This window comes from Notolepis coatsorum, assembly GCF_963971535.1.
Source record: "Notolepis coatsorum genome assembly, chromosome: 3".
Taxonomy (NCBI): Eukaryota; Metazoa; Chordata; class Actinopteri; order Aulopiformes; family Paralepididae; genus Notolepis; species Notolepis coatsorum.
The window spans coordinates 159,706,467-159,850,645 of NC_140167.1; positions in this window are offsets into that span (position 1 = coordinate 159,706,467).

Genomic DNA, 144,179 nt, shown 5'->3' on the forward strand with positions numbered 1-144,179 from the left:
TTTTTTTACTTTTTTTTTTCATGTCAACGTTCACACGCACAGTATACGCTTAGGAGACATGCTCAGACGATGTTGGTTCTCTTTGGATCCACCTACATATGTGAACAGACATTCTCAGTCATGACATTTACCAAGTCCAGGTACAGATCCTCTCTCACTGATGAACATCTGGCAGCTGTGCTTCGCATCTCCACCTCAGACATGCAACCTGACTTTGATGGACTTGTTAAAGCTCAACAGAGACTGGATTTCTCACACTGAATGAAAAAAAAAGAACTGAAGAACACTAATGTGGAAATATAACAAGTGAAATGGGACACTTGATCTTTTTTTTTCTTTTTTTTTGCACAGTTCTGAAAACATTAAATGTTTAATATAGGCATGTAAAGTAAAAAAGGCTACAAAACTGGGACACTTTTCTTTACACAGTTCAGTGACATGTCTTGTTTATTTTTGCTATAAGATGATGTGATGTCTTTAGAAAGCTAAGAAAATCCTTGTTTCAATAGTATATGAAAATCAAAATGCCCTTTGTTATTAATGTTTCACATTTTGTTTATCATTTTGGAAATAAATTATATTTGAATAAATTATATTTTTGAAAGCTAACCGCACCTTTTAATTGCCAAATAATAACATACACTCTTACCAGGGGTCAAAAGTTTCAAAACAATGCCATTTACTGCTTTTTATATAGAAATAAAATGTATATTATGCATAATTGAGTTTGGAATTTTGGCCCGGCCCCCCAACATATTTTCAGTTGCTCATTCGGCCCCCCGGGAAAAATAATTGCCCACCCCTGATCAAGATGGACAATCGGCACCGGGAGAGGGAGAAGGAGCATGTCAACAACACCCAGCCCCAGGTATGTTTTCCTTCTTCTCCTGGTGTTGATAATTCCATGCATTACACGAGTGGGCCACTGGGTGATGAATCCATGCAGCTTGGAGCGCTGTCGCTCTCGGACGACGAGAGGCAGCGCTTCATCAAAGAGCGACGCTGCTTCCGGTGCGGCCGCACCGGTCACCGCTTCGGCAGCTGTCGGGTCCAGGCTGTATCGGCTTGGCGCCAATCGGGGATGGAAGGTGCGCCGTCGGGCTTCGAAAAGGCGCCAGCAGGTGGGCTCATTCCTGCCAAAACCACGGATTCTCGTACATTTTTTGAGGTGGCGATCAACTGTGGGGGTGACATTAGGGGAACTAAGGCTCTCATTGACTCAGGGGCGGCGGGCAATTTTATTCACGTGGGATTGGTGAAGGAGTGGGGAACCCCAGTGGAGGATTTAGGGGTTCCCTTACCAGTTTATGCCCTGGACGGTCGGCCTCTGGGCAGTGGGAGCATCACCCAGCGCACAGTTCCCTTACACATCCGGGTGGAGGGTGGGGAGTGGGAATGGGTTACATTTTTTGTCATCTTTTCCCCCTATTCTGTCATGGTGTTGGGTCATCCCTGGTTGTCGTCATGTGTTCGTGTCATTAATTGGAGCACGGGCGAACTCTCAACGGCGGCCGACGTCAAGTCGATCGTCAGCGGGAGTTTGCCCAAACCCTTGTCTCCCCCCCCCCTCTTCTCTTTTGTCTCCTCCCTCTTTCTCCAGGATGGTGGGGAGCGTGGCAGATTCTGATCTACCCTCTAATCCCGATTTAATAGGGGTGCCTGAGATCTATTGGGACCTGGCGGACGTTTTTAGCAAGACGCGTGCTAAAGCACTTCCGCCTCATAGATCATACGACTGTCCCATTAATCTTCTACCCGGTACCTCCCCGCCTCGCGGGCGAATGTTCTCTCTCTCACGCCCCGAAACCTTGGCCATGAACACCTACATAGAGGAGGCATTGCTTGCGGGGCACATACGCCCTTCCACTTCCCCTGCCGGCGCTGGCTTCTTCTTTGTTGATAAAAAGGATGGGGATCAGCGCCCATGCATTGATTATAGGGGATTGAATGACGTTTCCATCAAGAACCGATATCCTTTACCCCTCATGGACACGGCCTTTGAGTGCTTACAGGGGGCACAGGTCTTTTCTAAACTTGACTTACGTAATGCATACAACCTGGTCAGGATTAGAGAGGGAGACGAGTGGAAGACTGCATTTAACACACCCAATGGGCACTATGAGTATTTGGTCATGCCCTTTGGTTTGGCTAATGCTCCGGCAGTCTTCCAAGCCCTGGTTAACGACGTGCTGCGAGACTTGATTGGGGTGTCGGTGTTTGTCTACTTAGATGATATCCTGATTTTTTCTCGCGATATGGTGCAACACCAAATGCACGTTCGGGAGGTGCTAGACCGTCTCCTCAAGCATCAACTATTCGTTAAGGCTGAGAAGTGTGTGTTTCACACGGACACCGTGTCCTTCCTGGGCTTTGTGTTGACGAAGGGCGATCTGCGCATGGATCCAGCCAAGGTGAGTGCAGTTTTGGACTGGCCACGGCCTTCGTCGCTCAAGGGGTTACAACGGTTTTTGGGCTTTGCAAATTTTTACAGGCGCTTTATTCGCAATTTTAGCGCCTTAGCCAATCCCTTAACAGCTCTCACTAAGGCCTCTCTCCCTGGCTTTGAATGGTCGCCTAGGGCTGAGTCGGCCTTCTGCGATCTTAAACGTCGTTTTACATCCGCTCCTGTATTGATCCGCCATGACGCGGAGGTTCCGTTCATTGTGGAGGTGGATGCCTCTGACGTCGCGGTGGGGGGGGTGCTCTCTCAGAGATGCTTAAAGGATGGGAAAGTGCACCCGTGTGCTTTTTTTTCTCGCCGTCTGTCACCAGCCGAGCGTAATTACGACGTGGGTAATCGGGAGTTATTGGCGATCAAATTGGCACTGGAGGAGTGGAGACATTGGTTAGAGGGGGCGGCACATCCTTTCATTATTTGGACTGATCATAAGAACTTGGCTTACATCCAAGGGGCTAAACGCCTTAACGCTCGCCAGGCCAGGTGGACGTTGTTCTTCACACGATTTCGATATACCATCTCCTATAGACCCGGCTCCAAGAATATCAAACCTGACGCGTTGTCGCGCCAGTTTGATCTTCCTGGTCGGGAGGAGCAGCCCCATCCCATTATTCCACCGGCCTTGATTTTGGCACCCGTGTCTTGGGGCATAGAGAAGGTGGTAAGGTCGGCGCTAACGCGGGAGCCCGATCCTGGTGGGGGTCCTCCGGGACGTCGTATGTTCCCAAGGTGGCGCGCTCACGCTTGCTACAGTGGGCACATGCGTCATCCCTCACCAGCCACCCAGGGGCAACCAGGACCCTGGAATTTATCCGTAGGAGGTTCTGGTGGCCGACAGTGGAGGGGGATACGCGTTCCTTTGTGGCGGCCTGTCCGGTGTGCGCATGTAGTAAGACCTCTCGACGGGCACCGGCGGGTCTCCTCCGACCACTTCCTATTCCTAAACGACCCTGGTCACACATATCGCTGGACTTTATTTCTGGTCTTCCCCTTTCGGACGGATTCACCACCATCTTGGTGGTGGTGGATCGGTTCTCTAAGGCGGCTCACTTTGTCCCTCTCCCCAAGCTTCCTTCGGCCCGGGAGACTGCTGATTTAATTATACAGCATGTCTTTCGGGTCCACGGGCTGCCAGTAGATATCGTGTCGGACCGGGGTCCTCAGTTCGCCTCCAGGTTCTGGAAGGCGTTTGCCGCCGGCCTCGGCGCCTCTGTCAGTCTGTCGTCTGGGTTCCATCCACAGTCGAACGGGCAGACGGAGAGGGTCAACCAGGATTTGGAGGGGGTCTTGAGATGTTACGTTGCCGGTAGTCCGGCAACGTGGAGTAGGAGGTTGGCTTGGGCTGAGTACGCGCATAATACCCTTCTCTCCTCTTCTACCGGTATGTCTCCCTTTCAGTGCCAGTATGGTTTGCCCTCGGCCCAGGCACATGTGGCTCGCTGTCGCAGGACGTGGAAACAGGTTCGGAAGGCGCTACAGAAGGTTTCGGTTAGTACCCAACGGCAGGCTAACCGTAAGCGTCGTCCGGCTCCAGTTTACCGTCCAGGGCAGCGGGTTTGGCTTTCCACCCGGGATCTCCCTCTCCGGGTGGAATCCAAGAAGCTGGCTCCTCGCTTTATAGGACCATTTAAAGTGATTCATCGGGTTAATCCAGTGGCTTACAAGCTACGACTTCCGAGCTCTATGAGGGTTCATCCGACGTTTCATGTGTCCCTGTTGAAGCCATTCCTCTCATCGCCCTTGGCCCCGCCACTGCCTGTGGTTCCTCTGCCCCGGTTTATTGGCGGTCAACCCATTTACACGGTGTGGAGGATACTGGGTTGTAGGCGGAGGGGTAGGGGGTTTCAGTTCTTGGTGGATTGGGAGGGGTACGGGATAGAAGAGCGTTCTTGGGTGCCTCAAAGGGATATTTTAGATCCCAGCCTGATCGTTGATTTCCGGCGGCTGAATCCCGAGGCTCCTAGGTGAACGTCTGGTGCCGTTCGTCGGGGGAGGGTACTGTTACGTTCTGGACACCGACCTCGGTCGGTGACCACCCACATTCCTGACATATGTCACTGGGCTTGTCACCTGTCATTTCCCTGTCAATTAGTGCTGTCACTTAGGGGTGGTTCCTGATTGGCTGTCACGGGGGTGTGTGTGGAATGTTGGTATTTGGTGTCTATGTAACATACCTCTCTTCTGCTTGTCCATTGTCAGGTCTTCACTAATTGCGTTCGGGGATAACGCGGACGGTTCTACTCTGGACCTCCAATAAGCTCCCATTTACCTTATTTTCCACTTGTGCTATTAGCACTTGTTCTCTCTTAGAATTTACTCTGTGTTCTTACTATTAAAGTCGAACCTGTTCAAGAGTAAACACTCTCTGTCTCTGTGATTGCCTTCACCCATTGGAATTCACCTACCTGCATTCTGACACGAAACGGCGGTTACCAAAGTCACAAATGACTTACTGCTCTCTCTTGACTCAAACCTCACTTCTGTGCTCTTATTGCTTGATCTCAGTGCAGCCTTTGACACTATCGATCACTCAATTCTTCTAGGTCGGCTTGAGAATCATGTTGGCATCCGGGGTCTTGCACTAGCTTGGTTTAAATCCTGTTTAAGTTAGGTTGCCGTTTGTAGAAGTATTTGGGTGGTTCCTGGAACACACCTCCGATCTTAGGATCTGACTTTAAAATGTACCAGTATTTGGTCACAATATCACGCATATCTCTAGAAATAGGGCTGAAGGTGGACACCAATGCTACTGAGTTGCTTTTTACTTTGTCTTTATGTGTAAAAAGGGATTGTCTGTTTATCTGTTTCGTTTTATTAAGAGAATTCTCAATAAGGGCCTCACTATATCCTCTAGATCTAAAGTTCTGACAAAGCTCCTTGGCTTGTGTATCAAAAATGTCATCTCTATTACAGATACGTTTATATCTCAAAATCTGACTAAATGGAAGGCTCCTCTTGAGCTCTGGCGGGTGATAACTGCTATAATGGAGAAACGAATTTCGATCAGTCTCTTTTTTGAAAACTTCGGTATGGACAATATTGTCTCTCTTTTTCACCAATACATAGAGGAATGCTATGGAATGTGAATCATAATTCATAGTAAACTTAATAGTCTCTCTCTGAGAGTTGAGAAACAAGTGGAACTCTTCCAGAGCCTCTTTAGTGCCTGAACATACAAAAAATAAATCATCAATATACCTCCAATAGGCTTTAATGTGTCCAACATATGGATTATTATTGAAAATACATTCAGACTCAAACTTCGACATAAAACAGTTGGCCATATTAACCGCTACCGGGCTGCCCATAGCTAGGCCTCTTTTCTGTTAATAATATTGATCCTGAAAACGAAAATAATTCTTATTAAGGACTTCCTGAGTCAATGATATTAATGCCTCAGTAGAGGGATGTAGCTCTATTCTCTGATCCAAATAATATCTACATGCACTTAACCCATCAATATGTGGGATGCTAGGATATAAACTAGAAACATCCATAGTACACAAAATATCAATAGCTTCTATACTGCACTCATACAGCTTACTTAGAAAGTTGGTAGTGTCCTTTAAATAACCAGGTTGTGCTGCAGCCAATTGTTTAAGGTGTGAGTCAACACATTTTGAGATAGGTTCTGTAAGTGACCCGATACCAGCCACAATAGGTCGACCTGGTGGGTTATGAAGATCCTTGTGAATTTTGGGCAAAGTGTAAATAATAGGTCTTACTGGGTTATCATTCACCATGAACTTAAATTCCTTCTCAGAAATCTCACCCTCCTTAAGAAGGCGCTTTATAACCTCTTTGATCTCAAAAGAGAACCGAACAGTTGGATCTGTGCTTAAAGGAATATACACATCTGTGTCTGCTAATTGCCTATTTATTTCAGCAACATAGGAACTCTTATTCTGTACCACTAAGGCCGAGCCTTTATCGGCCTTCCTGTACACCAGATTATCTAACTGCATCAATTCCTTAATTTAAGGCTAAGTGCTAGTCTCTCTGACTCAAGCAGATTAGGGAATAATCTAGTTTCATTACTTTTCCCACATAGAAGCATAACTTCATCCTCCACTAGTCTACAAAATGTGTCAACTGATGCATGATTAATCTGTGGAGTGAACGTGCTACGAGGCTTGAACAGTGTTTTAAATGGTCTATCAGCCGTGTCCAATGAACTGACTTCTGGCAGCACTGTGCTTCCAGGAGTAGAATAAACAATATTTTTGTCGACATCTGTAGAATAAAAAGCTTTAAGCTTAATGTTCCTAAAAAACTTAAACAATTCAACCAATTTGTAGTGAAACCGTCCACCTTACGAGATGGTACAAAAGAAAGTCCTTTTGACAGTAGTTTACATACTATACCTATTAAGCCAAATGATTCCTCCCAACTACAAAACCTTGTCGCAAAACTTTCTACTCCTTAATGCAGATAAAACTGAGATGTTAATTGTTGGCCCCCCAAACCACAGAGGCCTGTTTCAGGACATCTCCCTCAACTTTGATACTTGTCATGTATCCCAGAGCTCCACCATAAAAAACCTCGGAGTAATTTTTTATTCCGCCCTCTCATTTAATGCACATATAAAAAATTTCACCAAAATTGCATTCTTCCATCTTCGTAATATCGCAAAAATTCGCCCCATTTGAACTCTGCCTGATGCTGAAACCCTGATTCATGCTTTTGTCTCATCACGTTTGGACTACTGTAATGCACTTTTTTCAGGCCTACCTAATTCAAGCATAAAAAATCTTCAACTCGTGCAAAATGCGGCTGCACGGATACTAACTAGAACTAGAAAATGTGATCACATCACACCAGTTTTGTCCGCCCTACACTGGCTTCCTATTCAAGCCCGATCTGACTTTAAAGTGCTACTCCTCACCTACAAAATTTTAAATGGGCTTGCACCGCTCTATCTATCCGATCTCATCTCCCGATACTCGCCCGCTCGTGCTCTGCGCTCCTAGGGTTAAAAAGAAATCCGCCGGCCACAGAGCCTTTGACTACCGCGCTCCCTACCTGTGGAACAAATTACCTGCCATCATCAGGGGCGCCTGCTCTGTCGAAGCTTTGAAATCCCTGCTTAAGACCCATCTTTTCTCTCTCTCCTTCAACCTACCCTGATCTCACCTGGTCGGGGACTGACCTTTAGATTAATCTGTCTAGTTTAGTTAGGATGTCTATTTTCCCCCATGTCTGCTTTTTTGCAGCACCACAAACATGGGAACTCTCTAACTCCTCCCCCCCCTCCACCCCCCCCCCCCCCCCCCCCCCTTCCTTCCCCTCCCTCCCCTCTCTCTGAGTGCCTGTCTCCTAGTGCTGACTAAGGTGATGGATGCCTCGGGGTCTTGGCCAAGATTGCAGTGACTGCTCTACATGCACCACCGAGGCCATGGATCAGCTACTTACCGTCGTCTGTCCGTGGTCTTGTCAACTGGCCTGTCAACGCGGTTTCATTGCTGGGTTAAGTACTTCTATTCTATTCACATAATATGCTTACTTCATATATCTACTCTATTCACATATATGCTTACCACTTGTATCTATTGCTATGTCCGCCCACTACAATCACGCGAGCTGTCTAATGCCTGTCCCATCTCCCTGTCTCCCTGTGAGTTGCTGTCCTGGAGTGCTGACCGGAGTGTCGGACATCCCGTGATGAAGGCCGGGAGGATGCGACCCTCTCTGCGTGCCCTCCTGTCTCCCTGTCTCCGGCGGTCTCGTAGTGGTGACCGGAGTGCTGGACGTCCCGCGATGATGTCGGGGAGGTTGCGAGCCTCTCTGCGCCGCCCCCTATCTCCCTGTCTCCGGCTGTCTCAGAGCAATGACCGGAGTGTTGCATGTCCCGTGATTAAGACGGGGAGGACGCGACCCTCTTTGCGCTGCCCCTGTGCCTCAAATAGATTCGCTATCAGCTCTATCTTTAATATTTCAAAATGTTCAGTTGCTATCGCTATCAGCTCTATCTTTAATCTTTCAAAATGTTCAGTTGCTATTGCATGCACTCATCTGTGTTTCACTACACACTTGAGTGCATGCTTATCAACTGTTAGTCTGCAACACTACTAGACATCTAAAAAGGGAGATCCCCCCTTGAATGGCCCTTCTAAGGTTTCTCTCCTCCACACTGCCTGTGGAGCATGTTTCCCTATTGTTAGGTTTTAGTGAGTTTTTCCTTACAGTACCTTCGCGTCGGGTATGTCTGGGAGTGCTTGCATTCTTTCATTTATTTGCATTTATTTTAAATTTGTTGGACCTTATGGTGTTTGTTGTGAAGGGCCAGATTAAAGTTGAGAATCTACATTCATTGTTTTATATACTTTGTATATTATTTATATATACACGTTATATCCCTTTAAGCCTGCGTGTAAATCATAGTAATATTCACTTTCCTTAGGGATAATGCCCCTGACGGTGGCGCCAGGCAGTCTCGCACTCAGACAGGTGCAATGGGCGAGTTTGGGGCAAGTCTGGACATGCCCTTGGCAGTGTATTGATTCCGGGCAAGTGGTTAGGTTTGGAACTAGAAAGCCACTTAAGTATATATGCTGGCGCAGGTGCGCACAGCAGCAGTTTGTCTAAGCAAGCAGTGTGACAAGTTTGTCTAAGCAAGCAGTGTGACAAGTTCGTCTAAGCAAGCAGTGTGACAAGTTCGTCAAAGCAAGCAGTGTGACAAGTTCGGTAACAGTGAAGTGAGCAGCAGTGCGTCTAACAGAGCGTTGAGAGCCACGTGCGAATAGAATAGTAAAGTGTCAGAGTTTAATGCAGTAACGTCAAGTTCGACCTAATCTAATGTGAAGTAAATAGTCGTTCATTTATTGTATATCGTGCAACCACAGTTAGTTTGTGTGTAGCATTGGACATGTGCACAGGAGAACCAGCGGCGGCAATTGCAGAACCATTACTGGTTGGATTATATTGATTTGGAACGTGTTACCCGGAGAAGAGCCTCGTTGATTTCCACTATCGTTTGGGATTCAACATCGTGAGGATTACCACTCGGGCTGGCCTCGTGGACAGAGGCTGGCTGGCTGTCATCAGTGCTATCGAGCATTTGGATTACAATTATTGCTTTGCTGCTGATCGTTGGATTTACAAGGACCGACTCCTGTACGTGGAGTCTCTTTATTCTTCATTGAATCAGACTGAGTATCCGAACATTCCTCTACCCTCTAGGCCTCACACCCGGAGGGAACCCATTGTCTCCAGGCGGTACCAGCGTTGCCTTCTATAGTTGCTATTATACGACAGGTGGTGTCAACTTAGACCCATCGTAGGATTCCTGCTATTCTTAGTGAATCATGCTATTGACTGACTTTACGCATATTCTTCGCCATACAAGCGCGACCCTAATTCTCATTCTGTAACCTAATGTTGCATAATAATAAAATACCCTCAAATACTATTTCTTTGTCAATGCCGTGTTCTTGTGAGTGTTCACCATCTATATTTGATGTACTGTCTGGCCAGTAATTAAAGTACATAACTAGCAGTGGTTTAATCTATCACAATCTTTAATACAGTCAGGGTTTTGTAACCCCTCAGTTACAGTGTTCTTGTTCTGTTCTTGACTTATTGTTATGTTTCTTCTTAACTTGTTTAAAGAAGACGTGTACGGCCCATGGGGACATTAACGTGTGTTGTCGGGCCTTACAAATAAATTTGATTTGATTTGAAATTTGAACATGCAAACTCCACACAGAAAGGCCTGGGAGATAACCCACCTGGGTAACTGGCATCATGGAAACCTGGTCCCCAAGCGGGAATCGAACCCTGGACCTTCTTGCTGTGAGGTGACAGTGCCGGTGGTGTAGTGGTGTTGTAGCTGTGTGTTGATTGTCAGGTTCATCATCCATGTGTGTGTGTAACTTTGGTTGCCATTGTCAATTTGGGCACGATTGTATCAGAATAACCCACAATGTACAAGTGCACTAATAATATTTGTGTCCTTTAAACATTGTCTTTATGTGGACATAAATAAAGATTCTAAATGTGTGTTGAGGCTGCCTCACTGAATGCTACACAATGGAGAATTTATTTATCCACTCTGGTTGGAGGGTGTATTGTACTTGTGCTGTATAATAACAATACATTTTGAATCAAATCTCATTTTGAGATCAGTCGCAATCGCTTCCATGGATCAGTAATGCCAAACCTCTGTTGTTTTGCACACGCCTCATTCGCCTTATAAGGAGCTGGTGGGGTGTGTCTGTATGCAAATTAACTCATTGACTGCCATCAGCTTTTGCCATCTTTACTAAATGGCGCCAGCGTTATTGACCATTTTAGCGATGTTTGTAGACCCATCGTGTGTTCTGTATTATAGCTATGGAGACAATAGTATGGCTCATTTTACAGGCATTGTTCATAGTCCATTAGTGACTAATTAGTTAATTTCTACACACTGTAGTTTGTTACACGTTACACGCTAAACATCGCTTCATTTCCAAAATAATCCAGTCTTTTTCCATAGATCGCGAGATATGACACATTATATGCAATAAGCCCAAATCTTTCTGGTTGATCGCCTGAAGCTCCAAATACTCCCAAATCAAAGGTATATACCATGTACATATTTAACTCAAAACTGTGATCGTTACCAAAAGCAAGTTTTACGTCCGGTAAACGACGACACTGTGATCGGTACAGAAGCATGTTTTACGTTAAAAGAATACCAGCAGGTTACCTAAGATAGATCTTACCTCAGTCAGAAAGTACTCCAAAATGAATAAATCCCAGTCGATCCCATGGCGATGGCAATTACTCGTGTATATTTGGCATGGCTACCATACGGGAAATAATAGCTCTGAGTCACCAAATCTTCCACCAATTGCTATGTTGGGATCCACTCCTAGGCGGAAACAGCCGGAGTGGATCACAAGACAAGTGATATCCTCAGTTCCCAGTTTAAAAGGTAGGCGATACTGCCACCTGGTGAGATTCTATCAATTCCAACGTAGGCATATGAATCAGAGACACCTAGATGGCTCCGGCTGAAATCTCAGGTTTTGGCGCTTAACACATGGCGAGATAACCCGACTTTTCCCGGGTTTGGCGGGCAAAGAGTTAATGAACGAGAACGCGCATTTCAGTTTAAGAATTAATGACGTATTTCATTCAGCAGAGCACAGCTGCGAACGTTTCCCCCCACTTACGTAGACCGTTTCACACGTTCAGGAATCCGGAGGAGAATTTCCGTAAATCTGTTGGTAAGACATTTTTACCAAGATATTTACCAAGGCACTTACGAACACGTTCGAGAATAATAATAATAATAATAATAATAATAATAATAATAATAATAATAATAATAATAATAATAATAATAATAATAATAATAATAATAATAATAATAATAATAATAATAATAATAATAATAATAATAATAATAATAATAATAATAATAATAATAATAATAATAATAATAATAATAATAATAATAATAATAATAATAATAATAATAATAATAATAATAATAATAATAATAATAATAATAATAATAATAATAACTTTATTTGTATAGCACTTTTCATACAGAGGTTGCAGTTCAAAGTGCTTCACAACAGTAAAAAATACAGGCATAAGCGAGCATAAAAAGATAGACAGGTAGAATCACAGTGTTTCACATTAGGATCTAGCATCCCAATAGGCTCTCCCCTTACAGTTTTCAGTAACACAATAGTAAAAATTGTTTAAAATGATTCAGTTTAAAAATAGTCAATTATAAAATAGAACGGACATAAAAAATACAGACATGAGCGAGCATAGCAAGATATGGCAAATCACAGTGTTTCACATTAGGATCTAGCATCCTAATAGGCTCTCTATTCAGTAATACTCCTGTAATTCATGAACAAATAATCACAGTGTTTCACATTTGGATCTAGCAAATAATAAGAATAGTTTAATGATTCAGTTTAAAAATAGTCATCAGTAAGAAGTAAAAAGTGCAATAACCGACACATGAATTTGATAGGCAGTGTATAAGAGTAGGCAGGGTAAGAATAAATACAAGTTGTGTCAGGATATCCCTGATGTTTCCTCTTGCCACTAGGTGGTAGCAGATATCTATCAGTGAAATGCCTGAGCAAAGAGATAGGTTTTAAGCTGTCTTTTAAAGATGTCTAGCGAGTTGGCTTCCCTGATGTTTTGGGATAGTTTGTTCCATAGTTTTGGGGCATAGTTGATAAAGGCTGCATTACCGATCCTCTTTTGACTGCTTCTGGGAGCCTCTAGTAGTCCAGCAGCTGATGATCGCAGTGTTCTTGCTGGTGTGTAATTTATTAGAGTGTTGGCGATGTAGCTAGGTCCCTGTCCATTTAGAGCTTTGTATGTAAGGAGAAGGACCTTAAAGTCAATTCTAAATGTTACAGGAAGCCAGTATAAAGCGGCTAAGACTGGACTAATGTGCTCTCTCCTTTTGGTTCTAGTTAGCAGTCGGGCTGCAGAGTTTTGGATTAGCTGAAGCCTCTCTGTGGTTTTCTTAGGGAGACCTGTGAAAAGTGCATTACAGTAGTCTAACCGGCTAGATATGAATGCATGAATTAGCTTATCAGCATCGTTCTGATTAATAAATGGTCGTACTTTTGCTATATTTCTGAGATGGAAGAACGATGTTTTCGTCACTTTGCTAATATGAGAATTGAAGTTCAGTTCTGAATCTATGATAACCCCAAGACTAGTGACCTCAGATTTGATCCAAGGGGTTAGTCCCCCCAGGTTCTTTATTAATGTTTCTTTTTTAGTTTTGGAGCCGATAATTAGAATTTCAGTTTTGTTCTCGTTTAGTTTCAGGAAGTTCTTACTCATCCATTTATTTATTGCCAGTAAGCAGTCTGTAATGGAGCTAATCGCTGTATCATTTGGTTCAGCAGATATGTACAGTTGTGTATCATCCGCATAGCTATGGAAATCTACATTATGTTCTCTGATGATATCACCCAGCAGTAACATGTAAAGGGAGAAGAGTAAAGGACCTAAGCAACTCCCTTGTGCAACTCCATAGTTGTTGTCGTATATATCAGACATGTGATCTCCTAGTTTAACATAGAATTTCCTCCCTCTGATGTATGTTTTAAACCAGCCCAGCACATGGTCTGAGAAACCGACATGGTTTTCAAGACGATCAATTAGAATATCGTGATCGATTGTATCAAATGCTGCACTGAGATCTAACAGGATAAGGATGGAGATCTTATTCTCATCAGAGTTTAGTCTGAGGTCACTGATTATTTTGGTGAGGGCAGTTTCAGTGCTATGATATTTTCTGAATCCTGACTGAAATTCTTCTAAGATGTTGTTTTCTTCAAGAAAGGAATTTATTTGAACTGAAACTATCTTTTCAAGTACTTTACTAATGAATGGTAGGTTGGATATTGGACGATAATTTGCCATTTCATTACTATCCAAGTTAGGTTTTTTTAGTAATGGCTTTACAACTGCTGTTTTAAAGGCATCCGGGAAAATACCAGTCCCAAGGGAAGTGTTTATGATATCTAGCACAGGGCTTGAAACACTATTAAATACCCGTTTGAAGAAAGCTGTAGGTATAGGGTCAATGTCTGAGGTGGAGGAGTTACATTCTGAGACAGTTTTGCAGAGTACATCTAATGTGATGCATGTGAAACTTCTCATGGTTACATTGCACGGTTTGCCGCAATCAGCTTTATTTCCATCATGAGTAATGCTGGCCCTAATCAAGGTTATTTTGTTGTTAAAGAATAGTGCAAGTTCTTCACACTTAACCGTTGATGACTGAGGAGGTGTAGGGGCAGTGTTGAGTAGTACATTAATAGTGGAAAAGAGGATTCTGGAGTTTCCAGCATTTTCTGTAATGATTTTAGAGAAGTAATCTTTCCTTGCTAAGCGGATGGTTTTATTATAAGCAGTTAAAGCATCTTTGTATATATCACAGCATATGGTGGTTTTTGTTTTTCTCCATTTTCGCTCCGCTGCACGACATTTCCTTTTTTCTTCGTTGACCGTATTATAGTTTAACCAGGGCGAGGCTCTAGTTTTCTTCTTTTTCGTTTTTAATGGGGCGACAGAATTTAATATAGATGACATTGCATCATTGAGATTTTCTACCATTTCATTTAGAGAGCTGTCATGATTGTGTGATTCATGTAGTCTGATAAGATCAATGAACTTTGATTCAGCTTTGTCGTTTAGGAGCCTCTTTTTAACTATGATTTATTTTTTTGTTTTAGTAAGGGATATTTGAGTATCAAAAAATATACAGTGATGGTCGGAGAGAGGTAATTCAGTTAATGAGATATTTGTTATGCTTAGCCCAGTTGTTGTTATAACTAAGTCTAGTGTATTCCCAAGCCGGTGAGTTGCATTTGTTATATGCTGTATTAGGTCAAAGCTATCCAGTAGATTTTTTAGTTCTATAGTTTTGGAGTCTGTTTTCTTATTAAAATGGATGTTCAAGTCTCCATTTAGGATCACCTTATCATATCCGGTAACACATAGTGAGATCAGTTCAGAGAGCTCCTGTATAAATATTGGTGAGTGTCTAGGCGGGCGGTATATTGTGACAATAATAGTTGATTCTGTTTGAGGACCAATGTATCCAATTTCTTCTTTCTGAGCATCTCTCTCAAACCCCACCTTCTTTTCTTGATCCTCCAATCACAACTGTTGCTTCAACTGAAGGATTGTCAGAGGAAAGCAACAGTGTAGACAGTGTTACATTGTGAGAGTGTAGACAGTGTGACAGTGTAGACAGTGTAGACAGTGTGACAGTGTGACAGTGTAACAGTGTAGACAGTGTGACAGTGTGACAGTGTAGACAGTGTGACAGTGTAGACAGTGTGACAGTGTGACAGTGTGACAGTATGACAGTGTAACAGTGTAGACAGTGTGACAGTGTGACAGTATGACACTATGACAGTGTAGACAGTGTGACAGTGTAGACAGTGTGACAGTGTGACAGTGTGACAGTATGACAGTGTAGACAGTGTGACAGTGTAGACAGTGTGACAGTGTGTGAATGCCAGAGTTCAAGACTTCATCACTCCACAGAGACGGCCCTCATAGCAGTCACAGAGGCTCTTCACTTAGCAAGAGCGAAAGGCCTCTCCTCTGTCCTGATTCTCCTGCTCTTGTCGGCAGCCTTCGACACAGTCACCGATCAGATCCTCCTTGCATCCCTCGCAGGAATGGGAGATTTAGGCTCTGTGCTGGCATGGCTGTCATCCTAACCTTGATAACTGCTCCTACCAAGTATCATGGAGAGGTACCCTATCGGCCCCCTGCCCCCTACAGACGGGTGTCTCCCGCGCATTTATAATCGCGGGAGGGCTGTCTGGTCTTTTGTGTGTAACCTGGACTCGCAATGGATAGGTTTGCCAGGCACTCGCAAAGTTCTGGATATCAGTCCGGAATGAGTACCCAGTGTTGTGTAATGCTGCGCTGAGAAAGCTTGTCCCCTTCGCATCAACATACCTATGTCTGTGAGGCCGGATTTTCAGAGTAGAAGCGGATCTCTGCCAAAGCGGAGTCGTGGGGTTGTGGTATAAAAAAATTAAGAACCCCTGGTCTAACAGTTCATACTCAATATCTAGAAGAATGCAAACAGGCTCTTCAGCTTAACAACAACTGTCGAGTCGAGTCGTCTGCCTCAAGTCAAAGTCAAGTCTCAAGTCATGAATACCAAATACAATTCAAGTCTTTTTATCAAATGTCAAGCAAGTCACAGGTCCTCAAATGTGCCACTTGAGCCTCTTGCCTGGTACATAATATACATACACATGCCCTCCACACACACACACATACACACAAACACACACACACACGCGCGCACACACGCACGCACGCACGCACGCATGCACGCACACACACACGCACACACACACACACACACACACACACACACAAACACAGTACATACACACACATGTCCCCCACATACAGTACACACACATGCCCCCCACATACAGTACATAGACATGTCCTCCACATACAGTACAGTACATAGACATGTCCTCCACATACAGTACATAGACATGTCCTCCACATACAGTACAGTACATAGACATGTCCCTCACATACAGTACACACACATGCCCCCCACATACAGTACATACACACACACTGCACACACACTTCACACACACACACACACACACACACACACACATTTCCTTTGGGTGAATATACTCATAACACATTTACACATGGGAACTTGCACAGACACTGCACACATACACATACACATCCACACCCACACACACACATTTCCTTTGGGTGAATACACTTACAACACATTTACACATGGGAACTCACACACACACACACACACACACACACACACACACACACACACACACACACACACACACACACACACACACACACACACACACACACACACACACACACACACACACACACACACACACACACACACACACACACACACACACACACACACACACACACAACACTACAAGGGTTAAGGCACTCATAACACATGCCACACATTAACTCCTACACACACACCCACACACACACACACACACACACACCCACACACACACACACACACACACACACACACACACACACACACACACACACACACACACACACACACACACACACACACACACACACACACACACACACACACACACACACACACACACACACACACACACACACACACACACACACACACACACACACACACACACACTGAGACATCGGTCTCTGAGTCCCCGTTCCACTGCTCTCTCTGGCAGCGCCAGCGTCTTCTGGGACCACATGTTCACCTCAGCGGGTCTGAGCGGGTCTGAACCGGTCAGCGGCACGAAGCGCGTGCTTAACAGACGGGAGTTCTCTCCGTGTTCGCAGGCGGTCGCAGGCGTGTGCTAAGTGATCTGTGTTCCCCGAGACTCGGCCCGTTCCCTATAACCCTGTGAAATTAACAGCACTTCCTGGACCACCGGCCCCTCCACCTCTCACACACACTCCACGACGTTCAGGAAGTGGCACGCATGAGTGTCCCTGTGTGTAGCAAGGGAACGAGACGGAGAGGAGGAGAGAAAGATCTGTGTTCCACCAAAACCTGAACATAATATACTGGAACATTTCCACGTATGTCAGATGTATTATTTCTCCTCTTCGGAAACTACTAAAACCTGTGCACCGTATCACAAGGTATCATCACGCTTGTCTGGATACCTACTGTACCACGGAGGTTTAAATCTCACATTTCAAGACCCCCCCTCCCAGTCTGCCTCTACGATCTTAACCACCGTTCTGCAGTGTAGGAAGACTTCCAGCAGCAGCAGGTAGGTTTTCATATGAATGTGTGTGTGTGTGTGTGTGTTTGTGTGCGTGTGTGTGTGTGTGTGTGTGTGTGTGTGTGTGTGTGTGTGTGTGTGTGTGTGTGTGTGTGTGTGTGTGTGTGTGTGTGTGTGTGTGTGTGTGTGTGTGTGTGTGTGTGCGTGCATGCGTGTGCGTGCGTGCGTGCGTGCGTGTGTGTGTGCGTGCGTGTGTGTGTCTGTGTGTGTGTGTGTGTCTGTGTGTGTGGGGGGGGGGGGGGTATAGGAAACAGCCGTGACAGTCAGCCGTACGGAAAAATGCTTGTCTGGATACCTACAGCGGGTCCTACTAATCACCCCAAAGTACCAGAAAATACCAGAAAATACCCCAAAATACCCCCAAAGTATACCCCAAAGTACCAGAAAATACCCCAAAATACCCCAAAGTATACCCCAAAGTACCAGAAAATACCAGAAAATACCCCAAAATACCCCAAAATACCCTAAAATACCCCAAAGTATACCCCAAAGTACCAGAAAATACCAGAAAATACCCCAACATACCCTAAAAGACCCCAAAGTATAGCCCAAAATACCAGAAAATACCCCAAAATACCCTAAAATACCCCAAAGTATACCCCAAAGTACCAGAAAATACCAGAAAATACCCCAAAAAAACCCAAAATACCCTAAAATACCCCAAAGTATACCCCAAAATACCAGAAAATATCAGAAAATACCCCAAAATACCCCAAAATACCCCAAAGTACCAGAAAATACCCCAAAATACCCTAAAATACCCCAAAGTATACCCCAAAGTACCAGAAAATACCAGAAAATACCCCAAAATACCCCAAAATACCCTAAAATACCCCAAAGTATACCCCAAAGTACCAGAAAATACCCCCAAAATACCCCAAAGTATACCCCAAAGTACCAGAAAATACCCCAAAATACCCAAAAGTACCACAAAGTATACCCCAAAATACCAGAAAATACCCCAAAGTACCCCAAAATACCCCAAAGTATACCCCAAAGTACCCCAAAATACCCCAAAATACCCCAACATATCCCAAAATGAAAAACAAAAATGTGCACATTTTGTGTAATAGTGTAATAGTGTGTAATACTGTAATACTGTAATAGTGTGTAATAGTGTAATAGTGTAATAGTGTGTAATAGTGTAATAGTGTAATAGTGTGTAATAGTGTAATAGTGTGTAATAGTGTAATAGTGTGCTAGTGTGTAATAGTCTAATAGTGTAATAGTGTGTAATAGTGTAATAGTGTGCTAGTGTAATAGTGTAATAGTGTAATAGTGTGTAATAGTGTAATAGTGTGTAATAGTGTGTAATAGTGTAATAGTGTGTAATAGTGTAATTTTGTGTAATAGTGTAATAGTGTGTAATAGTGTAATAGTGTAATAGTGTGTAACAGTGTAATAGTGTGTAATAGTGTAATAGTGTGTAATAGTGTAATAGTGTAATAGTGTGTAATAGTGTAATAGTGTAATAGTGTGCTAGTGTAATAGTGTAATAGTGTGTAATAGTGTGTAATAGTGTAATAGTGTAATAGTGTGCTAGTGTTAGAGTGTAATAGTGTGTAATAGTGTAATAGTGTAATAGTGTGTAATAGTGTAATAGTGTAATAGTGTGCTAATGGTGTAATAGTGTGTAATAGTGTAATAGACACTATTACACACTATTAAACTATTACACACTATTACACTATTACACACTATTACACTATTACACACTATTACACAAAATTACACACTATTACACTATTACACTAGCACACTATTACACTATTACACACTATTACACTATTACACACTATTACACTATTACACACTATTACACTATTACACTATTACACACGTATACACTATTACACTATTACACACTATTACACTATTACACTATTACACTATTACACTAGCACACTATTACACACTATTACACTATTACACACTATTACACTATTACACTATTACACTATTACACACTAGCACACTATTACACTATTACACTATTACACTATTACACACTATTACACTATTACACTATTACATTATTACACACTATTACACTATTACACACTATTACACTATTACACTAGCACACTATTACACTATTACACACTATTACACTATTACACACTAGCACACTATTACACTATTACACTATTACACTAGCACACTATTACACTATTACACACTATTACACACTATTACACTAGCACACTATTACACTATTACACTATTACACACTATTACACTATTACACACTATTACACTATTACACACTATTACACTATTACACACTATCACACTATTACACTATTACACTCTATTACACTATTACACACTATTACACAAAATTACACTATTACAGTATAACACACTATTACACTATTACACACTATTACACTATTACACACTATTACACTATTACACACTATTACACTATTACACTAGCACACTATTACACTATTACACTATTACACTATTACACACTATTACACACTATTACACTATTACACTAGCACACTATTACACTATTACACACTATTACACACTATTACACTAGCACACTATTACACTATTACACTATTACACACTATTACACTATTACACACTATTACACTATTACACACTATTACACAAAATTACACACTATTACACTATTACACTAGCACACTATTACACTATTACACACTATTACACTATTACACACTATTACACTATTACACACTATTACACTATTACACACGTATAGACTATTACACTATTACACACTATTACACTATTACACTATTACACTAGCACACTATTACACACTATTACACTATTACACACTATTACACTATTACACTATTACACTATTACACACTAGCACACTATTACACTATTACACTATTACACTATTACACACTATTACACTATTACACTATTACATTATTACACACTATTACACTATTACACACTATTACACTATTACACTAGCACACTATTACACTATTACACACTATTACACTATTACACTATTACACACTAGCACACTATTACACTATTACACTATTACACTAGCACACTATTACACTATTACACACTATTACACACTATTACACTAGCACACTATTACACTATTACACTATTACACACTATTACACAAAATTACACTATTACAGTATAACACACTATTACACTATTACACACTATTACACTATTACACACTATTACACTATTACACACTATTACACTATTACACTAGCACACTATTACACTATTACACTATTACACTATTACACACTATTACACTATTACACTAGCACACTATTACACTATTACACACTATTACACTATTACACACTATTACACTATTACACAAAATGTGCACATTTTTGTTTTTCATTTTGGGATATGTTGGGGTACTTTGGGGTATTTTGGGGTACTGTGGGGTATTTTGGGGTATACTTTGGGGTATTTTCTGGTATACTTTGGGGTACTTTGGGGTGTTTTGGGGTATTTTCTGGTACTTTGGGGTATACTTTGGGGTATTTTAGGGTATTTTTGGGGTATCTTGGGGTATTTTCTGGTATTTTCTGGTACTTTGGGGTATTTTGGGGTATTTTCTGGTATTTTCTGGTACTTTGGGGTATACTTTGGGGTATTTTAGGGTATTTTGGGGTATTTGGGGGTATTTTCTGGTATTTTGGGGTATACTTTGGGGTATTTTGGGGTATTCTCTGGTACTTTGGGGTATACTTTGGGGTATTTTGGGGTATTTTCTGGTATTTTGGGGTATACTTTGGGGTATTTTACGGTATTTTGGGGTATTTTGGGGTATTTTCTGGTACTTTGGGGTATACTTTGGGGTATTTTGGGGTATTTTCTGGTACTTTGGGGTATACTTTGGGGTATTTTAGGGTATTTTGGGGTATTTTCTGGTATTTTCTGGTACTTTGGGGTATACTTTGGGGTATTTTAGGGTATTTTGGGGTATTTTCTGGTATATACACTATTACACACTAGCACACTATTACACTATTACACTATTACACTAGCACACTATTACACTATTACACACTATTACACACTATTACACTAGCACACTATTACACTATTACACACTATTACACTATTACACACTATTACACACTATCACACTATTACACTATTACACTCTATTACACTATTACACAAAATGTGCACATTTTTGTTTTTCATTTTGGGATATGTTGGGGTACTTTGGGGTATTTTGGGGTACTGTGGGGTATTTTGGGGTATACTCTGGGGTACTTTGGGGTATTTTGGGGGTACTTTTGGGTATTTTCTGGTATACTTTGGGGTACTTTGGGGTATTTTGGTGTATTTTCTGGTACTTTGGGGTATACTTTGGGGTATTTTAGGGTATTTTGGGGTATTTTGGGGGTATTTTCTGGTATTTTCTGGTACTTTGGGGTATTTTGGGGTATTTTCTGGTATTTTCTGGTATTTTGGGGTATACTTTGCGTTATTTTAGGGTATTTTGGGGTATTTTCTGGTACATTGGGGTATACTTTGGGGTATTCTAGGGTATTTTGGGGTATTTTGGGGTATTTCTTTGGTATTTTCTGGTATTTTGGGGTATACTTTGGGGTCTTTTAGGGTATTTTGGGGTCTTTTCTGGTATTTTCTGGTACTTTGGGGTATACTTTGGGGTATTCTAGGGTATTTTGGGGTATTTTGGGGTATTTTTTGGTATTTTCTGGTATTTTGGGGTATACTTTGGGGTATTTTAGGGTATTTTGGGGTATTTTCTGGTATATACACTATTACACACTAGCACACTATTACACTATTACACTATTACACTAGCACACTATTACACTATTACACACTATTACACACTATTACACTAGCACACTATTACACTATTACACACTATTACACTATTACACACTATTACACTATTACACACTATTACACTAGCACACTATTACACTATTACACTATTACACTATTACACACTATTACACTATTACACTAGCACACTATTACACTATTACACACTATTACACTATTACACACTATTACACTATTACACAAAATGTGCACATTTTTGTTTTTCATTTTGGGATATGTTGGGGTACTTTGGGGTATTTTGGGGTACTGTGGGGTATTTTGGGGTATACTTTGGGGTATTTTCTGGTATACTTTGGGGTACTTTGGGGTATTTTGGGGTCTTTTCTGGTACTTTGGGGTATACTTTGGGGTATTTCAGGGTATTTTGGGGTATCTTGGGGTATTTTCTGGTATTTTCTGGTACTTTGGGGTATTTTGGGGTATTTTCTGGTATTTTCTGGTACTTTGGGGTATACTTTGGGGTATTTTAGGGTATTTTGGGGTATTTTGGGGTATTTTCTGGTATTTTGGGGTATACTTTGGGGTATTTTGGGGTATTTTCTGGTACTTTGGGGTATACTTTGGGGTACCAGTCTTATGCACTGGGGGAAGACCACTCCCTCCATCTTTCCAGTATGGGTTCAACTCCAGCTTATGCAGACCAGCCTGTTGGATGGCCTCTGCTTTGGCTTTCTCCTCCTCTTGTCTTTTCTTCTCCTTTTTGATCTTTTTTGACCTTTTCTTATATATACCAGAAAATACCAAAGAAATACCCCAAAATACCCCAAAATACCCTAGAATACCCCAAAGTATACCCCAATGTACCAGAAAATACCCCAAAATACCCTAAAATAACGCAAAGTATACCCCAAAATACCAGAAAATACCAGAAAATACCCCGAAATAATGGTACCTGCCAGACGCGCCGCTCGCCACATAACCACGGATCCAGGATACTGTGTTTGGTTAGTTTATTGTAGTTAAAAACAGTTCATATAGTATAAAAAAATAGAATGAGTCACGGTTTGATTCATCATAGTGTAGCGTACGTGCGGTCAGCAAAGTGTGACTTCCCCGTTCACTCCCTCAACGTTACTGTCCCAGAAACACGCCGGTGAACAGCTGACTTTACTACTACGACACCACGTGACCCATTTGTGAATGACGTGACCCTAACAACCCCGAGTTGTGTATACCTGTCACCAACAACCCGGCCCCTAATTATTACATAATCTCATTTCACAGTAATAATTACCAATACTTCAATTAATATAAAACACCGCAATACAAATTCCGTTCCAATTTTTTGTCTTTTTTTTCCCGATTTCTTTTTGTGCGCAAGGAGTTCATAGTTCATACATAAGGTCTTGATATAAGGTCTTGATACTCTTCTTGAATCAACCAAAGTCAAGTCAATTCAAACGTCAGAGTCACGAAAAAGTCAAAATAATCCAAAATCATGAGAAAGAAACAAAGCCTTCATGACTGTCGACTCCTGAAGAAGGCAAATCTTTGTCACAGGTCTATAGGGAAAGCTGCGGGTCCGCGTCTTAATCCAGACCTTTCGCACAGGTCCGATCTTGTCTGGCATCGTCTCTGTAATCCTCCCAATGATTCAGGAATTCCGTGGTGCGGAATCGTCCATTATTGAGCACTATGTCACCGGGGATGAAGTTCCGCTTGATCCTTGTTCTGTCGTTCCTGTAATTGTGGCAGGTATGCGAGATGTCTACTGTTGAGAATTTATTCCACTTCGTGGAGTACTGTATGGGGTCCCTCCTCATCCTCTTCTCTCCATCCCATCCTTCACTCTTCTCCTCCATCCTCTTCTCTCTGTCCTCTCTTTCTCCTCCTCTCCTCCTTTCTCCATGTGTTGCTCTCTCAGCTTCTGGAAGTCGATTCTGAAACTTTTCCATGGATCCATATCTCTGAGACACCACGTCACTGAGGCTGCGTTGTTCTCTCTCCGCTTGTTCCTTCATCCTCTTCAAACTCTTCCTCAACCAACCAACACCTCCAATATTCTCTACTGAGGCTTTATGTGCTGCAGTACCAGTCTTATGCACTGGGGGAAGACCACTCCCTCCATCTTTCCAGTATGGGTTCAACTCCAGCTTATGCAGACCAGCCTGTTGGATGGCCTCTGCTTTGGCTTTCTCCTCCTCTTGTCTTTTCTTCTCCTTTTTGATCTTTTTTGACCTTTTCTTCTTCTTGGTCTTGAAGATAAGATAAGATAAGATATTCCTTATCCTTAAGATGGTCTCCTGCTGTATCTGATGAAGACGTTGGTCGAGCTCTGGGAGGAGCCATGTGTTCTCTCCTCTCTGTGTCTTCAACTCCTGCTTGGCCTCGTCGATCACCTCCTGATGAGCTTTACGTTTATACTCCATCTTATTGGTGCTGCTCGAGCTTTCAGAACTAGCTCTGAACGCTGCCATGACACTGTCGTCTCCTCCAACTGGTCCATTTACAGTCCATCCAAGCATCGTATTGACTGCATATGGCCCTCCATTCACACTTCGGATGACTTCCAGTGGTTTTAAAGCTCTGGGAACGTTCAGACCAATCAACATTTCCACGTCTGCATCTATCTGTGGCAGATAAACATGCTTCAGATGAGGCCATTTTTCCAGATCTTGCTGTTGTGGAATGTTACTTCGATTGACAGGCATTTGATGTTGTGCAAAGATTTTTGGTATTTTACAGTATCGGTCACTGTCTAATCCAGCGACTTCCAAGTCAGATGTAGTGCAACTGTCAACCACCTTTTCTTGGCCCATGGTATGTAGAAGGATCCTTGTTTTACTCCCAGATAGTTCCAGTTTATCCATCAGACCCATTGTGCAGAAGGACGCTGAGCTCCCTGGGTCTAGAAAGGCATAGGTTTCCACTGACCTTTGACCTGTGCTTGATTTAACCTTAACTGGTACGATGGCAAGCTTGCAATATTGATCACCGGCCCCAGTAAGGCCACCGGTATGGATCTCGACTAGAGTTCTGTCCACTGCTCTGTCTGAGTTGCTCCTGCCTTTCTCTGCATCTCCATTCTCCTTAGAGTGGATGTGAAGCAAGCTGGGGTGTCGTGAGCCACATGTCCTGCAAAACAGACGTTCCCTGCACTCTCTGCTAATGTGCCCAGTGCACAAGCATCCAAAGCAAACTCCATTCTCCTTCAGGAACTCCATCTTCTCACTGTGAGCTCTCCTCTCCAATAGAGTACATGACTCCAGTGTGTGTCCACCCTCTTTGCAGAAAAGGCAAGTTTCCTCATATCCATCCTTAACTCTGTTTTCCCAATGAGCATCCCTTTCAATTGTGGAGAACGTTGTGGCAAAACTACTCCCTCTAGCCTGAAGACGAGGCACAGGTCTAGCTCTGCCACTTTCCTTGAAAGCCCCCGTCATTGGAGCATCTTGTATGTCTCCAAATACAGGGTCTGTAGCGATTCTCGCTTCCCGCTCAATAAAAATCACAATATCAGTAAACATAGCACGTTTGCGATGTCTTTCCTGGATGTTACATGCTTCTGTTCGCCATTTGTCCCTCAGCTTGTAGGGCAACTTCTTGATAACAGCAAGCATGTTTGCAGATGTATTTAGGTCACATAGATTATGTACGTCTTTCATGGCATTGCAGCATCCGCGCAAGAATAGACTGTATGCTTGTAAGGCTTTCCCATCCTCCGACTTAATAGCTGGCCATGCAAAGAATTTGTCCATGTAAGCGGATGCTATAACGTACTCGTTCCCAAAGTGTTCCTGGAGTAAAGCCTTCGCCGTAGCATATCCAGTGCCATCAGTCATATGTTGACAACTTTTGACTAGTTGTTTAGGCTGCCCCCTGGTGTATTGATCCAAATAGTGCAGGCAATCAACAGCATTGTCAGTCCTCCTTTCTATGGTCTGTTCAAAGGACTGTATAAAGCCATGGTACTGCAGAGGGTCACCTTCAAATGGTTGGATGTTTCCCAACATTTGAATCACTAATTTTGAAAGCACAAGAAAGTTATCACAAGTTATGAGAATCCAATTCCAATGTTCAATGCATTTGCAAAACCCGCCACATATATCAGCCACAGCAAGAGAGCAGTGCAGTGCAGCGCACGTTAATTGTTTGTTGTCACACACACATGATAGAAGTTTTGCCCGGCGGGCTGCGCACACACATCCACAGCGTGTTTCAGCATAATAACAGTTAGTTAGGTAGAACCAGCTCAAAATTGTTCCAAACGAACCAACATGGGTCCACACTGCGCAACGGGTCGGGTTACATTACCGCATTACGGATTTTAGGGTATTTTGGGGTATACTTTGGGGTATTTTAGGGTATTTTGGGGTATTTTCTGGTATATACACTATTACACACTATTACACTAGCACACTATTACACTATTACACTATTACACACTATTACACTATTACACACTATTACACTATTACACACTATTACACTATTACACACTATCACACTAATACACTATTACACTCTATTACACTATTACACAAAATGTGCACATTTTTGTTTTTCATTTTGGGATATGTTGGGGTACTTTGGGGTATTTTGGGGTACTGTGGGGTATTTTGGGGTATACTTTGGGGTATTTTAGGGTATTTTGGGGTATCTTCTGGTATTTTCTGGTATTTTGGGGTATACTTTGGGGTATTTTAGGGTATTTTGGGGTATTTTCTGGTATTTTCTGGTATTTTGGGGTATACTTTAGGGTATTTTGGGGTATTTTCTGGTATTTTCTGGTACTTTGGGGTGTACTTTGGGGTATTTGGGGTATTTTCTGGTATTTTGGGGTATACTTTGGGGTATTTTAGGGTATTTTGGGGTATTTTGTAGTACTTTGGGGTATACTTTGGGGTATTTTGGGGTATTTTCTGGTACTTTGGGGTATACTTTGGCGTATTTTAGGGTATTTTGGGGTATTTTCTGGTATTTTCTGGTACTTTGGGGTATACTTTGGGGTATTTTAGGGTATTTTGGGGTATTTTCTGGTATATACACTATTACACACTAGCACACTATTACACTATTACACTATTACACTAGCACACTATTACACTATTACACACTATTACACTAGCACACTATTACACTATTACACTATTACACACTATTACACACTATTACACTATTACACACTATTACACTATTACACACTATTACACTATTACACACTATCACACTATTACACTATTACACTCTATTACACTATTACACAAAATGTGCACATTTTTGTTTTTCATTTTGCGATATGTTGGGGTACTTTGGGGTATTTTGGGGTACTGTGGGGTATTTTGGGGTATACTTTGGGTTCCTTTGGGGTATTTTGGGGTACTTTGGGGTATTTTCTGGTATACTTTGGGGTACTTTGGGGTATTTTGGGGTATTTTCTGGTACTTTGGGGTATACTTTGGGGTATTTTAGGGTATTTTGGGGGTATTTTCGGGTATTTTCTGGTATTTTCTGGTATTTTGGGGTATCTTCTGGTATTTTCTGGTATTTTGGGGTATTTTGGGGTATACTTTGCGGTATTTTAGGGTATTTTGGGGTATCTTCTGGTATTTTCTGGTATTTTGGGGTATATTTTAGGGTATTTGGGGTATTTTCTGGTACTTTGGGGTATAGTTTGGGGTATTTTAGGGTATTTTGGGGTATTTTGGGGTATTTTCTGGTATTTTCTGGTATTTTGGGGTATACTTTAGGGTATTTTGGGGTATTTTCTGGTATTTTCTGGTACTTTGGGGTATTTTCTGGTATTTTGGGGTATACTTTGGGGTATTTTAGGGTATTTTGGGGTATTTTCTGGTACTTTGGGGTATTTTGGGGTATTTTCTGGTACTTTGGGGTATACTTTGGCGTATTTGAGGGTATTTTGGGGTATTTTGGGGTATTTTCTGGTACTTTGGGGTATACTTTGGGGTATTTTAGGGTATTTTGGGGTATTTTCTGGTATATACACTATTACACACTAGCACACTATTACACTATTACACTATTACACTAGCACACTATTACACTATTACACACTATTACACTAGCACACTATTACACTATTACACTATTACACACTATTACACACTATTACACTATTACACACTATTACACTATTACACACTATCACACTATTACACTATTACACTCTATTACACTATTACACAAAATGTGCACGTTTTTGTTTTTCATTTTGCGATATGTTGGGGTACTTTGGGGTATTTTGGGGTACTGTGGGGTATTTTGGGGTATACTTTGGGGTACTTTGGGGTATTTTGGGGTTCTTTGGGGTATTTTCTGGTATACTTTGGGGTACTTTGGGGTATTTTGGGGTATTTTCTGGTACTTTGGGGTATACTTTGGGGTATTTTAGGGTATTTTGGGGGTATTTTCGAGTATTTTCTGGTATTTTCTGGTATTTTGGGGTATTTTCTGGTATTTTCTGGTACTTTGGGGTATACTTTGGGGTATTTTAGGGTATTTTGGGGTATTTTCTGGTATATACACTATTACACACTAGCACACTATTACACTATTACACTATTACACTAGCACACTATTACACTATTACACACTATTACACTAGCACACTATTACACTATTACACTATTACACACTATTACACTATTACACACTATTACACTATTACACACTATTACACACTATCACACTATTACACTATTACACTCTATTACACTATTACACAAAATGTGCACGTTTTGTTTTTCATTTTGGGATATGTTGGGGTACTTTGGGGTATTTTGGGGTACTGTGGGGTATTTTGGGGTATACTTTGGGGTACTTTGGGGTATTTTGGGGTACTTTGGGGTATTTTCTGGTATACTTTGGGGTACTTTGGGGTATTTTGGGGTATTTTCTGGTACTTTGGGGTATACTTTGGGGTATTTTAGGGTATTTTGGGGGTATTTTCGGGTATTTTCTGGTATTTTGGGGTATTTTCTGGTATTTTCTGGTATTTTGGGGTATACTTTGCGGTATTTTAGGGTATTTTGGGGTATCTTCTGGTATTTTCTGGTATTTTGGGGTATATTTTAGGGTATTTGGGGTATTTTCTGGTATTTTCTGGTACTTTGGGGTATAGTTTGGGGTATTTTAGGGTATTTTGAGGTATTTTGCGGTATTTTCTGGTATTTTCTGGTATTTTCTGGTATACTTTGGGGTACTTTGGGGTATTTTGGGGTATTTTCTGGTACTTTGGGGTATACTTTGGGGTATTTTAGGGTATTTTGGGGGTATTTTCTGGTATTTTCTGGTACTTTGGGGTATTTTGGGGTATTTTCTGGTATTTTCTGGTATTTTGGGGTATACTTTGCGGTATTTTAGGGTATTTTGGGGTATCTTCTGGTATTTTCTGGTATTTTGGGGTATACTTTGGGGTATTTTAGGGTATTTTGGGGTATTTTCTGGTATTTTCTGGTACTTTGGGGTATAGTTTGGGGTATTTTAGGGTATTTTGGGGTATTTTGGGGTATTTTCTGGTATTTTCTGGTATTTTGGGGTATACTTTAGGGTATTTTGGGGTATTTTCTGGTATTTTCTGGTACTTTGGGGTATACTTTGGGGTATTTTGGGGTATTTTCTGGTATTTTGGGGTATACTTTGGGGTATTTTAGGGTATTTTCGGGTATTTTCGGGTACTTTGGGGTATACTTTGGGGTATTTTGGGGTATTTTCTGGTACTTTGGGGTATACTTTGGCGTATTTTAGGGTATTTTGGGGTATTTTGGGGTATTTTCTGGTATTTTCTGGTACTTTGGGGTATACTTTGGGGTATTTTAGGGTATTTTTAGGGTATTTTCTGGTATATACACTATTACACACTAGCACACTATTACACTATTACACTATTACACTAGCACACTATTACACTATTACACACTATTACACTAGCATACTATTACACTATTACACTATTACACACTATTACACTATTACACACTATTACACTATTACACACTATTACACTATTACACACTAACACACTATTACACTATTACACTCTATTACACTATTACACAAAATGTGCACGTTTTTGTTTTTCATTTTGGGATATGTTGGGGTACTTTGGGGTATTTTGGGGTACTGTGGGGTATTTTGGGGTGTACTTTGGGGTATTTTGGGGTACTTTGGGGTATTTTCTGGTATACTTTGGGGTACTTTGGGGTATTTTGGGGTATTTTCTGGTACTTTGGGGTATACTTTGGGGTATTTTAGGGTATTTTGGGGGTATTTTCTGGTATTTTCTGGTATTTTCTGGTACTTTGGGGTATTTTGGGGTATTTTCTGGTATTTTAGGGTATTTTCTGGTATTTTCTGGTATTTTGGGGTATACTTTGAGGTATTTTAGGGTATTTTGGGGTATTTTGGGGTTGTTTCTGGTATTTTCTGGTACTTTGGGGTATACTTTGGGGTATTCTAGGGTATTTTGGGGTATTTTGGGGGTATTTTCTGGTATTTTGTGGTATACTTTGGGGTATTTTAGGGTATTTTGGGGTATCTTCTGGTATTTTCTGGTATTTTGGGGTATACTTTGGGGTATTTTAGGGTATTTTGGGGGTATTTTCTGGTATTTTCTGGTACTTTGGGGTATACTTTGGGGTATTTTAGGGTATTTTGGTGTATTTTGGGGTATTTTCTGGTATTTTCTGGTACTTTGGGGTATACTTTGGGGTATTTTCTGGTATTTTGGGGTATACTTTGGGGTATTTTAGGGTATTTTGGGGTATTTTGGGGTATTTTCTGGTACTTTGGGGTATACTTTGGGGTATTTTGGGGTATTTTCTGGTACTTTGGGGTATACTTTGGGGTATTTTAGGGTATTTTGGGGTATTTTCTGGTATTTTCTGGTACTTTGGGGTATACTTTGGGGTATTTTAGGGTATTTTGGGGTATACTTTGCGGTATTTTAGGGTATTTTGGGGTATTTTCTGGTATTTTGGGGTATACTTTAGGGTATTTTGGGGTATTTTCTGGTATTTTCTGGTACTTTGGGGTATACTTTGGGGTATTTTCTGGTATTTTGGGGTATACTTTGGGGTATTTTAGGGTATTTTGGGGTATTTTGGGGTATTTTCTGGTACTTTGGGGTATACTTTGGGGTATTTTGGGGTATTTTCTGGTATTTTCTGGTACTTTGGGGTATACTTTGGGGTATTTTAGGGTATTTTGGGGTATTTTCTGGTATATACACTATTACACACTAGCACACTATTACACTATTACACTAGCACACTATTACACTATTACACACTATTACACACTATTACACTAGCACACTATTACACTATTACACTATTACACACTATTACACTATTACACACTATTACACTATTACACACTATTACACTATTACACACTATCACACTATTACACTCTATTACACTATTACACAAAATGTGCACATTTTTGTTTTTCATTTCTGGTATTTTGGGGTTTACTTTGGGGTCTTTTAGGGTATTTTGGGGTATTTTCTGGTATTTTCTGGTACTTTGGGGTATACTTTGGGGTATTTTAGGGTATTTTGGGGTATCTTCTGGTATTTTCTGGTATTTTGGTGTATACTTTGTGGTATTTAAGGTATTTTGGGGTATTTTCTGGTATTTTCTGGTACTTTGGGGTATTTTAGGGTATTTTGGGGTATTTTGGGTTATTTTCTGGTATTTTCTGGTATTTTGGGGTATACTTTAGAGTATTTTGGGGTATTTTGTGGTATTTTCTGGTACTTTGGGGTATACTTTGGGGTATTTTGGGGTATTTTCTGGTACTTTGGGGTATACTTTGGGGTATTTTAGGGTATTTTGGGGTATTTTGGGGTATTTTCTGGTATTTTCTGGTATTTTCTGGTACTTTGGGGTATACTTTGGGGTATTTTAGGGTATTTTGGGGTATTTTCTGGTATATACACTATTACACACTAGCACACTATTACACTATTACACTATTACACTAGCACACTATTACACACTATTACACACTATTACACTAGCACACTATTACACTATTACACTATTACACACTATTACACTATTGCACACTATTACACTATTACACACTATTAAACTATTACACACTGTCACACTATTACACTCTATTACACTCTATTACACTATTACACAAAATTACACTATTACACACTATTATACTATTACACACTATTACACTATTACACTATTACACACTATTACACTATTACACTATTACACACTATTATACTATTACACTAGCACACTATTACACTATTACACACTATTACACTATTACACACTATTACACACTATTACACTATTACACACTATTACAGTATTACAGTATTACACACTATTACACTATTACACTATTACACACTATTACACTATTACACAAAATGTGCACATTTTTGTTTTTCATTTTGGGGTACTGTGGGGTATTTTGGGGTATACTTTGGGGTACTTTGGGGTATTTTGGGGTACTTTGGGGTATTTTCTGGTATACTTTGGGGTATTTTGGGGTATTTTCTGGTACTTTGGGGTATACTTTGGGGTATTTTAGGGTATTTTGGGGTATTTTCTGGTATTTTCTGGTATTTTGGTGTATACTTTGTGGTATTTTAGGGTATTTTGGGGTATTTTCTGGTATTTTCTGGTACTTTGGGGTACTTTGGGGTATTTTCTGGTATTTTCTGGTATTTTGGGGTTTACTTTGGGGTCTTTTAGGGTATTTTGGGGTATTTTCTGGTATTTTCTGGTACTTTGGGGTATACTTTGGGGTATTTTAGGGTATTTTGGGGTATCTTCTGGTATTTTCTGGTATTTTGGTGTATACTTTGTGGTATTTAAGGTATTTTGGGGTATTTTCTGGTATTTTCTGGTACTTTGGGGTATTTTAGGGTATTTTGGGGTATTTTGGGTTATTTTCTGGTATTTTCTGGTATTTTGGGGTATACTTTAGAGTATTTTGGGGTATTTTCTGGTATTTTCTGGTACTTTGGGGTATACTTTGGGGTATTTTGGGGTATTTTCTGGTACTTTGGGGTATACTTTGGGGTATTTTAGGGTATTTTGGGGTATTTTGGGGTATTTTCTGGTATTTTCTGGTATTTTCTGGTACTTTGGGGTATACTTTGGGGTATTTTAGGGTATTTTGGGGTATTTTCTGGTATATACACTATTACACACTAGCACACTATTACACTATTACACTATTACACTAGCACACTATTACACACTATTACACACTATTACACTAGCACACTATTACACTATTACACTATTACACACTATTACACTATTGCACACTATTACACTATTACACACTATTAAACTATTACACACTGTCACACTATTACACTCTATTACACTCTATTACACTATTACACAAAATTACACTATTACACACTATTATACTATTACACACTATTACACTATTACACTATTACACACTATTACACTATTACACTATTACACACTATTATACTATTACACTAGCACACTATTACACTATTACACACTATTACACTATTACACACTATTACACACTATTACACTATTACACACTATTACAGTATTACAGTATTACACACTATTACACTATTACACTATTACACACTATTACACTATTACACAAAATGTGCACATTTTTGTTTTTCATTTTGGGGTACTGTGGGGTATTTTGGGGTATACTTTGGGGTACTTTGGGGTATTTTGGGGTACTTTGGGGTATTTTCTGGTATACTTTGGGGTACTTTGGGGTATTTTGGGGTATTTTCTGGTACTTTGGGGTATACTTTGGGGTATTTTAGGGTATTTTGGGGTATTTTCTGGTATTTTCTGGTACTTTGGGGTATTTTGGGGTATTTTCTGGTATTTTCTGGTATTTTGGGGTATACTTTGCGGTATTTTAGGGTATTTTGGGGTCTTTTGGGGTCTTTTCTGGTGTTTTCTGGTACTTTGGGGTATACTTTGGGGTATTCTAGGGTATTTTGGGGGTATTTTGGGGTATTTTGGGGTATTTTCTGGTATTTTGGGGTATACTTTAGGGTATTTTGGGGTATTTTGGGGTATTTTCTGGTATTTTGGGGTATACTTTAGGGTATTTTGGGGTATTTTCTGGTATTTTCTGGTACTTTGGGGTATACTTTGGGGTATTTTGGGGTATTATCTGGTATTTTGGGGTATACTTTGGGGTATTTTAGGGTATTTTGGGGTATTTTGGGGTATTTTCTGGTACTTTGGGGTATACTTTGGGGTATTTTAGGGTATTTTGGGTTTTTTGGGGTATTTTCTTGTATTTTCTGGTACTTTGGGGTATACTTTGGGGTATTTTAGGGTATTTTGGGGTATTTTCTGGTATATACACTATTACACACTAGCACACTATTACACTATTACACTATTACACTAGCACACTATTATACACTATTACACACTATTGCACTAGCACACTATTACACGATTACACTATTACACACTATTACACTATTACACACTATCACACTATTTATTACACTATTACACTCTATTACACTATTACACACTATTACACAAAATTACACTATTACACACTATTACACTATTACACACTATTACACTATTACACTATTACACACTATTACACTATTACACTATTACACACTATTACACTATTACACTAGCACACTATTACACTATTACACACTATTACACTATTACACACTATTATACTATTACACACTATTACACTATTACACACTATTACAGTATTACAGTATTACACACTATTACACTATTACACTATTACACTATTACACACTATTACACTATTACACAAAATGTGCACATTTTTGTTTTTCATTTTGGGGTACTGTGGGGTATTTTGGGGTATACTTTGGGGTACTTTGGGGTATTTTGGGGTACTTTGGGGTGTTTTCTGGTATACGTTGGGGTACTTTGGGTTATTTTGGGGTATTTTCTGGTACTTTGGGGTATACTTTGGTGTATTTTAGGGTATTTTTGGGGTATTTTGGGGTATTTTCTGGTATTTTCTGGTACTTTGGGGTACTTTGGGGTATTTTCTGGTATTTTGGTGTATACTTTGTGGTATTCTCTGGTATTTTGGGGTATTTTCTGGTATTTTCTGGTACTTTGGGGTATACTTTGGGGTATTTTAGGGTATTTTGGGGTATTTTGGGGTATTTTCTGGTATTTTGGGGTATACTTTAGGGTATTTTGGGGTATTTTCTGGTATTTTCTGGTACTTTGGGGTATACTTTGGGGTATTTTGGGGGTATTTTCTGGTATTTTGGGGTATACTTTGGGGTATTTTAGGGTATTTTGGGGTATTTTGGGGTATTTTCTGGTACTTTGGGGTATACTTTGGGGTATTTTGGGGTATTTTCTGGTACTTTGGGGTATTTTAGGGTATTTTGGGTTTTTTGGGGTATTTTCTGGTATTTTCTGGTACTTTGGGGTATACTTTGGGGTATTTTAGGGTATTTTGGGGTATTTTCTGGTATATACACTATTACACACTAGCACACTATTACATTATTACACTATTACACTAGCACACTATTATACACTATTACACACTATTGCACTAGCACACTATTACACTATTACACTATTACACACTATTACACACTATTACACTATTACACACTATTACACTATTACACACTATCACACTATTACACTATTACACTCTATTACACTATTACACACTATTACACAAAATTACACTATTACACACTATTACACTATTACACACTATTACACTATTACACTATTACACACTATTACACTATTACACTATTACACACTATTACACTATTACACTATTACACACTATTACACTATTACACACTATTACACTATTACACACTATTACACTATTACACACTATTACAGTATTACAGTATTACACACTATTACACTATTACACTATTACACACTATTACACTATTACACAAAATGTGCACATTTTTGTTTTTCATTTTGGGGTACTGTGGGGTATTTTGGGGTATACTTTGGGGTACTTTGGGGTATTTTGGGGTACTTTGGGGTGTTTTCTGGTATACTTTGGGGTACTTTGGGTTATTTTGGGGTATTTTCTGGTACTTTGGGGTATACTTTGGTGTATTTTAGGGTATTTTGGGGTATTTTGGGGTATTTTCTGGTATTTTCTGGTATTTTGGGGTATACTTTGGGGTCTTTTAGGGTATTTTGGGGTATTTTCTGGTATTTTCTGGACTTTGGGGTATACTTTGGGGTATTTTAGGGTATTTTGGGGTATCTTCTGGTATTTTCTGGTATTTTGGTGTATACTTTGGGGTATCTTCTGGTATTTTCTGGTATTTTGGGGTATACTTTGGGGTATTTTAGGGTATTTTGGGGTATTTTCTGGTATTTTCTGGTACTTTGGGGTATACTTTGGGGTATTTTAGGGTATTTTGGGGTATTTTGGGGTATTTTCTGGTATTTTGGGGTATACTTTAGGGTATTTTGGGGTATTTTCTGGTATTTTCTGGTACTTTGGGGTATACTTTGGGGTATTTTGGGGTATTATCTGGTATTTTGGGGTATACTTTGGGGTATTTTAGGGTATTTTGGGGTATTTTGGGGTATTTTCTGGTACTTTGGGGTATACTTTGGGGTATTTTAGGGTATGTTGGGTTTTTTGGGGTATTTTCTGGTATTTTCTGGTACTTTGGGGTATACTTTGGGGTATTTTAGGGTATTTTGGGGTATTTTCTGGTATATACACTATTACACACTAGCACACTATTACACTATTACACTATTACACTAGCACACTATTATACACTATTACACACTATTGCACTAGCACACTATTACACTATTACACACGATTACACTATTACACACTATTACACTATTACACACTATCACACTATTTATTACACTATTACACTCTATTACACTATTACACACTATTACACAAAATTACACTATTACACACTATTACACTATTACACACTATTACACTATTACACTATTACACACTATTACACTATTACACACTATTACACTATTACACTAGCACACTATTACACTATTACACACTATTACACTATTACACACTATTACACTATTACACACTATTACACTATTACACACTATTACAGTATTACAGTATTACACACTATTACACTATTACACTATTACACTATTACACACTATTACACTATTACACAAAATGTGCACATTTTTGTTTTTCATTTTGGGGTACTGTGGGGTATTTTGGGGTATACTTTGGGGTACTTTGGGGTATTTTGGGGTACTTTGGGGTGTTTTCTGGTATACTTTGAGGTACTTTGGGTTATTTTGGGGTATTTTCTGGTACTTTGGGGTATACTTTGGTGTATTTTAGGGTATTTTGGGGTATTTTCTGGTATTTTCTGGTACTTTGGGGTACTTTGGGGTATTTTCTGGTATTTTCTGGTATTTTGGGGTTTACTTTGGGGTCTTTTAGGGTATTTTGGGGTATTTTCTGGTACTTTGGGGTATACTTTGGGGTATTTTAGGGTATTTTGGGGTATCTTCTGGTATTTTCTGGTACTTTGGGGTACTTTGGGGTATTTTCTGGTATTTTCTGGTATTTTGGGGTTTACTTTGGGGTCTTTTAGGGTATTTTGGGGTATTTTCTGGTATTTTCTGGTACTTTGGGGTATACTTTGGGGTATTTTAGGGTATTTTGGGGTATCTTCTGGTATTTTCTGGTATTTTGGTGTATACTTTGTGGTATTTAAGGTATTTTGGGGTATTTTCTGGTATTTTCTGGTACTTTGGGGTATTTTAGGGTATTTTGGGGTAATTTGGGTTATTTTCTGGTATTTTCTGGTATTTTGGGGTATACTTTAGAGTATTTTGGGGTATTTTGTGGTATTTTCTGGTACTTTGGGGTATACTTTGGGGTATTTTGGGGTATTTTCTGGTACTTTGGGGTATACTTTGGGGTATTTTAGGGTATTTTGGGGTATTTTGGGGTATTTTCTGGTATTTTCTGGTACTTTGGGGTATACTTTGGGGTATTTTAGGGTATTTTGGGGTATTTTCTGGTATATACACTATTACACACTAGCACACTATTACACTATTACACTATTACACTAGCACACTATTACACACTATTACACACTATTACACTAGCACACTATTACACTATTACACTATTACACACTATTACACTATTGCACACTATTACACTATTACACACTATTAAACTATTACACACTGTCACACTATTACACTCTATTACACTCTATTACACTATTACACAAAATTACACTATTACACACTATTATACTATTACACACTATTACACTATTACACTATTACACACTATTACACTATTACACTATTACACACTATTATACTATTACACTAGCACACTATTACACTATTACACACTATTACACTATTACACACTATTACACACTATTACACTATTACACACTATTACAGTATTACAGTATTACACACTATTACACTATTACACTATTACACACTATTACACTATTACACAAAATGTGCACATTTTTGTTTTTCATTTTGGGGTACTGTGGGGTATTTTGGGGTATACTTTGGGGTACTTTGGGGTATTTTGGGGTACTTTGGGGTATTTTCTGGTATACTTTGGGGTATTTTGGGGTATTTTCTGGTACTTTGGGGTATACTTTGGGGTATTTTAGGGTATTTTGGGGTATTTTCTGGTATTTTCTGGTATTTTGGTGTATACTTTGTGGTATTTTAGGGTATTTTGGGGTATTTTCTGGTATTTTCTGGTACTTTGGGGTACTTTGGGGTATTTTCTGGTATTTTCTGGTATTTTGGGGTTTACTTTGGGGTCTTTTAGGGTATTTTGGGGTATTTTCTGGTATTTTCTGGTACTTTGGGGTATACTTTGGGGTATTTTAGGGTATTTTGGGGTATCTTCTGGTATTTTCTGGTATTTTGGTGTATACTTTGTGGTATTTAAGGTATTTTGGGGTATTTTCTGGTATTTTCTGGTACTTTGGGGTATTTTAGGGTATTTTGGGGTATTTTGGGTTATTTTCTGGTATTTTCTGGTATTTTGGGGTATACTTTAGAGTATTTTGGGGTATTTTCTGGTATTTTCTGGTACTTTGGGGTATACTTTGGGGTATTTTGGGGTATTTTCTGGTACTTTGGGGTATACTTTGGGGTATTTTAGGGTATTTTGGGGTATTTTGGGGTATTTTCTGGTATTTTCTGGTATTTTCTGGTACTTTGGGGTATACTTTGGGGTATTTTAGGGTATTTTGGGGTATTTTCTGGTATATACACTATTACACACTAGCACACTATTACACTATTACACTATTACACTAGCACACTATTACACACTATTACACACTATTACACTAGCACACTATTACACTATTACACTATTACACACTATTACACTATTGCACACTATTACACTATTACACACTATTAAACTATTACACACTGTCACACTATTACACTCTATTACACTCTATTACACTATTACACAAAATTACACTATTACACACTATTATACTATTACACACTATTACACTATTACACTATTACACACTATTACACTATTACACTATTACACACTATTATACTATTACACTAGCACACTATTACACTATTACACACTATTACACTATTACACACTATTACACACTATTACACTATTACACACTATTACAGTATTACAGTATTACACACTATTACACTATTACACTATTACACACTATTACACTATTACACAAAATGTGCACATTTTTGTTTTTCATTTTGGGGTACTGTGGGGTATTTTGGGGTATACTTTGGGGTACTTTGGGGTATTTTGGGGTACTTTGGGGTATTTTCTGGTATACTTTGGGGTACTTTGGGGTATTTTGGGGTATTTTCTGGTACTTTGGGGTATACTTTGGGGTATTTTAGGGTATTTTGGGGTATTTTCTGGTATTTTCTGGTACTTTGGGGTATTTTGGGGTATTTTCTGGTATTTTCTGGTATTTTGGGGTATACTTTGCGGTATTTTAGGGTATTTTGGGGTCTTTTGGGGTCTTTTCTGGTGTTTTCTGGTACTTTGGGGTATACTTTGGGGTATTCTAGGGTATTTTGGGGGTATTTTGGGGTATTTTGGGGTATTTTCTGGTATTTTGGGGTATACTTTAGGGTATTTTGGGGTATTTTGGGGTATTTTCTGGTATTTTGGGGTATACTTTAGGGTATTTTGGGGTATTTTCTGGTATTTTCTGGTACTTTGGGGTATACTTTGGGGTATTTTGGGGTATTATCTGGTATTTTGGGGTATACTTTGGGGTATTTTAGGGTATTTTGGGGTATTTTGGGGTATTTTCTGGTACTTTGGGGTATACTTTGGGGTATTTTAGGGTATTTTGGGTTTTTTGGGGTATTTTCTTGTATTTTCTGGTACTTTGGGGTATACTTTGGGGTATTTTAGGGTATTTTGGGGTATTTTCTGGTATATACACTATTACACACTAGCACACTATTACACTATTACACTATTACACTAGCACACTATTATACACTATTACACACTATTGCACTAGCACACTATTACACGATTACACTATTACACACTATTACACTATTACACACTATCACACTATTTATTACACTATTACACTCTATTACACTATTACACACTATTACACAAAATTACACTATTACACACTATTACACTATTACACACTATTACACTATTACACTATTACACACTATTACACTATTACACTATTACACACTATTACACTATTACACTAGCACACTATTACACTATTACACACTATTACACTATTACACACTATTATACTATTACACACTATTACACTATTACACACTATTACAGTATTACAGTATTACACACTATTACACTATTACACTATTACACACTATTACACTATTACACAAAATGTGCACATTTTTGTTTTTCATTTTGGGGTACTGTGGGGTATTTTGGGGTATACTTTGGGGTACTTTGGGGTATTTTGGGGTACTTTGGGGTGTTTTCTGGTATACGTTGGGGTACTTTGGGTTATTTTGGGGTATTTTCTGGTACTTTGGGGTATACTTTGGTGTATTTTAGGGTATTTTTGGGGTATTTTGGGGTATTTTCTGGTATTTTCTGGTACTTTGGGGTACTTTGGGGTATTTTCTGGTATTTTGGTGTATACTTTGTGGTATTCTCTGGTATTTTGGGGTATTTTCTGGTATTTTCTGGTACTTTGGGGTATACTTTGGGGTATTTTAGGGTATTTTGGGGTATTTTGGGGTATTTTCTGGTATTTTGGGGTATACTTTAGGGTATTTTGGGGTATTTTCTGGTATTTTCTGGTACTTTGGGGTATACTTTGGGGTATTTTGGGGGTATTTTCTGGTATTTTGGGGTTTACTTTGGGGTCTTTTAGGGTATTTTGGGGTATTTTCTGGTATTTTCTGGTACTTTGGGGTATACTTTGGGGTATTTTAGGGTATTTTGGGGTATCTTCTGGTATTTTCTGGTATTTTGGTGTATACTTTGTGGTATTTAAGGTATTTTGGGGTATTTTCTGGTATTTTCTGGTACTTTGGGGTATTTTAGGGTATTTTGGGGTATTTTGGGTTATTTTCTGGTATTTTCTGGTATTTTGGGGTATACTTTAGAGTATTTTGGGGTATTTTCTGGTATTTTCTGGTACTTTGGGGTATACTTTGGGGTATTTTGGGGTATTTTCTGGTACTTTGGGGTATACTTTGGGGTATTTTAGGGTATTTTGGGGTATTTTGGGGTATTTTCTGGTATTTTCTGGTATTTTCTGGTACTTTGGGGTATACTTTGGGGTATTTTAGGGTATTTTGGGGTATTTTCTGGTATATACACTATTACACACTAGCACACTATTACACTATTACACTATTACACTAGCACACTATTACACACTATTACACACTATTACACTAGCACACTATTACACTATTACACTATTACACACTATTACACTATTGCACACTATTACACTATTACACACTATTAAACTATTACACACTGTCACACTATTACACTCTATTACACTCTATTACACTATTACACAAAATTACACTATTACACACTATTATACTATTACACACTATTACACTATTACACTATTACACACTATTACACTATTACACTATTACACACTATTATACTATTACACTAGCACACTATTACACTATTACACACTATTACACTATTACACACTATTACACACTATTACACTATTACACACTATTACAGTATTACAGTATTACACACTATTACACTATTACACTATTACACACTATTACACTATTACACAAAATGTGCACATTTTTGTTTTTCATTTTGGGGTACTGTGGGGTATTTTGGGGTATACTTTGGGGTACTTTGGGGTATTTTGGGGTACTTTGGGGTATTTTCTGGTATACTTTGGGGTACTTTGGGGTATTTTGGGGTATTTTCTGGTACTTTGGGGTATACTTTGGGGTATTTTAGGGTATTTTGGGGTATTTTCTGGTATTTTCTGGTACTTTGGGGTATTTTGGGGTATTTTCTGGTATTTTCTGGTATTTTGGGGTATACTTTGCGGTATTTTAGGGTATTTTGGGGTCTTTTGGGGTCTTTTCTGGTGTTTTCTGGTACTTTGGGGTATACTTTGGGGTATTCTAGGGTATTTTGGGGGTATTTTGGGGTATTTTGGGGTATTTTCTGGTATTTTGGGGTATACTTTAGGGTATTTTGGGGTATTTTGGGGTATTTTCTGGTATTTTGGGGTATACTTTAGGGTATTTTGGGGTATTTTCTGGTATTTTCTGGTACTTTGGGGTATACTTTGGGGTATTTTGGGGTATTATCTGGTATTTTGGGGTATACTTTGGGGTATTTTAGGGTATTTTGGGGTATTTTGGGGTATTTTCTGGTACTTTGGGGTATACTTTGGGGTATTTTAGGGTATTTTGGGTTTTTTGGGGTATTTTCTTGTATTTTCTGGTACTTTGGGGTATACTTTGGGGTATTTTAGGGTATTTTGGGGTATTTTCTGGTATATACACTATTACACACTAGCACACTATTACACTATTACACTATTACACTAGCACACTATTATACACTATTACACACTATTGCACTAGCACACTATTACACGATTACACTATTACACACTATTACACTATTACACACTATCACACTATTTATTACACTATTACACTCTATTACACTATTACACACTATTACACAAAATTACACTATTACACACTATTACACTATTACACACTATTACACTATTACACTATTACACACTATTACACTATTACACTATTACACACTATTACACTATTACACTAGCACACTATTACACTATTACACACTATTACACTATTACACACTATTATACTATTACACACTATTACACTATTACACACTATTACAGTATTACAGTATTACACACTATTACACTATTACACTATTACACACTATTACACTATTACACAAAATGTGCACATTTTTGTTTTTCATTTTGGGGTACTGTGGGGTATTTTGGGGTATACTTTGGGGTACTTTGGGGTATTTTGGGGTACTTTGGGGTGTTTTCTGGTATACGTTGGGGTACTTTGGGTTATTTTGGGGTATTTTCTGGTACTTTGGGGTATACTTTGGTGTATTTTAGGGTATTTTTGGGGTATTTTGGGGTATTTTCTGGTATTTTCTGGTACTTTGGGGTACTTTGGGGTATTTTCTGGTATTTTGGTGTATACTTTGTGGTATTCTCTGGTATTTTGGGGTATTTTCTGGTATTTTCTGGTACTTTGGGGTATACTTTGGGGTATTTTAGGGTATTTTGGGGTATTTTGGGGTATTTTCTGGTATTTTGGGGTATACTTTAGGGTATTTTGGGGTATTTTCTGGTATTTTCTGGTACTTTGGGGTATACTTTGGGGTATTTTGGGGGTATTTTCTGGTATTTTGGGGTATACTTTGGGGTATTTTAGGGTATTTTGGGGTATTTTGGGGTATTTTCTGGTACTTTGGGGTATACTTTGGGGTATTTTGGGGTATTTTCTGGTACTTTGGGGTATTTTAGGGTATTTTGGGTTTTTTGGGGTATTTTCTGGTATTTTCTGGTACTTTGGGGTATACTTTGGGGTATTTTAGGGTATTTTGGGGTATTTTCTGGTATATACACTATTACACACTAGCACACTATTACATTATTACACTATTACACTAGCACACTATTATACACTATTACACACTATTGCACTAGCACACTATTACACTATTACACTATTACACACTATTACACACTATTACACTATTACACACTATTACACTATTACACACTATCACACTATTACACTATTACACTCTATTACACTATTACACACTATTACACAAAATTACACTATTACACACTATTACACTATTACACACTATTACACTATTACACTATTACACACTATTACACTATTACACTATTACACACTATTACACTATTACACTATTACACACTATTACACTATTACACACTATTACACTATTACACACTATTACACTATTACACACTATTACAGTATTACAGTATTACACACTATTACACTATTACACTATTACACACTATTACACTATTACACAAAATGTGCACATTTTTGTTTTTCATTTTGGGGTACTGTGGGGTATTTTGGGGTATACTTTGGGGTACTTTGGGGTATTTTGGGGTACTTTGGGGTGTTTTCTGGTATACTTTGGGGTACTTTGGGTTATTTTGGGGTATTTTCTGGTACTTTGGGGTATACTTTGGTGTATTTTAGGGTATTTTGGGGTATTTTGGGGTATTTTCTGGTATTTTCTGGTATTTTGGGGTATACTTTGGGGTCTTTTAGGGTATTTTGGGGTATTTTCTGGTATTTTCTGGACTTTGGGGTATACTTTGGGGTATTTTAGGGTATTTTGGGGTATCTTCTGGTATTTTCTGGTATTTTGGTGTATACTTTGGGGTATCTTCTGGTATTTTCTGGTATTTTGGGGTATACTTTGGGGTATTTTAGGGTATTTTGGGGTATTTTCTGGTATTTTCTGGTACTTTGGGGTATACTTTGGGGTATTTTAGGGTATTTTGGGGTATTTTGGGGTATTTTCTGGTATTTTGGGGTATACTTTAGGGTATTTTGGGGTATTTTCTGGTATTTTCTGGTACTTTGGGGTATACTTTGGGGTATTTTGGGGTATTATCTGGTATTTTGGGGTATACTTTGGGGTATTTTAGGGTATTTTGGGGTATTTTGGGGTATTTTCTGGTACTTTGGGGTATACTTTGGGGTATTTTAGGGTATGTTGGGTTTTTTGGGGTATTTTCTGGTATTTTCTGGTACTTTGGGGTATACTTTGGGGTATTTTAGGGTATTTTGGGGTATTTTCTGGTATATACACTATTACACACTAGCACACTATTACACTATTACACTATTACACTAGCACACTATTATACACTATTACACACTATTGCACTAGCACACTATTACACTATTACACACGATTACACTATTACACACTATTACACTATTACACACTATCACACTATTTATTACACTATTACACTCTATTACACTATTACACACTATTACACAAAATTACACTATTACACACTATTACACTATTACACACTATTACACTATTACACTATTACACACTATTACACTATTACACACTATTACACTATTACACTAGCACACTATTACACTATTACACACTATTACACTATTACACACTATTACACTATTACACACTATTACACTATTACACACTATTACAGTATTACAGTATTACACACTATTACACTATTACACTATTACACTATTACACACTATTACACTATTACACAAAATGTGCACATTTTTGTTTTTCATTTTGGGGTACTGTGGGGTATTTTGGGGTATACTTTGGGGTACTTTGGGGTATTTTGGGGTACTTTGGGGTGTTTTCTGGTATACTTTGAGGTACTTTGGGTTATTTTGGGGTATTTTCTGGTACTTTGGGGTATACTTTGGTGTATTTTAGGGTATTTTGGGGTATTTTCTGGTATTTTCTGGTACTTTGGGGTACTTTGGGGTATTTTCTGGTATTTTCTGGTATTTTGGGGTTTACTTTGGGGTCTTTTAGGGTATTTTGGGGTATTTTCTGGTACTTTGGGGTATACTTTGGGGTATTTTAGGGTATTTTGGGGTATCTTCTGGTATTTTCTGGTACTTTGGGGTACTTTGGGGTATTTTCTGGTATTTTCTGGTATTTTGGGGTTTACTTTGGGGTCTTTTAGGGTATTTTGGGGTATTTTCTGGTATTTTCTGGTACTTTGGGGTATACTTTGGGGTATTTTAGGGTATTTTGGGGTATCTTCTGGTATTTTCTGGTATTTTGGTGTATACTTTGTGGTATTTAAGGTATTTTGGGGTATTTTCTGGTATTTTCTGGTACTTTGGGGTATTTTAGGGTATTTTGGGGTAATTTGGGTTATTTTCTGGTATTTTCTGGTATTTTGGGGTATACTTTAGAGTATTTTGGGGTATTTTGTGGTATTTTCTGGTACTTTGGGGTATACTTTGGGGTATTTTGGGGTATTTTCTGGTACTTTGGGGTATACTTTGGGGTATTTTAGGGTATTTTGGGGTATTTTGGGGTATTTTCTGGTATTTTCTGGTACTTTGGGGTATACTTTGGGGTATTTTAGGGTATTTTGGGGTATTTTCTGGTATATACACTATTACACACTAGCACACTATTACACTATTACACTATTACACTAGCACACTATTACACACTATTACACACTATTACACTAGCACACTATTACACTATTACACTATTACACACTATTACACTATTGCACACTATTACACTATTACACACTATTAAACTATTACACACTGTCACACTATTACACTCTATTACACTCTATTACACTATTACACAAAATTACACTATTACACACTATTATACTATTACACACTATTACACTATTACACTATTACACACTATTACACTATTACACTATTACACACTATTATACTATTACACTAGCACACTATTACACTATTACACACTATTACACTATTACACACTATTACACACTATTACACTATTACACACTATTACAGTATTACAGTATTACACACTATTACACTATTACACTATTACACACTATTACACTATTACACAAAATGTGCACATTTTTGTTTTTCATTTTGGGGTACTGTGGGGTATTTTGGGGTATACTTTGGGGTACTTTGGGGTATTTTGGGGTACTTTGGGGTATTTTCTGGTATACTTTGGGGTACTTTGGGGTATTTTGGGGTATTTTCTGGTACTTTGGGGTATACTTTGGGGTATTTTAGGGTATTTTGGGGTATTTTCTGGTATTTTCTGGTACTTTGGGGTATTTTGGGGTATTTTCTGGTATTTTCTGGTATTTTGGGGTATACTTTGCGGTATTTTAGGGTATTTTGGGGTCTTTTGGGGTCTTTTCTGGTCTTTTCTGGTACTTTGGGGTATACTTTGGGGTATTCTAGGGTATTTTGGGGGTATTTTGGGGTATTTTGGGGTATTTTCTGGTATTTTGGGGTATACTTTAGGGTATTTTGGGGTATTTTGGGGTATTTTCTGGTATTTTGGGGTATACTTTAGGGTATTTTGGGGTATTTTCTGGTATTTTCTGGTACTTTGGGGTATACTTTGGGGTATTTTGGGGTATTATCTGGTATTTTGGGGTATACTTTGGGGTATTTTAGGGTATTTTGGGGTATTTTGGGGTATTTTCTGGTACTTTGGGGTATTTTATGGTATTTTGGTTTTTTTGGGGTATTTTCTTGTATTTTCTGGTACTTTGGGGTATACTTTGGGGTATTTTTGGGTATTTTGGGGTATTTTCTGGTATATACACTATTACACACTAGCACACTATTACACTATTACACTATTACACTAGCACACTATTATACACTATTACACACTATTGCACTAGCACACTATTACACGATTACACTATTACACACTATTACACTATTACACACTATCACACTATTTATTACACTATTACACTCTATTACACTATTACACACTATTACACAAAATTACACTATTACACACTATTACACTATTACACACTATTACACTATTACACACTATTACACTATTACACTATTACACACTATTACACTATTACACTAGCACACTATTACACTATTACACACTATTACACTATTACACACTATTATACTATTACACACTATTACACTATTACACACTATTACAGTATTACAGTATTACACACTATTACACTATTACACTATTACACTATTACACACTATTACACTATTACACAAAATGTGCACATTTTTGTTTTTCATTTTGGGGTACTGTGGGGTATTTTGGGGTATACTTTGGGGTACTTTGGGGTATTTTGGGGTACTTTGGGGTGTTTTCTGGTATACGTTGGGGTACTTTGGGTTATTTTGGGGTATTTTCTGGTACTTTGGGGTATACTTTGGTGTATTTTAGGGTATTTTTGGGGTATTTTGGGGTATTTTCTGGTATTTTCTGGTACTTTGGGGTACTTTGGGGTATTTTCTGGTATTTTGGTGTATACTTTGTGGTATTTTCTGGTATTTTGGGGTATTTTCTGGTATTTTCTGGTACTTTGGGGTATACTTTGGGGTATTTTAGGGTATTTTGGGGTATTTTGGGGTATTTTCTGGTATTTTGGGGTATACTTTAGGGTATTTTGGGGTATTTTCTGGTATTTTCTGGTACTTTGGGGTATACTTTGGGGTATTTTGGGGGTATTTTCTGGTATTTTGGGGTATACTTTGGGGTATTTTAGGGTATTTTGGGGTATTTTGGGGTATTTTCTGGTACTTTGGGGTATACTTTGGGGTATTTTGGGGTATTTTCTGGTACTTTGGGGTATTTTAGGGTATTTTGGGTTTTTTGGGGTATTTTCTGGTATTTTCTGGTACTTTGGGGTATACTTTGGGGTATTTTAGGGTATTTTGGGGTATTTTCTGGTATATACACTATTACACACTAGCACACTATTACATTATTACACTATTACACTAGCACACTATTATACACTATTACACACTATTGCACTAGCACACTATTACACTATTACACTATTACACACTATTACACACTATTACACTATTACACACTATTACACTATTACACACTATCACACTATTACACTATTACACTCTATTACACTATTACACACTATTACACAAAATTACACTATTACACACTATTACACTATTACACACTATTACACTATTACACTATTACACACTATTACACTATTACACTATTACACACTATTACACTATTACACTATTACACACTATTACACTATTACACACTATTACACTATTACACACTATTACACTATTACACACTATTACAGTATTACAGTATTACACACTATTACACTATTACACTATTACACACTATTACACTATTACACAAAATGTGCACATTTTTGTTTTTCATTTTGGGGTACTGTGGGGTATTTTGGGGTATACTTTGGGGTACTTTGGGGTATTTTGGGGTACTTTGGGGTATTTTCTGGTATACTTTGGGGTACTTTGGGGTATTTTGGGGTATTTTCTGGTACTTTGGGGTATACTTTGGGGTATTTTAGGGTATTTTGGGGTATTTTCTGGTATTTTCTGGTACTTTGGGGTATTTTGGGGTATTTTCTGGTATTTTCTGGTATTTTGGGGTATACTTTGCGGTATTTTAGGGTATTTTGGGGTCTTTTGGGGTCTTTTCTGGTGTTTTCTGGTACTTTGGGGTATACTTTGGGGTATTCTAGGGTATTTTGGGGGTATTTTGGGGTATTTTGGGGTATTTTCTGGTATTTTGGGGTATACTTTAGGGTATTTTGGGGTATTTTGGGGTATTTTCTGGTATTTTGGGGTATACTTTAGGGTATTTTGGGGTATTTTCTGGTATTTTCTGGTACTTTGGGGTATACTTTGGGGTATTTTGGGGTATTATCTGGTATTTTGGGGTATACTTTGGGGTATTTTAGGGTATTTTGGGGTATTTTGGGGTATTTTCTGGTACTTTGGGGTATACTTTGGGGTATTTTAGGGTATTTTGGGTTTTTTGGGGTATTTTCTTGTATTTTCTGGTACTTTGGGGTATACTTTGGGGTATTTTAGGGTATTTTGGGGTATTTTCTGGTATATACACTATTACACACTAGCACACTATTACACTATTACACTATTACACTAGCACACTATTATACACTATTACACACTATTGCACTAGCACACTATTACACGATTACACTATTACACACTATTACACTATTACACACTATCACACTATTTATTACACTATTACACTCTATTACACTATTACACACTATTACACAAAATTACACTATTACACACTATTACACTATTACACACTATTACACTATTACACTATTACACACTATTACACTATTACACTATTACACACTATTACACTATTACACTAGCACACTATTACACTATTACACACTATTACACTATTACACACTATTATACTATTACACACTATTACACTATTACACACTATTACAGTATTACAGTATTACACACTATTACACTATTACACTATTACACTATTACACACTATTACACTATTACACAAAATGTGCACATTTTTGTTTTTCATTTTGGGGTACTGTGGGGTATTTTGGGGTATACTTTGGGGTACTTTGGGGTATTTTGGGGTACTTTGGGGTGTTTTCTGGTATACGTTGGGGTACTTTGGGTTATTTTGGGGTATTTTCTGGTACTTTGGGGTATACTTTGGTGTATTTTAGGGTATTTTTGGGGTATTTTGGGGTATTTTCTGGTATTTTCTGGTACTTTGGGGTACTTTGGGGTATTTTCTGGTATTTTGGTGTATACTTTGTGGTATTTTCTGGTATTTTGGGGTATTTTCTGGTATTTTCTGGTACTTTGGGGTATACTTTGGGGTATTTTAGGGTATTTTGGGGTATTTTGGGGTATTTTCTGGTATTTTGGGGTATACTTTAGGGTATTTTGGGGTATTTTCTGGTATTTTCTGGTACTTTGGGGTATACTTTGGGGTATTTTGGGGGTATTTTCTGGTATTTTGGGGTATACTTTGGGGTATTTTAGGGTATTTTGGGGTATTTTGGGGTATTTTCTGGTACTTTGGGGTATACTTTGGGGTATTTTGGGGTATTTTCTGGTACTTTGGGGTATTTTAGGGTATTTTGGGTTTTTTGGGGTATTTTCTGGTATTTTCTGGTACTTTGGGGTATACTTTGGGGTATTTTAGGGTATTTTGGGGTATTTTCTGGTATATACACTATTACACACTAGCACACTATTACATTATTACACTATTACACTAGCACACTATTATACACTATTACACACTATTGCACTAGCACACTATTACACTATTACACTATTACACACTATTACACACTATTACACTATTACACACTATTACACTATTACACACTATCACACTATTACACTATTACACTCTATTACACTATTACACACTATTACACAAAATTACACTATTACACACTATTACACTATTACACACTATTACACTATTACACTATTACACACTATTACACTATTACACTATTACACACTATTACACTATTACACTATTACACACTATTACACTATTACACACTATTACACTATTACACACTATTACACTATTACACACTATTACAGTATTACAGTATTACACACTATTACACTATTACACTATTACACACTATTACACTATTACACAAAATGTGCACATTTTTGTTTTTCATTTTGGGGTACTGTGGGGTATTTTGGGGTATACTTTGGGGTACTTTGGGGTATTTTGGGGTACTTTGGGGTGTTTTCTGGTATACTTTGGGGTACTTTGGGTTATTTTGGGGTATTTTCTGGTACTTTGGGGTATACTTTGGTGTATTTTAGGGTATTTTGGGGTATTTTGGGGTATTTTCTGGTATTTTCTGGTATTTTGGGGTATACTTTGGGGTCTTTTAGGGTATTTTGGGGTATTTTCTGGTATTTTCTGGACTTTGGGGTATACTTTGGGGTATTTTAGGGTATTTTGGGGTATCTTCTGGTATTTTCTGGTATTTTGGTGTATACTTTGGGGTATCTTCTGGTATTTTCTGGTATTTTGGGGTATACTTTGGGGTATTTTAGGGTATTTTGGGGTATTTTCTGGTATTTTCTGGTACTTTGGGGTATACTTTGGGGTATTTTAGGGTATTTTGGGGTATTTTGGGGTATTTTCTGGTATTTTGGGGTATACTTTAGGGTATTTTGGGGTATTTTCTGGTATTTTCTGGTACTTTGGGGTATACTTTGGGGTATTTTGGGGTATTATCTGGTATTTTGGGGTATACTTTGGGGTATTTTAGGGTATTTTGGGGTATTTTGGGGTATTTTCTGGTACTTTGGGGTATACTTTGGGGTATTTTAGGGTATGTTGGGTTTTTTGGGGTATTTTCTGGTATTTTCTGGTACTTTGGGGTATACTTTGGGGTATTTTAGGGTATTTTGGGGTATTTTCTGGTATATACACTATTACACACTAGCACACTATTACACTATTACACTATTACACTAGCACACTATTATACACTATTACACACTATTGCACTAGCACACTATTACACTATTACACACGATTACACTATTACACACTATTACACTATTACACACTATCACACTATTTATTACACTATTACACTCTATTACACTATTACACACTATTACACAAAATTACACTATTACACACTATTACACTATTACACACTATTACACTATTACACTATTACACACTATTACACTATTACACACTATTACACTAGCACACTATTACACTATTACACACTATTACACTATTACACACTATTACACTATTACACACTATTACACTATTACACACTATTACAGTATTACAGTATTACACACTATTACACTATTACACTATTACACTATTACACACTATTACACTATTACACAAAATGTGCACATTTTTGTTTTTCATTTTGGGGTACTGTGGGGTATTTTGGGGTATACTTTGGGGTACTTTGGGGTATTTTGGGGTACTTTGGGGTGTTTTCTGGTATACTTTGAGGTACTTTGGGTTATTTTGGGGTATTTTCTGGTACTTTGGGGTATACTTTGGTGTATTTTAGGGTATTTTGGGGTATTTTCTGGTATTTTCTGGTACTTTGGGGTACTTTGGGGTATTTTCTGGTATTTTCTGGTATTTTGGGGTTTACTTTGGGGTCTTTTAGGGTATTTTTGGGTATTTTCTGGTACTTTGGGGTATACTTTGGGGTATTTTAGGGTATTTTGGGGTATCTTCTGGTATTTTCTGGTACTTTGGGGTACTTTGGGGTATTTTCTGGTATTTTCTGGTATTTTGGGGTTTACTTTGGGGTCTTTTAGGGTATTTTGGGGTATTTTCTGGTATTTTCTGGTACTTTGGGGTATACTTTGGGGTATTTTAGGGTATTTTGGGGTATCTTCTGGTATTTTCTGGTATTTTGGTGTATACTTTGTGGTATTTAAGGTATTTTGGGGTATTTTCTGGTATTTTCTGGTACTTTGGGGTATTTTAGGGTATTTTGGGGTAATTTGGGTTATTTTCTGGTATTTTCTGGTATTTTGGGGTATACTTTAGAGTATTTTGGGGTATTTTGTGGTATTTTCTGGTACTTTGGGGTATACTTTGGGGTATTTTGGGGTATTTTCTGGTACTTTGGGGTATACTTTGGGGTATTTTAGGGTATTTTGGGGTATTTTGGGGTATTTTCTGGTATTTTCTGGTACTTTGGGGTATACTTTGGGGTATTTTAGGGTATTTTGGGGTATTTTCTGGTATATACACTATTACACACTAGCACACTATTACACTATTACACTATTACACTAGCACACTATTACACACTATTACACACTATTACACTAGCACACTATTACACTATTACACTATTACACACTATTACACTATTGCACACTATTACACTATTACACACTATTAAACTATTACACACTGTCACACTATTACACTCTATTACACTCTATTACACTATTACACAAAATTACACTATTACACACTATTATACTATTACACACTATTACACTATTACACTATTACACACTATTACACTATTACACTATTACACACTATTATACTATTACACTAGCACACTATTACACTATTACACACTATTACACTATTACACACTATTACACACTATTACACTATTACACACTATTACAGTATTACAGTATTACACACTATTACACTATTACACTATTACACACTATTACACTATTACACAAAATGTGCACATTTTTGTTTTTCATTTTGGGGTACTGTGGGGTATTTTGGGGTATACTTTGGGGTACTTTGGGGTATTTTGGGGTACTTTGGGGTATTTTCTGGTATACTTTGGGGTACTTTGGGGTATTTTGGGGTATTTTCTGGTACTTTGGGGTATACTTTGGGGTATTTTAGGGTATTTTGGGGTATTTTCTGGTATTTTCTGGTACTTTGGGGTATTTTGGGGTATTTTCTGGTATTTTCTGGTATTTTGGGGTATACTTTGCGGTATTTTAGGGTATTTTGGGGTCTTTTGGGGTCTTTTCTGGTGTTTTCTGGTACTTTGGGGTATACTTTGGGGTATTCTAGGGTATTTTGGGGGTATTTTGGGGTATTTTGGGGTATTTTCTGGTATTTTGGGGTATACTTTAGGGTATTTTGGGGTATTTTGGGGTATTTTCTGGTATTTTGGGGTATACTTTAGGGTATTTTGGGGTATTTTCTGGTATTTTCTGGTACTTTGGGGTATACTTTGGGGTATTTTGGGGTATTATCTGGTATTTTGGGGTATACTTTGGGGTATTTTAGGGTATTTTGGGGTATTTTCTGGTACTTTGGGGTATTTTATGGTATTTTGGTTTTTTTGGGGTATTTTCTTGTATTTTCTGGTACTTTGGGGTATACTTTGGGGTATTTTTGGGTATTTTGGGGTATTTTCTGGTATATACACTATTACACACTAGCACACTATTACACTATTACACTATTACACTAGCACACTATTATACACTATTACACACTATTGCACTAGCACACTATTACACGATTACACTATTACACACTATTACACTATTACACACTATCACACTATTTATTACACTATTACACTCTATTACACTATTACACACTATTACACAAAATTACACTATTACACACTATTACACTATTACACACTATTACACTATTACACTATTACACACTATTACACTATTACACTATTACACACTATTACACTATTACACTAGCACACTATTACACTATTACACACTATTACACTATTACACACTATTATACTATTACACACTATTACACTATTACACACTATTACAGTATTACAGTATTACACACTATTACACTATTACACTATTACACTATTACACACTATTACACTATTACACAAAATGTGCACATTTTTGTTTTTCATTTTGGGGTACTGTGGGGTATTTTGGGGTATACTTTGGGGTACTTTGGGGTATTTTGGGGTACTTTGGGGTGTTTTCTGGTATACGTTGGGGTACTTTGGGTTATTTTGGGGTATTTTCTGGTACTTTGGGGTATACTTTGGTGTATTTTAGGGTATTTTTGGGGTATTTTGGGGTATTTTCTGGTATTTTCTGGTACTTTGGGGTACTTTGGGGTATTTTCTGGTATTTTGGTGTATACTTTGTGGTATTTTCTGGTATTTTGGGGTATTTTCTGGTATTTTCTGGTACTTTGGGGTATACTTTGGGGTATTTTAGGGTATTTTGGGGTATTTTGGGGTATTTTCTGGTATTTTGGGGTATACTTTAGGGTATTTTGGGGTATTTTCTGGTATTTTCTGGTACTTTGGGGTATACTTTGGGGTATTTTGGGGGTATTTTCTGGTATTTTGGGGTATACTTTGGGGTATTTTAGGGTATTTTGGGGTATTTTGGGGTATTTTCTGGTACTTTGGGGTATACTTTGGGGTATTTTGGGGTATTTTCTGGTACTTTGGGGTATTTTAGGGTATTTTGGGTTTTTTGGGGTATTTTCTGGTATTTTCTGGTACTTTGGGGTATACTTTGGGGTATTTTAGGGTATTTTGGGGTATTTTCTGGTATATACACTATTACACACTAGCACACTATTACATTATTACACTATTACACTAGCACACTATTATACACTATTACACACTATTGCACTAGCACACTATTACACTATTACACTATTACACACTATTACACACTATTACACTATTACACACTATTACACTATTACACACTATCACACTATTACACTATTACACTCTATTACACTATTACACACTATTACACAAAATTACACTATTACACACTATTACACTATTACACACTATTACACTATTACACTATTACACACTATTACACTATTACACTATTACACACTATTACACTATTACACTATTACACACTATTACACTATTACACACTATTACACTATTACACACTATTACACTATTACACACTATTACAGTATTACAGTATTACACACTATTACACTATTACACTATTACACACTATTACACTATTACACAAAATGTGCACATTTTTGTTTTTCATTTTGGGGTACTGTGGGGTATTTTGGGGTATACTTTGGGGTACTTTGGGGTATTTTGGGGTACTTTGGGGTGTTTTCTGGTATACTTTGGGGTACTTTGGGTTATTTTGGGGTATTTTCTGGTACTTTGGGGTATACTTTGGTGTATTTTAGGGTATTTTGGGGTATTTTGGGGTATTTTCTGGTATTTTCTGGTATTTTGGGGTATACTTTGGGGTCTTTTAGGGTATTTTGGGGTATTTTCTGGTATTTTCTGGACTTTGGGGTATACTTTGGGGTATTTTAGGGTATTTTGGGGTATCTTCTGGTATTTTCTGGTATTTTGGTGTATACTTTGGGGTATCTTCTGGTATTTTCTGGTATTTTGGGGTATACTTTGGGGTATTTTAGGGTATTTTGGGGTATTTTCTGGTATTTTCTGGTACTTTGGGGTATACTTTGGGGTATTTTAGGGTATTTTGGGGTATTTTGGGGTATTTTCTGGTATTTTGGGGTATACTTTAGGGTATTTTGGGGTATTTTCTGGTATTTTCTGGTACTTTGGGGTATACTTTGGGGTATTTTGGGGTATTATCTGGTATTTTGGGGTATACTTTGGGGTATTTTAGGGTATTTTGGGGTATTTTGGGGTATTTTCTGGTACTTTGGGGTATACTTTGGGGTATTTTAGGGTATGTTGGGTTTTTTGGGGTATTTTCTGGTATTTTCTGGTACTTTGGGGTATACTTTGGGGTATTTTAGGGTATTTTGGGGTATTTTCTGGTATATACACTATTACACACTAGCACACTATTACACTATTACACTATTACACTAGCACACTATTATACACTATTACACACTATTGCACTAGCACACTATTACACTATTACACACGATTACACTATTACACACTATTACACTATTACACACTATCACACTATTTATTACACTATTACACTCTATTACACTATTACACACTATTACACAAAATTACACTATTACACACTATTACACTATTACACACTATTACACTATTACACTATTACACACTATTACACTATTACACACTATTACACTATTACACTAGCACACTATTACACTATTACACACTATTACACTATTACACACTATTACACTATTACACACTATTACACTATTACACACTATTACAGTATTACAGTATTACACACTATTACACTATTACACTATTACACTATTACACACTATTACACTATTACACAAAATGTGCACATTTTTGTTTTTCATTTTGGGGTACTGTGGGGTATTTTGGGGTATACTTTGGGGTACTTTGGGGTATTTTGGGGTACTTTGGGGTGTTTTCTGGTATACTTTGAGGTACTTTGGGTTATTTTGGGGTATTTTCTGGTACTTTGGGGTATACTTTGGTGTATTTTAGGGTATTTTGGGGTATTTTCTGGTATTTTCTGGTACTTTGGGGTACTTTGGGGTATTTTCTGGTATTTTCTGGTATTTTGGGGTTTACTTTGGGGTCTTTTAGGGTATTTTGGGGTATTTTCTGGTACTTTGGGGTATACTTTGGGGTATTTTAGGGTATTTTGGGGTATTTTCTGGTACTTTGGGGTACTTTGGGGTATTTTCTGGTATTTTCTGGTATTTTGGGGTTTACTTTGGGGTCTTTTAGGGTATTTTGGGGTATTTTCTGGTATTTTCTGGTACTTTGGGGTATACTTTGGGGTATTTTAGGGTATTTTGGGGTATCTTCTGGTATTTTCTGGTATTTTGGTGTATACTTTGTGGTATTTAAGGTATTTTGGGGTATTTTCTGGTATTTTCTGGTACTTTGGGGTATTTTAGGGTATTTTGGGGTAATTTGGGTTATTTTCTGGTATTTTCTGGTATTTTGGGGTATACTTTAGAGTATTTTGGGGTATTTTGTGGTATTTTCTGGTACTTTGGGGTATACTTTGGGGTATTTTGGGGTATTTTCTGGTACTTTGGGGTATACTTTGGGGTATTTTAGGGTATTTTGGGGTATTTTGGGGTATTTTCTGGTACTTTGGGGTATACTTTGGGGTATTTTAGGGTATTTTGGGGTATTTTCTGGTATATACACTATTACACACTAGCACACTATTACACTATTACACTATTACACTAGCACACTATTACACACTATTACACACTATTACACTAGCACACTATTACACTATTACACTATTACACACTATTACACTATTGCACACTATTACACTATTACACACTATTAAACTATTACACACTGTCACACTATTACACTCTATTACACTCTATTACACTATTACACAAAATTACACTATTACACACTATTATACTATTACACACTATTACACTATTACACTATTACACACTATTACACTATTACACTATTACACACTATTATACTATTACACTAGCACACTATTACACTATTACACACTATTACACTATTACACACTATTACACACTATTACACTATTACACACTATTACAGTATTACAGTATTACACACTATTACACTATTACACTATTACACACTATTACACTATTACACAAAATGTGCACATTTTTGTTTTTCATTTTGGGGTACTGTGGGGTATTTTGGGGTATACTTTGGGGTACTTTGGGGTATTTTGGGGTACTTTGGGGTATTTTCTGGTATACTTTGGGGTACTTTGGGGTATTTTGGGGTATTTTCTGGTACTTTGGGGTATACTTTGGGGTATTTTAGGGTATTTTGGGGTATTTTCTGGTATTTTCTGGTACTTTGGGGTATTTTGGGGTATTTTCTGGTATTTTCTGGTATTTTGGGGTATACTTTGCGGTATTTTAGGGTATTTTGGGGTCTTTTGGGGTCTTTTCTGGTGTTTTCTGGTACTTTGGGGTATACTTTGGGGTATTCTAGGGTATTTTGGGGGTATTTTGGGGTATTTTGGGGTATTTTCTGGTATTTTGGGGTATACTTTAGGGTATTTTGGGGTATTTTCTGGTATTTTCTGGTACTTTGGGGTATACTTTGGGGTATTTTGGGGTATTATCTGGTATTTTGGGGTATACTTTGGGGTATTTTAGGGTATTTTGGGGTATTTTGGGGTATTTTCTGGTACTTTGGGGTATTTTATGGTATTTTGGTTTTTTTGGGGTATTTTCTTGTATTTTCTGGTACTTTGGGGTATACTTTGGGGTATTTTTGGGTATTTTGGGGTATTTTCTGGTATATACACTATTACACACTAGCACACTATTACACTATTACACTATTACACTAGCACACTATTATACACTATTACACACTATTGCACTAGCACACTATTACACGATTACACTATTACACACTATTACACTATTACACACTATCACACTATTTATTACACTATTACACTCTATTACACTATTACACACTATTACACAAAATTACACTATTACACACTATTACACTATTACACACTATTACACTATTACACTATTACACACTATTACACTATTACACTATTACACACTATTACACTATTACACTAGCACACTATTACACTATTACACACTATTACACTATTACACACTATTATACTATTACACACTATTACACTATTACACACTATTACAGTATTACAGTATTACACACTATTACACTATTACACTATTACACTATTACACACTATTACACTATTACACAAAATGTGCACATTTTTGTTTTTCATTTTGGGGTACTGTGGGGTATTTTGGGGTATACTTTGGGGTACTTTGGGGTATTTTGGGGTACTTTGGGGTGTTTTCTGGTATACGTTGGGGTACTTTGGGTTATTTTGGGGTATTTTCTGGTACTTTGGGGTATACTTTGGTGTATTTTAGGGTATTTTTGGGGTATTTTGGGGTATTTTCTGGTATTTTCTGGTACTTTGGGGTACTTTGGGGTATTTTCTGGTATTTTGGTGTATACTTTGTGGTATTTTCTGGTATTTTGGGGTATTTTCTGGTATTTTCTGGTACTTTGGGGTATACTTTGGGGTATTTTAGGGTATTTTGGGGTATTTTGGGGTATTTTCTGGTATTTTGGGGTATACTTTAGGGTATTTTGGGGTATTTTCTGGTATTTTCTGGTACTTTGGGGTATACTTTGGGGTATTTTGGGGGTATTTTCTGGTATTTTGGGGTATACTTTGGGGTATTTTAGGGTATTTTGGGGTATTTTGGGGTATTTTCTGGTACTTTGGGGTATACTTTGGGGTATTTTGGGGTATTTTCTGGTACTTTGGGGTATTTTAGGGTATTTTGGGTTTTTTGGGGTATTTTCTGGTATTTTCTGGTACTTTGGGGTATACTTTGGGGTATTTTAGGGTATTTTGGGGTATTTTCTGGTATATACACTATTACACACTAGCACACTATTACATTATTACACTATTACACTAGCACACTATTATACACTATTACACACTATTGCACTAGCACACTATTACACTATTACACTATTACACACTATTACACACTATTACACTATTACACACTATTACACTATTACACACTATCACACTATTACACTATTACACTCTATTACACTATTACACACTATTACACAAAATTACACTATTACACACTATTACACTATTACACACTATTACACTATTACACTATTACACACTATTACACTATTACACTATTACACACTATTACACTATTACACTATTACACACTATTACACTATTACACACTATTACACTATTACACACTATTACACTATTACACACTATTACAGTATTACAGTATTACACACTATTACACTATTACACTATTACACACTATTACACTATTACACAAAATGTGCACATTTTTGTTTTTCATTTTGGGGTACTGTGGGGTATTTTGGGGTATACTTTGGGGTACTTTGGGGTATTTTGGGGTACTTTGGGGTGTTTTCTGGTATACTTTGGGGTACTTTGGGTTATTTTGGGGTATTTTCTGGTACTTTGGGGTATACTTTGGTGTATTTTAGGGTATTTTGGGGTATTTTGGGGTATTTTCTGGTATTTTCTGGTATTTTGGGGTATACTTTGGGGTCTTTTAGGGTATTTTGGGGTATTTTCTGGTATTTTCTGGACTTTGGGGTATACTTTGGGGTATTTTAGGGTATTTTGGGGTATCTTCTGGTATTTTCTGGTATTTTGGTGTATACTTTGGGGTATCTTCTGGTATTTTCTGGTATTTTGGGGTATACTTTGGGGTATTTTAGGGTATTTTGGGGTATTTTCTGGTATTTTCTGGTACTTTGGGGTATACTTTGGGGTATTTTAGGGTATTTTGGGGTATTTTGGGGTATTTTCTGGTATTTTGGGGTATACTTTAGGGTATTTTGGGGTATTTTCTGGTATTTTCTGGTACTTTGGGGTATACTTTGGGGTATTTTGGGGTATTATCTGGTATTTTGGGGTATACTTTGGGGTATTTTAGGGTATTTTGGGGTATTTTGGGGTATTTTCTGGTACTTTGGGGTATACTTTGGGGTATTTTAGGGTATGTTGGGTTTTTTGGGGTATTTTCTGGTATTTTCTGGTACTTTGGGGTATACTTTGGGGTATTTTAGGGTATTTTGGGGTATTTTCTGGTATATACACTATTACACACTAGCACACTATTACACTATTACACTATTACACTAGCACACTATTATACACTATTACACACTATTGCACTAGCACACTATTACACTATTACACACGATTACACTATTACACACTATTACACTATTACACACTATCACACTATTTATTACACTATTACACTCTATTACACTATTACACACTATTACACAAAATTACACTATTACACACTATTACACTATTACACACTATTACACTATTACACTATTACACACTATTACACTATTACACACTATTACACTATTACACTAGCACACTATTACACTATTACACACTATTACACTATTACACACTATTACACTATTACACACTATTACACTATTACACACTATTACAGTATTACAGTATTACACACTATTACACTATTACACTATTACACTATTACACACTATTAGACTATTACACAAAATGTGCACATTTTTGTTTTTCATTTTGGGGTACTGTGGGGTATTTTGGGGTATACTTTGGGGTACTTTGGGGTATTTTGGGGTACTTTGGGGTGTTTTCTGGTATACTTTGAGGTACTTTGGGTTATTTTGGGGTATTTTCTGGTACTTTGGGGTATACTTTGGTGTATTTTAGGGTATTTTGGGGTATTTTCTGGTATTTTCTGGTACTTTGGGGTACTTTGGGGTATTTTCTGGTATTTTCTGGTATTTTGGGGTTTACTTTGGGGTCTTTTAGGGTATTTTGGGGTATTTTCTGGTACTTTGGGGTATACTTTGGGGTATTTTAGGGTATTTTGGGGTATCTTCTGGTATTTTCTGGTATTTTGGTGTATACTTTGTGGTATTTTAGGGTATTTTGGGGTATTTTCTGGTATTTTCTGGTACTTTGGGGTACTTTGGGGTATTTTCTGGTATTTTCTGGTATTTTGGGGTTTACTTTGGGGTCTTTTAGGGTATTTTGGGGTATTTTCTGGTATTTTCTGGTACTTTGGGGTATACTTTGGGGTATTTTAGGGTATTTTGGGGTATCTTCTGGTATTTTCTGGTATTTTGGTGTATACTTTGTGGTATTTAAGGTATTTTGGGGTATTTTCTGGTATTTTCTGGTACTTTGGGGTATTTTAGGGTATTTTGGGGTATTTTGGGTTATTTTCTGGTATTTTCTGGTATTTTGGGGTATACTTTAGAGTATTTTGGGGTATTTTCTGGTATTTTCTGGTACTTTGGGGTATACTTTGGGGTATTTTGGGGGTATTTTCTGGTATTTTGGGGTATACTTTGGGGTATTTTAGGGTATTTTGGGGTATTTTGGGGTATTTTCTGGTACTTTGGGGTATACTTTGGGGTATTTTGGGGTATTTTGGGGTATTTTCTGGTATTTTCTGGTACTTTGGGGTATACTTTGGGGTATTTTAGGGTATTTTGGGGTATTTTGGGGTATTTTCTGGTATTTTGGGGTATACTTTAGGGTATTTTGGGGTATTTTCTGGTATTTTCTGGTACTTTGGGGTATACTTTGGGGTATTTTGGGGTATTATCTGGTATTTTGGGGTATACTTTGGGGTATTTTAGGGTATATTGGGGTATTTTGGGGTATTTTCTGGTACTTTGGGGTATACTTTGGGGTATTTTAGGGTATGTTGGGTTTTTTGGGGTATTTTCTGGTATTTTCTGGTACTTTGGGGTATACTTTGGGGTATTTTAGGGTATTTTGGGGTATTTTCTGGTATATACACTATTACACACTAGCACACTATTACACTATTACACTATTACACTAGCACACTATTATACACTATTACACACTATTGCACTAGCACACTATTACACTATTACACACGATTACACTATTACACACTATTACACTATTACACACTATCACACTATTTATTACACTATTACACTCTATTACACTATTACACACTATTACACAAAATTACACTATTACACACTATTACACTATTACACACTATTACACTATTACACTATTACACACTATTACACTATTACACTATTACACACTATTACACTATTACACTAGCACACTATTACACTATTACACACTATTACACTATTACACACTATTACACTATTACACACTATTACACTATTACACACTATTACAGTATTACAGTATTACACACTATTACACTATTACACTATTACACTATTACACACTATTACACTATTACACAAAATGTGCAAATTTTTGTTTTTCATTTTGGGGTACTGTGGGGTATTTTGGGGTATACTTTGGGGTACTTTGGGGTATTTTGGGGTACTTTGGGGTGTTTTCTGGTATACTTTGAGGTACTTTGGGTTATTTTGGGGTATTTTCTGGTATTTGGGGTATACTTTGGTGTATTTTAGGGTATTTTGGGGTATTTTCTGGTATTTTCTGGTACTTTGGGGTACTTTGGGGTATTTTCTGGTATTTTCTGGTATTTTGGGGTTTACTTTGGGGTCTTTTAGGGTATTTTGGGGTATTTTCTGGTATTTTCTGGTACTTTGGGGTATACTTTGGGGTATTTTAGGGTATTTTGGGGTATCTTCTGGTATTTTCTGGTATTTTGGTGTATACTTTGTGGTATTTTAGGGTATTTTGGGGTATTTTCTGGTATTTTCTGGTACTTTGGGGTATTTTAGGGTATTTTGGGGTATTTTGGGTTATTTTCTGGTATTTTCTGGTATTTTGGGGTATACTTTAGAGTATTTTGGGGTATTTTCTGGTATTTTCTGGTACTTTGGGGTATACTTTGGGGTATTTTGGGGGTATTTTCTGGTATTTTGGGGTATACTTTGGGGTATTTTAGGGTATTTTGGGGTATTTTGGGGTATTTTCTGGTACTTTGGGGTATACTTTGGGGTATTTTGGGGTATTTTCTGGTACTTTGGGGTATACTTTGGGGTATTTTAGGGTATTTTGGGTTTTTTGGGGTATTTTCTGGTATTTTCTGGTACTTTGGGGTATACTTTGGGGTATTTTAGGGTATTTTGGGGTATTTTCTGGTATATACACTATTACACACTAGCACACTATTACACTATTACACTATTACACTAGCACACTATTATACACTATTACACACTATTGCACTAGCACACTATTACACTATTACACTATTACACACTATTACACACTATTACACTATTACACACTATTACACTATTACACACTATCACACTATTACACTATTACACTCTATTACACTATTACACACTATTACACACTATTACACTATTACACACTATTACACTATTACACACTATTACACTATTACACTATTACACACTATTACACTATTACACTATTACACACTATTACACTATTACACACTATTACACTATTACACACTATTACACTATTACACACTATTACAGTATTACAGTATTACACACTATTACACTATTACACTATTACACACTATTACACTATTACACAAAATGTGCAAATTTTGGTTTTTCATTTTGGGGTACTGTGGGGTATTTTGGGGTATACTTTGGGGTACTTTGGGGTACTTTGGGGTGTTTTCTGGTATACTTTGGGGTACTTTGGGTTATTTTGGGGTATTTTCTGGTACTTTGGGGTATGCTTTGGTGTATTTTAGGGTATTTTGGGGTATTTTGGGGTATTTTCTGGTATTTTCTGGTACTTTGGGGTACTTTGGGGTATTTTCTGGTATTTTCTGGTATTTTGGGGTATACTTTGGGGTCTTTTAGGGTATTTTGGGGTATTTTCTGGTATTTTCTGGACTTTGGGGTATACTTTGGGGTATTTTAGGGTATTTTGGGGTATCTTCTGGTATTTTCTGGTATTTTGGTGTATACTTTGGGGTATTTCAGGGTATTTTGGGGTATTTTCTGGTATTTTCTGGTACTTTGGGGTATACTTTGGGGTATTTTAGGGTATTTTGGGGTATTTTGGGGTATTTTCTGGTATTTTGGGGTATACTTTAGGGTATTTTGGGGTATTTTCTGGTATTTTCTGGTATTTTGGGGTATACTTTGGGGTATTTTGGGGTATTTTCTGGTACTTTGGGGTATACTTTGGGGTATTTTAGGGTATTTTGGGGTATTTTGGGGTATTTTCTGGTATTTTCTGGTACTTTGGGGTATACTTTGGGGTATTTTAGGGTATTTTGGGGTATTTTCTGGTATATACACTATTACACACTAGCACACTATTACACTATTACACTATTACACTAGCACACTATTACACTATTACACACTATTACACACTATTACACTAGCACACTATTACACTATTACACTATTACACACTATTACACTATTACACACTATTACACTATTACACACTATCACACTATTACACTATTACACTCTATTACACTATTACACACTATTACACAAAATTACACTATTACACTATTACACACTATTACACTATTACACACTATTACACTATTACACACTATTACACTATTACACTATTACACACTATTACACTATTACACTAGCACACTATTACACACTATTACACTATTACACTATTACACACTATTACACTATTACACACTATTACACTATTACACTATTACACACTATTACACTATTACACACTATTACAGTATTACAGTATTACACTATTACACACTATTACACTATTACACTATTACACACTATTACACTATTACACAAAATGTGCACATTTTTGTTTTTCATTTTGGGATATGTTGGGGTACTTTGGGGTATTTTGGGGTACTGTGGGGTATTTTGGGGTATACTTTGGGGTACTTTGGGGTATTTTGGGGTACTTTGGGGTATTTTCTGGTATACTTTGGGGTACTTTGGGGTATTTTGGGGTATTTTCTGGTACTTTGGGGTATACTTTGGGGTATTTTAGGGTATTTTGGGGTATTTTCTGGTATTTTCTGGTATTTTGGGGTATACTTTGAGGTATTTTAGGGTATTTTGGGGTATTTTCTGGTACTTTGGGGTATACTTTGGGGTATACTTTGGGGTATTTTAGGGTATTTTCTGGTATTTTCTGGTATTTTGGGGTATACTTTGGGTCTTTTAGGGTATTTTGGGGTATTTTCTGGTATTTTGGGGTATACTTAGGGGTATTTTAGGGTATTTGGGGGTATTTTCTGGTATTTTCTGGTACTTTGGGGTATACTTTGGGGTATTTTAGGGTATTTTGGGGTATTTTGGGGTATTTTCTGGTATTTTCCGGTATTTTGGGGTATACTTTAGGGTATTTTGGGGTATTTTCTGTTATTTTCTGGTACTTTGGGGTATACTTTGGGGTATTTTCGGGTATTTTCGGGTATTTTGGCGTATACTTTGGGGTATTTTAGGGTATTTTGGGGTATTTTGGGGTATTTTCTGGTACTTTGGGGTATACTTTGGGGTATTTTGGGGTATTTTCTGGTACTTTGGGGTATACTTTGGGGTATTTTCTGGTATTTTCTGGTATTTTGGGGTTTACTTTGGGGTCTTTTAGGGTATTTTGGGGTATTTTCTGGTACTTTGGGGTATACTTTGGGGTATTTTAGGGTATTTTGGGGTATCTTCTGGTATTTTCTGGTATTTTGGTGTATACTTTGTGGTATTTTAGGGTATTTTGGGGTATTTTCTGGTATTTTCTGGTACTTTGGGGTACTTTGGGGGTATTTTCTGGTATTTTCTGGTATTTTGGGGTTTACTTTGGGGTCTTTTAGGGTATTTTGGGGTATTTTCTGGTATTTTCTGGTACTTTGGGGTATACTTTGGGGTATTTTAGGGTATTTTGGGGTATCTTCTGGTATTTTCTGGTATTTTGGTGTATACTTTGTGGTATTTAAGGTATTTTGGGGTATTTTCTGGTATTTTCTGGTACTTTGGGGTATTTTAGGGTATTTTGGGGTATTTTGGGTTATTTTCTGGTATTTTCTGGTATTTTGGGGTATACTTTAGAGTATTTTGGGGTATTTTCTGGTATTTTCTGGTACTTTGGGGTATACTTTGGGGTATTTTGGGGGTATTTTCTGGTATTTTGGGGTATACTTTGGGGTATTTTAGGGTATTTTGGGGTATTTTGGGGTATTTTCTGGTACTTTGGGGTATACTTTGGGGTATTTTGGGGTATTTTCTGGTACTTTGGGGTATACTTTGGGGTATTTTAGGGTATTTTGGGTTTTTTGGGGTATTTTCTGGTATTTTCTGGTACTTTGGGGTATACTTTGGGGTATTTTAGGGTATTTTGGGGTATTTTCTGGTATATACACTATTACACACTAGCACACTATTACACTATTACACTATTACACTAGCACACTATTATACACTATTACACACTATTGCACTAGCACACTATTACACTATTACACTATTACACACTATTACACACTATTACACTATTACACACTATTACACTATTACACACTATCACACTATTACACTATTACACTCTATTACACTATTACACACTATTACACACTATTACACTATTACACACTATTACACTATTACACACTATTACACTATTACACTATTACACACTATTACACTATTACACTATTACACACTATTACACTATTACACACTATTACACTATTACACACTATTACACTATTACACACTATTACAGTATTACAGTATTACACACTATTACACTATTACACTATTACACACTATTACACTATTACACAAAATGTGCAAATTTTGGTTTTTCATTTTGGGGTACTGTGGGGTATTTTGGGGTATACTTTGGGGTACTTTGGGGTACTTTGGGGTGTTTTCTGGTATACTTTGGGGTACTTTGGGTTATTTTGGGGTATTTTCTGGTACTTTGGGGTATGCTTTGGTGTATTTTAGGGTATTTTGGGGTATTTTGGGGTATTTTCTGGTATTTTCTGGTACTTTGGGGTACTTTGGGGTATTTTCTGGTATTTTCTGGTATTTTGGGGTATACTTTGGGGTCTTTTAGGGTATTTTGGGGTATTTTCTGGTATTTTCTGGACTTTGGGGTATACTTTGGGGTATTTTAGGGTATTTTGGGGTATCTTCTGGTATTTTCTGGTATTTTGGTGTATACTTTGGGGTATTTCAGGGTATTTTGGGGTATTTTCTGGTATTTTCTGGTACTTTGGGGTATACTTTGGGGTATTTTAGGGTATTTTGGGGTATTTTGGGGGTATTTTCTGGTATTTTGGGGTATACTTTAGGGTATTTTGGGGTATTTTCTGGTATTTTCTGGTATTTTGGGGTATACTTTGGGGTATTTTGGGGTATTTTCTGGTACTTTGGGGTATACTTTGGGGTATTTTAGGGTATTTTGGGGTATTTTGGGGTATTTTCTGGTATTTTCCGGTACTTTGGGGTATACTTTGGGGTATTTTAGGGTATTTTGGGGTATTTTCTGGTATATACACTATTACACACTAGCACACTATTACACTATTACACTATTACACTAGCACACTATTACACTATTACACACTATTACACACTATTACACTAGCACACTATTACACTATTACACTATTACACACTATTACACTATTACACACTATTACACTATTACACACTATCACACTATTACACTATTACACTCTATTACACTATTACACACTATTACACAAAATTACACTATTACACTATTACACACTATTACACTATTACACACTATTACACTATTACACACTATTACACTATTACACTATTACACACTATTACACTATTACACTAGCACACTATTACACACTATTACACTATTACACTATTACACACTATTACACTATTACACACTATTACACTATTACACTATTACACACTATTACACTATTACACACTATTACAGTATTACAGTATTACACTATTACACACTATTACACTATTACACTATTACACACTATTACACTATTACACAAAATGTGCACATTTTTGTTTTTCATTTTGGGATATGTTGGGGTACTTTGGGGTATTTTGGGGTACTGTGGGGTATTTTGGGGTATACTTTGGGGTACTTTGGGGTATTTTGGGGTACTTTGGGGTATTTTCTGGTATACTTTGGGGTACTTTGGGGTATTTTGGGGTATTTTCTGGTACTTTGGGGTATACTTTGGGGTATTTTAGGGTATTTTGGGGTATTTTCTGGTATTTTCTGGTATTTTGGGGTATACTTTGAGGTATTTTAGGGTATTTTGGGGTATTTTCTGGTACTTTGGGGTATACTTTGGGGTATACTTTGGGGTATTTTAGGGTATTTTCTGGTATTTTCTGGTATTTTGGGGTATACTTTGGGTCTTTTAGGGTATTTTGGGGTATTTTCTGGTATTTTGGGGTATACTTAGGGGTATTTTAGGGTATTTGGGGGTATTTTCTGGTATTTTCTGGTACTTTGGGGTATACTTTGGGGTATTTTAGGGTATTTTGGGGTATTTTGGGGTATTTTCTGGTATTTTCCGGTATTTTGGGGTATACTTTAGGGTATTTTGGGGTATTTTCTGTTATTTTCTGGTACTTTGGGGTATACTTTGGGGTATTTTCGGGTATTTTCGGGTATTTTGGCGTATACTTTGGGGTATTTTAGGGTATTTTGGGGTATTTTGGGGTATTTTCTGGTACTTTGGGGTATACTTTGGGGTATTTTGGGGTATTTTCTGGTACTTTGGGGTATACTTTGGGGTATTTTAGGGTATTTTGGGGTATTTGGGGGTATTTTCTGGTATTTTCTGGTACTTTGGGGTATACTTTGGGGTATTTTAGGGTATCTTGGGGTATTTTCTGGTATTTTCTGGTATTTTGGGGTGATTAGTAGGACCCCCTACAACGGTTTAAATCTCGCATTTCAAGATTAACCACCGTTCTCCAGTGGAGGTTTTGATATGAATGTATGTGTGTGTGTGTGTGTGTGTGTGTGTGTGTGTGTGTGTGTGTGTGTGTGTGTGTGTGTGTGTGTGTGTGTGTGTGTGTGTGTGTGTGTGTGTGTGTGTGTGTGTGTGTGTGTGTGTGTGTGTGAGAGGGGGCGGGGGGGGGGGGGGGTTGTAGACATAATTTTCCCAGATACCACCACCTGCAGTATGACAGTGTACAAGATAAGGAACACCGCTCCCCGAGTATCCAGCAAGGTAAAGATTGGCAGGTGAAAGTGAGGCTTGCAGGCTGACCTACACATAAGACCTCTTCATCCTTGACTCATAATCACCACTCTGAGGAAGTCACATGGTCCACTAAAAGGCAGCCGGAGCCATTATGGGGGTTCTTAAAACTCCACTTAAAGATCACTTTACAGACCATTACTTAAACTGTGGTTTGGTATTTACCTGACACTCTCAGGAGGCTTTTTTGGTTTGGTAATACAAAAGGCTTCGTGGGTAGAATGCGTCTGTTGTGACAGAAAGTGCTCAATGTCCAGGTTAATAACAACGGCGGTAAAGACTATAGGAATAGTCACAGGGACATTTACAGTAGGGGCTCTCAATGCCCATATTGAAAGTAACCGATTGCATCGCCCAATTCACCAGGGATATTCATGTGCAGCTTTGGTATATTTAGATTCAAATGTCATCTTACAACACAAGTACGGTACAAGGAAAAGAAGTTGGGCATTCCAACCAGAGTGTAAATCGATGGCCGAAGAACAAAAACCTCCTATCTGCATAAAAAGAAAGTGGGGGGAAAACCTCTGCTCTTTGCGAGGCACTGATACCTTGTATTGGTAACACATAATATAGTAATAGTACTGGTTATCCTTAAGAAATAGCTTTCTGCAAGAAGACAACGCGAAAACAACACAGGTAGGACATTTTGTTCTTTGGGCCGTCAAAATGTAACAGTAAATATGTACAGGTGGATTAGATTAGATTCAAATGTGTTACATTGTGACGAGCAATACCAGATTTAGAGACTATATACATATATATATTGTATATTTACAATCCTAGCGAGCGTCTCGGCGCTGAGCCCCTCCATGTTCTCTGCCGGCGTGTTGGCATGAAGCAGTGCAGCTTGTGCCGAGTATTGCATGACTAGGGCCTGCCCTCCTCCCAGCAGCCTGCGCTCGGATCACCGGAGACAAGCCCCCGCAGCCCGGGGGGTCCAGCACCAGGCCCCTCCCACCTGACGTGTAGCCGGGGCGACGGAGTGTAAACAAGAGGATTGTGAACGTCGTCGTCATGACCGCTCAGGGCTGGGCGGCTCGAGCCAAGATGGCTGCCCTCAAACCTGACTGGGAGGTGGTGTGTTGCCTGTGTGTGTGTGTGTGTGTGTGTGTGTGTGTGTGTGTGTGTGTGTGTGTGTGTGTGTGTGTGTGTGTGTGTGTGTGTGTGTATGTGTGTGTGTGTGTGTGTGTGTGTGTGTGTGTGTGTGTGTGTGTGTGTGTTTGTGTGTGTGTTGTGTGTGTGTGTGTGTGTGTGTGTGTGTGTGTGTGTGTGTGTGTGTGTGTGTGTGTGTGTGTGTGTGTGTGTGTGTGTGTGTGTGTGTGTGTGTGTGTGTGTCTGACAGCTCAGGACCCGCTCACCCGATTGCTTCATCGCTGCCAGATGACTTCATCATCCGCGTGTGAACAGCCGTACGGAAACAGTCGTGACAGTCAGCCGCATGTAACAGTCAGCCGTACCAAAACAGTCGTGACAGTCAGCCGTACCAAAACAGTCGTGACAGTCAGCCGTACCAAAACAGTCGTGACAGTCAGCCGTACCAAAACAGTCGTGACAGTCAGCCGTACTAAAACAGTCGTGACAGTCAGCCGTACAGAAACAGTCGTGACAGTCAGCCGTACTAAAACAGTCGTGACAGTCAGCCGTACAGAAACAGTCGTGACAGTCAGCCGCATGTGACAGTCAGCCGTACCAAAACAGTCCTGACAGTCAGCCGTACTAAAACAGTCGTGACAGTCAGCCGTACAGAAACAGTCAGAAACAGTCGTGACAGTCAGCCGTACAGAAACAGTCAGAAACAGTCGTGACAGTCAGCCGTACAGAAACAGTCAGAAACAGTCGTGACAGTCAGAAACAGTCGTGACAGTCAGCCGTACAGAAACAGTCAGAAACAGTCGTGACAGTCAGCCGTACAGAAACAGTCAGAAACAGTCGTGACAGTCAGCCGCACGGAAACAGTCAGAAACAGTCATGACAGTCAGCCGTACGGAAACAGTCGTGACAGTCAGCCGTACCAAAACAGTCCTGACAGTCAGCCGTACTAAAACAGTCGTGACAGTCAGCCGTACAGAAACAGTCAGAAACAGTCGTGACAGTCAGCCGTACAGAAACAGTCAGAAACAGTCGTGACAGTCAGCCGTACAGAAACAGTCAGAAACAGTCGTGACAGTCAGCCGCACGGAAACAGTCAGAAACAGTCATGACAGTCAGCCGTACGGAAACAGTCGTGACAGTCAGCCGTACAGAAACAGTCGTGAAAGTCAGCCGTACAGAAACAGTTGTGACAGTCAGCCGTACAGAAACAGTCAGAAACAGTTGTGACAGTCAGCCATACGGAAACAGTCAGAAACAGTCGTGACAGTCAGCCGTACGGAAACAGTCAGAAACAGTCGTGACAGTCAGCCGTACAGAAACAGTCAGAAACAGTTGTGACAGTCAGCCACACGGAAACAGTCAGAAACAGTCGTGACAGCCAGCCGTACAGAAACAGTCAGAAACAGTCGTGACAGTCAGCCGTACGGAAACAGTCAGAAACAGTTGTGACAGTCAGCCGTACAGAAACAGTCAGAAACAGTTGTGACAGTCAGCCGTACAGAAACAGTCAGAAACAGTCGTGACAGTCAGCCGTACGGAAACAGTCAGAAACAGTTGTGACAGTCAGCCGTACAGAAACAGTCAGAAACAGTCGTGACAGTCAGCCGTACGGAAACAGTCAGAAACAGTTGTGACAGTCAGCCGTACAGAAACAGTCAGAAACAGTTGTGACAGTCAGCCGTACAGAAACAGTCAGAAACAGTCGTGACAGTCAGCCGTACGGAAACAGTCAGAAACAGTTGTGACAGTCAGCCGTACAGAAACAGTCAGAAACAGTTGTGACAGTCAGCCGTACAGAAACAGTCAGAAACAGTTGTGACAGTCAGCCGTACAGAAACAGTCAGAAACAGTTGTGACAGTCAGCCGTACAGAAACAGTCAGAAACAGTTGTGACAGTCAGCCGTACAGAAACAGTCAGAAACAGTTGTGACAGTCAGCCGTACAGAAACAGTCAGAAACAGTCGTGACAGTCAGTCCGGGTCCTCTGCTGCAGACTGTCTGAGTCGTTCCTCGACTTGTTAGACGTATGTGAGGAAGTGGGACTGAACACGCAAGCTGAGTCCCTGACCGCTGCTAATTTTTTATTTTATATTCTATTAGGAAAACCACAGTATCATACATAACATTGTATTATCATGACCCTGCACTCCAGAGGATTGCACTTAAAAGCATTACTTAAAGGGGAACTATCTTATAAATGGCCTTTTTGAGTGTTTAGCATTGTTTCCTAGCTATGTGAACTTATATTAATATGATCTATGTCTCAAAATTCTCATATTGGCGCATTCTTCCAATTCTCCTCTCACAATATTCACCCTCACTGAACTGAGTCGTTTGAAAATGTGCCTATATGTGATGTCACATAGTCACTGCTGCATGTTAATGTTCAGGCGGCGACGAAGCACACAGTGGTTTAGGTGGGACCTGCAGCTGCGGCTGCAAAACAGCTCGAAATCTTGAGGTAGAAAAATGCTGTTTTTGAGGACTTGATTAGAAATACAAAACAATGAATAAAAAAAATATATATATTACAGAGGTGTTCCATAGACTCACAGGAATTGTGTAAAAGTGCCCAAATAGTGAAAGAAATAGTAAAATAGTTCCCCTTTAAAACACTTATTTCCAAAGTGGTCCTGGATGGAAAACATAAAAACAGTAAAAACACAATACCAATAAAAACAAACACAATAAAAAACAAACGCAATAAAAACACAATAAAACAAGACATAAAATATGTTTCGTGGGCACCCCAGTGGCGACCCACATAACTCGCTGAGTCGCGGCACGGCCGACCCGTGTTCGATTCCCGAACCCGTCGTTATTTGTCGAATGTCTTCCCCCCACTCTGTCTCCCGTTTCACCTCTCTCTCTCTCTCTCTCTCTCTCTCTCTCTCTCTCTCTCTCTCTCTCTCTCTCTCTCTCTCTCTCTCTCTCTCTCTCTCTACTGGACTGCCCAGTAGAATAAAGCGATAAACTCTAAAACAAAAAAATATATATATGTTTCGTACCCTGCACTACACTAAGAGAAGATGGATTTTTTTTTAATCTCAAACCTACACTTCTTCCCAAAGAAGCGCCTTTACCTTTGTTTTAAAAACCGCTTTAGTCTGGCTTTGCTTGATGTGCAAGCAGGCTGTTGCTATGGAGATACCAGTGTAAACGAATGAATTTCTGGCCGTTTTACTCTTCACATCAGGAACACAGCAGGACATATGTTGTTAGACGTATGTGAGGAAGTGGGACTGCACATGTAGAGTCCCTGACCGCTGCTGGTGACTTGCTTCCCGCTCCACCCAGGAATGTTCTGTGTGTCAGATAATCGCGCTAAATAATTGTATCTAAATAAGATGTCATTATCAGCACTATTATCATTATCCTGAGAAATAGGCTTCGGGGGGGATCAAAATAATTTTCTTTCCATAATTCAATATCCTGCTCTGTGTAAACTCACATGCATTGTGCAAATGTCTCCTCGACAAAGGATTACAATCAATTAAACATTTATGAAAATGGCATCTCTTCCTGAAACGCCGGGCTGTTTCCTCTGACATTTTGCACCTATTATATTTTCAGATGCTCGGATGGCGTTCCGACACACACTTGGACATTTTGATAAACACGGAAACGGGGAGGGGGGGGGGGGGGGGGGGAGACCAGGGAAGGTAAACCTGCAAAACGCAACTTGTGTTTCCCAGCTGTGATGGGAGGAGGGTAAGAGGGTATATTTATATTTAGAGGCTTATCCGGGGGAATGTGTCTAAGCTGTCAGGTACCAGCCAGGATGATTCATTAGAATATTAAAGGTAGAACATCTGTGATGTCATCAAACAGTGACCTCTAGGCAAAAGAGTACTGCTTGGTATTGCACTTTGTTTACATTTCTTGTTTAGTTCTGATTGGATTTGAGTGGGTATGGGGGGAGGGGTTGCTACTGCAGGCCTCACCTCAGACTCTGCCAAGAGAGGTCTGGAGAAATTCACAGTTTAATAGGTTACTATATTTATATTTACCGCATATAATGGTAAATGGTGCCTTTAAATAAGCATTTATTCACACATTTTTTATTTTTTCCCCTCACATTCACCCATTCACTCACACATTCACACACCGATGGCGGAAGCAACCATGCAAGGTGCCGACCAGCTCATCAGGAGCAATTAGGGGTTAAGTGACTTGCTCAAGGACACATTGACACGCTGCCCGAGAGGACTGGGAATCAAACCGGGAACCTTCCGATTACCAGATGACTCTACCTCCTGAGCCACTTTCGCCCCTAATATATATATATATCTCCATAATCTGTCTGAATATACCTGCATACATGCCAAACGTATTTTCTTTGTACTGTACTTGTGCTGTATAATGATAATACATTTGAATCTAATCTAATCTATATAGCTATATATATTGTATTTTTGCAATATATCAATTAAATTATACCTATATATTACATAGTAACTTATTATACTGTGAATGTTCTCTTGGCAGAGTCTGAGGTGTGGTCAGCAATAGCAACCCCTCACCTGAACCGATCCAACCCACGTGTCAGACAGAACAAAGAAATAAATGTAAACAAGACGGGTTATTTTGCTTAGAGGTCGCTGTTTGACGGCATTCCAGATTCTACCTTTAAACGATCGCATTTATGAAAGTGTCTTAGGGAGAGCAGTCTAGGTGACCTGGTAAAATTATTGACTGATGTAACAATATTCATTGTAACAACAATATTGTAAATATTTGCCAGTGGGTTTGCTCTGGGATGAGAATGTGATGAATATCCACACCTCTCAATATGTGCAGGAGACTTGATTTTAAGTCACTGTAAAAACATTTTAATAATAATAAAACCACGACTCACTCTGAGCTTTGAAAACTCTTTTTGACATTCCACAAAGAAGAGTAGATTTAAATACGTACGGGAGCCGTCTTACAGTAGAACAATTCCCCTTATCGTGACGTGTTTAAGTGGCTCAATCCCCTCTTAAAAGGTAAAAAAACAAACATCGCTCCAGACAACCGCCCCACGTCTTCATTCGGTGATGCATTATTTCAAGAATAAACGTCAAAATCACACTCGCTTCATTCCGCTCATGGATAATTTGCACGGCAACGAAAGGTCTGCGATTCATGCTGGAATTCTGGGGGGAGAAAAAAAATTATAATTTGGATAAACAGCATGGTTCATCCCACAGTAATTCCTTATTCAACTGGCATATCATGGAGATTTCAACAGTCATAGTAGATTAACCTTGTGTTTGCCTCCAGCCGCGGCCGCTCTGATATATTTACATGTATTCCCATCAAAACTCTGTTTGGAAAGAGACAGACTGTTTATTCCATCTCCACCTCCCCTCACCGCAATGACCTTCCTTCAGTGAAATAATCACAACTGTTATGTTGGAATATTTAGGCATAATAAATGTATAAATAATGAATGGTATGAGGGATGGGGTTCCGCTCGTCCGACGCCTGTTTTCCACGCTCCTCCGGGCCGCGGTGGATTCTGGTCGTCGCGACAGACGGCGAGTGGCTACTATAGCGAGAGAGCGGGCGGCGTGATGTCATTCTGAAATATACAACTTATCCATGTTAGGAACTGTGATACTGTAGCTTTGCGTTTACTGTTGTTAGACAGTGCCTTCAATTGTTGGCTTTCTGACAGTTACTTTCCGTGAATGTAACATTTTCATATACTTGCAAACGGGAGCGTGCCTAATATGGTCACACAGCCCTATGTTCCCACATTTCCTTTTTTCATAAATTTGTATCTGATTGTATCCCCATTTCTCTTAATTTTGTAGCCAATTACACCCAACCTAGTATCCAATTGTCCTCTGGTAGTAGAGGGTTTCTCCTGGGAACATAGGGCTGTGGGACCATTGGGCTGTGGGAACATAGGGCCTCATTTTGAGAGAAATCTTAGAAATGTGGGAACACAGGGCTGTGGGACCATTGGGCTGTGGGTACATACAGGGAAACTGTACATTGGAGGTGGTTGGGGGGGGGGGGGTAACTGTACATTGGAGGGGGTTGAGTTAGGACATTTACTGTACATTGGAGGGGGTTGGGTTAGGTTGGGTTAGGGCATTTACAGGCGCCAGTTTCGAATTGCAGTCTCCTGTAGGTGCTCTTTGAATGTGGGTAGTGATTCACATTCCTTTACAGCTGTGGGTAGGGCGTTCCACATTGATGTGGCATAATTGCGAACGTGTTTAGTCCCTTGTTTGAGCCGAATCTGGGTTTAACATGATTTGTGGAGCTCCCTCTGGTGTTGTGGTTGTGGTATTCACTGACCTTTGGGAAGTATTTTGACATGTACATGGGTACCTTAGTCGTGTAGTGTATCTTGTAGACCAGGCCCATTGCAAGTGGCTGTACTCTGTCGTCTACTCTAAGCCATCCTAGGTTGTCAAAGTGGGCAGGGGTGAGGTGGTTCTAGGAGTAAGGTCAAGCAGTAGTCTGACTCTGACCAGTTTGTTTTGTGATGTTTGTAATTTTGTTTTTAGCGCCTTTGAGGTGCTTTGATATCATGAGGTGCAAGCATAGTCGTAGTACCCTTGAATGAGTGCTCCTGCCAGAGTCTTCAGGGTATTCTTGTTTACCAGAGAGGAGATCCGGTACAATAATCTAGTTCGTTGGTTGACTTTTTTTTATTACATTTGATGCCATTTTGTCACAGGAAAGATTTGCCTCTAGGATGGAACCTAGGTATGTAATTTCATCTTTCCTTGTGACAATATTGTCACCCACTGTAACTGAGAAGCCGTCGGTCTTGCTGAGTTTGTTATTTGAACCGAAGATAATGGACTCTGTTTTACCCAGGTGTAATGATCGTTTGTTATCAGCGAGCCAGGTGCAGATTCTGCCTAGTTCAGAGCTGAGGGTTTTTTCAACCTGTAACTTGTTCTTGTCAGAAACCACTGCCAGCAGGGCTGAGTCGTCCGCGAACAGGAACAAGTTGCAGTCACATGCTGACGACATGTCATTTGCATAAATTAGAAACAGTAGCGGTCCTAGTATGCTTCCTTGTGGAACACCACAGCTCACTGGGAGGGGGGGGATAGGGTACCGTTTACCTCCACCATCTGTTCTCTCCCCTCCAGGTAGGATTGCATCCAGCTCACTGATAGACCATCAAAACCAATTGCTTTTAGCTTGTCAATCAGAATGGAGTGATTGACAGTGTCGAAGGCCTTTTGTAGGTCACAACATGTTTACAGGAACGTTTTGGAGTTGTATTTGGAGTGTATTTCGTGACTGTTGGGAACTAGGCTACACTGGCACACCTACTTCCAGTGAATGAATGGAACCCGTTCTAGTGACCCTCGAGTTTGCTCTGAAAGATAAGGTAAGATAAGATAATTGGGGAAATTCAGGCATCATAGCAGCATGGGGGAGGGGGGAGGCAAGGTACAGGTACATGGTAATAGTAGAAGACATGATACAGGTCATAAAATTATAGTAGATTAGAAAAGTAAAATAATAAAATACTGCTGTCAGGCGATTAAAAAGATTTATCTAATTAATTACAGGATTTGTAATTAATTAATCTAATTAATCGCATAACCATTATAGGCCTGATATTCTATATTCTATAATCATATTTCAAATGGCATGTGTGACGTTTGGGCTTTTGCTCTCACCTAGCAGCAGGAGTCCTGGCGTTACCCTGGAGTATTTCACCCTTTCTTTCCTTTCTCCTAATTCTCTTGATTGCTCTGATTAGCGCCTGCTGTGTGTGGTTTGATGTCCTTCATAATGTTCTCCTGTGTGCCTTCTCTTTGTCAGTCGATCATTGAACGGTACCGTGAATACACCTGTCAGCAGAAGCTTGTATCGCTCCTGACTTGGAGGATACGTTCTCGCTGTGATTATCGTGTTTACATTATTGCCTTTAAGTTTATGTATTTGGATGTGCGCGTCTGCAGCATTACCAAGTGCCACGTTATACTCCGTTTTTGGAGACTACTGTCTCTCATTTATTTTACCCTGTTTACAGTCTTTATTTTCATGTTTAGTCTTTTGCAGTTTGTTTTGTATAACCTTTTCTTTCCTTATTATACCGGGTTGTGGAGACTGCACATCTCACCCGTATCATTTCGCTACGTGCCTGCCTATGCTCCGTTGTTTCACAAATAAAGAAACACTGTTTATAGTGAAAGAGCAACCATCATTTCTGCATCTCCTTTCTACTCTGCACATGGGTCCAGCACACCTATCCCAACTAGTATAACAGGCATGTGTCCGGATGGCAGAATTCAGTACTGTATCTACAAAACCTTCTGTTTAATCATCTTCCATTTATTCATTTGCTTAGATTTTTCAGGTCTGGCCAATTTTAGCATGGTGTTATTCAGTTAAAGATTAAAAAAATGTATTGATATTCTCAATTGGTTCATTACAATTTACTCAAGCCTAGTAACAGACACAGTAACAGTATTTCTGACACTGGGAATACATTCCATGAGATCCATAGATGTCCCTAGAATCAGATACCAAGAACATGCAAATGGACCATATTAAAAAAATAAATCTTTATATATATATTTTTTTTTAGTTAATTTTCATAACGCGATCATTTGCTGTGTAATTAATTAATCTAATTAACGCGATAAACTGACAGCCCTAAGAAAAATAGGCAGTGTAAACAATATAACAATATAATTAACTCTGAGTATATGCATTATGAGCAAGTAGGCAGTGTAAATCAAGGTGCAGATGCCCTATCAGTTATATTTGCATTGCAATAAACATAGTTACAATAGACACTATAATCTAAATATATACTATGAGTAAGTAAGTACGTGAAGTAAGTGAACAGGGTGACTCTGCATTTCGCTATGCTGCCCTCTAGCTCATGGAATGAACTCCAACAGTCCTTAAAGCTTGAGATTCTCCCATCTGTGAGTTTAAAACCTTGATCTCCAACCGTTGTTGTTTCTGTATATGTACACTCAACATGACTGTAAATAAGGGAAACCTCAGTTGCCTTTCGAGTTTAAATAAAGGTTTGAAATTAAATACAATTTCAGTCAAAGATCTTGTAAATTGGACTCTGGATGAGCAAGTTGTGTTTTTCCAGGGTTGGCTGAAGCTCTCAGCTACAATTCAGTCAAATGGGGAAACAAGAGCTACAGACAAAACATTTCCACAAAAGCAGTCAAATATGTATTTTAAGTGGACCCACAGAGAACCAGCTATTGAGTCTACAGGTGCTGACTGATGATGTCACTGAGTCAGTAGGAGTCTACAGGCTATTCCATGTGATCTCGGGCTATACAAATACATTTTGATTTGATTTGAAAATTGAAATAATATAGCAATAATGCCAAAATAAATTCAACCAAATGTATTTGCAAAACCGGCCAAGTGTGTACAGCGCTTACTTACCTTTAACAGAACAGACAGGCTACCAGATTCCCAGTTGTGCAACCAATTTGCAACGCCTGAGACCAATTACCAAATTACCTCATTCAGTCAAAGAGCAGTGCCCCGCATGCGGTACAAGAGAGGCAGACGATGAAACAGAATAAACACTTACCACATCATCATCCAGGTTAACAAACGCTTAAGTAGTTAACAAAAGACAAGGAACGAGCCCCCATTTTGTCTACAAAAAAATCATAATCCCGGACAAGCCCCCATTTTGTAACGATCCGGCTCATTTAATGTTGGCCATTATGGCCATTGTCACCTTGTTTAACCAGGAAAGGCCCAACAGAAAGTAGTGCTTTATGTACTGTATTTGAAATCTAAGAATTAGTTGTGGGACTCGATTAAAAATGTTAATCGAATTAATTCGAGATTTTATAGTTAATTCATCGAAATTAATCACATTTTAATTGCATATCAATATTTGATGCGAAAAGCAAAAAGTTTCAATTCAAATGGATTTTGGTATACGAGTGAATCAATGAATATACATTATACATACGTTTAAGCACCAAAAACCTGTGTTAGCTACTACACAGACCAACAGATCAATGCCATTTTTAACAAAGTGCAGCAATTTTAGGAATGATATATATAGTGCAAATCACCTTTTGTAAACTCAAGCACTTTTGAGGTAAAACGCAGTACTTTCAAGTACATTCCAGAACAGTTGACAATTGAAAAAAAATAACTCTTGATTAATTTCTCTTATTTTTTCAGTATTCTGTATAAACAAACCAGACTAAGAAAAAAAGTTATTTGCGATTTATTATACTTTATACTTATAGCACATGCATGAGTCTGGTCTCCTTTGAAAGGTAACATTCTCTTACATAATAAAGAAAAATCATCATGCGATTAAATGCATCAATTTCTTTTTTAACTTTTAATTTGTTCTGTAGTTAATTAATCGAAATGAATGCGATAAAGTCCCAGCCCTACTAGAATATCTAAGCAGATTTCCCAGCAGATCTCTCTTAAAACAAGAGTGTGCTAGCAAGGCAGTGTTATGTTTACATGTGATATATTTACAATGATCACTTTGGCAAAACGAGACGAGTCTGTCTTAGGAGAAAGACAGGCAGTGGTTTGTTTACAATGGTTCCCTGCTGCCCCCTAGTGGTCAGAAGATAATTATCGCAGCTTTAAGTTTTGTTGAAAATATTGTGATGACATCAACTCTTGAATCCACTAGTATGTTTTGAACCCTGAGTCGTCACATCTCTACAGCTTCCGGTGTTTCAGTAGAATTCCATTGCTAGGGAAACAGCTTGGGCCCAAGTTTATTTCCTCTCAGCTATTACACATTTACATATTAAAAGATCAACTATGTAACTGTGGAGTTAAAACATTAAACGTTTGTGTTGTTTTTCAATGTTTTTCACCATGTTTGTGTTCAGGATTTTTTTGGGGCGGGTCTGGAATCATGCTTGATGACTCACTGGGGGCCTCCTTAGCATAACCCCTCCCCTAACACTATATAAAAACGACAGCTCATTAACATAACCCCTTTCCTAACAGTATATAAAACTGACAGCTCATTAACATAATCCCTCCCCTAACACTATATAAAGCGACAGCTTGTCTGGGTGGTTAATAACAGGTTGTTTTATTTTCTTTGTTTTGTGTAGTTGGGTTGATTGGACGCTTATAGAGATGTTTGCTTTTGGTTCATGTTTCTATAGGATGACAATGACTCGTTGGGTTAAACTGGATTTGTTTTTATATTTTTACTGTATCAATAATTGTATGTTCTTCTGTTCATTTTACTTATTTTTTTATTTTGTTGTTACATTTATTTGTATTTATTTACTGTATTATTTACTGTATTTATTTACTTATTTAATCTATTATTTGTTGTAATGTTGATTGTGTGTGGACCCCAGGACGATTAGCTGCTACGGCATAAGCTAATGGGGAGACTTTAAATAAACAAATAAACAAATACACAAATAAACAAATAAACAAATAAACAAATAAACAAATAAAAAAAAAATTCTGTGGTGTGACTCAGAACACATCATTTTACTTCCCCCCCGCATTTTAAGCAGGGTCTGGAATGGATGTTCAGTCGGACATCTGTATGGTACACACAGCGTGGCACTGACAATACAGGTACTTCCTCCTTCTGTGACACAGTGTTGTCCTCTAAACAAACTTGTTGACATTGCGGGACGAGTGAAAGACACAGCAGGGGCTCATGATTTGCACCACGTCGGACCCCCATTCACACCACATTACACCCATTAGTGACGGGGGTCCCCGGGCGGGGCAGACAATATACAACTGTGTGATTCCAATATCCACATGCACTGTGGGGCCTGAGATATGCGGCGATAGGCATCGCCCGTGCCCATATGAAAATCAACAGTGTTCTTCTCCCTACATTCCACATTATAATCGAGCCGCGCTTTCCACATGCTCGCTCGCGTAGGCGGCGTCACGAAATCACCCTGAATGTGCGGAGGAAGATAACCGAACACGTCGGGTGTCTGTGGGAGATTTACACGCTAAACAGGGTGCAGATATCGGGTGGATCCGATCGACTAGGTACCGGTTTGCGTGGCGGTGGGGGTGTGGGGGTGGGCGGTCAGGGAGGGAGAGAGGTGAGAGAGAGAGAGAGAGAGAGAGAGAGAGAGAGAGAGAGAGAGAGAGAGGGAGAGAGAGAGAGAAAGGTGAGAGTGAGAGAGAGAGACAGAGATGTGAGAGAGACAGAGAGAGGGAGAGATGGGGGTTGAGATACAGAGAGAGGTGAGAGAGAGAGAGATTTTTTTTAATTTTTTTCATTTTTAAACACAACTTTATTTTCTCACTCAGCAATCAACAATACATCAGAATGTATAACGCAAAACACAGAACAGCAAGGTGTGTGTGAGAGAGAGAGAGAGAGAGAGAGAGAGAGAGAGAGAGAGAGAGAGAGAGAGAGAGAGAGAGACCGTCGGGAGAGGGAGATAGACAGAGAGAGGTGAGAGAGACAGAGAGATGTGAGAGAGAGACAGAGAGAGAGAGAGAGAGTGAGTGAGGGAGAGAGGTGAGAGAGAAAGAGAGAGAGGAGAGAGAGAGAGAGAGAGAGAGAGAGAGAGAGAGAGAGAGAGAGAGAGAGAGAGAGAGAGAGAGAGACTGTCGGAAGAGGGAGAGATTAGTGCTGCTGACGTCTCTGCCACATCAATTAGGACCCGCTGCTTGGCCGGGGAGGAATCCCCACCATCGTCTCTTCATGAGCGCCGAGCGCAAACCGGCTCGTGTCAAGAGGTCATCCGGGGGGAGGGGGTGCGGCGGGGCTCTCGGCCCTCCCAGTGGGAGTCGCTCCTGTGGGTTGGCCGGCTCAGGCTCCCTGCCGAGGGAGGTGCCACAGAGAGGTCCACAGCGCGCACTAGACCTGTCACTCAGCAGAGCCACGCAGCAGGAGGTGGTGGGCTGCAGACTAGAGCCTCTGCTGCTGTTTCTACACTAATGTCTGGGTGGTTTTCATGTTCAGACCAGTAGCTCTACTGTATGTTACCAGTGTTGTTCTCATGTTCAGACCAGTAGCTCTACTGTATGTTACCAGTGTTATTATCATGTTCAGACCAGTAGCTCTACTGGCCGCTATGAAAACCAGAGACAAAAAATGCTCTGAACTTCATAAAAGTCAGACAAAGCTTTCCAAAAGCTCAAACAGTGAACTCCATGCCCACGTGGTTGAACAAAAAATTCAAAGAAACAGACTAAGAAATGACGTAAACACCATGATCAAAACCACAAAAAGAAATTTCATCAATGACAAAACAGAGGAAAACAAAAACAAACCCCACAAACTTTGGAAATTACTCAATAATCAACTAGGCTGCAGTAAAAAACTTAAAACCAGATTCTCAAACATAAACATAAAGACGGACAACACGCTCATCACAGACAAGCTGGATGTAGCCAATTACTTAAACATCTTCTTCACAAACATAGCCACAACACTGGTAAACAAACTACCCTCCCACTCAGGGCATTATGGGGTAGAACACATAGTAGCATACTACAAAAACCTAGGGGTCCACAAAGACAACTTCAAACTTGAAATGGTAACAACCAATGAGGTACTCAAACAATTTAGCGCCCTCCAACCTAACAAGGCCACTGGCCATGACAACATCCCCTCCAAATTCCTCAGACTCAGCAGCCGCCATCACCCCAGTCACCACACACATAATAAACCTCTCTATAAAACAGGGACACGTCCCCAAGGACTTCAATATTGCGAGAGTGACCCCTCTGCACAAAAAGGGCAGCAAATTAGACCTACGAACAGGTCGAAAAGTACCTGGCGGAAAAAAATCGAATCTACGAATTCCAATCTGGCTTCAGAACATCCCACTCCACTGACACATGCCTCCTCTATTTGAACGACCACATCAAACAAGAGGTTGACGCGGGCAAATACTGCGGCATGGTCATGCTGGACCTACAAAAGGCGTTCGACACTGTCAATCACAAGCTAAAAGCAATTGGTTTTGATAGTTTATCAGTGAGCTGGATGCAATCCTACCTGGAGGGGAGAGAACAGATGGTAGAGGTAAACGGTATTCTACCCCCCCCCCCTCACAGTGAGCTGTGGTGTTCCACAAGGAAGCATACTAGGACCGCTACTCTTCCTAATTTATGCAAATGACATGTCGTCAGCCTGTGACTGCAACTTGTTCCTGTTTGCAGACGACTCAGCCCTGCTGGTCTCTGACAAGAACAAGTTGCAGGTTGAAAAAACCCTCAGCTCGGAACTAGGCAAAATCTGCATATGGCTCGCTGATCATTACACATGGGCAAAACAGAGTCCATTCTCTTCGGTTCAAATAACAAACTCAGCAAGACCGACGGCTTCTCAGTTACAGTGGGTGACAATATTGTCACAAGGAAAGACGAAATTACCTACCTGGGTTCCATCCTAGAGGCAAATATTTCCTGTGACAAAATGGCATCCAATGTAATAAAAAAAGTCAACCAACGAACTAGATTCTTGTACCGGATCTCCTCTCTGGTAAACAAGAATACCCTGAAGACTCTGGCAGGAGCACTCATTCAAGGGTACTACGACTATGCGTGCACCTCATGGTACCAAAGCACCTCAAAGGCGCTTAAAACAAAATTACAAACATCACAAAACAAACTGGTCAGACTACTACTTGACCTTACCCCCAGAACCCACCTCAACCCTGCCCACTTTGACAACCTAGGATGGTTTAGAGTAGACGACAGAGTACAGCAACTTTCAATGGGCCTGGTCTACAAGATACACTATACGACTAAGGTACCCATGTACATGTCAAAATACTTCCCAAAGGTCAGTGAATACCACAACCACTACACCAGAGGAAGCTCAACAAATCATGTTAAACCCAGATTTGGCTCAAACAAGGGACTAAACACGTTTCGCAATTATGCCACATCAATGTGGAACGCCCTACCCAAAGCTGTAAAGGAATGTGAATCCCTACCCACATTCAAAACCGCTCTTAAAGAGCACCTACGGGAGGCTGCAATTAGAAACTGGCCACCGTAAATGCCCAAAACCCCCACCACCTCCTAATAGACAGTCTCCTCCCCACCGCATGTATATATTCCCTCCCCGCCGTATGTATATTTCTCTCCCACCCACCCACCCCCTCCTAATGTACAGTCCCCTCCCCATCATATGTATATACTCTGTCAGGATCTAGGGGTAACAGTACTGTATATTTGAATACCGTTTATGTCACAAATGTATCAGTACTAAATACCTATATGTCCCTATGCCATAAATGTCTATATGAATTGAAAATGGGGGACCCTGATGTAAACAAGACAAACGTCTTTCTCAGGTCTGCATCCCCTTAACAATTGTGTGTATTGAGCCGTACTGTATTGTACCCATTCTGCAATCTGTTAAATAAAGTTTTCATTCATTCATTCATTCATACTGTATGTTACCACTAGGGATGTTCGATATTGGCTTTTTTACCGATATCCGATATACCGATATTGTCCAACTCTTAATCTCCGATACCGATATCAACCTATACCGATATATGTAGGGTTTCCCCCCCCCCCCAAAAAACTGAATAATTTCAGGTAATTAACATTACATATCTCTTGTCGTGGAAGCTGCAATGTCCCTCATATGAGAAGTTTTTCAGACTTTTTGCAACCGGCAATTTGACGACCCCTAGTGGCTCGGGTGTGCATATTTTTTAATACAATATATATATCGAATTGAAGGCTTATTTGTTGCCTGTCGATAGCGACAACTAATTAATTAATTAAATCCGTTCAGCGGTTCTCGAGTTACATGCCGGTATTTGAGGCTTGTGCAAAGTACACGGTATTGCGCAAAATACCACTCCCGACTCAGGCTGCAGTAGTTGCGTCAATCTAGATCCGATCTCGAAAATGATTGTGGATCGTTGTAGCCAATGAGTGTGGCTTACAATGACCCCATGTGGGGATGTGTGAATCAGGGATCTACGTGAACAACTCAATTCTTTAACAGGAAGCCAAATGAATTGAAGCCTATGAGAAAACTGAGTTTTTCTTTGTACACAGTTTACCAAAATCACTCCTAATCATTCATTTCTGAATGGATCTTTATGAAATTTGGATATGTACTACATAGGGCTTCAGGATAATGGCTCCGTCTGGATGTGTAAGCCATACCACCTTCTGGGGAAATACTACCTCTGAACTACTAACTACTACAGAAAAACTTGAGTAACAAATTTGTTTACAACTCAAGTTCAGACCTATGTTACTCTATTATGTTAGCACTAAAAGTGGATTATTCTTCTGGAATCAGAAACTTCAGAAGGTCATCTTTCAAAAGAGACCAGGCTCATGCATGTGCTATAAGTATAAAGTATGTTGTTTTGGTTTGCAAAAAAAGTATGCAGTCCTCAAAAACTAAAACTAAAATGGCCAATTTTGGGGGTGCTTCAATATGCATACTTTTGACAATAAATAAAATAAGAATTTGTTCTTACTTGCTTGCCTGGGTAAATAAAAATTAAATAAATGTAAAAAATGTTTTTAGATTTTTTTAAACCGATACCGATCATTTCCGATATTACATTTGAATGCCAATATCGGCCGATAATATCGGTAGGCCAATAATATCAGACATCCCTAGTGTATGTTACCAGTGTTATTCTCATGTTCAGACCAGTAGCTCTATACTGTATGTTACCAGTGTTGTTATATAGTCGTACTGGCGAATCGCGTCCTGCTCTTCGCCATCGAGATATACCTCATCTCCAGTACCTAGTGTACTCCATCAACGAATAAAACAAATACACCCAGCACCTGCCAGGCCCCGCCCTAGTGACGTACTATATAGCACTAGGCGTGGTCACCACTCGCTCTTCCTCTATTTTCGTTTCCATCATGGCGGATGCTTGCACCCTGTGTAACTAGTTGTAATGAAAAGTTTAGAGAAATTAGGTTGAGTGCTTACCGGAGATTTGCCTACCCCTGGAATCTTCGCGGCATGTTCTGACGGCGCTCGTATGGGTTCTGCGACTCTGCAGCGGGATGCATTTCGATGCATCTCAGCGTCGAGTCTGTAGTCTCCTCGTCTTGTTGACAGCAGACAAGCCCCAGACAAGCCCATTCTACAGTATATTCGTGGTGTTAGTTCATTTATTCATTAACCCCTTCATGGTGCACACCACAGTGGAGGTTGCTGGTTGCAACCACCACTGGTGCTCTGTGTTAGCATCAGTCCTTTGCTTTTGAGATGTTGAAACAGTGCCCCGCCCGGCCGACGCCATGAGGTGGGTCGGCCCGGCGAGTGGCTGGTGGGCTGCTAAAGCCTGTACCGCCACGGTATGGAATTGGCAGCGATTAGTAACTGTGTTCGAATTGCTGTTTTTTCTGTCAGAAATGGTGTCTGGTGGCGGGGCCTTGAGGGCCAGCTGACGTCGACACATCGCGCGAGGTTGTTGACGTTATTAGCTTTGACCTAGCCGCAAGCTATAACCGCTCAGGGCTCCCCTCTCCACAGAGGATCTTGGTCTTCCGCTGGAGCGCGGGCGGTATTTGTCCTAGGCCCCACACCGCCTCACGCTGCACAGCCAGAGGTGAGAGCACGGCCTCGTCAGCGGCTATGGCGAGGCCCTCGACAGGCGGCCATGTTTTCCCCCGCCAGTGGTATCCTGGGCGTTGAATCGACAGGTGTCCACAAGGCCGACAGCCTTGGCGGCCGAGGGATCGGCCATGTTGGATGAGCTCGGCTTGGAATATACAAGCCGTCGCCGTCCTGCTGAAGGCAGCGCGCTCTCCGATCACTCCCCCCCCCAACATCAGCGGAAAAGGGGCTCTGATTTGTTTCCTTTGGCTGCGGGCCGCGAGCCTTCGTTGAAGCGCATGAGGCCCCACGTTTCGCTTCTCATGGGGACAGGGGCTGACACGCAGTTAATGGCTGAGCCTGGGTCTGTCCGTGAGAATGTTTTGCTGTCAAGCGGCTCCCACACCATAAGCTGTGTTTGGTTGAGCCTGGTGTTACGTCTGTCAACTACAAGTGTTGTCAGCAGGGGGGCTCGAAACCTTTTTGAGGCACACAGTGCGGGCTTCCCCGACCTCGCCTTCGCCAGGCCGGGTATCATGTTGGTGCATCCCACTCCTGAAAGATTGACAGTGGTCTCGCAGGCGCACGTGATTTGGGTGGTAGTAATATCACTGCAGGGCTACGGTGTGTAGGAACCCATGGGGGCCTCACACCTTGCATGTCCGGCTGCAGAACAACTCCTCAGCATATTCTGGAGGGGTGTTCAGTGGGGGAGCTTTTGTCACCTAGACTGATGCCAGCTTCCCCCGTATCAAACCGGCCCTTTCTGTCGGGGTCCCCCCTTGGGTGCGATTGCCTCGTGGGTAGTGTCAGGGTCAGATGTCCCGACATGGAACGCTCTGCTCGCACGGGTCCAGGGTTGGCTACGCACAGTTGGTGGGACCGGGCCGCCTATCTACAGTTCCTAGCGGACCTGCGCCACATGGCGGCGGGTGCGTTGGGAGTGTCATCACATATGGCTACAGCAGTACCATATGTCGAGGTGGATGGAGAGAACGCTGAGGCGGGGACTTGTATTTACACAACCCCACCCGTTTTCGGGTTTGGTACAGACCCTATTGTCAGGGTCACCAGCAGTGACAGCTCTGGTCAACGAGATCCAATCTCTGTGGACGAAGCAAGCCATCGTTGTGGCGTTTTCCTCCCGGTGTTCTCTGGTGCCTGAGAAATCGGGAGGGGGGTTGTCTGACCCATGCTGGACCTGTCCCATGGGAAGGTTCAGCATTTATTTTGGATCATCTCCTACCTGTTGAACACTGTCAGGTGGGGGTCTGGTTCTCCTCCATAGACCTGTAGGATGCGTATTCGCATCCCCGATCTTCCATCCTAGGGCTTACCTACGCTTCCTTTGCAGGGTTAGCGTATGAGTACCAGAGGCTGCCGTTCGGCTTTTCTCTGGCTCCCCGCATCTTCACCAAGTGCGTGGATGCCGCACTGGGGCCTCTGCGTCGTCAGGGGTTACGAAGTGTATTCTGCCCTGACGACGTTCTGGTCCTTGGCGGTCAAGGTGGATCGTCAGGTCTCATACCAGGCAGGTTTCCTACCAGCCTGGGGTTGCTGTAGACTGGAAGTAGAGTATTCCTCTTCCCAGTCAACGGGTGGAGTGCTATGGGCATCCCTCTCAGAGCGTGTTGTCGACGGTTACGGCGCTGTCCGTGATACGCCTGCTCGGTATGATGGCATCTGCTCATTCCGTGGTCCCTCTTGGCCTCCTCTTCACCCCAGGAGGAGGTTACAGAGGTGGTTCTTTTCCAGTATGGAAATAGACCCGGTGAGAAGCAAGTGGAAGCGGCTAAGGTTCCCGTGTCAGTACTGGGGGACCTCGCCCCCTGGGGAGGGCCTGGGGTCCTCACCAGGGGGGTCCCCATGGGCAGTAGGCTGTCACACGTCACGTTTTTCACCGACGCTTCCCTCGCTGGAGACGCGTCGGGCCAACGCAGTAGGGGGCAGCTGGCAAGCCATGCTGCCCGGTCTGCACTACGTTCAATGTGTTGGTATTGAAAGCGGCCCTTCTGGTCCTCAAACGGTATTTGATCAGGACGGACAATACGACGTCAGCGTTGTATATCGACAGACAGGGAGGAGTACGCTCCCCCCGTCTGCACCGGGCCGCGGGCGGCTGGCTATGGGCGTTCTCCATCTGCGCGGCCAGAGGGCTCTCCACATCCCTGGCAGGGTGAATGTGGGTACAGGTGTAATGTCGCGGGGCGGTCCTCACCCTGACGGGTGGGGATTACGTCCGGACATAGTCAGACAGGTCTGGGACCGATGCCGTGCCGCCTGGGATTCTTTCCCCCATACATCTGTTAGGTCAGTTGTTGGGGCGGGTACGTTGGGGAGCGCAGGTCCTTGATCCTGATTGCGCCGGACCGGGGCGCAGCTGTGTGGTTCCCGGTCCTGATCCAGCTCTTGGTATCCCGTCATGGCCTGTTCCTTGGTCATCGCAGGCCCTCTCTCAAGCGCACGGGTCTCTGTGTTAGTTCCCTGTGCTGGGCCAGCTGCTGATGGTTTGGCTGGTGAGAGGGTGAGTCTGGAGAGGATGGATCCTTCTGTGGTTGGTACCATCCGGAACGCGCATGCTCCCTCCACTATCGCGGGTTACGCGGGTAGGTGGCGTATTAGTGGTGTAAGGCCACCCGCTCGGCGCCTTAAGCCGGTGAAACGTTCTCTGGCTCCGAGTTGGGATCTTCAATTGGTCCTCAGTCGGTTGTCCGGGGCCCCGTTTGAGCCTCTTGAACAAGGCCTTTGGGACTGCATTCCTGCTGGCCGTCACCTCTGCTAAGCGCATGGGTGAGCTCTGTGCTCTCTCGGTGCGGCCTGAGTGTCTGTCTATTCGTTTCGATAGCGGTGCCACTCTGAGGCCTAATCCAGTCTTCGTGCCAAAGAATATCCGCCGCTCCAGGGATATTATGGTTCAGGCATTCATCCGCCTCCTCACGCTAGTGAGTTGGAGGCGAGCCTTCACCTGTCATGTCCGGTCCGGGCTTGGGGATTTACCTCAGCCGTACTCAGGGCCTCAGGGCTACCGATCAACTTTTTGTCTGTTGCGGTGGCTCTCGCGCTGGTAAGGCATTGTCGAAACAGGGCCTGTCCCATTGGTTGTGTGAGGGCATTGCCCTTTGCTACACGTTGGCTGAGCTGCCCCCCCCGGTGGAGGACATCTGTGCTGCGGCTTCATGGTCCTCACCGGGTCCCTTCGTAAGGTTTTACCTCATGGACATGACCAGGGGTTCTGTCTCCCAGGTGGTTCTGAGGTCTGGAACCTCTCCTGCTTCCCGTCCTTCGGTGGGGTAGCAGGGGTGTGTGGGTATGGGCCACAATGTGTTGTGTCACACGTGGTCCCGCCTGTGCTGTGCGTTTAAGAGGTTCTAGTTCCCTCTTTTTCGCACTTGGGTGGAGTTGACTGCCGCCCCCTCTTCACTAGGAAAGAGGGGTGACGGGACTCCCCTCCCCCCTGATGTGGGCTTTCGGGTCCTCAGGGGGTGCATTTGTCGGTCCTCGCGTCTGCTCTGTCCCCATATCTCGATGGCGAAGAGCAGGACGCGATTCGCCAGTACGACTATATAACGATAGGTTATGTATATTTAGATCACACAAACACACTTTATATTTATTGATAAAGGATTTGCACTACAACTCGTACACCTACTGTAAATTGTACCTAAATTGCACCTCATCCCATTTCTGCCTTGCACTATATAGTATTGTATATTAGTACACTGCATAGTATATTGTATATTATATGGTAACTCAGTTACGTCTATTCTGCATCGAACATTGTGCATATGTCTATACTGAACACTGTGACCTCATTTTCTTACTTCTAATTTACATGCTATACTATGTTATTTTATTTCATACTTATCTTGTCTTGCACAGTCTCTGGAGCGTAACAGTAAGAAGCATTTTGTATAAAAGTATTCTGTACTTCTGTATGACAACTATTAAAGAAACTTGAACTTGAACTTGAACTTGAACCTAGTTATATGAGTACTGGCTGAGCGTCCTGCTCTTAGCTTGCCCTGAGGTCCCTTGGGGAAACTTTTCTTTTGGAAACGGTTTTCCGAGGAAGAGCGAGTGGTGACCACGCTTAGTGCTATATAGTACGTCACTAGGGCGGGGCCTGGCAGGGGCTGGGTGTATTTGTTTTATTCGTTGATTGAGTACACTAGGTACTGGAGATGAGGTATATCTCGATGGCGAAGAGCAGGACGCTCAGCCATTACTCATATAACTAGGTTATATACATAACCTATCGTTATCATGTTCAGACCAGTAGCTCTACTGTATGTTACCACAGTGTTATTCTCTAAGGCTGTCAATCGATTAAAATATTTAATCTGATTAATCGCATGATTGTCCATAGTTAACTCACGATTAATCGCAAATTAATCGCATATTTTGTATCTGTTCTAAATCTACCTTAACACATTAACTGCCACAGAGTTTGCCCGTCTCATACCACTCTCTGCCACCACTCTAAGCCTATGGAGATGTTTACCTTCTTTGCAGGGCTATAACTTTTTAAATTGTATTGCTAAATTGACATTACTATGGCCCATTCAACATCGATTATCTATCGTTCAGGATGTAGGAACGTTATACTTTTTCATTCATAGATTCATACGAAAATACCGTCTAGAATATAAATATGTTTTTATCGCTTTCTGCAGTAATTCCTAGAACGTGAGTTATAGTGTGGTCGCAGACTGCCATATAATGCACATCCTACATAAAATAGATTACACCTTTATGGATACAGGTCATTAGTATAGTATCCCATGTCACATATATATTTATATCCTCTGAGCAAACTGACAGAGTGGACCAGGAGGGGTGAAAGCGATATTTCTGAATATGCCTTTGTTCATGAACTCGGGCTGTGGCCTCAAATGAACTCACACTGAGAGGAGCTTGCAGAACTAGGGGGAGGTTATTTATAACCTAAGGAAAGGTTATTTGAGTTGAGGCAAACTTCAGATGCACTCATCTAAAATCCAGATGAAACCGGTTTGACTAAAGCAATGGAACCGGCCAATAAACCTGTTAGTGAGTGCGCAGTAGATAAATCAAAACTGGCGACAAAACATACACACACCTACCCAACTCAAGACAACCAATAACATGAGAGACTGCATCGGATCTACCAATGGGAAAATTACCCTCCTATGGTTGTAGACATGCCAAAAATGAAAGTATAAGTATTGCCTCCGAGATGATGACTGTTAGGAACTTTGTGGTTTACTCTTGTGTTGTAATAAACTATATCTTCCTCCTGTTCATCCGACCCTGCGTCTCTCTCTCTCTTCAGCCCTGATTAAGGGTGTATTGTACCGATCATAGAAATTAATGACAAGTGTGGAGAAATCATCTTCTCTACAACAATAGGCATAAACTCATATATAGATTATCAACTGCTGTTTGTTGCCGATACACGCTATATTAAAAATTTCAACTGTACATGATCCTAAACGTTATGACTGATCATGCGCGGATGAACGGGGGGGGGGTCGTTTATAATTCCGTGATCGTCAGTAAATGCTTTATGTAGTATGGGTGATATATTGATCAGAGCAGTTTGCATTAATAATAATAAACAATCACGCTGAAAATGACGTCAGAGTCCTCTTACCGTTCGCCGATGAGACTGGAGGAAAAAAAGGTCCCACTCATTTGACGTGGATCGACTAGATCCATTTCCGGTTTGTATAATAATAATAAATGCCCAAATCATATCGATTATTGAGTTATAGCAGCGATCCATATGTACGGATGTGTGTCTAGAGTCCCGCAACAATATGTGAGTGCCGGACGCATTTCCCCGGTGCATGGAGATCACCAGAGATCCATTTCCGGTTGTAACTCGCCCGATCACCACCAGGCGGCAGTATTGAAGCGTTGCAGAGTTGTGCAGGCTCCCACTGTATCAGCCGAGGCTGGGTGAGGGCATTATGAATACCATGGCGAAAAAATTAAATATGATCTCAATAACGTTGTACGCCGTGGAATGGCAGAATTAGCATGACCTTGAAACACGTTGTACGACGTTATTGGCGCCAGATGTGTTAAACTGATATTTTTCAAGTTTTAATACTCTTATCAACATGAGAGTCAACAAATGCTTGATTTATGCAGCCATTTAACACAAAAGGATGACCCTCATGCATTGCAAATTTGCATCAAATAAATCTTTTTTAACAATTTCTTAAGATTTTGTCAGAAACAAACACAGTATCAATGAGAGTATCAATAATATACCTGAGTGAAAAAAAAATTAAACATTTTTAAATGTTAATCTCGCGATACAAATAATAGTGGCGTTAAAATAATAGTGCGATAACGCGTTAATACCGTGTTAACTTTGACAGCCTGAGTTCAGACCAGTAGCCAGTATGTATGTAGGCCAATAATATCGGACATCCCTAGTGTATGTTACCAGTGTTGTTCTCATGTTCAGACCAGTAGCTCTACTGTACTGTATGTTACCAGTCTTCTCATGTTCAGACCAGTAGGTTTACTGTATGTTACCAGTGTTGTTCTCATGTTCAGACCAATAGCTCTACTGTATGTTACCAGTGTTGTTCTCATGTTCAGACCAGTAGGTCTACTGTATGTTACCAGTGTTGTTCTCATGTTCAGACCAGTAGGTCTACTGTATGTTACCAGTGTTGTTCTCATGTTCAGACCAGTAGCTCTACTGTATGTGACCACAGTTGCTCTCTTCCTCTACTTCACAGATCAATGGTCAGTTGTGTTTTGGGGCGAGTTTCAACCCTGTCAAACAGAACGAAAGGGTGACCTGGGTATAATGAGTATCGCTGGGTTATTGTAAGCAAGCTGATATTGTAGTGTAGACTATATGCCATGATAAGATAAGATATTCCTTTATTGATCTCCTTGGGGAAATTCAGGCGTCATAGCAGCATGGGGGTGGGGGGAGGGGAGGTACAGGTATGGGCAGGGTAATAGTAGAAAGACATATAGGCAAAAAATGAATATAGCAATATGAGAGAAATAAACAGTGTAAACAATATAATTAACTCTGAATATAAAAATACAACAATAATAAACAGTGTAAACAAAGGGTGCAGATGAGGGTCTGAGGGTCATATCAATAATATAGAAGGCAGTGCATTACTGGAGACGTGTGTGTGTGTGAGTGTGCGTTTGTGTTTCAAGTTTCAAGTTTCTTTAATAGTTGTCATACAGAAGTACAGAATACTTTCATACAAAATGCTTCTTACTGTTACGCTCCAGAGACTGTGCTAGACAAGATAGTATCAAATAACATAGTATAGCATGTAATTTAGAAGAAGAAAATGAGGTCACAGTGTTCGGTATAGACATATGTACAATGTTCTGAGTTACCATATAATATACAATACTATGCAGTGTACTAATGTACAGTACTATCTAGTGCAAAGCAGAAATGGGATGAGGTACAATTTAGGTACTGTGTGTCTGTGTGTGCGTGTGTGTGTGTGTGTGTGTGAGTGTGTGTGTGTGTATATTTACATGCACATAGAACACTGTTCTTAATCCAGCTACTCAAGTAACCTGGTTTTGGGTTGACGCATGTAAACGTCATGAACCAGTACAATGCAATACAATATAATACAATACAATACAATACAATACAATACAATACAATACAATACATTTACTGTACTGTTATTTCCACTTGCCATATGTTTCTAATTATTGTTTCTTACCATTTATTAGTACGCTTTAGGGTCATAGGTCAATCGTAGGTGTTTTGTAGGTAGGTTTTTTACATTTTGTGTTAAAATGTTTACATTTACATTTAGTAATTTAGCTGAACGCTTTTATCCAAAGCGACATAAAGATAAGAGATAAGATATTCCTTTATTGATCCCCTTGGGGAAATTCAGGCATTACAAGTTGTGAACAACAAGTCAGCAGGAAGGAAGGGGACAACTCTGGCAGCTAAGGGTCAGTAAGATTGTTCGTCAAACATTGTTGAACTTGAGTGCGACAGTCTTGAGTACATAGTAGTATAGACATATTATAGTGGTATAGACATATTAGCATGACAGGTAGTAGTATAAGGATAGTAGCATAGTACTAGTAGTATAGACATATTAGCACAGTAGGTAGAGAAACGCTCTCAGGGCCGCGCTGTGACGGCCACGCTGTGAGGGCCACTCAGCAGCGCCACCCACCCAATGGCTGAATTGGTTGGAGTATTGCAGCTTGGTCTCTGTGCACGAGACTGTGAGGGATGCGCGAAAACAAACGAAAGTAAGTAACATTACGTTAGCATAACTAACACTTGAATAACTACAAATTAATATTAATATAGGAGAATTTGACAACAAAATTAACAATATGATGCCGCAAGGGATTGTGTATATAATAATTATTGTGTACTAATGGCACTGACTTCAACGTAAACTTTGTAGCCTAAGTAACTTGCAGCCCTGCAAAACGAATTGTTAGTCCAACATTAACGTAGTTTAAAGTTCTGTTATATTTCAATTGCCTTACTTTACATAAATATAAGGTAACAGTATACTTTTGCTATGCTATACACTACAGTCTATGTGGGTATGATGGTAATTAAGGAATGGTGAATATTATGTTTAATGTAAATATGTGTATACTGGATATGAACAGCAGTATTATAGGCCTACAGCAGTATTGTACTTAAGCATTACATCACGCGCAGGAGTGGTTTGTGAACAATAAACCATGCCTAGGGGTGGTCGTTAGGCCCGAGGCGCAGCCGAGGGTTGTTAGACCCCCCTAGGCATGGTTTATTGTTCACAAATCACGACTGCAAGTGGTGTAAAGCTTTTATACAACTGCCAGATTCATCCAACCTTATTTCTATACAATAAACACACATTAATCGAAGATTTATTGAAAAAACCATCCGCCAGAAAAAGTAGTTCCCACAACTACAAAAAAGACAAGTTGCCTCCATGTGGAAGCAGCTTGAAGTGCATCCAACCAAACTAACACATCCAACTGTGTATTATTGGAATGATTGAGAGAAGTTGCCTCATGTGGAAGCAGCTTGAAGTGCATCCAACCAACTAACACATCCAACTGTGTATTATTGGAATGATTGATTGAAAATTTTATTACCAGATGCAGAATGGGTACAATACAGTACGGCTCAATACACACAATTGTTAAGGGAATGCAGACCTACTTTCCATAGAACTTCATTCTTAGATGCTTCTATATAAAGTAGGTAAAACAAATTAAAAAGTTTTCTTTGCCCTATAGGAAAAAAACGTTTTCTTCGCCCTATTCTTTTATTTATTTTTTTAAACCTACTGTAGAGGGCCTAAACTTAACCAGTTGGAAACCAAGCGTACAGTAATAAAATTAGCAATCAATCAATCAATCAATCAACTCAATAGGCCATGCTCACTTAGAACAGCGCAGCACCCAGCTCTCTGACTATCCCCCGCATTGCAGGCAGAGTGTGTGTGTGTGTGCGTGTGCGTGTGCGTGCGTGTGTGTGTGTGTGTGTGTGCGTGTGTGTGTGTGTGTGTGTGTGTGTGTGTGTGTGTGTGTGTGGGGGGGGTGTGGCGGTGGGTGGAGACTAGAGCGAGCGCTGACAGTCGAAAGGAAAAAGAAATTGAAAAAAATATTGAAAATTAATCAATCAATCAATCCGCGATTTTTCTTTTGTTACAGAATGATTCAAGACCCATCAATTACATCATCCAACATTGTTTAAACGACTAAGACATTCGCTGTGACAGAATCGCTTGATATTTAGTCGTTTAGTCGCTATCAACATATCCATTTGTAAAGATTATTGTCCACCTTCTTGTGATCCGGCGCAGTGATGTGATGTGGTTCGGTTGTGGGCGGGTCCTGGGCCAGCAGCGTGGAATTGTTGCCAATAAAGACGTGTAAAATGACTGTTTCAGCCAATCAGAATCGAGAAATTTGCATGCCGTTGTATAAAGCAGTATTGTACAGCCAGCAATATTATACATTATTTATTATACGTGACTATTCTATGCAAGTAGGCTATGTCTAAGCTATTTTACAGTATTATACATGAACTATGTGCAATATGCATAAGACTATGAGCTATATGTGGGTATGTCAGGTGGTCTTGTGGTCAAAGTATGTGGAATCATATAAGAACGTTAAATTTGACCAATTAGGCCCTTTATTTTTCTAGATGCATATCACCATTAAAAATTGTAAATCTTGATGCATCACATGCTGCCAGCACTTTCATTGCCCTTTCTGCAATGCATCCTTATTCAAACCAACAAGGTTGAGTAAGTTGAAGAACCACTTGGAGGTCCATTTTAAATGCAAATAGTTTTCAGTAGAGACCATTTGAGAAATGTATCAAAACTAACCCTGTGATGTCTGTGGCAGGTAATAGGTATATGATTCAGATGTTGTAGCATATTCAATTGACAATCTCTCTCTCTCTCTCTCTCTCTCTCTCTCTCTCTCTCTCTCTCTCTCTCTCTCTCTCTCTCTCTCTCTCTCTCTCTCTCTCTCTCTCTCTCTCTGTGCGCATGCGTGTGTATGGTGGTGGAGCGTGGTTGAGCGAGGAGCGGATGAGCGTTTGCGGTGTGAGTGAAACTCTAACTTTTTCTCAAACTTGTTGTGTTTAACCCTTTGATCGCCGGGGTTAAATTCATAATTTAACATCCCTCGCCAGCCCTATTTAACATGGAGAAGTTCCCCTTCTTTGCAGGGCTATAACCTTTTAAATTGTATTGCTAAATTGACATTACCATGGCCCATTCAAAGTCCTATATCTATTGTTCAGGGTGTAGCAACGTTATACTTTTTCATTCACATATTCATACTAAAATACGGTCTAAAGTATAAGTATGTTTTTATGGTTTTCTGCAGCTTTCTCCAGAACTTGATTTATAGCCCTAAATGCATTATATTGATGATCAAATACAGTTTGATAGCGATCGGTGCCAGATAAAACATTTCAAATGGACGTACTTCTAGAAGTTACTACGTATGATCTGATGTTGACCGGATGGGCGGGGGGTCAGTTATAATTCCGTGGGCAACGTTATCATTCATCTAGTGTGGGTGATATGATCATTAGAGCAGTTAGTATAGAAGACATTAGAAAATAACGCTGAAACTCACCGTAGCTTCCTCTCGCCATTGGCAGATGAGCGTGGAACAGAATCTTTTCTATTATGGGATGTGGAAATACCCGATTCATTTCCAGGTTGTATAATAGTATATACGTCCAAATGATGTTGTTTATCGAGTTATTGGCAACGGATCGCTATGTATTGTGTCGAGCTCGAGTCCCGGGACCTATAGCGAGTGATCGGACCAAATTGAAATGAGCACCAGCTTCTACATCCTGGTTCTTCCCTGGGCGATCCGCCGATCGGCCACCAGATGGCGCTCTTGAACCGTTAGAGAGTTGACAGGGGCTCACCAGTACATATAATGTCTCCGGGGGAGAAATATGATTTCGATCACAGATTTTTGAAATATTGATATCAAAGGTACAGCGTCATCGGCAGAATAAGCATGGCGGGGAATGACGTGTTTCAGCGTCAATGGTGATTAAAGGGTTAATGTTATGAATTAGACTGTTGCTTATTTATTGTGTGCTTTTAGCCGTAGGATAGAGTGACAATTGTTTGGTGAGTGCTGCGTCGTGCCTTTACACAGGCATGGCGGAGCACGGAGGAGTACCCTCCGGGTTGGAGAAACTTACACGCAAACACGGTTTGCGACTCTCTCCAGACCACGGTGTGTCAGTGGAGGAGTGTTGTTTGGCTATCGGCGCAGTCGTGGGATATGCGAGTGTTAAGTCAGCTTCTAGGATGAATAGAGCAGTTGTCATTTTTCTTGATTCTACCGTTATAGTGAATCAGATAGTAGAAAGTGGAGTGGTGATTCGGGAGACGCTTACTACCATGTTTCCACTCGTCACCCCCCCGAACCCAGCCAAACGTGTTATAATTTCGAATGTCCCTCCGTTTAAAAAAAAATTTACTTTTGGAGAAAGAGCTGTCAAGACATGGGCAGTTAGTTTCACCGATTACAATGTTCTGTCTCGGGGGTACCTCTCGACACGTTAAACATGTCGTGTCTTTTAGGAGACAAGTACATATGATTCTGAAGAAGAAAGACGAGGAACTGAGTTTAGTTTTCAAATTCAGGCTGGACGATTTTGACTACGACATTCATGTGAGCTCAGGCAGAATGAAGTGCTTTGGGTGCGGGGAAGAGGGTCATTTGATTTGTGCGTGCCCAGCGAAAATGGGTGAACAGCCGACTGCTGGTGCTGAGGCTACAAAGACAGCAAATAGCAGTCAGACAGCAGCGAATAAGCCTTTGGCAGCTACCCGCACTGCAGCGAGTACTGTTACACGCACAGCAGCGGAAACAAGTGTGAGTGAGAGGCCAGTTGCAATTATTGCAAAAGCACAGGTACACAGTGGAGAGAGCGGGGGAAATGTTGTGCAGGCGCAAAGCATCAGCACTATTCAGGGGAATCTGCTAATTGATTTGAACAGTGATACTCAGGTCGAAGTGAGAGAGGATTTGGAGAGTACAGCAACCAGGATAGCGGAGTCTGTACTGGTTGAGGAAGATGAGACAGAGATGGAGTTTTCGAAGGTTGTACGAAAGAGGAAAAGCAGGGCTACTTCGAGGGTTACTGGCGGGCAGGACGCGAAGGCAGCTAGGAAGGAGCAGAGCCCCGCCCCCTCTCAAACAAGGCAAAGCCCAAGAAATAAAGAACAGGCCGCACAGTCACAGAACAGTAGTAGCAGCAGTGAGGAAGAGGAGGATGAGCTCTTGAGTGATTTATCACAGCCTGAGTTCTCTTTCAAACAGATAAAAACATTTTTGAAAAATACAAAAGGTAAATCTGTTAAATTAGAGGAATTTTCCCCTGATTTAAGGACGTTTCACGATTCTGTCACAATACACATGAGGAGTGGGGAGGAAGCAGGGCAACCTTTTTTCTCTCACCAAGAGGGATTCCGCTTGAAGAAAATATTATCAAAAGTCAGAGCAAAAATCAATGAGGAGGCTGTTGGTCCTGATGATATATAGGCCTAATGTGTTTTTTTGCTATTGTTTGGTTGCTGCTGTGCTGTATACTAAACATGTGTGACTTTAAACTGGGGTCTTTAAATGTTAATGGTGCTAGAGAAGATGGTAAGATAGCTGCCCTGTACAGCCTGATCAGGGGCAAGAAGCTAAATGTTACTTTTCTTCAGGAAACTCACAACACGGTTGAAAATGAATCTGACTGGAAGAGGGAGTGGGGTGGGGAGCTTTCTTCAGTCATAAGAGTAGTAGCAGTGGGGGAGTTGGCATTCTTTTTTCTAGGGATTTTCTACCTGCTTCATGTGTTGTTGATGAGATCATTCCAGGCAGGTTGCTTAAACTCTGTGCTGTATTTGAAAATGTAAAGATGTGTTTTGTAAATGTATAGGCTCCAACGGTGGGGTTGGAAAGGTTATTGTTTTTGGATGAGTTAAAAAAGACTCTTAGTGCTCGTAGTGGTGAGGAGTATCTGTTTGTGGGTGGTGATTTTAACTGCACTGAAGATCCCGTGTTAGACAGGAATCATCAGGAGCCGCATGCGGCTTCTAAAGCCTGTCTTATACGACTGGTTGAAACCCTTGAACTGTGTGATATTTGGAGATATCTCCACATTAATCAGTGGCAGTATACCTGGGCTCATTCCAGGGATAATTATTTATCGTTAGCCAGGCTTGATCGTTTGTATTGTTTTGAACATCACATAAGTGTGGTCACAACTGTTCCATAAGTCCGGTGGGTTTATCTGACCACTCCCTTGTCCAATGTAAGTGTAAAAGTGCATATTGGCACTTTAATGTCTCTCTGTTGTCTGACAATGGTTTTAATGATGCTTTTAGTTCTTTTTGGGCTGACTATAGGCAAACTAAACGTGACTTTAGTTCACTGCAACAGTGGTGGGATGTAGGTAAAATACATATAAAACAGCTTTGCCTACAGTACACTCTCAATGTTACAAGAGACATGGCCAGATCTATGAGAGCTCTGGAGAGAGAAGTGATGGAGATGCAGGAGTTGACAGGCTCCACTGGAGAAAGAGAACATATTGAAGTTTTCAAATGGAAAAAATCAGCTCTGTCTGACCTGCTGGGTATCTCTGCTAGGGGTGCTCTTGTTAGATCCCGTTTTCAAAACGTGGTCCAGATGGATGTTCCGTCTCACTTTTTCTTTGGTTTGGAGAGCAAGAATGGCCAAAAGAGGCTGCTACACTCTCTGAGGTCAGACACTGGGCAGATGCTGCATGAGACAGCCGACCTCCGTCAGTGTGCGGTTGGTTTTTACAAAGAGCTCTATAGAACTGAGTACCAAGAAGAGCCGGAGGTGGCACAGTCCTTCTTTGAGGGCCTCCCTAGAGTCTCAGCTGAGGACGGCGCAGAGCTGGAAGCACAGCTGTCAGGCCAAGAGCTGCTAGAGGCTTTGCAGAGCATGCAGAGTGGGAAGGCGCCTGGGATAGACGGTCTCCCGGTTGATTTTTATAAATCTCTCTGGTCTGTGATTGGTGAGGATCTTTTGAGTGTCCTCTGTGATAGTCTGAGAAAGGGGAGGCTGCCTCTGAGCTGTAGGAGAGCGGTCATCACTCTCCTGCCCAAGAAGGGAGACTTAAAGAACATCAGGAACTGGCGTCCAGTGTCTTTACTCCACTCAGATTATAAAGTGCTCTCAAAGGTACTGGCAATGAGACTGAGGAAGGTGATGGAGCAGGTAATCCATGTGGACCAAACCTACTGTGTGCCCAGCAGGTTGATATCTGACAACATTATGTTGATTCGAGATATTTTGGACCTCTCTGGTGTTTTGGGTTGTGAACTTGGTCTGATTTCTCTAGATCAAGAAAAGGCTTTTGACCGAGTTGAACATCAGTACCTGTGGAAAGCAATGCAGGCTTTTTGTTTCAGCTCTGGGCTTATAGCTATGATCCAGGTATTGTACAGAGACATTGAGAGTGTACTTAAGATTAACAGTGGTTTAAGTGCGCCTTTTGAGGTTCAGAGGGGAGTCCGACAGGGCTGTTCTTTATCAAGAATGTTGTACTGGCTGGCCATAGAGCCGCTGTTACACAGATTAAGGACTCATTTGTCGGGTTTTTCTTTTCCGGGTTGTGACATAAAATTCTAACTGTCTGCATATGCTGATGATGTCATGATTATGGTAAAGTCCCAGCACGACATTAACATTGTACAATCAACTGTGAGGGTTTTTGGTACTCTCTCCTCTGCTAGGGTGAACTGGCAGAAGAGTGAGGCCTTAGCAGTGGGTAAAGGGCCAATTGATGGACTTGTGCTACCTGGAGGCCTGACTTGGAAGAGGGGAGGCCTAAAGTACTTGGGGATTTATCTTGGGGATGAGGTATTTTCTTCCAAGAATTGGGACGGTGTGGTAGAGCAAGTGGAGGGCCGGCTGAAGCGATGGAAATGGATTCTTCCAAAACTGTTGCTGAAAGGTCGGGTCCTTATTATCAACAATCTTGTGTCCTCCATGCTGTGGCATCAGCTAGCGTGTACGGACCCGCCGCTGAACCTGCTGTCTAAGGTGCAGGGGTTGATGGTGGACTTCTTCTGGGACCGGTTGCACTGGGTCCCGCAGAGTGTCCTTTTCCTGCCCAAGGAGGAAGGGGGACAGGGGCTTGTCAACTTGGCAAGCAGGGGAGCTGCGTTCAGGCTCTGTTTCATTCAGAGACTCCTGACAGGACCGGCTGATCTGGTCTGGAAACCTGTGGCCCGAGCCATACTGGAGCGGTGTGGTGGGCTAAGTCTGGCTGAGCCAATGTTCCTCATGGATTTAAAGGGATGTACAATGAAAAACCTGCCCCGTTTTTACAAGGGACTGTTAACAGTGTGGGGCTTGTTTACGAAAGAGAGACTGAAGGACGGTGGCTCTTTGTACTGGCTTCTGAGGGAGCCGGTGGTTCATGGGACTCGTTTTCAGGGTGGGGCCGAGCCAGCGCTGAGGCAAAGGCTGTGTGAGGCGAAGATGTTCACGTTGGGCAATGTGCTGGAGGTGTGCGGTCCCCTTTTTGATAATGCTGCCGGTCTGGCCTCACAGCTGGGCACAAGGTCTGTCAGGGTGATGGGCCGCCTATTGGGAGGCTGGAAACAGCAGCTGACCGATAATGAACTGGAAATGTGTGTTGATTATTGTAATGGTCAGTTATTGTCTGCTGTAAATGATTCTTTTCCTGAGGTGAAACTTAGCCCTATTTTTAAATGTGATGTTGTCTGTTAGAGGTGAGCAGTGCTGCTGATTGCAGGCTGAGCACCATGGTGGGCAAAGCTATGTATTACCTGTGTGTTGTAAGTGTTGAACCAAAACAGGCTGAATGATAGGGTTGACACTCCATGGAGAGCTCATCTGGGCCTGCAGGACGCTCAGAGGCCTGAGTGGAGAGCACTATACAAACCACCGTTAACTAAAAGAGTTGGGGATTTACAGTGGAGAATTTTATATGGTGCAGTTGCTGTGAACGCTTTTGTCTCTGTGATTAATTCTGATGTTGAAGACACCTGTCCTTTCTGCACAGAGAGGGAAACAGTTTTTCACTGTTTTTTAAAGTGACCCGCATGTTTGTGATGTTTGATGAACATCTTACTCCAGAGATGTTTATTTTGGGGTACAGGTACAGCAGGAAGAGGAGGTTAAAGTGTCAGCTCTTCAACTTCCTGCTGGGTCAGGCAAAAATGGCCATTTATCTAAGTAGGAGGAAAAAAATTGAGGATTCGGTGTTGGTTGATACCACTATCTTGTTTAGGTATGGTAAAGGCAAGGTTGCAAACAAATTTGAATTTTTACAAGTTGACCAGCAATGTAGCAGAGTTTGAGATGATATGGTGTTACAAGTGGGTGTTGTGTACAGTTGTGGAGGAGTTGGAGTTGGTTTTTGGCTTTGTTCTGATGTGTGGTTTGTCTTTTATTTTTCTTGATTTGATTTGCTGTTCTGTGTTTTGCGTTATACATTCTGATGTATTGTTGATCGCTGAGTGGGAAAATAAAGTTGTGTTTAAAAATAAAAAAAATCTCTCTCTCTCTCTCTCTCTCTCTCTCTCTCTCTCTCTCTCTCTCTCTCTCTCTCTCTCTCTCTCTCTCTCTCACTCTCTCTCTCTTTCTCTCTCTCTCTCTCTCTCTCTCTCTCTCTCTCTCTCTCTCTGGTTTAGGCAACTTAGACTCCAATTCAGCCATTGGGTGGGTGGCGCTGCTGAGCGGCCCTCACAGCGTGGCCGTCACAGCACGGCCCTGAGAGCATTGCTCTCCGGCTGTGCAGCTGGATACTATTGGCTTATTTCTCGCCAGAGAGGTGGGCAGTGCCTTGGTGCTGAAGTGTCATTCAAACTGTCTATTCCGGTCCTATGGCATATTTAATTCCGCCTGGATCTTTTCTTTTTATTGTGCGCTGTAGCATTGTCAAAGAGTAATTGCTTTTGCCCTTTTCCCTTTGTAACTTCATCCTTTATCTTTCAATATCTTATTTGACGTTACTGTACGATATAAGTGTGTATTAAGACGGAGCTGTTAATGCGTATTGAAGGTGTGTGTCCCCGGGCAAGCTATATTCACGTATTCACGTAACTCGCATATATCCTCAACTCAGCGCATCAGGTGCATGATGAAATAGAAGATATAATTAAGAACAAGAACACGTCAATAACACTTTAAAATACTCGAGTGACTGACGGACATTTCCCGATGAACTCGAATCTGTTGCGGCCGGGGGGTTTGTGCCGAATTCGGACCATACCTGTCAACCATCCCGTTTTTCCCGGGATTGTCCCGTATTTCAACCTTCCTTCCCGCCTTCATCCCGTTCCCGTATTTTTCCAGTTTTTTTTTATTGTTTTACATTTTTACAAAATGGCTGCAATTCCCTTCCGTGCCGACAGGTGGCAGCAGTGTAGATTAGAACGTTAGCACAGGAAGTCAGACCGGAAGACGGTTGCGATCCGAAGAAGAAGAACAACATCGACCGGATAAAGGAGTGGTTTAGTGTGAAATGTATTACATTCTACAACTACCTGCCTACAAAAGGCAGACAAGCTTCTTCTTCTTCTTCTTCTTTAGAATTTCCGGCATATTACTGCCCTCCTCAGTTCCATACTACGCCCACAATTTAGGCCTTAAAACATAAAAAAAAAAAAAAAAAAAAATAATAATAATAATAATAATAATAATAATAATAATAATAATAATAATAATAATAATAATAATAATAATAATAATAATAATAATAATAATAATAATAATAATAATAATAATAATAATAATAATAATAATAATAATAATAATAATAATAATAATAATAATAATAATAATAATAATAATAATAATAATAATAATAATAATAATAATAATAATAATAATATTTAATTTAATGTAAAGTCAGTCTTACATTGGCACTGCTTTAACGTTGCATTTACCCATAATCCATTGCTGTATTAGACGTGCCAGTATAACTTTTGTAATATGAATGAAGAGCAAATGTAAAGTGAATCAATACACAATGAAACAATATCTTTATCTATATCACATGTCAAAACTACTTTAATAAAAGAAGATTTCCGTTTTTCATTTCTACTCATTCATCCAAAACAAGACAGCAATTCTACTTCTGCATGCACCGGGAGAATTGAGCTCATAGCACAGATTTGGAGTTGATAGAATGGACATTGCTGTTCTTAGGAAATGTTGCACATGGTGGAAATAATGGAAATTAACATTTCTAACATTAACATTTAGTGTATGTTTAAAGTTGATACATTGAGGCATGGTAGAATTTCACTTTATATTACAGCAGTATCCAGGCCCGGACTGGCCATCGGGAGCACCGGGAGTTTTCCCGGTGGCCTGGCCTGCACAGATAAAAAAAAATATATAAAAAAAAAAAAAAAATTATTATAATTTTTATTTTATTTTTGCCAGGTCATTGTTTCTAGTTGTGGCGGCGGTGCGGCGCGATAGTTAGATAACCTAGGTGGGTGGGGAACAACCAGGATTTCACTGTCTGCGACAGAGTTGGAGAACTATCTGACTCTCTCCCTCACGCGGATCACACACACACACAATGGAGCCATGCTGCCGCTTGTGATTGGTGGAGGCGGGACCAGGCGATACAACTGATTGACAGCGGAGGCAGCGAATGGAATGGCAGACGGCACTCAGATGCAGAATAACAGCCAGGCAATGAGCCTGGTAGTGAGGAACTCGGTAGAGATCAGAGAGCGAAAGTCAATTAACGTTGATGTCAAGATGGACAGTGGAAGAAAGAGAAAGGGTGGAGGAGAGAGGGATAAAACAAAGAAAAAGAAAGGCCCTTACAGGAGAAAGTGGTTAACTGTATTATAATAGTAAATAGAAAAATATGTTGTGCTCTTGCTTTTTTCTTTTTGAAGGTGGAGAGAGTAATAATAATAATGACTTGGATTTATATAGCGCTCTTCATGACACCCAGAGCGCTTCACAGAGTCCATTATTCGTTCATACACAGTCATACCGGTGGTGGTAAGCTACAATTGCAGCCAGAGCTGCCCTGAGGCAGACTCACGGAAGCGTGGCGAATAATCATCGCCTACGGCCCCTCCGACCACCACCAACATTCATTCACATGCATACACATTCATACGAGGCAAGTAGGTTAAGTGTCTTGCCCAAGGACACAACGGCGATGGGATGGACATGGGCTTGAGCGGGATTCAAACCACCAACCCTTCGATCATTGGACGACCCGCTCTACCCCTGAGCCAAAGCCGCCCCACAGAGTAGCATTGCTAGTGCCACAACAGTTTTATTTGAGGTCCATAACAGTACATTGTACTAAGCAATTGTTGGCTCATTAGTTTGTGATTCACATGCACTAAAATTCACCAGAATGCAGGAAATTAAGTCTTTGTAACAAAAAAAATCCTGGTGGGGGACCCCCAGACCCCCCGCTTAAAAAGTGGCCTGATTGGGGCTATATTTCGCGCTATTTTTTTTCCCCCCCAGTCCGGCCCTGGCAGTATCCGTTTTTAACATTACAATTAGTGTCTGACACTATAGACACATGTTAAAAGTCAAAGTCAACTTTGTCATTTTCCAATTTGTGCAAGACATACAGAAAATTTTTATTACGTGCCCCCCTTCCCACGGTGGATATAGAAAGAGACAATAAACACAAAATTAACATAGGATACAATATACAACACACAGGACTATGTACAATATAAACAGTGCCTACAATTAAAATAATGAATGAATTAAATAAGAGGTAAAAGAGAACGTAGTGTAAATATTCTTTAATTTGTGTCAACGTTATAAAAATCCTATTGTATTCAACAAATTAATTATGATACACCACAATGTGCCCTTTCTATCTATTCTAAATCTATGGCCTCACGATTCCACGGCTGCGCAGTGCAGACAATATATAATATACATACGAGGGGGAGGAGACTACATTGAGAGGGGGCAGAGCCGGGGGGAAGGGGGCGGGGGGTGGGGCGAAATATCCTGTTTTTTCAAATCCCAATGTTGACAGCTATGATTCGGACTCCCTGCCAGAATCCGACCCCCCCTCGGATGAACGTGCATACTCTATCAGCCTACCCAGCATGTACGTACTTTGTTAGAACTCAACTCGTTATTGGCGCATACACTCTTATCAGATTTCTGTCATAAAACGATAAAGCGGACAGAAATACAGGAACGTTTTGATTATATTTAAAAGGCTTTGACATTGTAAAACGAAGGAACACCCACACGGTATATATGCTACCTGTATCCAGAGCAGCATTAGGTGCTGTGTATGCTTTTTATTCATTTAAGACACATTTATTGCAAGGGATTTGTATACACATAAACTCAACAAATAACCTCTGTTCTCCTTGCAATGTGTTTTTAATTCTTTCTTATACAGTAGGAAGGGGGAAGAACACTATATTGTGGGTGTTCCTATGACTTGTATTCTGCTTACAGCTTCGAAACTCCACTTACTTCATTTTACAATGTTAAATATAATCAAAACGTTCCCGTATTTCTGTCCGCTTTATCGTCTTATGACAGCAATCTATGCGCCAATAATAACGAGTTGAGTTCTAACAAAGTACGTATTACATGCTGGGTAGGCTGATAGAGTATGCGCGTTCATCCGAGGGGGGGTCGGATTCTGGCAGGTAGTCCGAATTCGGCACAACACCGGCAAGCCTTTATTTCAGCGGGGAACATGGGACCCTTTTTTTCAGCTGGGAACATAGGACCCTTTTTTTTGTTTGGGAGCGGGCGGGACCGGGGAACATAGGACCCTTTTTTTAATAGAAAAAGCGGGGAACATAGAACCCGGGAAACATAGGACCCGGGGAACATAGGGATGACCCCCACCTGGCTACAGCAACTAGAAAGCTACACCTGGCTACAGCTACTAGAAAGCTACACCTGGCTACAGCAACTAGAAAGCTACACCTGGCTACAGAAACTAGAAAGATACACCTGGCTACAGCAACTAAAAAGATACACCTGGCTACAGCAACTAAAAAGATACACCTGGCTACAGCAACTAGGAAGCTACACCTGGCTACAGCAGCTAGAAAGCTACACCTGGCTATCAGCAACTAGAAAGATACACCTGGCTACAGCATTGGGGAACATTGCAATCTGTATTGCTGGAAAACCGACCGATTTGACAAAGAGAGCTACAGTATGATGACAGGTGCGTGTGTTTGTTTCTCATTAAATGCAGATGATGCTGCCTCACTTCAATATTTGAGCACTTTTCTTCATGACATAATCGTTTTTTTTCGTTTCATTTATCATTTGAAGCATTTTCGAGTTTGGTAAGTTCATGCTTTTGATTTATTCATATGATCAAGTGACGGGACGTTTTTGAATTTGAGTTGAAGTGATAAGAGAAAAAAGGGTGGAGAGGAATGAAGTGGATTTACTTTGCAAAATTCATGAATAATGTTTTCAATATGCTGCTGGTGATTATTTTGAATTATTTGAATCTGTGTCTGGTGCACTGTCACATATGTTTTAATAGGTGGTAAGGTGTGCTGTCAGCAAACCATATGTATCTGTCAAGGTGCACCGTCACTGAATGTGTTTACAGTTTTCATCTGTTATGGTGCTCTGACACCAGATGTTGTTCTGTAGGCGAGTCAATCTATGAAAAAAAAGCACTTAACCCAAAAAAAATGTATACAAAAGGTTTTTCGATGGATTCCGATAGTATTGGGCGTGCTAAATAACATACTAAAAGTCGACCAAAATCGACCCCCCCCGAAAGCTGCCATTTCCAAGATGGCGTCCCAGATGGCGGTGGAGATATTAAAATGGCTATATCTCAAATTGAGAATATGGTGCAAAGGATTTCTCAACTGATTCTGGTACCTCTGGGCATGTTCACTAACATACTAAAAATCTAGGAAAATACACCTTCCAGAAAGGCTTAATTTTCAAGATGGCGTCCAAAATGGCGGCAGACCAAGCTTAAAATGGCTATATATCTCAATAGAAAAAAATTTATAACTATGATTTTTCACTTGATTCCGGAAAGGCATCATTTTCAAGATGGCGTCCAAACTGGCGCCCAGGAGCTTAAAATGACTATACAAATACAAATAGCTTACTAAAAAAGGTGTTTGCACTCTCCAGCTCTCAAGCTAGCATAGTTGAATCCTTCTTTTTGACCATTATCTGATTTCTAAAGTGATGAGTGAATTCAGTGCCCAGATCTGTCCCATTTGTAAATTGGAAGATGGAAGTGATTTTGTTGAGATTCGTCAGAAAGGTGCTGATGGGATCAATAAAGCTAGTGTTAAAAGAGGTGACACTGTTCATGTGACTGCTGGCATGAAAGTACATTCAGAATGCCGCAAAATGTACATACATAGCCGAGATATTGATTTACATTTACAGAGGAAACAGAGCGGTGAATCAAGTACCACTAATAAAAGGACTAGTACTAGGCAGTCTGAAGCTCTATTCAATAGCCAAACTGATTGCCTTTTCTGCGGCACAAATGTTCATGAAGGACGTGCCGACTACAGTTACGTGAAAACAGACAACTTTGCAAAGTCTATATTGCAAAGCTGTGATAAACTAAATGATGAGTGGTCATTCAAAGTCAAAGGTAGAATTGAATACTATAATAGTGATCTACATGCTGCAGACTGTGTGTATCATAATGCTTGTAGCACACATCTCCGGTGTGACCGTGATGTTCCCATGGAATTTCAGCCTGATTGTAATCCAAAGCGGAGAAAGTCTGGAAGGCCAAAGAATGAGGACCAAGAACAAGCCTTCTCAAAAATGTGTGCTTACTTTGAAACGAATGATGATGGACAGCTGACCGTTTCTGCACTTAGGTGTAAAATGCAAGAGTATTTGTCTAAGGCCGATTCCATCCCATATAGTAATCAATACCTAAAAACATTGCTGATGCAACGATATGCAAATAGCATATTTATTGCAGAAGGAGATGGCTTGGATTGTATTGTTACAATAAGAGAGAAAACATCAGACATACTCAGATCCTACTATAACAACACAAAACAAAACAGTGATGAAGAGTCTGAGAAGAGACACTTACTTGAAACAGCTGCAAAACTCATAAAAAGTGACATAATGACTAATGTTCCACCTGTTAATGAGTACCCGACTACAGATACACTAAAACTACAGAATGCCCTTGATTATATTCCACAATCACTCCACATTGTGTTAAAAGCTTTGTTTGTCGGTAAAGAGACAGAGCAGAAAATTGCTAGTATTGGCCACGCAATCATACAGGCAGTCCGACCATGAGCTGTCCTTGCCCCTTTGCAAATTGGCCTAGCAGTGCAAATGCACCACTTAAACCGGTCTCGGTTCATTGTAGATATGCTGAATAAGATGGGATTCTGCTCTTCCTATTCTGAACTGCAGAGGTTTGAAATTAATGCTGCAAATTGTACTGCACTAAACATGCTTGGTAAGGATATTGATGTGTTGAACACAACCGTCTTATTTGCTGCAGACAATGTAGATCACAATATTCTAACAATTGATGGGAAAGGGACATTTCATGGGATGGGCATGATAGCTGCCTTGACACCAGGACAGAAGACAGACCAAAGGATTCCGAGGTTCAGAATTAATGAACTGAATCTTGTGCAGAGGTCAAAAGTTGTGATAATAGATTATCACTTTGCCAAACACTTTTGCAGAGACACCACATTTAAAGAACTTCCAAGACTCGCAGAATGTAACAAGATGGTTGATCTGCTTTGGGAGTTATCGTTCAATTTCAAACAGCCTGCACCTGGTTGGCAGGGGATGATGCACATTATTCATAAGGGAGATGAACATCCAGGGCAGTCTTCAGTGAGATACTTACCAATGATAGACATGTACTCCGGAGACAAAACATGCATTCTGTCAACACTGGAGTTCATTTGTGGTCTGGCATCCAAACACCACCTTGCCCCAGTAGTTACATTTGACCAACCCCTATATTGGAAAGCAGCAGAGATAATCCTAGATTCACCACAGTGCAGTCACCTCAAGTCCTTTGTCCTGCTCCTAGGAGGATTTCACACATTTATGAATTTGCTAGGAGCAATTGGTACACTGATGGACGGTACAGGACTTAAGGACATTCTAGGGGTAGTCTATGGGGAGAACTCAGTAGCCCATATGATGACAGGCAAATCAGGTGACAAATGTCTTAACCGCATGATAATATCAGAAATGGTAGATGATAGTCATGAATTTGCAGCAATGGTTGAACAGTCTGAAGCAATGTATACCTCAATAGTTAAGGGTGAAATGCCATTGGAAACAGTGTTCACATCAGAGACCCTCATTACAATAAATGAAGAGCTGGGAAAAAGGAAGATGGAACTGTGTGCTAGATCCAAAACTAGTCAGTTGTGGCTAAATTACCAACACATGTTAGAAGTTGCTAGGTCACTGATAACAGCAGATCGCACAGGTTCCTGGCTTTTGCACCTACGCGCTGTTTCTGAATGCATGCCGATATTCGCTGCGGCTGGGCATTACAATTACTTGAAATCGGCACACTTTTATGTCCAAGAGATGAGTCAGCTTCACATCAACCACCCAGATGTCTTCAGACAATTTGAAAAGGGTTTTCATGTTATCCGTCGCAGCAGCCAATCATGGGCAGGCCTCAGCTCAGATCTTGTAATCGAAACAACATTGATGAGGTCATTGAAGACTACAGGAGGGATGACACATGGAAGTGGAATGACCGACAATCAGAGATCCCTTTGGACAATGTCAAAGGGCATAACATTAGAGTATAACACCGCAATGCAGGAGTTCTCAAACCAGACATACACAACATCAGAACAGCACAAGGATTCAACAGAGGCAAGGATGAAAAGGGATGCTGCTGACCTGGAGAAGATCACTTCAAAACTTGCTATATGTTCACCTTTCTCTCCAGACTCTTCTTTAAGGAATGTTGTTACAGGTGTTGTCGCTGAGGATGGAGTGAACGTGCATGATTATGACTCTGTTGGACGCAACATCATGCACAAAATGATCGGACAGCCGGCATTCACATTTTCATTTAGTAGAAAAGATAAAGCCATAACCCTTGGACAAAAATCGTCTATCAAGGTTGCTCCTGATCGAATCATTGATTCTGCACTTCTTTTTCAACGTTTCCTTATTGTCTCCCAAACTGGAGAGCTGTCATTGGAGGAGGTTATGCGTTACGAACTCAGTCCTTTCCCTCCTGCCCTCTTTGAAGCCGGAAACGTCTTCCGCAAAGCTGATAAACCACAACTAGCGCACGCAATCTGTGATCATGCAAGTGATGCAATCCTAGATTCTGTACCAGAAACGGAGCATTATGTTCTTGATGGTGGTTCACTCCTTCACCGAATACAATGGAAGCACGGACAAAGCTATGGTAAAATTGCACAGTCATATGCAGACTTCACCATCCAACATTATGGCTCAGCTACAACCATTGTGTTTGATGGCTATGAGGATGGGCCATCCATTAAAGACAACACACATCAATGAAGAGGAAACAATATTCATCCCATTGTCAACTTCACTGCTGAGACAGAGTTCTCAGGTAAGAAGGAGGAGTTCCTGTCAAGAGATCTGAATAAACAGAAACTGATCCACATGATAAGTGATGAACTGAAAGAACGGGATTGCACTGTGGTCAATTCACTTGGAGATGCTGATGTAGACATAGTAAGGGCCGCAGTGGGATCATCTCTTCTTCACACCACGACGCTGATTGGAGAAGATACCGATCTCCTCATCTTACTTCTTTACTATGCACAGAGAGATATCAAGGGCCTTTATTTCAGATCAGACAAGTCGAAAGCTGATGGCAGTTTTAAAGTGTATGCCATAAACCATTTGAAAGAAGTACTCGGACATGATGTGTGTTCTCAGTTGCTGTTCATCCATGCTGTGACTGGCTGTGACACAACTTCCCGGATATTCGGAGTTGGCAAAAAGACAGCATTCCAAAAACTTGTAAAAGGGGATCCTGTCCTTCAGGCTTGTGCCAATGCATTCACTGTACCAAACCAGACAACAGATGTGATCGATGACCTTGGGTGCCAAGCAATGGCTGTCTTTTTTGGTGGAAAGTGCACAGATTCGCTTGCAAAAATGAGATATAACATTTTCAGCAAGAAGGTTGTCTCAGCTTCATCAACGGTAACGCCTGAACGTCTACCACCAACTGAATCTGCTACCAAATTCCACTGTCATAGAGCATACTACCAGGTCATGGTCTGGATGGGAACAGATGATGGTATAGATTCTCTAGACTGGGGCTGGAACCTGCAGGACAATAGATTTGTCCCACTCATGTCAACAATGAATGCTGCTCCAGACAGTATCTTGAAGGTCGTTCATTGTAACTGTACCACTGCCTGCAAGACACTTCGCTGCTCATGCAGAAAATATGGACTACCTTGTACTACTGTCTGTGGACCATGTCAACTTCATGAATGTGACAATCCACATAACAAGTTTCTCCCAGAGGATCCTGAAGATGATGATGAGTAGGCCTAAAGACCACAATAAGTGGGTAATTTATTTTGTGTTCAACACCAAAGCCAGCTTTCTAGGTTGAATATAATAACCAATTTTAATTTTAGCCAAAATAAGCTACAGGCAGCCATTTTGATGATGCAAATGATGCATTCCTAGCAGATATATTTAGCTAGATATTTTGCTTGTTATTAATGTATAGAGGTGCCAGAATCAGTTTATAAATCCTTTAGAAATGTTTTCCCATTTGAGATACAGGCATTCTAAGCTCCCAGTCGTCATTTTGGACACCATTTTGAAAATTAAGCCTCTTCGGAAGGTGTATTTCCCTAAAACTTTAGTATGTTCCTAAGTATGTCTAGGGGTACTTGGGGTACCAGAATCAAATGACAAAATCATTTATATAATTTTTATATTGACATATATATATAGCCATTTTAAGCTTGGCCAGCCGCAATTTTGGACGCCATCTTGAAAATGAAGCCTTTCTGGAAGGTGTATTTTCCTAGATTTTTAGTATGTTAGTGAGCATGCCCAGAGGTACCAGAATCAGTTGAGAAATCCTTTGCACCATTTTCTTAATTTGAGATATAGCCATTTTAATCGCCCCGGCGCCATCAGGGACGCCATCTTGGAAATGACGGCTTTCGGAGGGGTCAATTTTGGTCGACTTTTAGTATGTTATTTAGCACGCCCAATACTACCATAATCCATTGAAAAACCTTTTGTATCAATTTTTTTGGGGTTAAACCATATATTGACTACTGTAGCATGGATGGTATGAATGATGTTCAGATTCAGTGGCCTGGCTCTGTGGCGGCATGTGTGTGTTAAAACCCAGCAGCTTGGCTGGACTCTGTGGGGAAGCCTGTTGAATGCTGATTGTGTTTTACAGGACTTTTGCTTGCTTGGTGGTTGTATGAGTAAATGTAAATGTAAATGAGTAAGTGATTGTTGTGATTTTGTTCTTGTTTCTTTGGTAGTTAGAAGACAGTGATTTGCACTCTGAGCTCTAAAAGCCGTGTTTGGAAATACTTCAGATTTTGATCAACTTGTGGAACCTCAAGACAAAGTTGTATGCAAGATATGTAAACTACGGCTGGCCTATACCTTATTTTTTATGCTAACGCTATTTTGGGAGTTCTAGCATCAAGAATGTAAGTATAGCCTACTTTCCCTTTTCAGCACTTTATTGTACATCATTCCCAGGAGTGTAAAGTACTTGAGTAATTGTACTTTGTTACAATACTTAAGTACTGTTTTGGGGGATTTGTACTTTACTCAAGTATTATTAGGTTTGTATACTTTGTACTCCATTACATTTCAGAGAAAAAAAACATATTTTTTACTCCTTACATTTAAAATGCAGACCTACAAAGTACAAAGTACAAATCTCACAGGTCCAACCATTTTAATTAGTATATTTTAATTGTTTATCTGGCCGAACTAACATTAACATTATTAATCCTGTGACCGAGGTAAACAGCCAATCAAATCCCCATCAATGGAAAATGAACCCATGCTGATTGGTCCTTGTGCAACACTAGAAAGCAGGGATCTTTGATTAAACACCTGCTATCAGAAGAATAGACAGTCAGATCCGCATTATGCTGTGGTTAATATTGTGATATTATTCAGGGTACTCCAGTATTCTGTCTTTAATATTGTGATATTATTCAGGGTACTCCAGTATTCTGTCTTTAATATTGTGATATTATTCAGGGTACTCCAGTATTCTGTATTTAATATTGTGATATTATTCAGGGTATACTCCCGTATTCTGCCTTTAATATTGTGATATTATTCAGGATAATCCAGTATGCTGTGGTTAATATTGTGATATTATTCAGGATAGACCATTCTGTTTTTAATATTGTGATATTATTCATGCTGTGATGTGAATGACGTCCATGTTAGTTTGCCTTCAATGGAGAAGTGCATTAAATGATTTTAATGCAAAAAAAGTGTCCTCTGTTATTTCATTTCAGCATTGTCTATCGCAGAAGTGTATGCTTGGTTTCATTCCAGCCTTGCCTAAACACCAGCTGATGATTTCACTAATTGGCTCACCTCTTCAACTAACTCACCTGGTGCAATGTATAGTTAAAATGAAAACTTGGCCCACGATGGAATGAGTTTGAGACCCCTGGTCTATCCCTTTAATACTTTAAGTACATTTAAAAGTAGGAATTTTTTACTTTTACTCAAGTGTGTTTTTAGCCAGATACTTTGACTTTTACTTGAGTCAGATTTTGAGACGGTACCCATACTTTCACTTAAGTATAATTTCTGGGTACTTTTTACACCCCTGTAGATATTCAATAGAGACAGAACTATTACTATTTCCCGTTTAATGCAGGTTGCTGTGTATGAATGTCCGTTATATATTGCTCAGAGAGACAGCCCATTCTCAATCTACTGTAGCACCAATTCCTCCTCAAGCACAGAGATAGAGAGAGAGAGAGAGAGAGAGAGAGAGAGAGAGAGAGAAGAGAGAGAGAGAGAGAGAGAGAGAGAGAGAGAGAGAGAGAGAGAGAGAGAGAGAGAGAGAGAGAGAGAGAGATATGTATGTGTTTAAAAAATGTTTTTGAAGGAATAGTCTAATGTCAACTCATAATTTACTGCCACTGTAAATATGGGGTGGTTACGTCTAATGGCAATAGCCTATAATAGCCCTAGTGGCATAGTGAGGTTATTCAAAGTTGGTTAAATGGCTTAATTGATGCACGGAAGGCCTAGGTGTAAAATACACACCTGCCACTGGAACAAACAAGAAACTGTCTATAGGGTCATTGTTAACTCAAATCAAATCAAATGTATTTGTAATATAGCCCGAGATCACATGGAATTGCCCCCAAGAACAAAAACCACCATAAAATCCACATATGCAACACTCCCAGACTTTCCCCAATGAAGATAAGAAACGACTCACTAAAACCTAGCAATAGGGGGAAAAGCACCACAGGCGGCGTGGAGGAGAGAAACCTCAGATGGGCTGTTCAAAGGGGATCCCCCAAATTAACAAATAAACAAATGGGTAAAGCCATATAAATCCTTTATTGTAGGGGACATTAGTCCTTATATTATATATATATATATATATATAATATATATATATATATATATATATATATATATATATATATATATATATATATATATATATATATATATATATATATATATATATATATATATATATATATATATATATATATATATATATATATATATATATATATATATATATATATATATATATATATATATATATTGTGGCAGATATCACCCCCCCTCTCATGGATATGTGAAGGACGGAAGATATTACTGCCATGGAAGAAGTGGAAACAATTAGGTAGCTGATTTGTACTGATAGAACACACCTGTGCATCATTAGTTCACCCACATCCCACACGCACACACCCCAGACACACACACTACAAATACACTAGGATAGAGAGAGTTGAATTGAGTGGAGGTGAGGTTGGAGTTGTGGTATTGAGAGAGCGATTGTTGTGTACGGAGTTTTGCGAGGTGAGAGGTAGTGAGGGGAGAGGTGAAGGCGAGAAGGTGTTCATTGTGTACTGGACCCTAGACTGGCTGCGAAACCCCCTTGTGTACTGACCCTGGACCGGACGACTACTCTGAGTATTGAACAATCCCTTTTTTGTACGAGAGCCAGTTTTTTGTTTTGACGAGCGGACTGTATTACGACCATTCTATTTGCCCATCGAACTATATTCTGCCTGTAATCTATACATATTCTTATTGATTGATATTGCACTTGTGTGGACATTTGAATTTGTTTGTTTTTGAACCGTGACAAGTCTGAACACCACCAAGCTTGTCACAATATATATATATATATATATATATATATATATATATATATATATATATATATATATATATATATATATATATATATATATATATATATATATATATATATATATATATTATATCATTATATTTCTTAACATTTCATCAGAAGTGATGTCCTATTATTCAGTAGAAGTCAAAGGGTAATGTAACTGACAGGTGCAGCTTTTCTGTGGGCCAAACCGTACAGACCCACAACGCAACTACTCTAGGTGCAGCCAACATCATGTGAAAGTAGGTGGTTTAATTTGGTAGCTAACGCTAGTAGGCCTACAAACTGGTGAGAACACTGACAGCTGCTACTCCAACAAGCAGGATATCATCCCTACATTGCGTCTGTTATTGTTCAAAGCATTCATTAATCCCTCTGGTATTTTGTGTTCTGTTCTAACATCCATGGGCAGTAATATTTCATTGTCATTCCAATCCGCAAAGTGTGTAACAAATTACACCATAATTAATGACCAACCAGTATACTGTTAGAGATCCTTTGTACTAGGGCCGCGACTCGAGGTGGACCACATTTTAAGGTATATCGTCATGGAGCCATGCAAAGGTATGTATCTTTACAATACTGTCAACAACAATATAAATATAGCTTATTTGTTTTTATCCAATATAGTATATATATTATCAGAATCAGAAAGTTCTTTATTGCCAAGTAGTTTACACATACAAGGAATTTGATTTGGTCGTTTGGTGTGACATTAACGGACAGACAATTACGGTATAAATAGAAGGTAGAATAAGATAACATATATCACATTGCAGCACTATTATAAAGAATTTGCGATGAAAAGGGGATGAAAGACAATTTTGAATAAAGTAGCAATTAAAGTCCTGTAATACTAAATACTGTGATGCGGTCAAAATGAAGGTAAATATTGTGATATTATATTATCTCCCAGCCCTACTTTGTACTCACACCGTTAATCATCAACCCAAACATCCCCCCATACTGCAGTCCCACAGCTCCAGTGCATCTCCCCCCTCTCAGCGAACATGTGCACATGGTACTGGCATGCCGTCACCGCACCCCCCCAGAGCCACCAGGCAGTAGCGGCAGGAAGCCGTCACTTAGCGTTACCTGCTGGACTCGGGGCCGCGTGTTGTTGTCCAGTCAGAAGAACCCAGATCCCCGCCCTGCCTGCCCGGTAGGAGGCTGACACCAGGCATTAGCCTGCCAGGGCCTCTGATAGCACCAACACCAACACCTCCAAGCCTGGTCCCCCGCTGAGGTCCTCCACTGCCAGCCACCGCGCAGAGCAGAAGCCGCAACCGCTGGGGCGACGGACAAACACATTCTGTTCATTTAGATCAGGAGCTACTGCAAGTAGGCAGAGGATGTCGAGTTCAAGTTTTGTTTTATTTAGGCGGCTAGGTGGCGCAGTGGACATTGCGCTCGTCACCAACGCAAGAGACACCGGGTTCGAATCCGGCTGTCGGCGTTGCCTCCGGCTTGGCCCGGCCGTTATACTAACTCAATTGGCAGAGTTAGCGGGTGCAAGTCGATGGGTGGTAATCTGGACGTTGTGGACAGAGACTCCTACAAGTCGGTTGGGGGACGCCTAAACAGCAGAGAGGAAATGGCGGGGGTAGTGTGAGCCTCCCACACGTTACACCTCGCCAATGAGAGTCCGCGCTGGCAGGTGAAAAGATGACAGGCTGCCTCCTCGTGTATCGGAGGGGACACGTGATGCAAGGCTTCTATCCTCCCTACAATCGGCCAGTGGGGGGCATATGCGAGCAACGTTCAAGACAGGGGAGGGACGAATTGGCACAGCGACATTGGGATGGGAGAAAAATTGAAAAAAGGAGAAAAAGTTAAAAAAAAATTAAAATGTATTTGTCACGTATAAGGTACATGTACATGTACATCACAGTGAAATGCTTGGTTCTGTATGAGCCTCCTGAGTATGTGCTTCATACAAAAAAAATGTAAGTAAAAAGACCAAACACTACAAAATATACAATATACAAAACTAAAGTACAAAATGCAAAACATTAGGTAGAGATGTAGTGCAAATATTTTAGTAATACATGGATACAAAAATGTAATATGGTGTGGTGTCAAAAAGTTAATGTTTTAATTCCATATGGATAGAATGACTAATAGGAATCCAACACATTTGTTTTAGACTTTCCAAATGTACCCATTGGTTTTGGAACTTTGACTATGATGCACAAACAAAACATTTTAAACAATACCCCCCCACACACACACAGTTTTGTGCTGATTGATTGATTGATTGATTGAAAACTTTATTAACAGAATGCAGAATGGGTACGATACAGCTCAATATTAACAACTGCTAAGAGGATGAAGACCAGAAAAATACTTTTGTCTTGTTTACATAAGGGTCCTCCATTTTCAATTCATCAAGACATTTATGACATACAAGACATACAAATATACGGTACTGTATAAGAAAAAGAGATTTTGACATTTACCGGCGCCAGTATCTAATTGCAGCCACCCGTAGGTGCTCTTTGAAAACGGTTTTGAAGGAGGGTAGGGATTCACATTCCTTTACGGCTGTGGGTAGGGCATTCCACATTATTGTGGCATAATTACGAAATGCGTTTAGTCCCTTGTTTGAGCCGAATCTGGGTTGAACGTGATTTGTGGAACTCCCTCTGGTGTTGTGGTCATGGACTTCACTGACCTTTAGGAAGTATTTCGACAGGTACATGGGTATCTTAGTGGTGTAGTGTATCTTGTAGACCAGGCCCATTGCAAGTTGCTGTCGTCTACTCTAAGCCATTCTAGATTGCTCCCATCAAAGACATTTAAAGAAGAGGGTAATTGCTTTTCTATACCTATTCCTGGTGAATCTTTGCAATGACCTTGTTAACAGTTGAAATTATTTAACATACCGTTACCACTGTCGACGTCTGTGTGTAGGAACTCTGCATAGGAAGGAACATTTCGAATGAATGCATGCATTACAGCTACTACACACAGTCCCTGCTTCACATTTTATTTACCCTCTAACTTGCTCTTTAACCTAGGTGCACTTAGAATTTCAGTCTTTAATTTAAACCGCTGTTTATCCACCCAATCATAATCGAGTTTAAAGACGACGCACGATGAAAGAGCTCTTTAAAGACAAACAATCTTCCAGAAGGCCGCCTCCAACGTAAAGCATCGCCGGTACCTCCGCCCGTACAGCGGTGTCATACGCTTTAAGCCCATTAACTTTAATTAGATAAAATGTACCGCTCACCTTTCCTCTGTGGCAACAAATTAATGATAAGTCAAAGAGAATTAAAACAGTGGTAAGTGAAACCCCTCTCTCCCGCGCCCCCCCCCCCCCCCCCCCCCCCCCCCCCCCCCCTCCTCTCCATCTCTCCGCTGGGTCCCAGCCTCCGCTCGGGAGACTTTATATCAAACCCCCTCTGTGCTGAGCGGAGTGAGACCAGCCATAAATTGCTAATAGACTAAATGAAACAAGGTAGGAGGCTCCTGCCTCTGCGGCAATTACCCCCTTCAGATCTGGCCATTCATATCCCCTACGTGTCTCGTTTCATCAGGGCCGGCGACTGCACTTTGTCACTAGGCCCCGCTCCCCAGCCGGCTGGCTGGCTGGCTGGCTGGCAGCTCCGTAGGGCTCTGGCTGCAGCCTAGACGGAGAGAGAGAAAGCGACTGAGCTACAGATCTACCAGGGGGAGCATCAAAACAACAGTGTAACCTAGACGGAGAGAGAAAACTGAGCTACAGATCTACCAGGGGGAGCATCAAAACAACGGTGCCATTTGACTGTGGCCCGCCGTCCACGGGAGTGGTTCCTCTTCCTGCCTTTGATGCAGCGATGGGGTTTGCGTGATCTATTATTAATCAAAGTGGCGTTTTTGAAACTCCAAAGACACTTTTACTCTCTTAAGTCTGCGTCCGCTCGCCGGTATTTGCTTTGCCGTCTTTTTCATGACCTCATTTATAATGCTCTTGTGTTTTTCTGATGAGCTGCTTTCGAGGTACACGTTCCCGCGGAGTAGGGTTCTTTTTTGTTATGGTAAATATACTAGGGGCGACAGTGGCTCAGGAGGTAGAGCAGTCGTCTGGTAGTCAGAAGGTTCCTGGTATGGTTCCTGCTCCTCCCGGGCAGTGTGTCAATCTGTCCTTGAGCAAGACACTTAACCCCTAATTGCTTCCGATGTGCAGGTTGGCAAAAATTGTAAAGCGCTTTGGATAAAAGCTGCTATATAAATGCACCATTTACCAAATGCACCATTTACAACCTCAAATTAACATACCTGTATGTTATGTTACAGTATGTATTTTATATTACAGACTTAGGAGGATTGCTTTTCCCTTTCTTATTGAATTCAGCAAATGTACTGGTCATTTACAGTTTATTTGAAAATGTATTTAAAGTGGTTTTAGATCCATACTAGGCTACATCCACAACAGTGCCTAATGCAGGTGTTGCTATTGTTTGTGTGGTGATTACCACAGAACAGACCTTTGTATTCCAATTTCACCTGGTTCCTTTGTGCCATAGAGACGCCTGAATTATCAGGATTCATAGTTTAAATGTTCACTATGTAACTATTTTATGAAACATTGCTTCTTTTTAGCAGGTTAGGTCTTGGGAGTTCTGCCTAGTTGGACTGAATAAGAAAAACGGTGATGCATGAAACACAGTGAACTTGCCAGACATTAAAGCTAGAGTGAGCACTCCCTACCTTCACACTGCAGGCAAATCATTTCTTTGTTCATATGTGACTCGGATCTGATCTTTTCAATTCTGATTTGGGCCACTTTCATATATGGTCCTAAATCAGATGCAGGTCAGACTTTTTTCAATATGACCTCAGTCTGAAGTCATGTGACCAGTGTTCTTCTAGTTGGTGACCAGTGTTGTTCTGGTTGGTGACCAGTGTCAATCTTGGAACTGATAGACTATCGTCTTTCTCTCTTTTAAATGTAAATATTTTATTGTTATTATTGATAACTTATAACCAATTAGGCTTATAATTAATTGATTAACTTCAGTGCGATATTAATCATAAGTATATCGATTTGAATGAATCAAGATAATATTAAATGAGTTAGAAGTTGTAAAACTATAACTAACATTTCTCACTTAGTCCATTACTCTAGCAGGACTGAGACGTAAGATGTGAGGGTGGAGGCGTGAGTCTGAGGGTGGAGGCTGAGGATGGAGGCGTGGGTCTGAGGGTGGAGGCTGAGGATGGATGCGTGGGTCTGAGGGTGGAGGCATGAGGCTGAGGGTGGAGGCTTGGGTCTGAGGGTGGAGGTGTGGGTCTGAGGGTGGAGGCATGAGGCTGAGGGTGGAGGCGTGAGGCTGAGGGTGGAGGCGTGAGGCTGAGGGTGGAGGCTGAGGATGGATGCGTGGGTCTGTGGGTGGAGGCGTGGGTCTGAGGGTGGAGGCTGATGATGGATGCGTGGGTCTGAGGGTGGAGGCGTGAGGCTGAGGGTGGAGGCGTGGGTCTGAGGGTGGAGGCGTGGGTCTGAGGGTGGAGACGTAGGTCTGAGGGTGGAGGCGTGGGTCTGAGGGTGGAGGCGTGGGTCTGAGGGTGGAGGCATGAGGCTGTGGGTGGAGGCGTGAGGCTGAGTGTGGAGGCATGAGGCTGAGGGTGGAGGCTTGGGTCTGAGGGTGGAGGCGTGGGTCTGAGGGTGGAGGCATGAGGCTGAAGGTGGAGGCGTGAGGCTGAGGGTGGAGGCGTGAGGCTGAGGGTGGAGGCGTGAGACTGAGGGTGGAGGCGTGAGGCTGAAAGTGGAGGCGTGAGGCTGAGGGTGGAGGCGTGGGTCTGAGGGTGGAGGCATGAGGCTGTGGGTGGAGGCATGAGGCTGAGGGTGGAGGCGTGGGTCTGAGGGTGGAGGCGTGAGGCTGAGGGTGGAGGCGTGAGGCTGAGGGTGGAGGCGTGGGTCTGAGGGTGGATGCGTGGGTCTGAGGGTGGAGGCGTGAGGCTGAGGGTGGAGACGTGAGGCTGAGGGTGGAGGCATGAGGCTGAGGGTGGAGGCGTGGGTCTGAGGGTGGAGGCGTGAGGGTGGAGGCGTGAGGCTGAGGGTGGAGACGTGAGGCTGAGGGTGGAGGCGTGGGTCTGAGGGTAGAGGCGTGAGGCTGAGGGTGGAGGCGTGGGTCTGAGGGTGGAGGCGTGGGTCTGAGGGTGGAGACGTGAGGCTGAGGGTGGAGACGTGGGTCTGAGGTTGGAGGCGTGGGTCTGAGGGTGGAGGCGTGAGGCTGAGGGTGGAGACGTGGGTCTGAGGGTGGAGGCATATATCTACTCTATTCACATATATGCTTACCACTTGTATCTATTGCTATGTCCGCCCACTACAATCACACAAGCTGTCTAACGCCTGTCCTGTCTCCCTGTCCCCCTGTGAGTTGCTGTCCTGGAGTGCTGACGTGTCGGACGTCCCGTGATGAAGGCCAGGAGGATGCGACCCTCTCTGCGTGCCCTCCTGTCTCCGGAGGTCTCGTAGTGGTGACCGGAGTGCTGGACGTCCCGCGATGATGTCGGGGAGGTTGCGACCCTCTCTGCGCCGCCCCCTATCTCTCTGTCTCCGGCTGTCTCTGAGCAATGACCGGAGTGTTGAATGTCCCGTGATTAAGACGGGGAGGACGCGACCCTCTCTGCGCCGCCCCTGTGCCTCAAATAGATTCGCTATCAGCTCTATCTTCAATCATTCAAAATGTTCAGTTGCTATCGCTATCAGCTCTATCTTTAATCTTTCAAAATTTTCAGTTGCTATTGCATGCACTCATCTGTGTTTCACTACACACATGAGTGCATGCTTACCAACTGTTAGTCTGCAACACTACTATCACCGACATCTAAGAAAGGAGATCCCCCCTTGAATGGCCCTTCTAAGGTTTCTCTCCTCCACACTGCCTGTGGAGCATTTTTCCCTATTGTTAGGTTTAAGTGAGTTTTTCCTTACCTTCGCGTGGGGTATGTCTGGGAGTGCTTGCATTCTTTCATTTATTTGCATTTATTTTAAATTTGTTGGACCTTATGGTGTTCTTGTTCTGTTCTTGACTTATTGTTATGTTTTCTTCTTGACTTGTTTAAAGAAGACATGTACGGCCCATGGGGACATTAACGTGTGTTGTCGGGCCGTACAAATACATTTGATTTGATTTGATTTAGGCGTGAGGCTGAGGGTGGAGACATGGGTGGGGTGCAGAAGCAGCGCTGGCGAGAGAAGAAGTCAGAAACTCAAACCTGTATTCAGTATTCAGTCCTGTATTCTGTCCTGTATTCAGTATTCAGTCCTGTACTCAGTATTCAGTCCTGTATTCTGTCCTGTATTCTGTCCTGTATGCTGTCCTGTATTCAGTATTCAGTCGGTCCTGTAGTCTGTCTTGTATTCAGTATTCAGTCCTGTACTCAGTATTCAGTCCTGTACTCAGTATTCAGTCCTGTATTATGTCCTGTATGCACAGACCTCTAGAGGATGTCAGAAACCCAGTCCTGTACTCAGTATTCAGTCCTGTATTCAGTCCTGTACTCAGTATTCAGTCCTGTACTCAGTCCTGTACTCTGTCCTGTAGCACAGACCTCTAGACTGGATCCACGGGTCACCGTTCAACGGCACCGTCTCCATAAATAAAGGCCTCTCTCTCTCTCTCTCTCTCTCTCTCTCTCTCTCTCTCTCTCTCTCTCTCTCTCTCTCTCTCTCTCTCTCTCTCTCTCTCTCTCTCTCTCTCTATGAATAAATATCGCTCAAACTTGCAACTCAATTCAACCATTCGATAAAAAATTCATCCATTCTTTGGGAGTCTCTGAGTCTTCTGTCCACTTTTTTTTTTTTTTTTTTTATTGTTAGACAAATTGAAGTGTGTGGATGGAAGCAGGCAGGCCACAGGCAAACACAGCGAATCCATTTAGCCGCCACCGTCCCCCTTGCCTGGGAGGAGACCCAGCCCCCTTCAAAGACACGGGCAGCCATGTGAGTGACACCGGGTCATCCCCGCATCCTCGCCGCCACCCGGCTGATAGAATTGTTCTGGGGGGCAGACGGGCCCTGTGTGAAGCACTGGCAACACTGTGTGATTGATGGCTCCGTGGCCGCAGCCAATCTGCCCTTTTTAAATAATTTATGTCGCCCATTGCGACGGACAAGTAGCTTATAACCAGGTTGTTATTTTTCCATTGACTGGAGGGATCAATACTTTAAAGACTCGACATAGACGACACTAATGAACTACTTAACTGGCTCTCTGGAGTGTTTACTCACGAGTGAGGAAATAGGGGAAAACAGTCCCACTTTATTGGATATAATAAAGTTCTAGTTTATTGGATGGAGAAGAGACAAGGTTTGGAAGCGCTTCTGAGTGAGTTCTTATTGTGTAGGCAACCGTTTTAAGAGCAAAGCAATTCAATATTGTCATGCTTCACATGTAGTATCATAATAACACAATTCAGAAGACTGTATACTGTTAATATGTTGTTGTGCTTACAGTATGAGTGTATGGGTTAGTAAGCTTGTACTATTTTCTATGTATAATGTATAAGCCCACTAACCGTGGTTTAGACTCTACACACAAGTACATTCAAGTCAAGTGTTATTTATAACATTTCTCATGGTTTTGGCTATTAATATAACACACAATGTAAGAGCTCTACAATAGGCTGTGCAATTCCCCAAGTCCAGTAGAATCATGCACTGTAAATCAAAAGCCCCCCATTCATTCCCCCTCTTAACAAAGTGACAAATTAGCCAAACAATAGTGTTTGCATTCTTATTAAAGTTGATTAATTCATATCATTAGTTGATCACACAACAGCCCATAAAATATAGTAAATTAATTTCTCTAGTGTGATTAATACTTGAAACACTTGAATTAACATCAATAAATCAATTTGTGAATCAATTACATGATCATGTTTAAATACAGAGCTAATAGTGTACATTAACTAGTGGTGTGGAGGTGATCATCTATCATGTGACATTAGGAGGAGGAAGAGCGGGAGGAGCTGAGATGATCAATGATCGGAGAGATGCAACTATGATCTTAATAAGTCGCGACGCATTTGCACGACTTTGTTACAGCGAGATGAGGGTAGGTTTTCTATCACGGAGTTCACTGTTAGTCACGCTCCCTGTGGTCCCAGTCTGACAGTACAGGGGCTGATTATTATCAGGGAGCGGGTGCTGCTGATCATAATATTACATTAAATAATAATAATCCAGGTGGGATTTAAAAAAAAAAATTTGATACATGTAGGCTAAACGATAATTCATACTATATACTATACCAGTCCTTACATAACCATGGCAGATGTCTCAGTGGGCAGACAGCAGGTGATTGTCGTTAAGGCTGTGTTCACACTGCAGACGTAAGTGGCCCAAATTGGATTTCTTTGCTCATATGTGACTCAGATCTAGCCTTCCAGATATCTCCACAGTCTTCACCTCCCGCTGCCTACGTCGTGTGAATAACATCCTACAGGACCAGTTCCACCCAGCACACCATCTTTTCCAACTGCTGCCCTCTGGTCGAAGGTACAGATCCATCCAGTCCGGTACTAGCAGACTGACCAACAGCCTCCATCCACTGGCTGTCATGCTGCTCAACTTCCACACCCACATCTCTTGGCAGTGGTTGTAGCTGGCAATAGCATGCATCCCCTCCCCCTCCCCCCACTCAACTACTCCAATCCACACATCAGACCAAAACAAAACATTTCAACAAAGTATAACACCAAGCTGGGCTCGTTTGCCTAGAGGTCACTGTTTGACAGCATTACAGATTCTACCTTTAAGATCACATTTACTGATAAATATGAATACTACAACTCTGTACATACATCTGATTAGCACTATTACTCAGTAGTACTAATTTATATATTGTATACCCAGTTTAATCACCTGTACAATGTATATTACTATTGTATTTTACTGTTACATTTGCACTCTGGTTGGATGCCAAACTTCTTTTCGTTGTACTGTACTTGTGCTGCATGACGACAATACATTTGAAATGTTTAATGTAATCTAAATGTGGCACTTTTGCAGGAAGTTTAACTTAAAGTAGAATATGTAAGGCAGGCTATACTGTCGCTGAAGCGGAGTCGCTTCTACACACCACAACGTCCAATTTAGCGCTTGGAAATTGTCTGGTGTAGATGACGGGGCCACTGCGGGGACAAGCCAGGGGAACGAGACGTGTATCTAGGATTTCTCCCGGTTGCTGCTGTGTTGAGTTGCTACAGCCCTCCTTACAGAGCTGAGTGCGGAGAGGTGCCCTCGACCAGCTGTTGTGGGGGATCAGCCAGCAGCAGCGTCTAACGTGACACACTGGGGAGAATTACACCTCTACTACACCGAGCTGTGGGCTCTATATGGTCTCGTTAATACACCTGGACTTTGTTACGGCTGTCTGATCGTTCAGATGTAAGGGGGGGGGGGGGGGGGGACAGGGAGATGTCATTACACCCAGAGAGAAGATGTTTCTTCCAACTTTGTTTGACTGGTCTATATGCATGGTGGTGCCAAAGCTTGTTATGCTGTAGACAGGATGCCTGACTGACTGTACGCATGAGCCCTGACTGACTGTAGCCTGTAGGCATGAGACCTAACTGACTGTAGGCATGAGACCTGACTGTAGGCATGAGACCTGACTGACTGTAGGCATGAGACCTGACTGTAGGCATGAGACCTGACTGACTGTAGGCATGAGACCTGACTGACTGTAGGCATGAGACCTTACTGACTGTAGGCATGAGACCTGACTGACTGTAGGCATGAGACCTTACTGACTGTAGGCATGAGACCTGACTGTAGGCATGATACCTGACTGTAGAGACCTGACTGTAGGCATGAGACCTGACTGTAAGGCATGAGGCCTGACTGTAGGCATGAGGCCTGACTGTAGGCATGAGACCTGACTGTAGGCATGAGGCCTGACTGTAGGCATGAGGCCTGACTGTAGGCATGAGACCTGACTGTAGGCATGAGGCCTGACTGTAGGCATGAGACCTGACTGACTGTAGGCAGGATGCCTGACTAACTGTAGGCAGGAGACATGACTGACTGTAGGCATGAGACCTGACTGGCTGTAGGCAGGATACCTGACTGACTGTAGGCATGAGACCTGACTGACTGTAGGCATGAGGCCTGACTGACTGTAGGCATGAGGCCTGACTGACTGTAGGCATGATACCTGACTGACTGTAGGCATGAGGCCTGACTGACTGTAGGCATGATACCTGACTGACTGTACGCATGATACCTGACTGACTGTAGGCATGAGACCTGACTGACTGTAGGCATGAGGCCTGACTGACTGTAGGCATGAGGCCTGACTGGCTGTAGGCATGATACCTGACTGACTGTAGGCATGAAGCCTGACTGACTGTAGGCATGATACCTGACTGACTGTAGGCATGGAGCCTGACTGTAGGCATGATACCTGACTGACTGTAGGCATGAAGCCTGACTGACTGTAAGCATGAAGCCTGACTGTAGGCATGATACCTGACTGACTGTAGGCATGAAGCCTGACTGACTGTAGGCATGATACCTGACTGACTGTAAGCATGAAGCCTGACTGTAGGCATGATACCTGACTGACTGTAGGCATGAGGCCTGACTGTAGGCATGAAGCCTGACTGACTGTAAGCATGAAGCCTGACTGTAGGCATGATACCTGACTGACTGTAAGCATGAGACCTGACTGTAGGCATGAAGCCTGACTGTAGGCATGAGGCCTGACTGACTGTAGGCATGAAGCCTGACTGTAGGCATGATACCTGACTGACTGTAGGCATGAAGCCTGACTGACTGTAGGCATGATACCTGACTGACTGTAGGCATGGAGCCTGACTGTAGGCATGATACCTGACTGACTGTAGGCATGAAGCCTGACTGACTGTAGGCATGAAGCCTGACTGTAGGCATGATACCTGACTGACTGTAGGCATGAGGCCTGACTGACTGTAGGCATGAAGCCTGACTGTAGGCATGAGACCTGCCTGACTGTAGGCATGATACCTGACTGTAGGCATGAAGCCTGACTGTAGGCATGAGGCCTGACTGACTGTAGGCATGAAGCCTGACTGTAGGCATGAGACCTGACTGTAGGCATGAGGCCTGACTGACTGTAGGCATGAGACCTGCAATAAATGGCAATATATTGAACCATAACCCCTGTATCGTGATATGTATCGTATAAGATAAGATATTCCTTTATTGATCCCTTGGGGTAATGTGGGCATCATAGCATCATGGGGGGGAGGGGAGAGGTACAGCTATGGGCATGGTAATAGAAAGACATAGCTTTGACATATATAGCTTTGACATATAGCTTTGCATCGGATATCGGAGGATTTAGATGCGAGGACAGGAAGCTGTCATGAAAATGGCAGAGCTATTGATATTATACAAAAGTAACTGTACTTACAGTAGATTTTATTCACGGTCTCTGCTGCCCTATACCGGGCGCCTGGTGGTACAAAATCCAGATTTAACTCTGCCATTGGAAAGAGGAGATTTGGGCTGATCCATAGATGTATGACTTGACCATAATAAGGTAATGGTCTGATATTCTATATTCATATTTCATATTGCATGTGTCCAGATGGCAAAACTCTGTACTTTATCTACAAAAAACCCTGTAAATCATCTGCCCTTTGTTCATTTGCTTAGATTTACACAAGAAGGTGCTGAATGCGCTCAGTGGCATCTTTTCACTTTCACCGTCAAAGATGGAAATCTTTTTTATAATAATTTATATTCTCCTTTGGTTCATTACAATTTACTCAAACATAGTAACAGACACACTATTTCTGACACTGGGAATACATTCCCTGAGGTCCATAGATGTCCCTAGATACCAAGAAGGTATTAAGAAGGGTTTAAGAGTTTTAATGAAAATAAGCTCCTTTTCATTTGGGAAATTCAGATCAAACTGTAAAACTAGGCATTGCAGATCATATCTAGCAGATTGGTTCCTATTTCCGGTCTAAACTATTGTAGTAAACCATTTTGGTGGAAAAAGAAAATAAATTTTAATTTTAATAATTGTATTAATTTCTTTGCAAGAGTGAACAATAATAAACCTCAATAGACATACATGCAACGTTTTCAACTCAATTTAAAAACGAAAATCCACAGAATTGATTGAGGTGAAAGAGGCTTGAGGTCAGTCCTGCTACATGTAGCTCACTATGCCTCTACTGGAAAACACAAGGAAATCCATTTATTTTTACTAAGCCATGAAGTGCAAACAAGACCGGATCAATAAGCTTCACTTGAATGTCCTCAAGGTTAGGGTTGTGGTTGTGGTCGGGACATGACTTTTGTGACATCACATCCCACTCCCGTGGTTTATATGTCACGAGGGGGGCATAGCGTGATGGACATTTAATCAATACTTAATAGAATGAATTTCCCCAAGGGGATCAATAAAGGAATAGCTTATCTTATCTTATAATGCAAAACATTTCTGATACACATGGATAACGTAAAATATCATGTTGATTAATAAAATAAAAAATATCAAATGTGTTACACCTTATAGTATCTCTCGAATACACGCCGTGTCGTGGCCAAGTCAAATGACACAAACGCTTAACCAAAAAGAAGTCCCCTTTTAATGCAGTCTAGCCTAGCAGCCGGAAGGAGGAGGAGGTGGAGCAGCCATTAGCCCCGCCGTTGGCCTCCTACGCCTCCTTCCACGCTGCCGCTCTCCCCCCTTGACTCCACCCGTGTGGTTTAGCACATTCTAAAAGACATACTTACAAATGCATTACGGAATCAAAATGCTTACCAACTTGAAACAATCCGTTATTACAGAGAGGAGGAGGAGGGGTGGGGGGGGGGGATTGAATTAATTCCTTCCATCGCACCAACAACCGCTTGGCGCCTCGGAAGATAATTTGCCATGTAATTCCTCTCCCACAGATGCACCACAGCGTACAGTACGAGACCCAGTAGTGTTTCTTTTATTATAATTTTTTTTTATTATTTACACCCTGATAACAACCATTAATTCACCAACAGTAAATAAAATGTTTAGTTGAGAAGGGGACATTAATTATCACATTTCATCCGGGAACGTAACGCCGTAATGAGAGAGACCGCTCTCGGGGGGAAGAGCGAGGCTGTTTATGAATGGCTGGAGGTGCGGCTGGGCCCGCCTCCCCCTCCAGAGATGGAAATGTGTGCCCAACACACCCCCGCTGATTGTGGAGAAGGTAAAGAACCAATAGTGGCATGTTCAGGGGTTTAATTTAAAGTGTGTTTCTCACTAGGCTGCTCACAACACTTCAAGTTCAAGTTCAAGTTCTTTAATAGTTGTCATACAGAAGTACAGAATACTTTCATACAAAATGCTTCTTACTGTTACGCTCCAGAGACTGTGCTAGACAATTAAACTCTGCTGTTTTGGCAATGACAAATGCTGCTGCCGCTGCGGCGGGAAGCCGGTTGACTGAGAGGATTCTGTAATTTCTTTCATGTGCAGCGACGGCCAGATCCAGGTCAGGAAGTAGTTGGAATTAAAGAACTACAGCAGGGGTTTACACTGAGTGGGGGGGGGGGGTCGTTTCTTTCACACAAAAGCATCTCTCTCTCTCTCTCTCTCTCTCTCTCTCTCTCTCTCTCTCTCTCTCTCTCTCTCTCTCTCTCTCTCTCTCTCTCTCTCTCTCTCTCTCTCTCTCTCTCTCTCTCTCTCTCTCTCTCTCTCTCTCTCTCTCTCTCTCTCTCTCTCTGTCTCTCCCCCGCGATGTTTACAATTTTGTTATTATATAGATTTAGGGCGGTTGATTTTCTGCACTGTTTTGCCGAAGTTGACCGTTCGCACTAATAATTAATAATATTATTAATAATAATAATAATAATAATAATAATAATAATAATAATAATAATAATAATAATAATAATAATAATAATAATAATAATAATAATAATAATAATAATAATAATAATAATAATAATAATAATAATAATAATAATAATAATAATAATAATAATAATAATAATAATAATAATAATAATAATAATAATAATAATAATAATAATAATAATAATAATAATAATAATAATAATAATAATAATAATAATAATAATAATAATAATAATAAAAAATGATGCACTCTGCTACTACCTTGCCCATACTATAGGGAGGTGTAGTGGTTACGTCATTTTCGTTTTTTCCTGTTCCACCCTCTGTTCCACTTAACACTTTGAGTGCCAGCGACGCGTTTTGTCGTTAGTTCATGCCGCCAGTTTAGTGCCGGCAACGCTATATAGCGTTTGTTTGTCGTATTTTTTTTTATTGGCGATTTGAATTCATATTTCATCAATCGAGCCTCACGCTAGTGTTGCATAGTCTCTCTGAGCTCAATTGGGAAGATACCGCCCCCTATTGTCTCTCCCTGTGTAACTGCACCCCATTAGTTTAGACTGATGAAGGGGGGGAGGCCATGTTACTTTTCCGTCAAGCCAACTGAAGAGACCCAAGTTGATCGCCGGCCCTCAGAACAGCGTGGATTATGTATTTCCAGCACCCAACGCTGAATCAATAAACGTGATCGATATTTGGAATGGCGATCAGAAATTGGAATAATCTTTTTGGATAACATCTGATCTGAGGTAAGGAATCTATTTGACCAGTCTTGGGGTAATCAGAGCTTTTTTTCACAGATATATCAACGTGTCCCATATGTGTGTGTGTGTGTGTGTGCTCGCTGATCAGGAAATGAGAGAATATACTTTTCAGATCGCTTCTATAGCGTGCATAAGTACACATATACTATCGATAATCTAGCGTTTATTTGAAAACGATTCATAAATAGGCTGAAAAATTACAACGTTTTTGTGTATGCCAGAATATTCCAGTAAATGCCATTTATCACGGAATCTATATATTTTCCTGAAAAACTAGGGCTTTTCAAAATGCTATAAAACGGAAAAGAACGGATTAAAAAACAATCCGTTTCAACAATGTTGACTGCAAACAAGTCATTGATAAGCGACGGGCAGATTAGACACATAGCCATAATTTAAGACAGATATTATGCGTTCACTACGCTATCATTGAAGTGGGTGCTGGCATTTATCAGACTCGTAAATCTGCTGCAGCAGTGCACGCCTTGCCCCTCCTCCTCCGCCTCACAGTCGAGCCCTCCTCCCCCTCACAGTCGAGTGCATAGCCAGCAACCAGCCAGATGTTAGCTCCCGGGACGAGTAGCCACGTTAGTTAGCCAGCAACCAGCCAGACGTTAGCTCCTGGGACGATTAGCAACGTTAGTTTGCCAGCAACCAGCCAGGCAGCGCCGTTTGCTCCCGGGACGAGTAGCTACGTTAGTTAGCCAGCAACCAGCCAGGCAGCGACGTTTGCTCCCGGGACGAGTAGCCACGGTAGTTAGCCAGCAACCAGCCAGACAGAGACGTTAGCTCCCGGGACGAGTAGCCACGTTAGTTAGCCAGCAACCAGCCAGGCAGCGGCGTTTGCTCCCGGAACGAGTAGCTACGTTAGTTAGCCAGCAACCAGCCAGGCAGTGCCGTTTGCTCCTGGGACGAATAGCCACGTTAGTTAGCCAGCAACCAGCCAGGTAGTGCCGTTTGCTCCCGGGACGAGGAGCCACGTTAGTTAGCCAGCAACCAGCCAGGCAGCGCCGTTTTCTCCCGGGACGAGTAGCCACGATAGTTAGCCAGCAACCAGCCAGGCAGCGCCGTTTGCTCCCGGGACGAATAGCCACAGTAGTTAGCCAGCAACCAGCCAGGCAGAGATGTTAGCTCCCTGGACGAGTAGCCACGTTAGTTAGCCAGCAACCAGCCAGGCAGCGCCGTTTGCTCCCGGGGCGGTTAGCCACGTTAGTTAGCCAGCAACCAGCCAGGCAGCGCCGTTTGCTCCCGGGACGAACAGCCACAGTAGTTAGCCAGCAACCAGCCAGGCAGAGACGTTAGCTCCCGGGACGGGTAGCCACGTTAGTTATCCAGCAACTGTACAGCTCCCGGGACGATTGCTACCTAGTGTTGGCTCTATCGTTCCATGAGCTAACGTTAGTAGCTACCTAGTGTTGGCTAAGTAGCTATCGTTAGTAGCTAGCTACCGTTACTGTTTAAACAAAAATGTTAATAAATGGGAGCTTCCTCAAACAGCCATCTCTTTCCCGACAATCCCTTCTGTGCACGAACCCTTACATTATGGTAATTAAACATTAAAACACCTGCGGTTTATAGTCCAGTGCAGCTTATATATGGACACATCATTGAATTTAGCTGCTGCGGCTTATATTCAGGTGCGGCTTATAGTGCGAAAAGTACGGTAAATGTAGTTCTTTTTTTACGACAAATTAAAAACCTTATAACTACCTTTATTTCAACCAAAAATGCTTAAACAATAATGTTAGTGGTAGAAGGGAACTAATTTTGTGCAGAAATGGAAAGCTTGCCAATGTTCATGCGGCAGAATTGTTACAATAGCCGATAATCCATTTTCCCAATGATGAATCCCTATACGGGTGGAACAACCAGTGACGTCAGACTACACCTCCATATTACCTGCTATGCTAATATGTCTATACTACTATGCAATCGAGACTGTAGCACTAAAGTTCATGAAAACCCTAAGAGACTGATCTCTCTACATCTAGTCAACCCTGAGACTGATCTCTACATCACTTCAACCCTGAGACTGATCTCTACATCTAGTCAACCCTGAGACTGATCTCTATATCTAGTCAACCCTGAGACTGATCTCTACATCACTTCAACCCTGAGACTGATCTCTCTATGTAGTCTCTATATAGTATCTATATAGTCTCTATGTAGTCTCTATGTAGTCTCTATGTAGGCTCTATATAGTCTATATGTAGTCTCTATGTAGTCTCTATATAGTCTCTATATAGTCTCTATGTAGTCTCTATATTGTCTCTATATAGTCTCTATATCGTCTCTATATAGTTTCTATATAGTCTCTATATAGTCTCTTTATAGTCTCTATATAGTCTCTATATAGTCTCTTTATAGTCTCTATATAGTATCTATATAGTCTCCATGTAGTCGGTTGATTTTCTGCACTTTTTTGGCAAAGTTGACAGGTTCGCACTTAGGTTTAGATTTGAACCTTTAATAACATTTCTGAAAATAAATAAATAAATAATAATAATAAAAAATGATGCACTCTGCTACTAAGTATTCTACCTTGCCCATACTATTACCTGCTATGCTAATATGTCTATACTACTATGCACTCGAGACTGTAGCACTCAAGTTCAACACTGTTTGACGAACAATCTTAGTGACCCTTAGCTACCAGAGTTGTCCCCTTCCTGCTGACTTGTTGTTCACAACTTGTCGCTTTGGATAAAAACATTCAGCTAAATTACTAAATGTAAAGTAATTTCTTTCACATGAAAACCTAAGAGACTGATCTCTCTTCATCACTTCAACCCTGAGACTGATCTCTTCATCACTTCAACCCTGAGACTGATCTCTACATCACTTCAACCCTGAGAGTGATCTCTTCATCACTTCAATCCTGAGACTGATCTCTACATCACTTCAACCCTGAGACTGATCTCTCTTCATCACTTCAACCCTAAGACTGATCTCTTCATCACTTCAACCCTGAGACTGATCTCTACATCACTTCAACCCTGAGACTGATCTCTACATCACTTCAACCCTGAGACTGATCTCTACATCACTTCAACCCTGAGACTGATCTCTACATCACTTCAACCCTGAGACGGATATCTCTTCATCACATCAACCCTGAGACTGATCTCTCTATATAGTCTCTATATAGTCTCTCTATAGTCTCTATGTAGTCTCTATGTAGTCTCTATATAGTCAATCTATATAGTCTCTTTATAGTCTCTATATAGTCTATAATATAGTATATATAGTCTCTATATAGTCTCTCTATAGTCTTTATGTAGTTTCTATGTAGTCTCTATATAGTCTCTATATAGTGTTATGGTTTGTAACCGACCCCAATCGCACAACACATGACAGGTATGAGGTACAGTGGGAGAAAACTGACCTTGCTAGCTGAAGGGGCAGTCCTAGCAGTGGGAGAAAACTGACCTTGCTAGCTGAAGGGGCAGTCCTAGCAGTGGGGCAAACTGACCTTGCTAGCTGAAGGGGCAGTCCTAGCAGTGGGAGAAAACTGACCTTGCTAGCTGAAAGGGCAGTCCTAGCAGTGGGAAAACTGACCTTGCTAGCTGAAAGGGCAGTCCTAGCAGTGGGACAACTGACCTTGCTAGCTGAAAGGGCAGTCCTAGCAGTGGGAGAAAACTGACCTTGCTAGCTGAAAGGGCAGTCCTAGCAGTGGGAAAAAACTGACCTTGCTAGCTGAAAGGGCAGTCCTAGCAGTGGGAAAACTGACCTTGCTAGCTGAAAGGGCAGTCCTAGCAGTGGGAAAAAACTGACCTTGCTAGCTGAAAGGGCAGTCCTAGCAGTGGGAGAAAACTGACCTTGCTAGCTGAAAGGGCAGTCCTAGCAGTGGGAAAACTGACCTTGCTAGCTGAAGGAGCAGTCCTAGCAGTGGGAAGGCTACACAAAAAGTGGAGGCCATGCAGAGGGACCGGGTTAGCTGCCTGGGCATGGCTAGCTACAGGGCCTATGCTAGCTGCAAGGGCTGCATTAACATAGAGGCTGTGCTAACAGCCGGGGCTAAGCTAGCAGACTGGGGCCATGCAGAGGGACTGGGTTAGCTGCCTGGGCATGGCTAGCTACAGGGCCTATGCCAGCAGCAAGGCTGCATTAACATAGAGGCTGTGCTAGCAGCCGGGGCTAAGCTAGCAGACTGGGGCCATGCTGGTAGTAGAGGCCTAACAAGCTGCAGGGGAGCTAACGAGGCTAACAGGGAAGCAAACAGGGGAGTCAACAGGCTAACAGGGGAGCTAACAGGGGAGACTAACAAGCTAACAGGGGAGCTAACAGGGCTAACAGGGAAGCTAACAGGGCTAACAGGGGAGCTAACAGGGAAGCTAACAGGGGAGACTAACAGGCTAAACTCAACATACACCGTCTGTGCTGGCTGGGGTCGTCGACGGGTCGGGTCGTACTGTTATGGTTTGTAACCGACCCCAATCGCACAACACAAGACAGGTATGAGAGTAAGCCAAGAAATGGGCATTTATTGAAAACAACAGAAAACGGCACTGTCCCTTTAAGGGAGAACACAAATCACAGGAAAACAAGAATTGGGAAAAAGGCCAGTGCCTTTAAGAGGCGAGCTGGCTAAGGGGAAGGCTAAGGGAAAGGCTAACGGACAGGGCCAGGGCAAGGGAACAGGGCAGGAACAGGGAGGACTAGGAGGACTAGAAGGACTGGACAGGGAGGACTAGGAGGACAAGGGAGGGGAAACAGGGACAGAGGTTCGCGGAGGCGGGCTGGGGACAGGGAGGACTAGGAGGACTAGAAGGACTGGACAGGGAGGACTAGGAGGACTGGACAAGGAGGAATAGGAGGACTAGAAGGACTGGACAGGGAGGACTAGGAGGACTAGAGAGGGGAAACAGGGACAGAGGCTCGCGGAGGCGGGCTGGGGACAGGTAGGACTAGGAGGACTAGAAGGACTGGACAGGGAGGACTAGGAGGACTAGAGAGGGGAAACAGGGACAGAGAAAACAGGGTTCAGGCCTTGGAACTGGGCGAGGGTCAGAGCTGCTTACAGGGATGGAGTAGGAGCGCGCAGGCTAGACGTCTGGAGGAGAGCGCATCTGGCGCGGAGGTCTGAGTGGTGCACGTCTGCTTGGAGTACGCGCCGGTACGGAGGGCGCATCTGGCGCGGAGGTCTGAGTGGTGCGCGTCTGCTTGGAGTACGCGCCGGTACGGAGAGCGCATCTGGCGCGGAGGTCTGAGTGGTGCGCGTCTGCTTGGAGTACGCGCCGGTACGGAGAGCGCATCTGGCGCGGAGGTCTGAGTGGTGCGCGTCTGCTTGGAGTACGCGCCGGTACGGAGAGCGCATCTGGCGCGGAGGTCTGAGTGGTGCGCGTCTGCTTGGAGTACGCGCCGGTACGGGAGCGCATCTGGCGCGGAGGTCTGAGTGGTGCGCGTCTGCTTGGAGTACGCGCCGGTACGGAGAGCGCATCTGGCGCGGAGGTCTGAGTGGTGCGCGTCTGCTTGGAGTACGCGCCGGTACGGAGAGCGCATCTGGCGCGGAGGTCTGAGTGGTGCGCGTCTGCTGCGCGGAGGTCTGAGTGGTGCGCGTCTGCTGCGCGGAGGTCTGAAGTGGAACACTGGAATACCTCCCGTAGAGGATTAGAGAGCGCAGTACAGTGTCTCCCTCCAGGCAAACGGCGACAGGTGGCGAAGGCTTGAGCGCATCTGGCGCGGAGGTCTGGAGTGGAACACTGGAATACCTCCCGTAGAGGATTAGAGAGCGCAGTACAATGTCTCCCTCCAGGCAAACGGCGACAGGTGGCCAAAGCTTGCACCTTGTCTCACGTCGGAGATAAAACAGCATACAGACAGAAACAGAAACTCCCGTAGGAGCCTACAGACAGAGAACCTCCCGAAGGAGTTTGGTGATAGAGATATGATACGGAACGACCCGACCAGGACAGAGGGGAAGAGCGAGGTACTTAAAGCCCACAAGGGCGCTAATTAGAATACACATCAGGTGCGTGAAGGTAATTGATACTTGAACTAGAAGAGTGTGTTCGGCACGAACCAATCAAACAGATAATGACAGATAGTCCAAGGGTGTGGGCTGCTGAAGAGCAGACGAGGCTAAACGAGCGCGAGGGTGGGGGCTGGAGAAGTGAGGAGACAGGGAATTAAAGGTCCAGGGAGAGGCGAACCTCACATATAGTCTCTTTATAGTCTCTATATAGTCTCTATTTAGTCTATTTATAGTCTCTATATAGTCTCCATGCAGTCTCTATATAGTCTCTCTATAGTCTCTATGTAGTCTCTATGTAGTATCTCTATAGTCTCTCTATAGTATCTATGTAGTCTCTCTATAGTCTCTATATAGTGTTGGATTCTCCGGTAATCAGCCAATATCATCTCGTCACCTGCTCCTCCGTGACTTTCCTCTGCATTGTGTTTGTCATCAATACTTGGTTATCTCACATAGGCTGTCACACACTGTATCAACCCCGTCCATGCAATCCGTCTCATAAAGAATTAGACACTGGCAACGTGATCTACTTCCTTAGATTGTGATGTTTATTTTCATAAACATAGCCTCGTACAAGATGGAAACAATTCTGAAATGTCCTTGAACAGTCGTTGAAGACAAACTAAATTCATTATTCTACCGTCTCTTCTGCTTTTAGTCCAATGGTGGTTGAGGCCTCGTCGTTAGCCATAAACCCTTCCTTGTTAGCCGAAGTTAGCGATGTCGTGGCATTCACTCCCCCCCCCCCCCCCCCCCCACAAGGGGAGGAGGAATCATTTCAAAGTCTCTGTCAACGCGTCTGCTCTTCTCCGCCTCGTGTCTTAGTCTAACTTACCCCGGAAGAAACTCACATCTCATAACGTCTTTCCTCAGCCCCCTTTTCTTGTTACTAAGTGACATAATACCATGGCAACGGCAGTCTGGTCTTTGACACACTAAACGTCCCTTTTCTCCCCATAGCTACGGCTTCTCTCTCTGACCAAACCTCCCCCACAAGTGCTATCAGTTGCTGATGTTACCAACCTGCCGACCCGAC